This window comes from Molossus molossus, unplaced genomic scaffold, assembly GCF_014108415.1.
Source record: "Molossus molossus isolate mMolMol1 unplaced genomic scaffold, mMolMol1.p scaffold_m16_p_19, whole genome shotgun sequence".
NCBI classification, from domain to species: Eukaryota; Metazoa; Chordata; class Mammalia; order Chiroptera; family Molossidae; genus Molossus; species Molossus molossus.
The window spans coordinates 25,152,739-25,274,634 of NW_023425354.1; the positions used below are offsets into that span (position 1 = coordinate 25,152,739).

General features: G+C 50.8%; 2 protein-coding genes across 2 annotated transcripts; one reads left to right on the top strand and one right to left on the bottom strand.

Moving 5' to 3' along the window:
- Positions 1-71,663: 71,663 nt before the first annotated feature.
- Positions 71,664-75,226, top strand: TOB1 (transducer of ERBB2, 1). The gene is made up of 2 exons (XM_036269779.1): positions 71,664-71,935; positions 73,778-75,226. Exon 2 carries the CDS (start codon positions 73,925-73,927, stop codon positions 74,957-74,959), a length of 1,035 nt encoding a protein of 344 aa, XP_036125672.1. The 5' UTR covers positions 71,664-71,935; positions 73,778-73,924; the 3' UTR covers positions 74,960-75,226.
- Positions 75,227-93,988: 18,762 nt separating this feature from the next.
- On the bottom strand, positions 93,989-99,764 carry WFIKKN2 (WAP, follistatin/kazal, immunoglobulin, kunitz and netrin domain containing 2). The gene is made up of 2 exons (XM_036268644.1): positions 99,088-99,764; positions 93,989-96,476 (listed from the first exon to the last, which is right to left on the bottom strand). The coding sequence occupies exons 1-2, from the start codon at positions 99,286-99,288 to the stop codon at positions 94,956-94,958; spliced, it is 1,722 nt and encodes a 573-aa protein (XP_036124537.1). The 5' UTR covers positions 99,289-99,764; the 3' UTR covers positions 93,989-94,955.
- Between the last annotated feature and the right edge of the window lie 22,132 nt (positions 99,765-121,896).

A 121,896-nucleotide genomic window follows, 5' to 3' on the forward strand; every position in this document is an offset into this window, starting at 1 on the left:
AATTGGATTCCCTTGTGGGGTCTGAACTCAGGCGTCCGTGAAGTGTCGTAGATAAGTGTGAATTGGCAAGGTTGAGGAATACTGCTGCATATCTTTGGACATTAGTTTTCTCCTGTGTTAAGGGGTAGGTGGCTTATCCAGGTGGTCTAACTAAATCCAGCTCTAACCCTCTCTGGTTCTGTGACCCTGGCTCTAATTTGCCTCCATGTGTTGTGTGCGCATTTGCCGCCCACACCTGTTGCAGATCCAGGTTGCCCAATCCCCCAGGAGGCCCAGGTATCTGGTGGGTGGGGTTTAATTGTTTAGAATTTCCTTTTTTTTTTTATCCTCACCCAAGGACATTTTTTCATTTTTTGTTCAGATAGAGTGGGAGGGAGAGAGAGGAAGAGAGTGAGAGAGAGCAACATTGATGTGAAAGGGACACATCAAGTGGTTGCCACCCGCACAACCCAACCAGGGCCGGGGACAAACTGCAACCAAAGTACGTGCCCTTAGTGGGAACTGAACCCGGGTCTCTCTGGACCGCAGGCTGACGTTCTAACCGCTGAGCAAACCAGCCAGGGCAGAATTTCCAATTTTATCAGAATGACACTGTATGAAGGAGCCAGGTAGTTTAGCTCTTTGCTTTCATGTCCAAGCAGAACATCGGCTTCCACCCACAGAAGAAGTAGTTACGATTTGTTTTGAGGCCTCAGAGGAGGAGAGGTAGACCAACCAGCCCTGGCTCAGGGGGGCCAGTAGGTTCATCTAAAAGCCACAGTTCTCATCCCAGCCAGGAGAAGGGAGTATGGCCCAAATCACCCTGGAGCTAGTTCCCACAATGAAATTATGTCCTTCGTCCTCTCATCTAAGGACTATCAGTTACCCAGGTGATTCTGATTCTTGCACTGGAGACTGAAGAACAGCCCAGCTGGATTCACAAACATCTGTTTTTCCAGGAGCACAAAGCTTCATTCATTCTCAGCTGATTATTACCAGCACATGGTGACCTGCCAGCAGGCTCACTCCAGGCTCAACCCAGTGCTCTTTCCTTTTTGATTCATGGATAATTGAAGCTTAGCGTACTTTGAACTTATTGCTACATTCAAAGTAAAGAGACTATTTCATCTCCCATTCATAGAAGAAAACCATAACCCTGTAGTTGTTATCATGACTAGCTTGCACTTACATAACATCTAATAGTTTTCTCAAGGTAGTTCCTCCATAAATTCAAAGGTGATTGGCAGAGCAGCCCTCAGGGGATCTAGGGGATAAGAGGGGCCCTGCCCATTGGTAAACAGGTCTGCTGAGATGAGGAAAGGCCCAAGGTCCTCACTGAAGGGAATAACCAGGCACTATTAGGTCTCAGGTCAGCAGATAAGGGTTTGAGTCTTGGGTCTGCTGCTGCCTAATTTTGTGACTCTTCACTAGTTACTTAAACTATTGTGTTTCCTTACTATGAAAAGAGAGTAACCCCTGGCCTGGGTTCGGCTAAGTGAAGGGATGGTGTGATAACAGCGAGCACACTGCCTGTCCCCACTAGGCACTGGCAGCAGACTCTGGAGGTGCCTAGGTGTCAGGTAGGTGAGGATGGGGAAGGAGAGGGAAGGAGACATGAAAAGTATTTGTATCCTCCCCCCAGTGAGGTCTCAGTTTCTTTTCCTGTTGTCCTTTTTCATCCAGCTTGCTGTCCCTTACCTCCAGCTGGCCCAGACAAGTGACACATCCTGGAGTGAGTTTTCAGCCACTTGCCTTTTGCTGCTTGTTAGCCTGCTATGCTTATGTGGAAACAGGCTTTTGTAGGCAACCTGTATCTCCACGCCGAAGAGAGTACCTGGAGCTGTAAGTAAGGGACTAGGAGCAGAAGGCAGGCATGTTCCCCTCCAGAAAAGACTCCAGTATTGGTTCTCAAAGGCATCTCAAGCATTTGTCCTTGGAGGAATCTGGCTGGAGATGGGCAGAAACTGGGCAGATGCCTCTAGGCGGCCTTGGCTGTTTTAGAGACCAGTCCTGGGCTCTACCCTGCTGAGGGTTTGTCAGACCGATCTGCCCCATGTTAAGGCTATGTTTCTGGGGCCTCAAGGTGACAGCCCTTTCTCCCAAAGACACTATGACAAGAACCCAAAGTCAGTATCTCAAAAACCAAGTGATAATAAAGAGGTGTAGTTCTAGCCCTGCCCTGCCACATCACAAGTGACCTCTATCTCCCCCCCCCCCCCCCCCCCGCAGTTTTCCTTACCTGCAAAAGCCGGGGCTGGGCTCAGATGAGCTCTAAGGCTACATCGTCTGAATATGTGCAGCTTGGGTTGTATGAACTAGTAACCTTCATGCCCAGCCAAATCCGTAATGGAGGGAATTCATGAGGCCTGAACCACTTGGCACAAACTGGCTACTTTGAGCATCAGTGTGTCCCTGCGGCATCAGGCATCGCTTCATTAGGAATATGTCTTCATTAGGAGGAGAGACATTGTGGAGTTCTTTGGTCTTGCGGTTCCCTTGGGTGTCCATCTTCTCTTTGAACCTGGGAAGAAGTCTCCAAAAGTCTGCTTTAGGGTGGCAGCTGAGGCTTGAGAGAGCTGCTCCCTAGGGCCCCTGTGACATCACTCAGGGAGAAGAGAAAGGCTGATCCTTAGGGAAATCCTTGGCTTCCCAAGGCCAGCCCTTCCCAGAGCAGAAGAGAGATGGGGGGCCGGGAAATGAACTTGTTTGGAAAGCTGTGTTTAGCGCTAGAGAGAAGTTGGCTCCGCTCCCTTTTGAACACAGGTGGCGTGTGTTGTGTTAGCACCCAGAGTCAGCCCCCCTCTGCCTCCCCTTCATTCTCATTGGGCTGTCACCCCAACAAAGGCCAACCCAGATCAAAGAGGGTGCCGACTGGGCGTCTGATTGCGCAGATAAGGTAAACTAGTTCACTTGATTAAGGAGCACGCTGAAGCCTGGAGCAGCTGTTCAGCAGCCGAGCTTGGACTAGAACTCTTGACATTTTAAAAAATATTTTTCTTTATTGACTGTAGAGAGAAGAAAGTAGAGATATAGCTAGAAACATCAATGAGAGAGCACATCGATATGCTGCCCACTGGGGATCAGGCCCACAACCTGGGCATGTGCCCTGACCAGTGATGGAACTGGCGACCTCTTGGTGCAGGGGTCGATGCTCAACCCGTGAGCCACACCGGCCGGGCAAGAACTCTTGACTCTTGATTCAGTGTTCTTTCTACCAGGCCGCCTCTAGATTCTCATAGTCCTGAGTTCTCCTCACTCCTTTCGTCCCCAGGAGCAGGGAAGACAACTTTCACCCTCCCCACCAAGGCAGCCTATAGCCCAGGGACCAAAAGGAAGGCAGGTGGTTCAGAGCCTGGGACACCGCTGAGGTGAGCAGGGGTGGATACGGAGAAGGGAAACATCAGCCCAAGGAATTAAAGAAAGGAATTTTTGAAAGCATCTCCACCCCCAATTTCTAGTCTTTGAAGTTGCAGAGGAATTTCTGCGGCACCCACCTCTGAACAAGGCAAAAGGAAATGTCACGGAATCAGCTTAGTGAGTTGCTTCAATAGGAACTTCATCCAAGGCCGATAATAAATGAGTTACATAACTCGGCAGGTCACAGCACTAACTAAGCCCTTTATAGGCCATCAATCCACATTTATTTCCTGGATTTTATAACTGCTGCTGAAAAGGAAAAAAGGAGGGGTGAGGATTAGAGGGAGAGAGTCAGTGTGACTGGAATAAATCTCCAAGTCCACTCTCCGTCTCCTGGCCCACACGCCACCCCTGGAGGGGCTGCTGCGTTCCAGTGAGTCTAGACACGGCCTCTGGCCAGGAAACTCGGACCCTGTCCCACGCTGCTTTCAGTCACCACGAGCTTTAGGCTGTTGTTATCTCTCTGCCCCTTCGGTTTTCTATTCTGTAAAATGACATGATTCTAAACCCCATGATTCTAAACATCAGGAGCAAAAGCTTGGGGATTAGGGCTTGTTACCCAACCACCACTACCAGCCGCAAGAAGCTGTTGGATCCTCTTGATGGGGAAGGGGGAGAGAGAGATGTTAGCACATTAATGGAGGCAGCGAGGGTTCCAAGGAGGGAGATAAGGCTGGCCAACGTGTGTGTGTGTGTGTGTGTGTGTGTGTGTGTGTGTGTGTGTGTGGCGGGGTATTGAGGCCAACCTGGGTAGGCAGGGAGCCCAGGAGAGCACAGCGTAAAGGACCCTTGCTGCCTTCTGGCCACCAGGTTCCATAGACCAGAGGTGGCCACATGGTCAGGACACGCGCGCACACACACACACGCGTGCTCACACACGTGCGCACACACACGGAGAGGAGGGGATCAGCAACATTTGCCATCCTCAGCCCCTGCTCCCAGGCCCTGAAGTGGGTATAAATGTCTCAAACTCTAGCTGACTGGCCCTATACACAGCATCTGTCCCTCTCCCCTCGGGGACAGGGAGACTCCCCACCACCCACACCACATTCAGAGCTTCATCTTTGCCCAGCCTCCTGTGCAGAAGGCTGCAGGGCAGATCCCACCAGCTGGGGCCCGGTGTGCAGCCGAGGGAGGGAGGGAAGGGCCTGGAAGAGAAGCCTGGTGAGGGAGGGGCATCAGAAGGTTTGTGGCATCAGAAAATGACGGGAAAGCTGGATGGAAGTTGGAGCAGCCAGAGGGATGGGGTCCCTGGGAGAAGCCTTTGGTGGGCAGCAGCTGGACTGCCTGGGCCAGGGCTCTGATGACGGGATCAAGCCTTGGGCACACACAATAATAACTCTGCATAAGCAGTTAGTAGATTGTGTTTCAGTATAACACTTGGAGATGTGTTTTCTGCTGTGAAACGTGATCTTCAGCAAACGCCTGTCTTGCCGAGCCCTCAGAAGGAAACAGCCTAGTGACCAGCAGCACTGGCTAAACCTTCATCACAAATAGTTCTGAGATGCTCAGAAGAGAATTTTGGTGCCTTGAAATAAAATGGACAGAAAGAACTTCAAACAAAAGGTGAACTGGAAGCCTTGGGGTGGGGGGCAGTCACAGGGAAATCCCACTGGAGTCTATAGCTTAGTGAGTTTTTCCGAAGTGAATATACCCTTGTAGCCAGCAAAGTCTATCTTGTTATTGTCTTTTTTTCCCCCAAAATGCAAATCTGACTGTAAATAACACTGAAGGGTAATTTGTCTTGTCTCTTAAAGAAGCAGCAAAAAAGGAAATTCCACCATTCATCGTTCCTTACAGACTTCCTTATAGAAGCTTTTCCTCACTCAAACCACTCTCCCTTCCCTGCCACTCATTTCTTTTTTTTTTTTTTTCCTCACCCGAAGATATTTTTTTCATTTTTTGTTCAGATAGAGTGGGAGAAAGAGATAGAGACATCAATGTGAAAGGGACACATCGAGTGGCTGCCACCTGCACGACCCAACCGGGGGCGGGGGGACAAACTGCAACTGAAGTACGTGCCCTTAGTGGGAACCAAATCTGGGTCTCTCTGGACCACAGGCTGACGCTCTAACCGCTGAGCCAAACCGGCCAGGGTTCTTTCTTTTTTTTCTTTACTGAGTTTAGAGAGAGAGAAATATCAATGAGAGAGAACATCGATTGGCCGCTCCTGCATGTCCCCCACTGGGGATCGGGCCCACAACCTGGGCATGTGTCCTGACCAGGAATCGAACCGGTGACCTCTTGGTGCATGGGTCCACGCTCAACCACTAAGCCACACCGGCCGGGCTCCATTCATTTCTTTCACAAATATTTATTGAACAACTACCAGATTAGGCACTGAGTCAATAATGATGAACAAGTTATACCTGGGTCCTGCTTTCATGGCCTGTGGGGGTCATGTGGGAGTCACATGATGGCATTTATTTATTGGGAGTATTTAGGGTTAATGTTTTTACCCCTTTACCTACCTAGTATTAGATCTGTCTCGTATTAGATCTCAAATTTATACTACCTCAAAATAGCCTGTTCACTCTTTGGGGCTATATACTTCATAACACTTAGGTGTACTCATCTCAGTAAACATATGCTGAATATATTTTTTAAAACATGTAGCACTCTGTGATGATAGTTGCAGAGGTTAGGTGTACTAAGGAACACCATGAATGTGTAGTTGCACATGCATACATATTCTGTTCAGCCCAGAACATCGCTGTTTAAGGAACGCATTTCTGGATTTTCCCATCCTTTCTCCACTCCCCTTGTTCCTAAACTCCTATGCCAGAGGAGTCCGAGAAAATCAAGATGGGAAACCCAGCAAGACTTTTACTGAGAATGACAATGAACCCAGTGATTTCGGCCTTGGACGCAGTCAGTGGTGTGTGGTCATTTCAGATGATCGAGTTCTCCCTCTAACTGATGCCAGCATGTACCTGGAACAGTATGTTTGCGTTTCCACATCTGCCCTTCCCTAAATGTGCAAGGCTGTTAGAAGTTTTAAATACCTTGTTTCTCTGCCCTGGCTGGTTTGGCTCAGTGAGTAGAGCATGGTCCCTCAGACTGAAGAGTCACGGGTTCGATTTCCGGTCAAGGGCATGTATCTCAGGCCCCTGTTGGGATCATGAGGGCGGCAGCCAGTCCATGTGTCTCTCCCTTCCTCCTTCCCACTCTATCTAAAAATCAATGGGAAAATATCCTCGAGTGAGGATTAAAAATGAATAAATAAATACCTTGTTTCTCTAGGATCAAAGGGCAGAGCACAGCACCCCACACAGAAAACAGCTAAGGAACACCTGTCGCACGTGGGAAGGAGAGCAAGTACCCCGACACCGCTCTGCTCCTTCCCACACGAGCAGGTTTCCCGACTTCCCTGCCACAGTTTCCCCTATACGTTTCGGACCGCAGAACGTTCTATTGAACTCGGGGTGAGTCACTGCACAAAGAAAATAAATGTAAGCAGTTTCGTTTATTAAAGGAAGACGACTGACAAGTGGGCAGGTCTGGCGTGCCCTGTTTTCAGACTCGAAAGTTGATGGGATCACGCCTTGGGCCGGGAGCCCCTGGCGGGGAAGGTGGGCGGAGGCAGGATGGGCTGCAGCCCCTGAGCATCCCTGTGGGGACGGGAGGTGTGCAGTCCCATGTCCTCAGCCCACCCACAGCAGAGCTGAACTAAAAGGAGAGGTCAAGATCACATGCATGTCGCCTGTCAGGGAGAAACTTCCAATCAAGACAGAAATGTTTCCCCTCGAAGAGGTGCTTGTGGAAGGAGGCAGCTCCTACCTGGAGACTCTGCACGGTCCCTTTTATTAATTTTTTTTTTGTTTACATTCAGTATTATTTTGTGTTAGTTTCCGGTGTACAGTGTAGTGGTTAGGCATCTATAGAACTCACGAAGTGGTCCCCAGTAAGTCTAGCCCCCTCTGACACCATACAGAGCTGCACAGTACTCTGTTCCCTGTGCTGTTCTGACACCCCGTGACTCTGTAACTACCGGTTTGTACTTCCAATCCCTTCACCTTTCACCCAGCCCCAGCCCCCTTCCCTCTGGTAACCCTGTCTGTTCTCCCTATCTGAGTCTAGCACAGACCTTTTATCAGGCCCTTTGAATCGTTCCGGTCAGCCCTTGGAGTCCTTGTCACCCCCCCTCCCCCCCGCAGTGCATGCCCTTCCCCCACTGCTGCTTCCTTCCAGAAACAGCAGCATGTCTGGGCTTGTTGGAGAGTCAGCTGGGTATCCAGGCGCGACAGAAGCCCCACCCCCACCCCGCCTGACACCATTACTGGTTTGGAAGGTGGTGGCAGCCCCCCCCCCCCATTAAACAGGTGCCTGAAACAGACCCAGAGAGAGAGGTGTGATTCAATCCCAGCCCCCACACGCGTAGTGCCATGGGGTGGGGGTGGGGGGCTGGCTAAGAGCCCCATCCCTGTCGTTGGCCTGACCCTTTCACCCTCCTCTGACCATATCCAGTCATTTACTGCTACACTGGAGTTCGGTAAACCAGCAAAGCTAAGTCAGGGGCCAAGGTGTGGGTACACCAGCCATGTCCCAAGGGAGAAGGTGGGGAGGAGACGGTGACTTATTTGGGACCGATTTCTGTAGAGAAGACATTGAGCCCACAGCTGTTGAGGCTGAAGGAGTTACCAGGCGCCCACTGAGTGGCGGGGAGGCTTGTCAGCTCCTTGACTCAGCCCCACACCACCTTCCAAGGTTATCGCAGCCATCCCCCGCCTCTGCTCCGTGCAGGGCTGCTGCTGGACACCCCTCCCCCTGCTGAGTCCTCCCTCCGGAGACCTGGAGCCTGTCTGCAGACACAAGAGAAGGGGGTGGGTGGACGGCTGCAGGGAGACCTGGTGAAGATGATAGGGTGAGTGCCCAGTTTCCCACGGAAGGTCCATCCCAGGAGGGTGGGCTCCTCCTTCCAGGGTCTGCTGCTTCCTTGAAAGGTTGATGAGTGAGCGAGCACTTGACCAATCTGGAAACCCTGCCCAGGCTGGGTGGGGCAAAAACACCGAGATCATCTCAGAAAAGTTCTCATGTGATGGTCACAGTATGCGCCCACACCACCCTCGCCCACCAGCGAGGTGTCCCAGGCCAAGAAAGACCCCAGGAAAGAAGGATCCCTTGCAAATCTGGAGCACGAGCGAGGCCAGTCCTGGGCTCTTCACGGGCATCGCTGCCCTTGATCCCTAAGGCGGCTGCAAGGCAGGAGTCCCCCTTGGACAGATGGCTCACAGACCAGGGTTTCTCCACCTCAGTCGGCTTGCTTTTTGTGTGGTCTGTGCCGTGCACTGAGGATTATTTAGCAGCGTCCTCGGCCATTGCCACTAAATGCCAATAGGACACGCATACCTCTTTCCCCAGTTTTAACAACCAAAAATGTCTCCAGGCACCCCCAAATGACCTCGGGAGCAAAATCATCCCTATTTGAGAACTGCTGTTTTATTTTTTCCTTTATTGATTTTAGAGAGAGGAAGTGAGAGGGGGAGAGAGAAACATCAACGAGAGAGAACATCGATTGGCTGCCTCCTGCATGCTCCCCACTGGGGATCAGACCCACAACCTGGGCATGTGCTCGGACCAGGAATTGAACCTGTGACCTCTTGGTGCATGGGTTGACGCTCAACCACTGAGCCACACCAGCCGGACGAGAACCGCTGTTTTAGACGATCGGTGTCCAAGGACCTGTACTTTTCCTGCTGCTACTTCTTTGTGGGGAAAAGTCCCCTTTGAAAATCTCTTCCCAGAACAAGGCTCCTCCCTTCAAATGGACTCCAGGTGCTCACTCATGGAGTCCCTGTCAGAACATTGCTTACCGGGAGAACAGGCCCGGATGGGAAGCCGCTGAGTCAGCTGCCCTCATCCCTCTGACCCCCATGCAAGGCTGGTGGGGACTGGAGATGTTTTGGGAGAGGAATGTGAGGGTGGGTTTTGGGGGAGGAGGCACCTGCCCTTTCTGGACATCTGATGTGTGGCCACGCCCCTGCACATCCAGCAGCCCGGGGCAGGAGGCTGGGCCAGGCTGAAGCAGGTGGGGTGCCCTGACTCACGGCCGCTGGATGTGACCTGCAATTGTCTCATCCCAGAAGGTGTTTACTGTGGCTGAGTGACCTCAATGTACCCTGGCGTACTGGCCCCTGAAGGCAAGTGGATGGGCCCAGTGAACTGAGGAGGTGGCCTTTGGTTCTGGGTTCTAGAATGTGATGATGGGGGTGGGGGTGGAGCTTCTCAACTCCAGGAGCTGGCACTTTCCCTGTTCTGCAGCAGGTTGTCAAGACACCTGGGACTCAGTGCCAGGTGTCAGCTCTCATCCTCGCTCTCTGAGCCTCAGTTTCCTGGGCTGTGAAATGGAGGATAAGGATGGGATGACGTCTAATAATTCACACACCTTTGAGACACAGTTTTTCCATTGAACTCATGCAGTGCTCTGTGAGATGGGGATGGTAATTGTTATCCTCGTTTTACAGCTGAGGAAGCTGAGCTCAGAGAAGTTAATGCACTTGCCCAAGGTCACACAGCCAGTAAGTAGAGGGGGCCAGTCATGTATCTAGATCTGACCCAGGGGCACTGCTGAGGATGACAGTGGCAGTAAGGACCCTGGAGAGGGATGGAAGGGTGACTTGCAGAGCGAGGAGGGGCAGGACCAGGCACCCAAGGCAGTGTTGGGAGGAGCTGAAGATGACTCATAGGTTTGGAGCCTGAGGGATTGGGAGGGCGGTGGTGCTATTAATAGAACAGGGAAGTCCGGAGGAGGAGCAGGTTTAGGGCGAGAAGATGACAAGTGCATTCTTAGACATGTTGAAGTGGATTTGCTACTAGTGGGACATTTAGACAAGATCCAGTTCAATTAGGGAAATTCAGCACCTACAAAAATACCTCCAACTGCCAGCAACCTCCAAACCTGGCCTTGGGCTGAGGTTGCAAGGCTGGCTCTGCAGGAGCCAGTGCCCCAGCCCAAGTTCAAGTCCCACATTGGCCGCTGGGGGGCACCACTGGCGCACGGACCACGGTGCATCTGCCCCGGGAGTGTAGGGTCGACCAGGGGGACCAGCTGGTCTTACAGAGGCAGGCTCCCCCTGGCAGGGAGGGCTGAGGCTTCTTCCTTTTTTAGGGGAGGGAGGAAGGAGGTTTCGCCAGCTGCTGAGCTGCTGATTTTTCCAGGCCCCCGGGGCACCGGCAACACCATTTCACCGGGTTTTCTGCTGACCTTAGAATGAGTAGGAGGGAGCGGGAGCAGAGCCCCCTCCTCTGAGCCTGGGTCCCCAATGTCCAGGGTGCTGCAGGCAACCTCCTGCGGCTGGCAGAGCCTGGAGAACAAGATCCCAGCTGTTCCAAACCGCGTGTCTCCCCTGACATTTGCGTCAGCAGCTCTGCCCTTTGACTTTTAATTCCTGGGAGTGGAGGGTGGAGGCAACCTTGGCAATCAGGGCCAATTATTTGCAATTCGATTCAACCAGCAGTTACTGGGTAGGCCTGCCTGCCCTCCTCCCCACCTCCCACACCCCAGGTTTATGGTCTTGGTCTGGCTGGGAAGAACAGAGGGCAGGGTGGTACCACCTGGGAGATACCGGTTCTTTCCTGTCTCCTGATCTCAGGAGTCTCCCGAGGAAGCCGACGCTTATAAAAGTGCTTTGAGACCCCCAGAAAGAGGGGGTGTCCCCAGGCTCTCACCCAGCCCAGGCGCTCCCTCAGGCCAGCGTCCAGTTCCAGGCGGCGCTGGCCTCCCAGCTGCCAGGCACAGGGGGTGGGTTAGACGCTGCGAAGCCAGCGGGCCACCCCAGGCCCTGTTCCTCAGTGGTGTCCTGTGTCCCTCTATATTTGGCTTTGGCAATACCGACATGCTCTCTCAGAGGGGCAGGCAGGCAGCCGACCCATGACGTCTCTCTAGGGCTTGGGCTATTTTGGAACCAGCCTTAAGGGCGTTCGGGGAGGCAGGGGGAGGTGTGAGGGACCATTTCCTCCTGGCTGAGAAGAGGCTGGTTGGCCCCTAGGCCATTCTCAAAATTCCCCGTACAGCTCCTCCAGTGTTCCTGCTGCGCAGGTTTCCTGGGGATGCCTGGGCGCTGGGGCGCTGGGGCCGAGTCTGGGCAGGAGCCACCCCTTCTCCCCCGGGTTCTTCCAGCTACTCAGCACCCCTCAACTGAAAGCAGCCCCCTCCATGCCAGGCCCCCCTGAGAACTAAGAGTGGTTCCCAGTCTCTTGATTTCTCAGGTCACTAACATTTCCACACAAATGACTTAGGGTCTGACATGGTCACCAGTTTTTCATTTTGCTGAGTTAAGGACATTAAAAGGCAATGTCAAAGGAAAGGCCCTTTTAAACACACGCACACATTCACAACTGCAGATACACAGCTCGGGAAAGAGGGCCAGAGTTCAGATCGAAAAGGGTCCAGGTTTATGAAAACCTCACCATGTTGTCCCTTTTTTTTTTCATTTTGCCACAAGCAGATGAGAACATGGCAACAGCTGGCCCTGGGCACCCCGTCGACGGGCTTATGTTCCGGGAACTGCTAGTCCCTTCCACTCTGCTGGGCCCGATGTCCAGGGCAGCCAGCAGGAGACCCCTCCCCAGCGCGCTCTCCAGTTTGCTCACACAGCAGCCGCTTCTGCTGCTTTACACCCCCCCCCCCCCCCCGGATCTGCAGGACGGGCTGGGGAGCGGCTCACACTGCTCCCAGGTGAAGGCAGCTGACCGTCTGGTCGCACCACTGCCGATGGACCGGCTCCTGGGGAAGTCCACGCGCTCCTCCGAGAAGGGCGGCTGGAGGCGCAGGGTGGCCGCCACTTCCTGGCCCTGAGATCTGAGGCCAGCTCCACAACCGCCCTCCCCCAGAGCTTTGGTGTCCCTTCTATAAAATGGACATATGAACTCCTGATCAAAGAGCCAGTGTGAAGATCAGATGAGAGTGTTTGTGAAAGTTCTCTGTGAACTGTAAAGCTTAGGAGGGGTAATTATTATTATGGGACACTAGTAAATGGCTGAAGAAAGAACACCCCAAAAGCTGATCTCAGCTTCTGGGTGCAAAGACAGTGCTCATACCCACCCCCGGGTCTGTGATCTTGGGGCCTCTCCAAACCTACAAAAGAGCAACGCAAGCCTGATCCCCACGAGTGAAGGTGGCCCGGCCTGGACCAAGGCCTTCTGCCCCAACAGGGCCCAGCCTCGGGCTTGTGCTGGGAGAAAGGGTCTGGCATTCTCCAAGGCTTCCGTCTCCTTGTGGTGCCATACTGCATGGTTATTCATGTCTGCCGCCCCCCAACTTGTAGAGAAGTGTGTGGAGGGCCTCCCCCAAAAGGCGGGAGGCCAGTGGGATGAGGAGCGTCCGGTCTAAGGACTCGGGCAAAGTCCAACGCCTACACTTCAAGGCCTCAGAGGAGCAGTTTTTAAGGACTACCTTGCATCTCATGTCACTGGGTGGAGCGGGAAACACACCAACACGTTCTCTGGCCAGTTCCCCACTTACTTTAGCTGTGTGGCTTCCGACACATCCCTTTGCCTCTCTGGGCCTCAGTTTACTCATCTGCAAAACAGGCTAAGCGTCCTTACCTCCTGGGGTTGCTGAGAGCCTATCACTTGTGGAAGCTCCTGGAGAGGACTCAGTCCTTGAGGAGGCCCCTTCCCACCTTCCCAGGAGCCCTGGCATAGTAACCACAGACCCCACGAACCTAGGGGTCCCCAGGAAATGTGAGCCTGTGGCTGGGCTGCCTCCTCAGCCAGAGTGGATCCCCAGGCCCTGCCCCGAACAGGGGCCAATGGGCAGGTTTCCTTGCCTCAGCCAGGCCTGCTCCCTCCCCCTCCCCCCAGCTGCTTGGCAGCCAGTTGTCATGAAGTCATTGCTACCTTCCCCAGCCTGCACCCCCACCCGGCCCAGTGCTGACATCCCATTTGGCAAAGAGGTCGGAAAAGCCGCTGACTCTTCCAGACCCTGAGTTCATTGACTGGTCAGGGCCCATCCGCCACACACTGACCATGTGGTCAAAGGAGGTTTGCACAGTGAACCTTCAGGCTTTCTGAAGCCAACCCTGTCCCCAAGACACTCCTCCAACACACACACACCTCTCCCTCCGTACACATACTTGGATCTCTACACATGTGGCCCCCACACGCACACGCTACACTGTCCACACACTACCTCCTTTCCCCGCAACATAGATATTCCTACAGGCACACCGAGATAACGCTCCCATGTATGTTTTATACAGCCACTGACCCACAAGGGCACACTTCCACATGTATGTGGCTTCAAGCACATCCTGCATAGGTGTACATAGCACTTCCTCACACACTGGCGTGGGCTGTTGGCCACCATTAGCGAGCTACCCCCGGTCAGCTTCAGCCACTCCTGACTTGCCCCCAGCCAGTGCCCTTGGACTCTGGGGCTGAGCCAGAGCTGGAGTGCAGTCTCTGAGTCTAGACTAGCATCCCCGGCAACCAGAGCTGAGGCCATCCCAGCCAATCCCTTCATTCTTATTTGTGGAAACTGTGGCCCAGAGAGGACAAAGGGATGGTCAAGTCACAAAGCCCAGTTCTTCCAAGGGCTTAATTCAAAGTGTCAGAGCATGCAGACTTCTTCCTCCCTCACTGCCGTCCTTCTCAAACCTCCGGACTCAGCTCCTCCCGGCACTGGTTCCTGCCACTCATCTCGTCCCAGGCCCAGGGCTTCCTCCAGGAAAACTGCCAAGACTGGGTGCTGTGTAAGACTTTCACCCTTTGCCCTGGGTGCAAGGTCATCTGAAGCTGCAGGGGAGGGTGCCCACTGTTGAGAAAACGCCTTCGGGCCTGGGATGTTAACGCTCAGTGGGCCTTGGCCGCCCGCAGTAAACAGTCCAAGGTTGCAGTCCCGTCGCGCACCTTCAGCCTGCGCCCTGCTCCCTGTCTCGGCCTCCCTCCCGGGACTCAGGACCCTTAGCCGCTGCCTGGAATGTGGTTCCGTGGAGGGACCCCAGGCTCCTGGGACTGACGCTGGGCCTCAGACTGTCCGTTCACAAGGGTAAGGACTTCTGCCTGGAATGGTGCCCGGCACCTAGTAGGTGCTCAACAAAACGTGCCAGATGAATGAGTGGGCCCCCCTCTCCTCTCCAACCTCTGGGGCATAGGAGTCCTGGCATCCCGTGGCTTCCCAGCAGCCAGGAGCTGGGAGTCTGCACGGTGGCTGTGTGACCTTGGACTAGTCAGTCCCCCTCTGAGCTTCACCCGCGGTCTAGGAAGGAGGGACCCGTGCTGGGGAGAATATGCCTTGTGTCTGTGATTCCAGGGACCGTGCCCGTGGGGGGAGGGGCAGTCTCCAGCACTGCCTCCTCCCTGCTGGCTTTGAAGAGGGCGCCCTTGGGGCAGACCCAGGCTGGGGAGCCCCAATTGTGAATAAAACTTCCTGCCAGAACAGACCAACATTTTCAACCTGGGAAGCAACAGAACAAGAGTAGGTCTCGCGCCTTCCCCCAAACCGCACCCACCTCCCCCAACTCACACGTGGCTGGGTCCACCCGAGAGAGCCACAGGGCGCCGACTCCGGGTCAACATCCTGCTTCCTGCAGGGCCCGAGTGCAGCCGGCGCCGGGAGGGCACACAGAGGGCTGTTTGTTCGCGGTGGGTGGCGAGCAGATGCTAATCACAGCGGATCGCGGGGCCCAGCTGAAGGTCAGGAGGTAACGCGACCCGAGGTTATAAATAACCGCGCGGTGCTGGGGCGGGCGGAGGGCAGCGCTGGATCCTCGCCCCTCACTGGCCGGCCGGATCGATTACTGCCCGCCCGGCCCACTGCTGCAACCTGAACCCCAGGGCCCCAGCGCCGTGACCTCTGGGGCCGAGGTGCAAGGTCAGGGGAGAGGCAGGTGCCCCTTTCTGCTGGGGTGGGGGGTGAGGGGGGTACTAAAGTATACACAGCCCCACCCAGAGGACCGAGGGTGCTGAGAGACTTCAGGACCTAACACACAAGCCCAGGCACCTGCCCTCCACCTCCCTTTGGACAGAAATGAGGTGGATTTAACCTGCTCCAGGATACATTACCCCCCCCTCCAAACTATTTTATTGGAGTTAAATATACATACGGGAAATGGCCTAAATCAAACTGTAGGCTGGATGGGTTGGCATGAGCTGAGCAGGCCCATGGAATCAGGACCCAGATGGGAAAACAGCACCCCATCAACACCCAGAAGGCCCCTAGGGACACCTTCACTTACTACCTGAGTCCACCTCCTTGACTCCTAGCCCCCAGGCTACCTCCACCTGCCCGGAGCCTGCGCACAATGGAGCCCAGCACCCGCCCCGGGCTCTGCTGTGTCTGGTTTCTTCCACCCCATCTCGTGTTTGTGAGACTTGTTCATACAGGGGATGGCTGTCCTCACTGCTGGTGGCTCGCCGTTGTCTGGCTTTGTCACAGTGTGTTCACCCATTCTGCTGTGGATGGACACTGGGGTGGGTTCCGGTTCCCGTGGGCTGTGAATATGCGGACCCATTTCTACTGGGTGTACCCGCACAGGCGATGGGGGCGGCTGCGCGCTGCTCAGCCTTGGAACGTACAAGACGTGTTTCTCTGTAATCAACATTTTAATAAGAATAGTTTTTTAAGGGAAGTTTTGTCTTTCATTATAAAAAGTCAGGGATGTACATTATTTTTAAGAATTGGAAAATACAGAAAGAAAAAATAATCACTCAGGGTTACTACTTAGAGTCAACCATTCCACCAAACGGTCAACAGACGTTTGCTAAGAGCCTCTTTTGTGTCAGACCCTGGACCCAGACCCAGGTCCTCCCTTGTGGAGCCTGTCTAGGGTCTTGGGGCCAGGTCACCAGTGGTGGAGCCGGGGAGAGAGGGCCTCAGCGACCCCTCACCCATGGCAGCCGCTCCCCATAAGCTCCAAACCCACCAGCAGGCTTGCTATGCAACCAGGACTGAAGACAGAGGCCCAGGGCCCCCAGGCTGCACCCCGAGGACTCAGAATGGGAAGTCAGGATGGCAACACCACAATTCACTGTAATCATGCCAGAGGCAGCTGTAGATAGGAGGGCAGGTGTTGGGACTGACCTGACAGCAGCTCACAGAGGAAGGAAGACCTGGGAGGTGAGGCTGAGGGTGGGTGGGGCCACGCAGACTCGGACTTTGGCCTTTATCCTGAGGGTTAAGCAGGGGAGGGAGTAGGTCAGGTGGACTTGTTAGCAAGGTCACTCTGCATCTCTGAGGAAACTGGCTTGTGGTGAGAGAAGAGGGAAGACCAGAGACCTTGGAGACCTTGAGCTGATAAGAAAGGGGACAGTGGGGTGGGAGAAGGGGGGGACCAAGGAGATGTTTAGATGTCCTGGGAGGCTCTGGGTCTGGCTGGCTCCGGGGCGTGGTCAGCAGGAAGATGGGAGGTTCCGCCTCACTGAGGCAGCTCCACTGCTTCTGTGTGGTTTGGTGGATTTCCTCCCCATCTTGAGCAGGATCTACTTAGGTCTAAAGACTTCTGAGAGTCAAGTTGGTTGGACCCAAGGAGGATGGCCTGAGCCAGTCCTAGGGAACTCCAGGAGGTGAGAGATGGTCATTCATTTATTTGACCAGAAATCTGGGGGAAGGGTATGTCAGAGGGCCCCGGGAGCCACGTGGAAGAGTTTCCAATAGCAAAGCTGGAATAACTTGAGCAATAAAATGAAGTATTATTGGATCATGACCCAAATATAAAATAAATATCCATGGGACTGTTATTTTTCCTCACCCAAGGACATTTTTCCTTTTTTTTTGTTCAAGTAGAGTGGGAGGGAGAGAGAGGAATAGAGAGAGAGAGAAACATCGATGTGAAAAGGACACATCGACTGGCTGCCACCCACACGACCAACCAGGGACGGGGACAAACTGCAACCGAGGTACGTGCCCTTAGCGGGAACCGAACCCGGGTCTCTCTGGACCGCAGGCCGACGCTCTAACCGCTGAGCCAAACCGGCCAGGGCGGGACTGTTATTTGGACTGCGAAGTTGTGTAGGTTCTTCACCCTAAATAGAGGAGGAGAGCACAACTCTCCCCCTTTAAGTGTGGGCTGCCCCAGGACTTCCTTCCCAAGAGGACAGCGCGGAGGGCAGGGAGGAGACTAACTTCACAGTGGAGACACATGACAAACACTACTTCAGTCAGGTGATCAAGGTCAGCATCAACAGTCATAAATCATGTTGATGGCATGTACCCTTGATACGATACATGATGCAAATGTGATCTTGCTCCTGGAATCCCGTAGCTCCTGTCTGATCACGAGAAAACCATGCGGCAAATTCCAGTACAAAGCACCTGGCCGGGACGCCTCAGCACTCAAGGTCATCAAAAGCAAGGAAAGTCTGAGAAACTGTTACAGCCAGCATGAGCCCAAGAAGACAAGACAACTAAGTAGAATGTGGTGTCCTGTATGGGATCCTGGAACAGAAAAAGGAAATTAGGTAAACTAAAGAAATCTGAATAAACTGTAGACTTTAGTTAATAATGTATCGATATTGATTTATCAATTATGAAAATGTACCATATTATAATATAGGATGTCCATAACAGAAGAAACTGTGTTGGGGGAAGTCTCTATCTCCTTTTTTTCTGTAAATCTAAAACAGTTCTTTTAAAAATCTTTTAAGGCCTGGCCAATGTGGCTCAGTGGATTGAGTGTCGTCCCATGGACTGAGAGGTCCCGGTTCAATTCCCGGTCAGGGCACATGCCCGGGTTGCAGGCTTGATCCCCAGTAGGGGGCAGGAGGCGGCCAATTGATGTTTCTATCTCTCTCTCCCTTCCTCTCTCTCTCTAAAAAGTCAATAAAAACATATTTTAAAAAATAAAATAAAAATCTATTAAAAATTACAACCCCCCCATACCTCATAGCCCCCTTTCCATTGTACTTCTCACCATTTAGCATATTATCTATTGAATTTATTATTGTCTGTTAACTCTCTAGCATATGAGAGACAAAACACTGTTATAACTCCAGCACCTAGAGAAGTCTGACAAATAGTAGGTGCTCAATAAATATTTGTTGAATGATAAATTTCTAAACATAGTCAACTGTTAGTTTTTCCTCTCACCTAACTGCATTTATTACTGTTTTAAAATAAACACAAGGCTATAATGTTTTGCTTATTTGCTGTGTTCACTTGATAGCTCCTGATTATTTTTCCTTGTTATTGCTCTTTGACGGTATCATTTTTTAGAAGGTGCTGATGTTGCCGGCCTGGTGTGAACCAAACGGTTGTGACTTGAGAGGCGAAGGCTCTGGGTCTCTTTTTTCTGTTGGTTCTGCCACACGGCCATGTGGGCAGGAAGGATGGCGCGATGCCAGGGCCGCCCTCTGACATCAGATCCGTGGGCACTAGATCCTGCCTGGTGGTGAACTGGGTGCGTCAGACCCAGGGATTAAATAGCTTTTAAATCCACCAGGTTGTTTGTGACCAGCCGGAGGGCCTGGGGCACATGCCCAGACCTTCTGCCAGCTCAGGAATAGTGGAAAAGACCATCCGTGCACACATTTGGGGAGCCCGGGCCCAGACCCAAGGCTGATGGCAGGGCCCAGAGTGCTCTGAACACCTGAGCCCCTGAGAAGAGGGGAGGGGTGGAGGGTGGCTTGGTCAGACCCTCATGCAGGCACCTGGGTGGAGGCTGGGGAATCTACCCTGTTGGCTATTTTCCTGGTGGGAAGGGGGCAGCCGAGGCAGGCTTTCTGGGGAACCCAATCTTTTGGGGGAGGGAACACTGTGGTGTGTGTTGGGGTGGAGGTAGGGGGCAAGGAGCAAGAGATATTCTTCCTCTGAACCCAGAGGCCATCTGCTTTAAAATCCAGCCACTTTCCCTGGCCAGTTTGGCTCAGCAGTTAGAGCATCAGCCTGCAGACCGAAGGGTTATAGGTTCGATTCCTGGTCAGGGCTCGTACCTGGATTGTGGGTTCAATCCCGGCCCTGGTCAGGGTCGTGTGAGAGGCAACCATTCAATGCGTCTCTCTCACATCCATGTTTCTCTCCTTCTCTCTCCTCCCTCCCTTCCACTGTATCTAAAAATCAATGAAAAAATATCCTCTGGTGAGGATTAACAACAACAAAAATTAAATGAAAAAAACAAAAAACAAAAAACCCATAGGTTTTTTAGGGAGCCACCCAGACTCTGCTAAACATGTCGTGCTAAAGACAAACGTACTTGAAGGACCCATGCCTTGTGTGAACTGCTTTGCTAAATGTGCTCTGAGGCCTTCGGCGTCCCTCTAAGCCACCGGCCCCACCTCCATGAAGAAGTGGGGTTATTGCTTTAGGGCTGTGTGTGTGAGGCATGAGAGTGTGGGTGCAGGTGTGTTCTCCGCAGCATGTCTGTGTGTCCCAGCAGTGGCATCTGTACTCACCTGCACGCCTGCCCTGGTGTGTGCACAACTGCGTACTGGTGTGTGGGTTGCTGTGTTCATTGTCAGTGTGTGTGCATGTATACGTGGACATGTGTGCCTGTGTTGGTGTTTCAGTGTCCTTTGTGTGCTTGCTTTTCTGTGGGTGAGCTCTTGTGGCTTAGCCTGGGCACGTGGGTTTGCAAGGCTGTGTACCTGGACATGTGCATGGACGTGTGCTCTTCTCTGTGGTGAGCCCACCTGAATGTGAGTTGGAGGGTGTGAGTGTGCATGAGCAGATATGCTCGTGAGGAGCTGTGTGGAGGCTCTGACAGGTGCACAGGTGTGCATTCTGAGTGCATATGGATGTGAGTTTGTGTGTGTGTATCCTTGGCATGTGCACATATGTGCATGTGCCCAGGGCTCCAGCTCTGAGAAAAGAGATTGACGTTGGTCCCACGCACCTGCCCTGGCACACGCATATCTCATTGGCAGGACTGGTTTTTAATCTCTCACAGATGAGGTGGCTTGTACTGTTCTCACACCTGCCTCCACTTAATCCTCCTCCTCTTACATTTCTCCAAAGGGTGCCTGTGCCGGCCCTCCACCCTCCCTGCCTGTCTCCCGCCTGCCCTAGTGCCTGTCTGGAGTGCCCTCTCCTGAGCGAGGCCCTGGCAGGAAAGGGCCCTGAGTTGTGTATTTCGGGTAAGAGCTACATTTAGTGCCCCTCACGGAGAATCTCCATGTGCCTGAGCGTATTGGAGGCCTAGAGAATTCCCAAAGTAAAGAAACCTGATTAAGTTAGTTCCACACGAGGTTTCCGGAATTATCTGGAAGCTGATTTGAATCAGGTCTGGGAAGCAGTGCGCCGTGGGGCCACCCCCTGTGCCCAGCTGGCCTCCTTGCTTCTCCTCTGGCTACTGTGCAGACGCCTCCAAATAACCGGGTGGTTGGTGCTGTGTGGACACAGCCTGGTCCTGTCTGAGGAGTGGGTACTGGGCTTGGGAAACACTTCCTGGGAGCCTTGGCCTTGCCCACAGGGGCCCAGTCAGGGGCTGCGTCTCCAGAAGCGGCTGAGGCCTTGCATTAGGCCCCACAGCTGGCAGCCAGACGGGGGCACCTCCTTCCACCTGGCCCTGGCCTGGCCCTCAGGGCAGAGGATGCCAGAGAGGTGGGTGTAAGGGAGCCAACCCTCTGAAATGAGAAGCCCCTCAGCCTTCTCCCTGCCAGGTCAGAACCCCATCCCTTCCTCAGTCCCAAGACTTCCAGCAGCCAAGACCTCTAAGCACAGTGGTCAGACTTTGAAGCGGGGATGCGGGCGGTGGGGAGGTGGAGAGCAGAGCCCTCCAGCCAGTCCCACCCCTGATCTGACCACTGAGTGCTTCCAGAGAATAAGATAGTCAGGGAGGCTCCTGGCTTCTCTCCCTCCTCCATAGTGCTGAAGGCAAATATTTACAATTATGCAACTGTCTGTAGCAATCACAATACAGAAGCAGAGTCAAACCAAAATGCTCTCTCTCTCCCTCCCAGAGGTAACCACGTTAGCAGTTCAGCGTATCCTTCCAGCCTCCCGTGGATGGATGTTTAAAGACACAAGTAGAAGCATACTCTCTTTTTCTGTGACTTGCTTTCTTTAAGATTTCATTTTCACTTCATTCGATCCGCGTCGATACATTTTTATCTACTCCATTATTTTTTTTATCAGCTACACAACATCCCCGAGCGTCGACGTCCCCCTCATCGATGTGCTCACTCCCCACTGACACACGTTTCCACTCGTCGCTATTCCGGAATAAGCGGAGCTGCGACGACCGTCTTCCCACACACCTGTGGGGGGCGCCTTCGGAGAGAGGGATTCCTGCCCGGCCCACGGGAGCAGGGCGGGAGCCTGAGACCAGCGAGGAGGCCGAGGTTCTGAGAGGACCCCAGGCGGCTCTCCCCAGAGCGTCCTCTGCGTCCGCGGGCGCCCCCTGCCTGCTCCCCGGGCCACTCCGGGGCCGCTCCGGCCTGGGCGCGCCCGCCTGCGGACCCCGTGGGTGCAGAACTGCCCGCGCTTCCGAGGAACCAAAAATAAAATGAAATACAGGCGGCGCGGGGCCCTGGCGCTGCCTTTTTTAGTGTGCCTGCAGCCCAGAATACAGACTTAATAACCCCCAGGAAACGCGGCCATAATATTTTTGGTTGCATAAGCAAACTAAATTAGAAATCTGGAGCGCGTTCAAGACCTTTCGATGCGAGCGCGGGGTACCAGGGGAGAAACAGAGGGGGATTAGGCGAGCGGAGCATCAGGAGAATAATTTCCTCTTTTAATTTGGGTTCCATCGACGAGGAAGGCAGCATGAGCGGCCCAGTTACATAACCGGCGGCGCCAGCGCCGGGCTCCCAGCGGCGCAGCCGGGCGATCGGGCCTCTGCCTTTGCGCCGCCTGCCGGGTCCCGGGCGCCCCGCCAAGCCAGCCGCCCGGGCAGGTGGGCGCTGTCGTTAGCTTGCTCAACACCCGAGCCCCCGGAGAGCTCGAGTGAGTGGTCCCAGGCCACACAGCTCGGAGTTTGCACTCAAGATTTGAACTCGGTTTGTCTGGAAAGAGGCGCTCTCGGTGCGTCATGGCGCAGAAGTGGCGTGTTCCGCAGCCCTGAGAGCCTGGGGATCATTGCACACAACCCGAGGAAGCCCGTTGCAGGACTGTGGGGTGTAACAGAAAATGAGTGAGCACCAGAATGTTTGCCAATGAGGAGAATGGGCAGAACTACGGAGCACCCACGCTCTGAGCTATTCTGCAGCCCGTGCCAAAAGTCTGGGGTGATCTCTCCCTTCAGACAGGAAAAGATGACCCAGACTCGAAATTAAGTGAAAAAGGGCACGTTGCAGAACATGAAGTCTGGTCTCATTTATGTTAAAAGTAAAAACAAATCATAAATCGCCAGCAAAGCGATCTCTTTCTGAATCTGCAGTGTACATGATAGTGGTAGATGCTTTTACAGGGGCCACAGGGTGATGATCGTTGCACTGATGGGGACGGTCCCCTTTGGAGAGAGGCAGAGAGTAAAGGGGGGGTCAAGGGAAACTCACATTTACTCTGTGTACATCTGAACGGTTGGAATTTCTCACACCAGAAGGCATTGTGTGTGCTTGTGTCTTTAGGAAACAGATCCCCAAAGACAGGAAGGCTGGGGCAGCCTTGTAGGAGGAGGCTGGACTCCACGACTAGATGCCTTCCCAGAAGGCCCGTAGGAAGGGACGTGCCCAAGGAAGGGACAGCAGGGAGGGTCTTGGGGAATATGTGGCCCAGCACCTTGTTGTCTGAACGGGGCACTGACGCCCAGGATCCGAGAGGAACTGGGCCCAGCATTTCACACCAGCTGGCGCTGGCATGTGGAGGCAGCGGCCGTGGGTTATTAGCCTGTGGTTCTCTCACCACCAGGCTGCATTGCCCGAAGTTCTCAGGTATGCTGGTGTCAGGTGGCACAGGAGAGGGGGGCGGGAACAAAAGAAGTAGGTACTTGTGGGGCAGAAAAAGTGGGGAGAAATTTGGCATCCATCCATCCATCCATCCATCCATCCAACAAATGTGCTGAGGGCTACGGTGGATTTGCAGCATGTCTGCAAATTCTTCCCTTTGAAAAGTGGAGTCTGTGTCCCCTCCCCTTGAATCTGGGCTGTTCTCAGTGACACAGCTGTAACCAGTAGAAAGCGGTGGAAATGACACTGCCTGACTCCAAGGCTGGATCAGAAAAGGCAGAAGAGGCTGTGCAGCTTTCTTCTGGCTGCTGGGCGCTCGTTCTGGGGGAAGCCAGGCTAGGTGAGAGGTCTGACTGCCCCGGAGCCGCCATGCTGGGGAGGCCGCGTGTAGCATTTTGGTCAAGAGACCAGGCAGGCTCCAGCCACCCGCCAGCATCCACACGGCCACGGACATGGGCTGTGTTGTACATCGGACCCGGTGGAGCTGTCCGAGTTCTGCAGCCCACAGCAGACCCCTGAATGAGACCCCCCCAAATTCCAGATTTGCCAAACCATGAGCAAAATAAAATAGCAAGTTTAAACCACCAAACTGTACGGCGATTTGTTATGAAGCTATAGTATCTGAAAAGGGGGTTACTCTAAGCCAGGCTTCACGCACGGAGGAGTAGAATGATGAATAAGCATGGTCTCTGCCCCCAGTAAACTAACAACTTGATGGCGAAGCCGGACACCTAAGCAGATAATTATAATACAAGGTGGCAAGCACAACAATGGAGTCATGCCCCGGTAATGTAGGAGCAGAGCTGGAGTCTGTAATCTAGGCTGGGTGGGGTCTGAAAAGATTTCCTGGAGGAGGTGACATTCAACTGGCTTTGAAAGGTGAGTTAGGGCTGTCCAGGTAGGAGATAAGGTGAGGGAGGAAGGTGGTCCTGGGAGAAGAGAAGCCCCAGTAAGCCCCAGAGGAGGAACAGAATGAGGTCACTCCCGGGGCTCCGTTTGAAACAGGAGCCAGAGAGGGAAGGAGGTGAGGCTGGGCAGGTGGCAGGAACCCCAGGTACGGGAAGCCTTGAAGGACAGGAGAGCACCTGGGAGGCGCTGAAGGTGGAGGCAGGAGGTGGAGTCTCTGGGGGCAGCAGCCAGGAGGATGGAGAAGAGGAGGGGGAGATGGAGGTAAATGGATCAGTGAGGAGGCAGAAACCTAGGAAGGAGAACTTGGGGGTCCCAGAGCTAGAAAAGGTTGGGAGGGCTAAGATGTGAGAAACATTTAGGAAATAAATTGTCGGGCTTGGTAGGAGTGTCGGGGGCAGCTCCTTGTGTCTGCCTTGGGTGGTCCGGTGGTAGTGGCCTCGGCAGCTTAGAGAGCCCCGGACCACAAGTGGGTGTGATGTGGCCTTTTTGCAGTGTTGTGGCAGGTCCAAGTGGAGATGTCCAGCAGCTCATTAGATATTTAATCCGAAACTTGGGGAGGAGGTGTAGTGATCACACACACTCCATAAACTACGTCAGACGAACAAATGAAGGAAGGAATGAGTACCAGGTCATCACTGAGTCCATTAGGTTAGATGAGGTGGTGAGGGCAGGTAGTATGGGCTCTGGGGGTTGGCTCTACTGCTCAAATTAGCTGGAGGTGTAAGTGGGAGCCAGGTGTGTGAAGGGCCTGGTAACCCATGCTCAAAGTTCCTGAAATGTGTCCCAGCAGGTAGGTCACAAGGAAAAACAAGGGGGCCGGTTTGGCTCAGCGGTTAGAGCGTCAGCCTGTGGTCCAGGGAGACCCGGGTTCGGTTCCCGCTAAGGGCATGTACCTCGGTTGCAGTTTGTCCCTGGCCCTGGTTGGTCGTGGGGGTGGCAGCCACTTGATGTGTCCCTTTCACATCGATGTTTCTCTCTCTCTCTCTCTCCCTCCCCCTCCCACTCTATCTGAACAAAATATGGAAAAAAATGTCCTCGGGTGAGGGAAAGAAAGAAAGAAAGAAAGAAAGAAAGAAAGAAAGAAAGAAAGAAAGAAAGAAAGAAAGAAAGAAAGAAAAGAACAAGGGGGTAATACAGAAGTTGAGGGAGTCATGTAGGTTCAGATCCAATAAATATTAATTCCAGCATCAGTAAACAGTCTCCTTGGTTTCAGAGATGCAGGTATGGAATGGCTTGCATAGGACAGCTTGCCTCCGGCCGTCAGAGACCAACTGCCTGGCAGGCCCTGATCTGGGTGGACTGGGGAGGTCGTTCATGAAATCCAAGGAACCCTTTAGACCCCGGGGAATCCTAATCATGTCTGCTGGCTTTCCCCATAAACCTTAGTGGTTCTCGATGTGGGGAGTGCATGGGAATCACCTGGGAGCTTTGCCAATCCTGATGACCAGGCTGTACCCAGACCAATTAAATCCTGGGGGAGGGCCAGGCACCAGCATTTTTAAAAGCTCCTCAGGTAATCCTCCTGGGCACCGGCAGCTTGTTAGAAATGCAATTTCAACACCACCCTAGACCAGCTGAATCAGCACCTCTGGAGGCAGGAACCCAGCAATCTGTGGTTTAACAACCCCTCCGGTGATTCTGATTCTCGATAAACTTTGGAGGCTCATCATTTCAGACTGAGGAGGTGGGAGGCACAGGTGGTGCCCGTCAGTAATTTGACACATCTGAAAGCAACCAGCTTAACGAGACACATATGCTTTAAAGATGATTTTTAAGGAGGGGAAAAAAAATCTTACTCTGGTTTATTAATTTCCCAGGTTCAGGGAACACTACGGGTTGGGCTGTTCTCTCTTATTCAACCGGAAAACTTCCCCACTCTGACCACAGACTTGCTAAACAACACCATCTTTACAATCTGGGGCCGGAAGCCCTCTTCGTTCCCCAATTCGAGGCCGGCACATAGTAGGTGCTCACTCAATGAAAGTTTCTACCCTTCCTTTTTTCCTTTGGAATGTATGGAGCAGTGGCTTACAGAGGTCCCACTGCTGTTTTGATTTATATTGAAATTAGTTGCGTTGCCGAAGTGCCCTGCGTGGGGGCGGCCAGCTGGCCAGGGATTATGAAATGCTGGGTCCCATCCAGTGGGGGCTGGTTGTCCTTCCCTTAAAACCTTTGCCAACGCTGAGGCAGTGAAAGGGAAGTGTCTGGAGTGGGAGGCAAATCACATGGATGCTTTTATTACATCTCCGCAAAACGACCTGTTCTATTGCCTTGGTTCTATGATACGAGAGATTTACCAAGAGCGTTTTTGGGTGGGGAGAAAAGATACAGGCACATCAATGATAAGATGCACTGTATCTTAGAAATGTGACAAGTGTCTGTTGGGCTCGGAGGCGGTGAAATAGGATTTTCCTATGAGCAATGACTGAAGGGAGCATGAGGGAATACAACAGAGCAATGCTGGTGGGCCACGGGTTGTCTTTTGTCCTTTTGGAGTTCTTGTCATGGGTGTGAACACGGGGTTTGTACGATGACTACAAAACAGAGTTTACAAAGGGAGAGGAATCCCACTAGCCACAGTAGCCACAGCATCTCCTGGGGATGGTTGGTAAGATATGGGCTTTGGGAAACCTGCTATAACATAATCCTACTTCTTAGGTCTTGGATTCAGTCCCTGTGCAACCTCTGATAAGTCGCTGGAGCCTGTGTCTTCGCCTGCAGTGGGAATCCTGGCCATCTCTGCCTGGCCTGGTTGGTGGTTGGTGGGAGAATCAAATGCAGGGACTGTCGAAGGGAAGAGCAGATGGAAGCCCTAATCTACTTAGATTGGGGAGGGAGTGTTTCTGGTTCCCCATCCACCCACCCAGAATCCTCAGCCCACAGCTCTGACGGACCCTCCCTCTGCACAGCTGACAGGCACCCTCTGCTTCCAGAGAGGCCTCCACCTTACTTGCTGGCAAAATCTCAGTGCCTTACTGTTGCCAAAATCTCAAATTCACCGGTGCAGGAGAACAGTCAGCACAGGACACGCAACTGCCTGGCATGATCCAGGGGCCATTATAGCGCCCAAGATTCCCCCACAAGGATCTTCCCTTTTGGAGGAAATGGTTTTCCAGAAGCGCCCTGATAAAACGCAAAGGTGTTTTTTGTTTTGTTTTTTTTTGGTTGGTGTTTTTCAGCAAGATCAACAGTAAGATTTAGAACATAAGTTATAGCCCACAGATGGTCTTGGCCTTCACAGGGCTTTTTAAATGTTTGAACTTCCCAGAGAACAGCCATAATCCTTTTCATTCCTGTGGCTACTGTTTGGGGTGTGGTGGGACTAAACGTGGCAGTTCCAACAGGGGCTGCCTGGGCCTCAGGGCACTGGGAGGAACTCCAGAGAGCCGGGCACCGCAGCGGCTTCGGCCGTGGGCTTCCTGCCGCAGCCTGTGCTGGAGAATTTCGGGAGCAGAGAGCTTCTCACCAGGTTATGGTGAGATGTTAGCGTGGGGAGGGCTTCCAACCCAAAGAGTGAGAGCAGCCAGCTTGTGCCTTCACCTACATGTTCAGCAGTGTTTATTGAGTAACTACTGTGTGCCAGGTGCCCTCTAGGGGTCTGCAGACCAGTTGTCTCACTTAATGTCCCCAACAGCCGGTGCAAGTGGTATTATTGTCCCCATTTACAGAGGACTAAACTGAGGCTGGGAGGGGCCAGGTCACATCAGCTCTCCTCCTCTTTAGGGAAGCTGTACCCCCCTTTCACCCCTCTGCTCCCCCAGGCTGGCAGGGCCAGGGAGGAGGTTAAAGGCCTGTGGTGGGAGTTGCCCACTCATTGCTTTCTGGTGCCTGGGATGTTTTGCACTGTTTGGCTGAGGTCCGTCTCCAGGGCCCCCTTGGCCAGGGCTCTCAGCACAGGCTCGCCGGCAGAGGCGGGGCTAGAGGACCTAGTGGACTAGTCTGGACATGCCCCAGGCAGGAGCTCTAAATGGTGTGTCTTTTTCATGTTCACGGGGGCTCCCCTGCTTATAGAACTTACATCTTACAGAGTAGGAGGTATGGAAAAAAATAGCAAAGGTATTTAAGTCACCGGCTGGAGATGACCGCCGTTAGTATTGGGAGATATATTTCCTTTGTGTCCCAAAGTGATATTAGACGTGAATTACAACTAGGTTTTATTCTTCCTTGGGGGCAGGGATCACAGGTATTTAGTGTTCCTTTTTATCCCCTTCCACCTTTTTCGGCTTGTTTGGAGACTTTTTTTTAATCCTTCCTAGTATGAAGCACAGGCTTCAGGAAATGCTTATTCAACGAAAGAATGACAGGCAGGGCCCAGGAATGGTTGGGGCCAGAACCCTGGTCCGGGGCCGAGAAGTCCCATCACCACTGACTGTCTAATTCCTGGCATCCCTGGAGTGGGTTCAGACATATGCGACATCACATTGCTTGTCAGCCTTGAACTCAGGAGATGCAGATGCAGAAGAGGAGCCCGACCCCAGGGGCTGTCATCAGCCGGGGTCTCAGCCTCCTTCCAGAGCTACAGGCAGAAGAGACCGCGGGAGCGGAGTGCGGGGTTCCTCCCCTTTGAGCACGCTGAGGCTGCGGAGAGGGAGACAGTGCTGAAGGAACCATCTTCAGGGACAGCAGGAGGGTAGAGGCTGGACCCGGGAAAGCTGTCAGCTGGGCGCACAGAGGCTCTGAGGCACAGCGAAGGTCACGGAGTTTCTCTCCGGGAGGCTTTCCAGAAGGGGAGTGGGCATCTGGGGAGTGGGTCAGTAGCCGCCCAACCCCTGGCAGGGGGAGGGACCGGGGACAGCAGGGACCCTTCCAGAGAGCCAGGATGCTGGGGCAGACGGTCCACAGAGAGGTGGGCGGGAGGGCCGGGTGGGGGAAGGGCATGGTTTTCCTAGTAGGCGGGCAGCCTCTGACCCTCCTGCAGGCAGGACGGCCTCTGTGCGGGGCGGCGTTGGCTCAAGCTGCCGGGAGGCCTGGGACAGGGCTGGCCCACTCCACAGAGGTGCTTTAGGTTCTTCCTGGAAAGCCAGCAGGAGGAGGAAGCTGGCGATGCCAGGCTGCTGGCCTGTGCCACCCGCCCCTGCCAACCAGGGGGCCCCAGGGCTGGGTCTCAGACCCTGGGTTTGAACACCGACCGCCCCGTCCAAGCTGGGTGACTGAGAGCAACAGATCTAACCTCTGAGCTTTAGGTCTTTCGCTGTGAAAGGGGATTTTAAAAAACCCCAAACCGATTTCCTCTGTTCACCTCCCCCACTCCGGGCTGCAATACAAATGAGGCCAAAACACCTGGCGTATCTAAGTGCTCAGTGAACCTCATGCTCCCCTAAATGACGGTTCTCAAATTGACTGCACACCGGAATTGCCTTGGAGACTTGGCTTAACCTTGGCTCCTCCTCAGCCCCTCCCAAGCAGGTCTGTGATGGGCCTAGGTTTGCCTTTTTCACAAGACTTGGGTGTTTCTGAGGTGGTAGAACCCCAACACAGCACTAAAAACTCTAGAGGGCTATTTCCAGGCAGGGGTCCTGAGCAGGGGTGCGGGGTCTCCTCACCACCCCAACCTCAAGGCCTTGGCCACCAGCCAAGGGGACCTGGCCGGAGCTCCTCCCTCCCGAGAGCGCCATGGGCCTTGTTGTGAGCTGCTGGTTGCTGGGATGCAGTGTGTGCTTTTGTCTGCCTTCCCCACCCCATGCCAACCTGCCCAGCAGGCCCCACTGCCTTGGCAACGCATTGCAAAGTCCACACAAAAGGAAACTGCACAGGGAGGCTGGTCCTGACGCTGGGGAAGAGTTTCCATGGCAATGCTGACATCATTCCACTTGGTGTCTGCAGAGCCAAGCCCTGAATGAAGGTGCCTGGGTGTTCACGCTGCAGCCCCAGTGGGTCATCCAGGGCTCTGCTCGATGCTGGGGTGGGCCTCCTCCAATCCCGAGCCCCGTGCAAAACTGGGTTCAGAAGCCAACCCTACTCCTGTCTTGCCAGGTGACTTTAAGCAAGCCACGGGGCCCGAGACTGTCTCCTCATCTGTAAAACAGAGCTAATTCCATTTGCCTTGCAGAGAGGAGGAAACAAAGTCACGGCTATAGACAGGTGCGCAGTGAATCACAAAGACCAGCCAGTGGTCAGTGGCAACTTCAAGTTGCTTCCAGGGGAGCCCCTGTCTGCTGGGGCCTCTTGATGGGGATCCAGGAGATGAACCTGGGAACTGGGGAGGAAGGCACAGCTACCTGTCAACTCCCCCCGATGAGGGCAGTGTGAGGGGTGGCATCTGGTGAGGGAAGTCCCAGGGCCACTGCAGGGGCTGGATGATGGCTCAGGGTGCTCTGGTTTCATGCCCTGGGTTTGCAGACGAGGATTCAGGGGTCCAGGGAGCAGGTGTGACTGGCCCAAACATATCCTGTGTTATGGTGCAGCTGGATGTTGACAAGGGTCCCCTGTGCCCAGTGGGGGGTGGAGCCTCTGTCCTTCATACACTGGGAGTAACTCTGCTGCCGGAAACCAGCAGCCAGCAGGTCAAGGTGGGAAAGGGTGTGGCTGAGATCAGTGGCTGTGAGTTGGAGTCCACCCCCCACCCCCACCCTCGGTGCTCCAGGTCCGGGAGGAGATGCTGTGTCACCCCTGGAGACTCTTCACAGGAGCTGGAAAGTATGTCCGGAAGGTGTCCTCAGCCATTTCCTTTCACAAGCTCTGGCTAGGGGGCTCCATCGGGGCTCCTTCAGTGCCCAGCTCACCCCGGCACACAGGGTGAGAGCCTCCTCAGACCTCAGCCATGGCCAAGGGCAATTCTAGGAGCCTCAGGCCTCTCAGAGCTTGCTGCCCGTCCAGCACATCCCTCCACGCCCCCCCAACTTTCCCCCTTCCAGCCTGTTCCCTTGTCCAAGGGAATTGCTGGGGCTCCTACCCACAGAGGCTCAGCCTGTGCTCTGGCCCCCCATTCCGCCAGACTGTGCTCCCACCCAGATACCTGCACCCAGGCCTCCCTGTAGCCCGGAGACCTCTTGGGGGCCCTCCTGTCCTGCCTGGGTCATACGACAACCTCTCAGAGGCTTCTGCGAGTTCTGGAAAGCCATTCGGACCTAACTGTGCCTCCCTCAGGTTAGCAAGGCTGCAGCCCTCTTCTGTCTCTCCTCCTCCTCCTCTTCCTCCCAGGGCGACAGACAGGGCCTGCCACTGCCGAAAGAAGGGCTGTGCTCCCCAGCAGCCATGGCAGCTCAGGAAGAGAAGGAAACTCGGGTCCCTGGGCTAGGCCACTCCATCTCTGTAGCCCAGGGGAGCAGGGGGAGGGGCTTGCCTCACACAAGCCCTGGTCTGCCCCGGGGTCTCTAGGGACACTGCCCTCCTTGGCCTTGAACTGACTGTTCACCAGGTGTAGCCTCCTGCTCCGCTGCGCTGCGCTGCGCACACCACTGTCCGGCTTCAAACCGGTTCCGGTTCCGAAAGAGCGGCTGCAGTCCCGAGTCCTGAGGGTGGCAGTGTCGCCCATCAGGGTGCCCTGGAGGAGGCAGGCATCTGGGAGTGGGAGTTCTGGAAGGTATGGGGAGAAGGAATGCCCGTCTGAGATAGGAGTCCAAGGACCCCCGGAGCAAACGTGGTGCCCACCTGAGCCAGTCTGTCTCAGCAGAAGAGTGCCCCAGTGTCTTCTGCAGTTGACCCCAGCAAAGAGTATGGTGAGCTTCTGGGGCACCAGCCACCCCGTGGTCTGGCTCCCCCTCAGGGAGGGGAACTGGTCAAAGGTTGGGAGCACCTGGGGGGAGGACCCCTCCTTCTTCACCAGGTAACTGGGCGTTCCCTTGGCCCCTCCCCACAGGAGGGTGGGCCCCAGTGTGGGGCTGAGGCCTGTGTCTCTTTCCCAGAGCACACTGGGGACAGCATAGCTCTGTGGGTCAGTGAGGCTCCCCTCGAGTGGGCCCAGGCCTCTCTGCACCCTGGGGGCTCAGTTCTTGACTGACCTGAGCATGCGCAACCCAGCACCCACGGACAAGGTGGTTTCGCAGGAAAGGGAGTTAGCCTTCAGCGTGGGGAGAGCCCCAGCTGTGACCTGGCCCGGGCTCCCTGTGGCCCCGCCTCCCACTGACTATGCAAAGGACCTCTGGCCCTGAAAGCAGCCTTATGGAGGACACAGTGTTCCCTCCTGGGGAGCCCGGAAGCCCCTGCTCCTCTCAGCTGACGGGCTCAGCTGACAGATGCCCAGCGAGGCGATGGGAGGGGCTGTGGCGCAGGCCCCTGCAGGCTCTGTCACACATGTGACCTCATTACACCTTCACAAGACCCGCTGAGGAAAGTGGTACCTTTGGCAGGTGCCAAGAAAGAAAGGGAGGGGCCGCTGATAGCCACGCCCACCCAGGGCTCTGCAGCCCGCCCCCGCCCCTGTGGACTCCACGGACTGGGGGGGGGGGGGGGAAAGGCGGGGCTGGTGAGGCGCCTGCCTCCCCAAGGTCTCCAAAACAGGAGTGGACTCCCTCCGCCTCCTGGGGTTCTCCTTCCTACCAGAGTGTGGACACCAGGTGAGCACATGGTGACAGGGGAGACCCTGCTTGAAAAGCGACCAGGACAGCAGCAGTTAGCAGGCTGGCAGCCTGCTCTGGCCCTGAGCAGACAGTTGTCCCGGAGCCCAGCCAGGTCCACCCGGCCTGAAAGGGAACAGAGCTGTCGGGGGCCTCCCTCTCAAAGTGACTGTCCATTGCGAGACAGCCCTGGGGTGCGCAGCCCTCATCAGCCCGAGTGCAGACCAGAAGCACTGCCTCCCCGGGTCCTTTCCCGTGTCTGGGCTGGCGTCCAGAGGTCTGGTCTCCCACAGGCAGACCAGCTGTGACCCTTTGAATGAGGGCCTAATCTCGCTGACTCAGTTTCCTTGTCGGTCAAATCGGTCCTGCTTACAAAGAAGGCTGTTGTGGGGGCGGATGAGATCTGTGTGCTCGGCTCTGTCATCAGGAAGGTGCTGAACAAAGGGACGAGAGTGGCCCTACCCCCGGCCACACAGCTGAGAGGATCGAAGGCCAGCAAGGACATTTGACTCAGTTGGAAAAACCAGGGATTGTGAGCTGAAGCCCCCGCCTCCAGCCTGGCTCAGCCATATCATGCCAGGTCTGTGTTAGGCCAGGAGGGCCATGACTCACAGTGATGTCACTGTGGCTTCTTGGCTTCTGTTTCTTGTCCTGTAAAATGGGCACAGAGGCCTGGGTGAAACAGTCTCCCAATGGAAGGCCTTGTTGGCTGTCGGGCTCAGTTATGACCATCTCCACTCCCCCTTGTTCTTCCTCACCTGGCTAGGAAGATGTCTGAAAGGGGAGATTCTGGAAGGAAATAAAAAATAAAGGAAAGAAACCTGACTCTCAGTTAGGAGCTACCTGGAGCTAGCTGAGTTTCACGCTGGCTGGTCATCGGAGCTGGTGGCTCTGTCCCTGTCCCTTTTCCACACACAACCAAAGACCAGATACCATTTAACCAGCCCATGGGAACTAGGGGCAAACTCTACAAATGACAAACCAGCAGGACCTGTTTGCTGGGGTGAAATCACCCCACTGGACCTGGTACATGGCTGCCCTCCCACAACCTTCCCCCTCCTGCCATGCCCAGCCCAGCAAGGTGAACTTGGCAAGTCTTCTAACCTTTCTGAGCTTTGGGGCTCATGGGTGGACATGGGGGGCGGGGCACTGGGAGGAGGCTGAGATGGGGGTTTAGGAGACAACATGCAGCGTCCCCCAGGATGGCGAGACAATTCAGAGCAATCCACGGGGACCTGGAGAGGCAGGCAGGGATGGGAGGGGAACTTTGTAAGAACTGAAGGGGGGGGGCTCCCCAAAGTCTACAGACGGGAAGGAAATGGGAACCAGGGAGGGGGCAGATCACAGTCTCCTTCCTTGGCCCTCCCGCAGCCAGCACTGAGGTCAGGCCTTCCCTTTGGACTCCTCTTGACCAGGGTCATGTCTTAATCACCACAGGGACCCTCACGTACCTGATGTCCTGTAGGTACAGTCAATGCTTATTGAATAACTGCTTGGCTCTGGTCCTTCTCCCCAGGACCCCCGACCCTGGGTCAGTTTAGTGCCTGATTCCTGGACTAGCAGAGCAGGAAGGTTGGAAGAGGTCTTTGAATTCTAGGGAGGGAGACGGTACTGGCAGAGGTGGAGAGAGGAGCCTATATTTTATTTTACCCCCCCCCCCCGCAACAAGTCTATGCCTGAAGTGACATCAGATTATATCTTTTTATTCTTTTATTTTAAATACATTTAAATTATAAAATAGCTCAAACATACAGAGAAGTACAGATTAATGTCTCAGATGGCCACATACCCACCACTAAGCTTGAACAAATGTTAACATTTGCTCTATTTTCTTTAGGTGTCCTTTGGTCGAACAGTGAAATGTTGGTGATAGAAACAAAGTTCCACCCCTAACCCATCTCCTTTCTCCCCCTTCAGAGGAGGCTATGGACTTGAAATTGATGCATTTTCACATGCCTCCTCTTGTACTTTTGCTATATATGGGGGTTCGTGAGTAACCTACAGTGTAGTTTTGCCTGTTTAAAATGATGTGTGAAATGCGGGTTGCGGACTGACGCTTGGTGCAGAGTTGTCCTCCTCGGCTCTCCAGGGCCTCCGGGGTCAAAGCTGGAGGAGGCAGAGCCCAGGCCCCTCACCCTCTTCACACACACAGTGGGAACAGTTTCCTCTGATGGGTATGATGGGCTTCTGTATGACATTTCCTTGGATAAACAAGTCCCTCTGTTTGGAGGTCACGAATGGAAACCCTTCATCTGACAGAGGATGACATGAGGGCCCAGAAAAGGGAGGTGACTTGCTCCAGGTCACACAGCAGACTAAGGGGCAGAGCTTCTGATGCCCAGTGCAGGGCTCTCAGATTCCTCGCAGGCCTCCCTTGTTATAGATAGATGGGCGCCCAGGAAAGATAGATGGGTGCCCCAGAAAGATAGATGGGTGCCCCAGAAAGATAGATGGGTGCCCTCATCCAAAAGCTGGTTTGCTTCTGGGTCAGGGAGAGGCAAAGGGGTCTGGACCTGGAGCCGCCCGGGGAGCCCATGACTGCCCCTGTGGGGAGTGGCAGGGCACAGGAAAACCTCAGACCTGCCAGGCCCAGTGTGGCAACCACCAGCCACCTGGGCCTGTTGCGCACTGGGCCCGGAGCTCACCCAGACCGAGAGGTGCAGCAACAGTGAACTCACAGGGATTTTGAGGATTTAGTACAAAAAAGACGATAAACATCTCATTAATTTTTTTATTGATCACATGTTGAAATGATAATATTCTAAATAGGTTGGGTTAAGCAAAATATCTTCCTAAGAGTCATCTTACCTGTCTCTTTTTGACTTTTTAAAATGACTACTAGAAAAATGTAAATTCTCTGTGCTGCAGTTGTGTTTCTGCCGGACAGCGTTGCCCTAGGTCTCATGACCAGCAGCTGGTCGTGAAGCCACACAGCTGGAGACTGAGGCTGGACGAGGAGGGGCCCCAGGAGCCTGAGCCGGCTGTTTTCACAGGCCGCATGGGACGTTGGTGTGATCAGGAGGGGATGGAGCAAGCAACCCCCACCCCCTCACCCCCACCTCTCTGTCGGGGGCTCCTCTCTCTGAGGTCCTCCGCCCTGGTCCTCCAAGATCCAAACTTGCCCTTGTCTCTGTCCTTGAGTCCGAATCAGAGTAGACTGTCCACCTGGCATTTCCATCTTCCCCTGCAGGCACTGGGCATCAGGATCGTGTGAGTGCCCTCTCCTAGGTCTCTGGCCTCCCTTTGCTGTAGTGATGACAGGGGTCTTTGCTGCCCCCGGCCCATCTTTCCCTCTACCACGTTGGGGTTGAGTACTGGGGAAGGGCTCTTCCTCTGAAGCCCCCCCCCCAAACACTTGACCTCAGGGAGAAGGGCTCTGTGGTCCCAAGGGCAGCAGGCACACTCTGGGGCTCTGGGGGTGAGAGCGGCGGCTGAGGGGCCTGAGCCTCTGGACACAAGCCTGGAGTCTGGCATTGTGGGAGACGTCCAGCCCACCCCTGGAGGACCCCCCATCAGCTCTGTCTTCTCTTGTGCCTTCATCCAGGTCTGTGATTCCAGCCCTTAGTCTGTCTTCCCCCAGCTGGCAAAGCGGGACACGGCCCCGGGGGAAGCCCCGGCTCTCTGCCCTGCGCTCAGCCCTGGCTTTCCTCGCCCACGGTGGGGTGGGGGAGGGGAGGGCAGCCCGCTTATCAGAGAACGAGAAAAATGTCAGGCACCTAAGTGCATATGACAGACAGCAACCTTTCCTCGGCACCGGGGAAATGGAAACCGGGTTGTAATGACTTTGGAGTTGTCAGTGTTTTGGGGGAAAAAAACCCAGCACCCTCCACGACTGCAAAATAATACAAATGCACACAGTGAAATATTCAAATAACACAAAAGCCCCCAAAGCTTTAAAAAGATTGGCACAGCCCTGGCCGGTTTGGCTCAGTGGTTAGAGCATTGGCCTGCGGTCCGGAGAGACCTGGGTTCGGTTCCCGCTAAGGGCACGTACCTCGGTTGCGGTTTTCCCCCGGCCCTGGTTGGTTGTGTAGGTGGTGACCACTCGATGTGTCCCTTTCACGTTGATGTTTCTCTCTCTCTCTCTCCCTCCCACTCTAACTGAATAAAATATGGAAAAATGTCCTTGGGTGAGGATAAAAATACATACATAAATAAATAAATAAATAAATAAACACGTAATTCACCTGTTGTCACTGGCCTTGGCAAATCCAAAGGTGGGCGCTCATAGGGCGCCCTGGGACTCTCCCTGCTCCCTGGTCCACCTGGCTCTGGGGAATCCAAATAACTGCATTTTATAAGACACTTCCCTGGGAACGTGCCTTCTAATTTAGAGGAGTTGTCAACAGAGGACTGTGCTCCAGAAACCACAGATGATGAAGAATGAGCATATGTCTTGAGAGTTCACTGTTTTAATCAAATAAAACCTCCAACAAAGTTAATCTGACACATAGTTAATGAGATAATCATTGTTGCGCTTCATGGGAATCAGGCATTAATAGGAAGCAGTTTTTATAAATGATGGTAATTATACTGTTGCCTTTACTCAGCCAAAATTGAAAAGTTTTTCTTCTTGTTTTGTTACTTCCCTTGCATGGGCTGTCAGGCCCCGTGTTGAAGTTTCCTGTGGGTTTCGGTGCCATTTCGTCACCATTGTCACCCCACCCTGCCCGCACCCATGTCACGGGTGGACAGAGGGTTTCCCGGAGCACCTACCCGGTGCTGCTATGTGAAACGCTTGGCTCGGATTATCTGACTTAATCCTCATGCGAATCCCCAGAAATAGTTATTTTTAGCTCAAAGTTCACAAAAGAGAAAACTGAGGTTCAGGTTGGTTATGCTGCCCACAGTCCCAGAAGCAGGAATGAGCCAACCCGGGCAGTGGGACCCTGTCGCTGCAGCAAACCACGGCGTGGGACAGCCCCATCCCTGCTCCCTGGGGACACTCCGTGCCAGGCAGCTGAGGGCAGCGGAAAGTGGCAGGCTATGTGCCTGCCCCGGGGCCAGAGCCTGGACTTCAGGCGGTAGCAGGTGGAAAGGGGTTTGAGGCAGCACTGGCTTTGCAGCCACAGGGGCCAGAGTTTAAATCTTAGCAACTCACGCACTTGTCTTGTGATCCTGAGTATCGGGGAACCCCTCCGGGCCTTAGGGTCTTCATCCATCAAACACGTAGAAAAGTTCAGGGTTCTTGTGATGGACAAGGGAGCTGATCTCTGCGAAGGCCTACAGGAGGGGGTGGTCGTGAACAGGCCCCTTCCCGGGCAGAGGAGTGGCGGCAGGATGGGAGGCACAGGGACCCAGATAGTGAGGGGAATCAGTGGGACAGCACATTCTCCACAGAGCTTTGGGACTGGGGGACCCGCAAGGGGCAGAAACAGCTCAGGCTGTTGTTGCGACTCGCTGTGGGTCAGTCCGGGTTTCACAGGCAAGGAGAACCCTCACCTTCATTCCGACCCTCCCCCAAAAGCCTGAAGTCCCCTCTGCAGTCCTTTCATGCCAGTCTTGGTGAGCAAAGGGTTAACCCCCAGTGTCTATCCCCAGAGGGTCAGCCAGCAGGAAATCCCAAGCGAAAAGGGAACAGAACAGAGGCTGCAAACTCCGTCCAAGACAAACTTCTGCCACCTTGCATGTTGCCCTGGGCCTACCCTGTTTGCTGTCACCAGCGGGGCACAAAGAGAGGTTGTGTGCAAAGGTACTTTGTGTTCCTATGGCAGGGGGCCAGCGGGGAGCTCTTGTCACCTGGCAGGACTGGGGACTCCAGGGCAGGATCTAAAGCACCAGGGTCGTGGGCAAAGCCGGCCTGAGCAGAGCCTGTTTGACACCTGGAGGGGCCTTCATTCTCAGGCCTTGGGCCACAGGGGTCCGTCCCTGAGGGTAGAAGGCCAGCGGGGGCCCTTGAGACCTTCTCAGCTGGCCCAGGTCAAGAATCACAGGCCGCACGTAGGCTTTAGAGCAGCTACACTTGGGATCGAGCTCCAGCTCTGCCACCTTCCAGCCGTGAACCCAGGGCAAGATGCTTCCTCCTCGGGGACCCTGTTTCCACATCCGTGCAGTGGGGCTGCTGTGAAGACGTGTGCGTTCTGACTTGCACGCTGAGCCCAGCGGCTGACTCAAGTGAGGGCTCTGTCAATGCCAGCCATTCATAACGACAATACGTAGAATGACAGTTCCTTCCAGAAATACCTGTTGAGCATGTGTGACAGGCCCAGCACTATGCAGGGTGCTCCTGGAGATAGGAAGGTGTGTGAGATGAGTCCCGCCTCTCCTGGGGGACAGGCACAGGAATGATTCTAACCGAAGTCTGAGAGTGCTGAGGGATGTGAGAGGGATGTGTCAGGACAAGCATTCAGGGAAGGCTTCCTGGAGGAGGCAGCATTTGCGCTGGGCTTGAGCGGGTGGCTAACTGTGACGGCGGGGGAGAGAGGAAGGGCATGACTGCATGAGGAAGGAAGGGGCAGAGGTGTGTGAGAGCATGTGTGTCTGGGGCACACGGAAACACTGAGGGGCTGGAGCACAGTGGCCAATGAAGGCGTGAGGGAGTGGTCAGCTTGCCTGGCGAGGGAGAGCATTACTGTCCCCTGAACATGCCAATCTTCCTGTGCCTTGCTGAGGTGACCTTGAGCCAGCCACTTCCTGTTTCTGAGTCAGAAGAATGGCTTCTCGTCTTCCCTCCAAGAACTTCAGTTATCCCCCTCATTGTCCCTCTCCCTCTACCAAGCTGAGTCTTTGTGTGACAGTCCCGGTAGGTTGTGATCAAGGCCGTGAGTGAGCAGTTACAAGCAAAGTGAAAAAACCCTCTGGCTTCAGTGTGGGGTGGGTGGGAGGACGGGAGGGCCACCATGGTCAGGATGAGGCCTGGGCTGAGAGAGGAGGGGAAGGCAGGGCAGGCTGCGGGGGAAGGAGCGAACACTTCATACCTGGGGCCCTCGCCTGGAGGTCTTGATGAGGAACCAGGAGGGAGGCTCAGGGACCACGATTCCCTGAGTCAGAACACAGAGCCTGCGAGATTGGTGGCTATGGACAATCCAGCCCCAGGGCCAACCTCCCCCCCCACAGAGGGAGAATAAAGAGTTGATTTGAGCAGGGTGAATTCGAGGCTCCCCTAAGACATCCAGGTGGAGTGTCCTGTAGGGATTGGAGTTAGGAGCAGGGGTGACAGATCTGCAGTCACCATATGGGGCCAAGACTAGAAAGCCAGGTAATCCCATCCAGCTCAGGGCCTTTGACCTACTCCATGGGACCTGGGGCGCTGGGGTGGGGGACAGAGAAAGAGGGGACAAGAGAATGGCAGGGAAGCGACACTCCGTTTCCCTGTCTGTGGAATGAGAGGTCTTGATGAGGGGCTGCGGGCACCAGCCCCTGCACCTTGGCTGTAAACCCCAGGAGAGGGTCTGAGGAGCAGCTCTGTTCCCTGGTGCGGTCTCCTTGCCAAGGCACCTGGACTCTTTCCCCTGGGAAAATCCTAGGGTGTCCCCAGCATGGCTCTTGCCTGCTTCCACTATCAGAGTGTGAATTGTGGGTTGGGCTGGCAGGTGAGCAGCGCAAGGGTCTGTGCTGGGGTGGGTCTGAGGGCCAAGGCCCTGTCCTGCAGGCCATCTTCTCTGTGATCTGATAGGAAGCCAGGCCTTGGTAGGAGGGACCAAGGATACCGGGTGCCCAATGAGTGACTGATGTGCTAGCCAATGAAACACACTCAGGCCTACAAACCCAGCAACACGGAATCTTAAGGATCACCTGTCCCTGGCTCTCCCCTCTGGACCCAAGTCCGGAAAAGAGTAGGAAGGAAGAGACCTGGAGCTGATTTTTATCTTTCAAAGGGCCTAGCAGAAATAGAATATTTGTCTGTGTAAAGGCTACACAGGCTTAACTAAAATGTCAACTTGCATGCAAGATATAAAATTATTTGGTAACTACTAATTCAGGATCCTGTTTTATCCGAAACAAAACCATGGTATGCTGCTCAGCAGCTCTGGTTGGCTTTGTTTCGTACTAAGTCGGCTTCTGAATTACTAATTGCTGAATAAATGTAATTTGATAGCCCTAAACTTTTAAAACATGGCCTCTGAGAGACAGAGAGAGAGAGAGAGAGAGAGAGAGAGAGAGAGAGAGCGAGCGCGCGCGTGCGCGCTGGGACACTAAGAAGGTCAGACGCTCTCGTTTTGAACATGAGAAAACTGAGGGGCAGGGGCAAGTACCCAGCTCCAGGTCACATCTTGGGGCGGCATCGTGGGGCAGGGGTCTCCCACGAGCTTCCTGGGCCCTCGCCCTGAGCTTCCCTTGCCGCTGCAGGCCTGGGAGTGAGGGGAGGAAGAGTTAACTGTCTAGCCCGCAGGCCAGGGCCAACAGCTGCCTGGAAGATAAGGGAAGGGGACCCCTGGGAATTAACAGCTTGTGGATTAGAGAGATTGAGCAAGGCAGAAAACAGGTGCAGGTGACAACAGGGCTGGGGGAGGGGGGACAAAAGCAGAAAGACAGAGAGACAGAACCAGACAGAGCAGAAGAGGTAGGGCTCCTGAGACCCTGGACTATGTGGTCCAGAAGGCCAGCCGTGGCCTCAGGACCACCTTCTCTGTGATCCCTGGGTCCCAAAGGCCCTGGACGGCAGAAGGGTCTGGAGGGAAAACCTTGGCCTCAGTGCTCTGGCCTCAGCCGCTGGGCAAAGGTGAGGTGCACACCTGGGGGGCAGGATTGCCCTTTGGCAAACTCCCACCAGCAGCCGCCTCTCCACAGGCCACCAGCCACAGTGACAGACAGTCCTTTGTAGGCCCTGCCTTGGAGAACTCTTGCTTGGAACCAACCCCATTAAAGATCCCTCCCCCGGCAAGTACTGGGAACCCAGTCTGTGGGGGAAAGGGCACTGGGCTAGGAGCTCCAAGTCCCATTCAAAGTCCAGGCCCTGTCCTGTCACTGACTCCCTGACTCTCTGGGGCTGTTAAGCCATCCCCACGCAGAGTAAAGGTCTTGCTGACTCTCTGGGCATCTCGATCCGGAGCCTGGCTGGGGAGCTGGGTGGGTACGGGGGTGTTGCTTCTCCCCACTGCAGGCTTGCTTTGCAGGCACCGACCACGGGCTGCCTCCCTCCTCTCCCCGGCAGGGCTGTGCTGGGACCTCAGGTCCTGTGCCGAGGCAGCAAGCTGGCACCTCTGTGAGGGTGGCTGGGCGGCCTGCCCAGAGCTGAGGAAAGCTGCCCAGGGACTGCGCCCAGGCCTTCTTGTTCAGCCAGAAATTCCAGCCTTTTAAGGATCAAGGGCCAGAGAGGGGCCTTTTCCAGGCTGCCAGGGAGCCGTTTTTCCAGCTTGGCAGTATCACTGGACTTTGTGGAGGCTCTCCTCGTGCCTGGTTGGCTTTCTGGAAAGGGTAGGAACCCCAGAGGAGCTGGCAGTCCTGGGCCACTTCTGACAAGATGGAAGCTTCAGCTCCCTCATCGAGGTCCCTGGGAAGGAATTATTATTGTTTAATCCTCACCTGAGGATACGTCCATTGATTTTTAGAGAGAGAGGAAGAAAGAGAGAGAAACATCAACGTGAGAGAAAAACATTGATCAGTTGCCTACTCCCACCCTGGGAATAGAACCTGCAACCTGGGTATGGGCCCTGACTGGAGATCAAACCCACAACCTATTTGGTGTATGAGACAACGCTCCAACCAACTGAGCCACCTGGGCAGGGCTGCAATTATTATTTTTTTAAAAAAATTATTTTGTATTGATTTTAGAGAGAGAGGAAGAGAGAGAGAGAGAGAGAAACATCGATGAGACAGAATATCGACTGGCCGCCTCCTGCATGCCTCCCACTGGGGATTTGGTCCACAACCTGGGCATGTGTCCTGACTGGGAATCAAACTGGCGACCTCCTGGTGCATGGGTGGACGCTCAACCACTGAGCCACACCAGCAGGGCTGGAATTATCTTTTAAATCAACTTTATTGAGGTCTAATTTACATACAATAAAATGTACCCATTTTAGATGTACTATTCAATGAGTTATAAATGCTTGTGTCCCCACCACAACACAGAACACTTCCATCATTCTAAAAAGTTCCCTTGTGTCCCCTTCCCAGTCAACACCCACACAGCCCACCGCCAGGCCCAGACACCACTGACCCACTTCCGGTCCCTAGAGCTGAGATTTGCGGCTCCGCATGTTACCCTGCACGTCGGGACTGCTGCGGCTGCAGGAATTCCCCTTTCACGTCGTCGAGTCTGCCAGCACCTTGTTCCTTAGATTGCTGAGTAGTTTGGATCTATCACAGATTGTTTATCTGTTGCCTTGTTTCTGGACATTTGGGCTGTTGCCAGTCTGTAGCTATCATGAATAAAGCTGCTGGGAACGTTGGTTGATGTCTTTCTGTGGAAGGGCCTTCGCATTCCTCCTGCCTCAGCACCGAGAAGCGGCTCCGGGTTGGAGCATACGCGCGTATTTAACTCTCTGAGAAACTGCCCAACCGTTTCCCAGAATGGTTGCCCCATTTTACAATGTAGAAGGAAGACACCGTGCATTCCTTCCTTGTCCTACATCTTGGCCCATTCTCTTCCCCGGGGACCGGGGGCTGAGCTGGTTTTGTAAGGTGTTTGGTGCTTCAGGGAGGACAGGCGCCCAGCCTCACCAGAGAACATCCCCTGCCCCCTCCAAGTGGCTGCTCATGGCTGAGATTAAAGGGCTGTGCTGGGTAGAGGAGAGCTTACGGATCTATTTATACCTGAGTTTAAGCAGATGCACTGTTGGCTAAAGCGCTGTAATTACTTTCCTTTTGCTGGTTCTTACCATCCTGCGAGAGCTCCTGCCACACTAGCAGTCTCCCCGATCTCCCCCTGCCCCACCCCCAGCGCCAACCACTGGGGCCTCCTCCCTTCCACCAGCCAGGCTGACAACCGAGAGGCCTGTGTGCCGCACAGAACTGGCTGCTGGCTGTGGGTGCCCCAGCCCAGCTCTTATGGCCCTTATCTGGGGTGGGCCTTAAAGAAAGAAATGAATCTCAAAGATATGGTCCCTGCCTAAAATGAACTGTAATTCGAGAATGACATAATGACTCACAAGATTTAAGACAGTAGAAGACAAATATTAGACCAAGCAAAGATGGACATATAAAGGTAAGAGAGAGATTAAAGAGTGAGTGTAAAGTCCTGTGGAGCCCGGCAGGTGTGGCTCACTGGTTGAGCGTGGACCCATGCACCAAGAGGTCGCTGGTTCGATTCCCGGTCAGGGCATATGCCCAGGTTGTGGGCCCGATCCCCACTGGAGAGCATGCAGGAGGCGGCCAATCAGTGTTCTCTCTCATTGATGTTTCTATCTCTCTTTCCCTCTTCCTTCTTCTCTCTCTAAAACCAATAAAGAAAAAAAATTAAAACAAAAACATAAAGTCCCGTGGAACCTCAAAGGAGGGATAGCTGTCAGGAGTCAGAAGAGACTAATTTGAGAAGGAGGTATTTAGACTGGGCCTTGAAGGGTGGATAGAAGTTTTCCATGTGAAGAATGTGGAAGGATAATCAAAGAAACGGGATTGCATGTACAAAGACCCCGAGGTGTGAGGGGCTGGCCATGTCTCAGCACTGTATGGCAGGAGTGTGGGGGTCAGAAGGGCCAGGTTGTGGAAGGCTTTGTGCTGTGCTGAGGGGGATCTGATTTATCCTGTGGAGTCCTGGAAGGCTTATAACTGGGAACAAGACACGGAGAGATTTGCATTTGAGGGAGATTATTTTAGAGAAGGTGAGATGGAGAACGTGGAGAGACCAGCCAGGAGGACTATGGGAGAATTTGAGTGAAAACTGAGTTGTCCTGAGCACAGCCTGGACAGTGAGCTCAGAGAAAAGGGGGCAGAACCGAGGGACTTCCAGGCCCGGCCTGGATGGGACAAATGGGAAGGAACATATACTACGCCCAGGAAGGTTTCATGTAGATGATGTGACTTCTGAGATGGGTGTAATGCTACAGGCTCTAAATTCAAAAGGCTCTTACAATGAATACCGAAACCTGATTGGTCCTAGAACATCAAGGTTACCCACCTTGATTCCTTCCAAACAGTGAAGTGTGAGAATTCTCTGAGCCCTCAGATTTTTCTCTGAGCCAATGAAGCAACAAACCTCGTGTTGGAAAATGGGTTCTCCGGGAGGGTGCTGGGGGTGGAGGTAGGGGCTCACAGCACAGCATGCACAGCTTGCTCACCCAAGCTCTCCACTTGGCTTTGTTTGTCCTCCTCGTTACACCCTCCAGGAGGAACAATTGCGGATCAACCCAGTTACAAATTGAAGTTAATAATACAACGAAGAAACAGCAACAAATGATCGATGCAAATGCTGCCAAAATGCGATGATAGAGGGCTGCTGCTGCCTGTTCTTCTACTATCCTCCTCCCTTCCCTCCATGGCTCAGTGACCTGTTATCTCCCATCAGGGCTGTCAGGCGTCACGTTCCCCAGGTGGGTGCCCCGCTCAGCCTTCTCCACTCCACGGAAGGCTTCCCTAGGAGCCGCTGTGTGGAACGAGGCTGCTGTGAGCAGAGCCGTAAGAAGCAGAGACAGGAAACCGAGCCTTGCCTTCCATTCTCCTTCCCAAACCTCTTGTGTTCTTTCCTGTTCCCCATGACTCTCATTTTCCATGATCTTCCTCTCTACCCACCTCCTTCACCCTGGGCTGACCTTGTGTGTATGCTCTGACTGTTTCGAGAGGGGCCCTGAATTCTGTGGGTGTCCCGACTGGTCTAGCAGTCACCGCCTGCTTTGCTCAGCAGCACAGGCGGCTTAAACACAGCCTCCAGCTTTGCTGACCCTGTTCATTCCTTCGTCTTTGTCAAGAGAGGCAACTGGAGAGGGAGAGTGGCGGACAACGCTCTCCTCCCAGGCCCGGCTGTCTGGGCTTCGGGCTCTTTTTACCTCCCTCCGTCTCCTGCAACTTGCGACCTGTTAAAACAATTAGAAATAGCAAAGCCTCATTCCTTGCAATCCACAGCACACCTAGGTGAGTGGGCGTGGCTTACCTGGGAGGCCGGGAAAGTATGCAAGGACTGGTCACTTCCCTGCAGCGTGGAGCAGAGGCGCCCTGACCCTTGTCCCAGCCCCCAGAGCCATGCATCATGGGTACACCAGCCCATTAGTAGAAAGAGCAGACCCCCCAGGGTTTGCAGCAATCAGTCTGCACGTTCTGGCTTGTTCTGGCCTCATATCTGCCCAACTCCAGAGTCTTGGCTCTGCCTCCCCAGCCCTGGCCCTTTGGATTGGGGGTTCCTATTCAGTCCTGCTGGCATTTCCTGGGTAGGCATTTGCCATGGCTAACACACTGGGAAGCCCAGTTTCTGCACTGTTTTAACAGGAGCTGTGCCCTGGCTCCAGCCCTGCCAACCCCTAATGTGCACAGCAGACTCTTGGCCTCTGCCCTGGGGAAGGCCGACTGGACAGCCGAGTGAAGGGGAGGTAGAGGGACCAGCAAAGGGGTGGAGAGACCAGTGCTGCCTCCAGTGTGACATCACCATCAGACCCCAAGGACTGGGCTCGGTGGGTGGCCCGCCCATCCCTGTGTATTGCAATCAGTCTGTTTGCTTGTCTGCCTTGCCCACTGGTCTGTGGGCTCTGTGAGGGCAGGGTTATGTCTGATGGGCGGCTGGATGCCCACTACCTGGTACAGGTCCTGGCTCTCCCACCAAGTGTCTGTTGCACAAAGAAATAGATACGTCTATTTACATAGATAAGTCTATTTACATAAGGCCCAAGTGAGAAGCTTTAGAGTCCTCAAGTTCCGTTGATTCTACTTCTTAAAATACTTCTCCAACCAATGCCTTCTTTGGGGACTGTTGGTTTTTGCCTGGTTCATTCTAACCAGGAATTGGCTGACTGATTTCCTGGCTTCCTTGTTAACTCTCTCTCCCATCTATCGGTCCATCTTCCTCATTGCTCATAGGTGTAACACAAAGAAGTGGTGTCACTGCTCTGTTGAAATACGTTCAGTAACTCCATTTCTCACAAAATAAAGTACAATTCCCTTAGGCCCTCTGCAACATGGCCCAACCTACCAAGAAGCCGACTTCTTGCTGTGTTTCCCTGTGGACCCTCTGGGCCAATCCCTTGGAACTTCTCACTGTTCTTCAGGCAAGTTCTGTTTCTACCTCCACAGTTTGCCTCTTCTCTCCTCTCTGCCGAAGTTAGTCCCCACAACAAAGCCCATCCTTCCCAATCTACTGAACTCATCCAAGTCCTTTAAGACCCAGCTGAAATGTAACCGCCTCTGTGATGTCATCAGCTGGCCATCAAACATCCCTTCCTTGTGTGTCTTTTCGTCTTGCACATGTCTCCAGCACAACGGATGATCACAGCGTATTGCAGTTTTTGTGTCTTTTGTATGAACACATAAGCTCCTTGAGGACACGGCCTGTGTCATACTCACTTTTATGCACTGAAAGCTGGCAGAGAGCCTTCTGCATGGCAGGAGAGGCAGCATCCCATGGGCTGTGTGGCCTTGGGCACGTTACTTACCCTCTCATGTCATGAAGAGTGATGGATGCAAGGCTAAGGAATCTTGATTGTATCCCAAAGGTGATGTTAAGGCGTGGAAAGTTGCAAGCAGAGGGATGGCCTGGAAGTATTAGTGCCTTGGTCTGCTCACTCTGGAGGCCACGTGGTGGGCAGGCAGGACAGGAGACCAGGAAGGTAGGCGAGACATTCTGGAGCTGCACTGAGGCCACGAGGAAGGTAACTCCATGATCTAGATTCACACACAAATTGGCAAATGCACCCTGTCCTGCAGTAGATGCTCGTTAAGAAAAGGCACCTGTGCCCTGGCCAGTTTGGCTCAGTGGTTAGAGCGTTGGCCCACAGTCCATAGAGACCTGGGTTTGGTTCCCGCTAAGGGCACATACCTCGGTTGCAGGTTGTCCCTGGCCCTGGTTGGGTTGTGTGGGTGGCAGCTACTCTATGTGTCCCTTTCATGTCGATGTCTCTGTCTCTGTCTCTCTCTCTCTCCCTCCCACTCTATGTGAACAAAAAATGAAAAAATGGCCCTGGCCGGTTTGGCTCAGCGGTTAGAGCGTTGACCTGCGGTCCTGAGAGACCCGGGTTCGGTTCCCACCAAGGGCGCGTACCTCAGTTGCAGTTTGTCCCCGGCCCTGGTCGGTTGTGCGGTGGCAGCCACTCGATGTGTCCCTTTCATATCGATGTTTCTCTCTCTCTCTGTTCCTCTCTCTCCCTCCCACTCTACCTGAACAAAAAAATGAGAAAATGTCCTCGAGTGAGGATAAAAAAAAAAGAAAAAGAAAAAATGTCCTCGGATGAGGATAAAAAAGAAAAAAAAAGAAAAGGCACCTGCAAGCGCAACCTCTCTCTCTCTCTCTCTGGATCATCCTGTGCCTTTCCCCACCCCCTCTTCAAGTGCACCCTCTCCAGAGCACTCCCACGCCTTCCCCCACTCTTCTTCCCCGAGCACCTCACCTTTACCTTTCTTTCTCCTGAGCTCCAAGGGCCCTTCTTTGGCCTCTGCAACTTGTTTTCTGAGCCCACGCAGCCAAGGTGGCTCACTTCTTTCACAGCTCACTTCTTTTACCTCTGTGACTTTCTAAATAAACGTTTGCTTATAAAAAATAAAAAAAAAGAAAGAAAGAAAGAAAGAAAAGAAAAGAAAAAGAGAAGGCATTTGCATATTTCCAGTACTGCAGGGTGGAGGACCTATCAGAGGTGCTGTAGCAGGAAGGGCACGTGAGGTAAATTTTGGAGTCTGGGGAGGTAGGTCTAAGAGTGGGGACCCCCAAAATATTTATAGAGTATATTTCTAGGTGACAGGATTATGGGTGATTTGTATTCTTTCTACAATGAATATGAGTTATATTATATATATATTTTTTATTTTTTTATTTTTTTTTATTTTAAGGAATTAAACTATGGCCCTGGCCAGTTTGGCTCAGCGGTTCAGAGTGTCGGCCTGTGGTCCAGAGAGTCCGGGGTTCGGTTCCCACTAAGGGCACGTACCTTGGTTGCAGTTTGTCCCTGGCCCTGGTTGGGGTCATGTGGGTGGCAGCCAGTCGATGTGTCTCTCTCACGTCGATGTTTCTCTCTCTCTCTTTCTCCCTCTCTCTCTCTCGTTCTATCTGAAGATAAATGCAAAAATGTCTTTGGGTGAGGATAAAAAAAAAAAAAAAAAGAATTAAACTATGAAATCAACCCAAGAACTTGGGATCAAAGGGGAATTGAAAGATCCAGGACAGTCATCAGGCACTAATGATGGATAATTCAGAGGTCAAGACCCAGGCTGGAGTCAATGAGGGTGAGAAGATTTGGGGTGAGGGAAGACGAGACTGCCCACAGGAGGGCTCAGACAGGAAGTAAGTGCCTCCATTTAGGGGCAGAGTTGAGCTTGCCAGAGGCAGTGAGCACCCAGCAAAGAGGGATGGCAGCCAGGGAGCCTTCATTAGCGGGATGGGGGGCCGGTGCTCAGTGCACAGATCGTCGGTAGGTGGCCGAAAGACATGAGGGGCGAGATGGCGTAACCAAGTTGTGGGGAAGGAGAATAGTGGCCTATTGTTGGAGACCCGATAAACAAATTGAGAGTGTTCATTTGGGGGGCGTGGGCTTGAAATAAGTTCCAAGACAGCTTAATGATCCCCCACAGGTCCTCTTCCAGGATGAGTCACCGGAGAATTGTATTAACCCAGTTCAGCCTTCTTTGCCCCTGCCTCTGCAACAGAGCAACCGGGGTACAGCGGCTGAGCTCCTCTCACAACAAAGCCTCTGGCCTGTGCAACAGGGGAGATAAAGCCAGCCAGGCTCATCAGTCATCCTTGGGCAGGCCACAGGCTCCCCTTCACGCCTCATGTTCAGGATTTGCATAACCAGGCACCCGATGGAGGCAGATGCCCTCCCCACGACGTGGTGTTCTGCAGCGCTCCAGTGACAAGGCGTCGGTGGGCAGCTCCTGAACGGGCGCAGGACGGCGAGCCTGACTGTTGTAGGGGTGGATTAACGAGGTTGGAAACGGGTGGCCTGGGAATCACAGCCAGCAGCGGCCCATCAGGAACAGAAATAAGAAAGCACCGGAAGAAATGAGAAGCTGGCAAGTCTTTCCCCAGAGGCTTTGGATGTCAGTTCTGGTTCACTCTGCCGAGGCCGCGTGACACTGGAATCTTAGTGTCCTTGACTGCCAGCTGCCGGTAACATCCAGTCGTCATAGCCCCAGACTAACAGTGAGCCTTTATGAAGAGCTTGTTGTGCGCCTGCTACTGTTCTAAGGGCTGTACATATACATTAACTCTGTAATTAGCAAGAACCCTACATAAGATGCATAATACTATGATTATCATTCTCCTTAAAGATGAGATAAACCAAGGCATGAGGAAGTTAAGAAACTTGCCCCAAATCACATACTAGTTTGGAGTCCAGACTTACACCTGGGCAGGCAAACTCCAGACTCCATGTTTCTTTCTTTTTTTTTCCCAATATTTTTTCTTTATTGATTTTAGAGAGGAAGGGAGGGAGAGAGAAAGAGAGATAGAAACATCGATGAGAGAGAACATCGACTGGCCGCCTCCTGCATGTCCCCCACCGGGGATCTGGCTCACAACCTGGGCATGTGCCCTGACCGGGAATTGAACCGGGGACCTCTTGGCACATGGGTCGACGCTCAACTACTGAGCCACCCGGTCAGGCACAGACTCCATGTTTCAAACCATCACACTCGCCTCCTCCATCAGCCGCAAAATGCTTTACAAATAGATGTGAGCTTATTCTGTTTTGACCGATGTTTCCAGAGGGCTGAATAAAATACCGAGGCCCACTCACGACGTGTTTGTGGTTGCCAGGGTTTCAGTGCAGGAAAGGACGGGATTGACGATTGTGCCCACCGCGTGCTGAGTGCCTAGTGTTGATTCTTACAGAGCCGTGGGAGATGCAGGAGCAGAGACTCAGAACTAGTGACTTTCCACCGTCACGGAGCTCATAAGCCAAAGAGACTCATCTGATTTCAAAGTTCCCAGGGCAGGGTTTCTTAGATTTTAAGGAGAAGCCAGGCAATGTGGTGGTTAAGGGATAGGCTTCTTAAACCTGGGTTTAAAGTTTGTTATTGCCATTTCCTAGCTGTGTGACCTTGGACAAGTGACTTTACCTTTCTGGGCTTTGATTTGCTCATCTGTGAAATGGAGATAACAATAGTATCTACCTCCTAAGGTTATGGTGAGGTTAATACAAGTCAAGTGCAGAACAGCGGCACATGGTTCTTTCTCAAGGGTTATGAAAGCAGCAAGTCAAGGCCTGGGAGTTCAGCATTTGATTCAAGGTTTGCTTTGCGTAGAGGAGGCATGATAAGGGCCAGGAACCAGAAGATTCACACAGTGGTGGGGTGTTTGTACAGGGAAGATTTTAGCAGGAAGCAAGCAGTCAAATCAGACTGCTGGGAGGGTAGAATGAGGGCCCAGGATGGTCAGGCACTGCTGGACAGGGTGTTAGTTTGGGGGACCAAGAGTTGGGCAGCAAGTGGCTCTCCTTCCAGGGCTGGTGCTCGGTATTCAGAGGGTCTGACTATCTGGTGGGTCAGCCAGGCAGGCCGTGGAAGGGTCTGGTGAGGACTTGGCAGCAGGGAGTGGAGACACAGCCACTGGCTAGGAATTTTGAGGCAGAACTCTACTTTCTAGGTGGCCAGCATCAGGGAAGATATTATGAAACCTGTAGCAAGGGAGCCATCAGAACTGGAGTTCAGTTGGCAGTGGGCTAGGTCAGTGTAGGGAGGGCCAAATCCAGATATTGGGCATACAGAGGTGGGCAAGAGGTCAAAACAAGGGGAGGAGTTAATTAGCATATACAAAGTTCAGGATAGTGCTTTGTGCGAAGTGTGTGCTGTACAAGAGTTGCTGTTGATGAAGATGATGGTGATGGTGATGATGTTAGTTTGGCAGCTAGGGTCTGGGGTTTAGAATTTCAGTTCTAATAGCAGAAGTAACCAGACTAGGATTCGTTGGTTTATTACTGCCCCCACTCCACCCCCAAAAATCTGCAGTCCAATATTGCCAACTTTTTAATTTAGCCAACTGAGGCCATTCAACATTCAAACAACAAAAAACTTATCACTGCCATCACCATGATTTTATAAAAGAAAAGCCATCTTACCACCAGAAGTAAGACAGACATTATCTCGGAATAGACAGCTATTTAAGTTGGAAACAAAAATTGACTTTACAAAATGCTCACTGACACTGTCCTTTTTTTGGTGTGCAGCTGGTTGGGGGACAGTTTGTCATGGAGCTGGGCTGATGGGCAGAGCAGAGTTTAGGGTGCATTCACGCCCAGGACTCCCCTTCCTGGGGCCTGAGCTACCTTGTGGCGCTTGGTTTCAAGGAACATGACAAAGGTGCTATGATCACACACAAGTTGTCTGTCCTGAGCTTTCGTACTGACCACAGCTGCGCAGCTGGCACCTCTGACGTCCTGTGCAGACACTCCAGGCCATTCATTTCTGGCCCAGCTTGTTCCCACTCCATTCCAGGGCCAGCTGGGTCCTCTCCCACTTAGCCTTTGGATCTGACACCTGAACTTGCTTTCTTCAGGTTGACCTTTGGTACTCTTGAAGGGCCTTGTCTGGAACCTGCCTCCTGCTCTTCCTGCTCCTGCCCACCCTGTGGACACTGCCCCATCCCCACCCCTGGACCTCAGCCTTGGCCCTTGTCTTCGATCGCTGAGGACCTGCATGGAATGTTGGAGCTAAACAGCCGCTGCAATGTGGACCTGGTACTTTTCCCACCCACGTCTCCTGTTCTGAAGTTGGGCTGGAGTGGCTCCGTGGGGTTGAGGGACAGAGGAGAAGAATGAGTCTTAAGTTTGGAAATTAATGGGCCGCAGGGCAAGGAGCTGAACTTGTCTGCAAGGTCTTTGAGTTGGGGACATAGCCTGATCATCTTTTATCAAATCTTTCATTTCCTACCCATTCCCATCTCCCCACCACTTCCCCCAAACCAACGAATAAAGTCCACATGCAATATAGTTGTTGTCTTAAACGTGATTTCTTCATTCAACACACATTTACTGATCACTTGCCAAGAATAAGTACTAGGAAGGCTCTTTGAGAGATACTGAGACAGACGAGATCCGCATGTCGCTGTCACGGAGCCCTCAGCCTGCTGACGAGGAGGAAGCATACCTGTAGGACTGGAAATAAAGCAGAAAATATAGAATGTTTGCAGAAAAGCCTGAAGGCTGGGCTGAACTGGCTTCACCTCCAAGTACTTGGGTGGTTTGGCCTCTGTGGGTGAGCCCAGCCTGGAAGAGAAACCTCCCAACACGTCCCATTCATCCTTGAACACAGCTCTGAGCCGAGCAAGAGTCAGCATTGCAACCATTTCGTTTTGTTTTCAGAGGTTTTTTTTCTTTTTTTTCCCCTTCAATTTCCCATTTGTCTTGGTTGACTGGTTCTCATTCTCCCTGACCCTCCTCCCACAATCATCCCAAACAAGACAAGACATTTGCTGAAAAACAATGTCTCCTCCTCCCATTGCAAGATAAGGGTGCCCTTTGTGTGTTATTTTCATTAATTTATTGACAGCTTGCTTTCATACTGCATTTTATTGGCCTTGTACTTACTTTGTTGAAACCCGAAGGTTGTTTAAGCAAAAGGCATAAGAAAAGGGAAAAACAAAGAAAAGAAACAGTAAACTCTGAAAAAAAAAAAAAAAAAAGATTTTGATCAACTGATTCAGTAGCAGTGATGAAGTTTCCAAGAAGAGAGTCTCTTGGGTAGGAGATCTTTCTCCCATAATTTGCTTTTCTCTGATGCTAAATGACATGAGTTGGGGGAAGAGTCAGACTTTCTATGCGGGCCATGGGTCCTCAGGGGGGCCTGTGCTACTGTCTTTTGCTGGCTAGCCAAGCATGGAAGCTACTCCCCGTGTTTGGCCATCCAATCTGTGCACAGTCTCCCAGGGTAAGGCTGCAAATTTCACTGGCTTTTGATGGTAGAATTGTCATTTTCTTCTTGATTTGTAGCTGTCTGGAGGTGGGGCAGCCTGAGGGTCATGGGAAGGAATTCTGAATCAGAAGTCAGGAGACCTGGGTCCTAGTCTTGGTAGTATCTCTGATCAGGGCAAATTCCCTAATTTATCTGGGTTTATGTTTCCCTGAGTCAGAGTGTCTGCAAAGTTCAATGAGTCTGTGAGTGCTTATTTAATTATAAATCGAATGCATGTGCTCTGTAAAAACATGAAGACGGTACAGAAATATATCAGAACCAGTCTCTCTTTTTATTTATTTTTTTTATTTTAAGTCATTTTTATTTTTTAATTACAGTTGATATACATTATTACAAAACTTACTAAGTGATCATCCTGATAAATCTCATACCCATCAGACACCACACATAGTTATTAAAATATTCTGGACTATATTCCCTGTGCTGTACTTTGCATCCCCATGACTATTCTGTAACTACCAATTTGTACTTCTTAGTCCCTTCAGCTTTTTCACCCATCTCTCCTCTCCCCCTCCCTTTTGACAACTGCCTTAGGACCAGTCTCACACCTGCATCCACCATCACCTCCAGAAATAACCACCATTGTTAGGTGACACCCTTGCAGAGACTGTCTGTGCCCACACGAAGTTATCACTGGGCGTGTTAGATCCCACGACCTGCCTCATAGCTCTGGAATTCCCCACCTTCCAAGACAAGACTCTCCCCTTTGAAATGCATTTAATTCCTTTGGCACCAAGAACGTTTTTTCTTTCTTTCTTTTTTTAATGTATTCACTTTTTCTACAAAATTCCCGAGATAAGGTAAAGGTGTGGCACTGGCTTGTATAGGGCCGGGAATCAACTATGTATTTTTATTCCCAACTCCTCATTCAGTGACAACTCATTGGTGACTTGAAACTGGCCACAGTAGGAGTATTCACACTACAGAAACTGGAAAATGCTACAAATCAGCTCCACCCCACCCCCATCCAGTTGACCAGCCATCACTGGGCCTGGTGAAGGACATGTTTTAATGACTCAAGATGGTCAGCCAAATAGCACTCCGTAGTTCGATAGGCTCTGTGGAGTCAAGCAAACTGATTTGTAGGCTAAGTCCTTTCTGGCAAAAGATAACAGAACCCTGGGCGAGATCATGGGAATAGATGCTGACAAAGAATAGGGACTTACTAGTCCTCTACCCTGCTGCCCTGAAGCAAACACTGCATACATCTTGTGGACATTTGTGGTAGATGGTTTGAATCATAGCTCCTGTGTCCACACCCTTTGCAATGTGATGTTGCTCCTCCCTGGTTAAGAGGGATGGAGTCTATTTTGCTGTCTCCTTGTATCTGAGCTGGCCTCATGACTTTTTTTTTCCCCAATAGAATGTGGTGGAAATAACTGTGCAAATTCAGGAGCTCAAGCCTAAAGGGGTCTTCCAGCTTCTACCATCACCCTCTCATAACCTGAGACCCCCACTTCCTGATGAAATTCGGTGAGTCTACTGGAGGGTGAGAGGCCACTTGGAGAACTAAAACCAGCACCAACTGCCAGACATGGGGCGGAGGTCATGTTGAACCGTCCAGCCCAAGTCAGATGACTGTAGCTGCATGAGTGATGGCAGGGGGACTAACAGAAACACCCACATAGCCAGCCCACAACACAGTGAGAAACAGTAAGTCATTTGGTCTGTTGCACAGCAGTAGCTCCCTGAGACAACCTCAACATCTAGAGAATACGCCAGCACCTGGCGAGCTGGCTGCTGCTCTCTGCTGGGTACAAACCCCCCATTAGAGCTGATAAGTGGTCAGGATTTATTTCAGATGTTTTCCTCCCAGTTGCTCATGGGTGAATGTGGTGGCCCTGCGGAGTGTCTCCCTTTTTCTACTACTTTAGCTCGGCTTCATACACCTGGGGCCAGGGCCAGAAAAGGGGTCCATTGAGCGCTTGTCCCTTCCAAACCCCTCCTCACTTCCTTTCCAACCAAAAGCATACTGTCTGGCACTTAGAGACTGTGTTCCTGTCTCCAGAAGGAAGGAAAGCAGGAAGAGAGGGATGGAAAATGAAAGGGAGTGGAGAAAGAGTGCTTAACACCCTTCCCGATTCCCCCATTACCTGCAGAATAAAGTTCAAATCCTTTTTTGGTATGTAGAGCTCTTCCCAGCTGGGCTCACCCCAAATTGCCTCTTATCCCTGCCTCTCCCCTGTCTGACCTCGCCATCGGGCTTCTGCAGGTTCTGAGTCTGGAATATCCTCTCCCCTCCCTGCCCCCTTCAAGGACTATTCCGCTCTGCCAGGCTTCCCACCTCCCAGGCAAAGACAGCCTCATGTTGCTCAACAGCGGCTGCTGCCTTATCACCCCCTCTTTGGTAATACAGCATGGCCACTCACTCATTCATTTGTTCATTCATTCATTCATTCATTCATTCATTCATTCAACAAGGGCTCACTGAGCACCAGCAGGAGCCAGGTTCTGTGCTAGATCCCAAGGATATCACAGGAAATATAATAAACACATTCCAACCATGTGGGCCTTCCAGCAGCTGGTGCGTTAATCACTACATTGGAGTCCTGGGGTTGGCTCTGATAGGGCCTGGACAGCTTCTCCTGAAGAAGCGAAGTAACAGCTGAAAGGTAGCAGAGTTCGGTAAGGTCTCAGGGTTGGGGTGAGAGGCCCCAGGCAAAGTGGGAGGGAACTTGGCAAGTTTGAGGAAGTAAAAGAGGGTGGGAAGGTTGTGCAAGCTCTTGCCGAGGCTGTGTGGGGAGGCAGGGGCCGGGTCCTCCAAGGGCCTTGCAGATGGCAATGAAGGTTTTGGCTCTCCGCCTAAGAAAAATGGGGGACACTGATGGGTTTACTCCAGTGGGGCAGGATGATGGGAATATGTCTGATTTGCATTTTATAAAGATTCGTCCCTCAGCTATGGGGTGAAGCGTGGGTTAACAATGGGACAGGACTGAAGGCAGAAGAGCTGGTAGGAAGCTGGTGCAGAGGTCCAGGGAAGAGGAGCCCATGGTTTGGACAGTGGTGGGTAGACTAGATCAACCAACAGGCAGGCTGATGGGCTCAGTGACAGGTTGGAAGTAAGTGAGCAAAAGTGGGTGTCCGTGATGGCTCCCCTATGTCTGGCTTGGGAAGTGTCTGTTGCTCCCACTAACCCGGGGTTTACTCAGTCTTGTAGCCCCCCTTCCCCCCACCTTGCACCCAGCATAGCATCTTATAAAGAACTTGTGGAAGGGAAATCCAGATGTGGGAACCAAAGGGCAAACTCTCCTAATTGGGGAGTCTGTTAGGTGTTGAATTAAAACTATTTAATCAGATCATTTACCCAATTCCTGTAACAAATTGGTATTTCAAAATATACAAAAATCAGATCTCTTCCAAAGTGATAATTTAATGCTTTTGGAATGTAGGCAAAATAGGTGGGGTGTGAGCATTCTGTTTTTATTATTGCAAGATAATAGTTTAAACTAGAGGAAGCTTCTGGAAACAAACACTATGTAAACAAAGAAGCAAGCCCCAAATATAAAGATAATTTAAATATATAAATTATACATGTTATATAGTAAATATTAAAATATAATTAATGTATTACTTTTAATTGCAAAAGTAACTTCTCACTGTGAAAAACCCATGCAAATATATAAAGAATGAAGTCAAGGTGAAGTGCCCCTTCAGTCACCCCCAAAGCTACCCCTCACCAAATGTAATTACTACTCCTATGCACCAAAACATCTTTTCCACTTTTTTATTTTTTTAACGTTTTTATTGATTTTAGAGCAAGAGGAAGGGAGAGGGAGAGAGAGAGAGAGAAACATCAATGTGAGAGAGAAACATCCATTGGTTGCCTCACTGGGACTGAACCCACAACCTGGGCATGTGCCCTGACTGGAAATCAAACCCGCCACCTTTCCATGCACAGGATGACGTTCAACCAACTGAGCTACCCTGGCCAGGGCTTTTTCCACTTTTCTTTTTTTTTTTTTGCATTTATCTTCAGATAGAGCGGGAGGGAGAGAGAGAGAGGAAGAGACAGAAACATCGATGTGAGAGAGACACATCAAGTGGTTGCCACCCACGCGACCCCAAATGGGGCCGGGGACAAACTGCAACCAAGGTACGTGCCCTTAGTGGGAACCGAACCCGGTCTCTCTGGTCCGAGGGCCGACGCTCTAACTGCTGAGCCAAACTGGCCAGGGCTGGTTTTCACTTTTAATAAAGATGAGATTATTCAATATTTTTCTGTGGTTTTCTTATCTTCCCAGTATATCATAGTCATGTGAAAGCAAGATTTAGGGTCATGGTCAAGCCACAGGCTAGGGAGGCAGACTATCGGTGTTCAAATCCTCACTCTGCCACTTACCTGATGGTGGTCTTAGATGAATGACTTAGCCTACTGTGCCTCGGTTCACTTGTCTGTGTAATAGCTCCAATTTTGGTAGCTTCCTCATAGGATTTCTGTGGGGAGTAAATAGATGGAAAGCACGGAGAACAATGCAGATTATCTTCCCCCATCAGTATGAACCCATGTTATCAACAGTTTCAAAGCACAAGATGTATCAAAATTTTTCAACACTCCTTTATTGATGGACATTTAAGTTTCTACCATTTCCTTTGCAATTCTAAACTGTAAGTATCTTTCAAATACCTTTACTTTAGCCCTGGCTGGTCTGGCTCAGCAGTTAGAATGTTGGCCCGAGGACCAAAGAGTCACGGTTCGATTTCAGTCAAGGGTGCTTACCTCGGTTTTGGTTTGTTCCCCAGCCCTGGTTGGGGTTGTGCAGGAGGCAACCAACTGATGTGTCTCACATTGATGTTTCTCTCTGTCTTCTCTCTCTCCCCTTCCTTCCCACTCATCTGAAGATAAATAGAAAAATAGCCTCAGGTGAGGATTAAATATATCTATCTATCTATCTATCTATCTATCTATCTATCTATCTATCTATCTATATTTTTTACTTTAAAGATAGATCTCTCTTTACACATGTGGGCATTTTTGTTCTCTCTACAAAATGGCATTGATTTTTCACTCCCACCCATACTTAACCCAATTTGAATTTCTGTTACAGAACCCCGTCTCCTACTCTTTTGTCAAAACTAACAATTAGCAATTTTTAGTATGTTCTAGCAAATCAGTGGACAAAATAAAATATCTCATTGTTTTCATTTTTGTTTCCCATGTTATTAGTGAGATTGTCGTTTTCTGTGTTTATTACTACGTTGTACATGTTTTTTCCCTTCAGTGATATTTTTCCATTGTTGATTTGTAGAACTTCTTTATCATATTATGAATATTAACCTTTTGTTCAAACAATTTCTCTCAGTTGGCCATGTGTCTTTTAATGTTGTTTTTATGGTTTCTTTAGTTATACCAAAGAAATGCTTATCTGTTAATCTGTAGTCTGTCTGTCAATGTTTTCTTTGTGGCTTTTAGGGTTGGGGCCTTTCCTAGAAAGGCTTACCCAACTCAAGATTAAAAAAAAAATTTTTTTTTTATATTTATCTCATTGATATATAGGCTTTAAAAATGTTTTGATCTTTAAGCCATCTGGAATTTTTGTGTATGTTGTGATATACTGTAACTTCTTCCCCTAAAATTGATAGCCAGTTGTCCCAACACCATTTCCCCCCACAAGTTGTAATTGCTATCATTATTATAAACTAAGTTCTTATTTATTTAAGATCTACTTCAGGACTCTCTGTTCTGTTTCCTCACCCATTTAGTTATGCCTACATACCACGTTTTGTTGTTATAATATCTCTGATATTTGTGTTGTATGTCTTCATAAATAAAAGGTGTTCCTCTAATTATTCTTCTATTTCAAAATGTTCTTGGCTATTCTTGTATATTTACTCTTCCAAATGAATTTTAGAATCAGCAAATTCATAAAAAGTCTTGATGAACATTATTAGAGATTAATTTGGAGAATTAATATCTCTTTAATACTGAGTCTTTTTGTCCAGCAATATAAGCTACTTAACTATATATTATATATTTGTATGTCCTTCAGTAAAGTTTCATAGTTTTCTTCATAAGTCCTGTATTTTTTATTTTTTTATTGATTTTAGAGAGCGAGGACGAGAGAAGGACAGAGAGAAACATCGATGAGAGATAAGATTGACTGGCCGCCTCCTGCATGCCCCCCACTGGGGATCGGGCCCACAACCTGGGCATGTGCCCTGACCGGGATTCGAACTGGTGACCTCTTGGTGCTTGGGTCCACGCTCAACCACTGAGCCACACTGGCCAGGCATGTATGTATTTTTTTTTTTTTATCATTTGTTCCTAATTACCTTATTTTTAAAATGATTAATGTAAATTATATCTTTTTATTATATTTTCTAATGTATTATTGCTGTTGTGTAGGAAAGCTATTCATCTTTTTTGTATATTTGTTTTCTAATATACCACCTTTTTAAACTCTTTCATAAGCCACCATCATTTTCTAAGGGGTTGGTCTTGAATGTTCTGTATGAATAATCATATCATCTATAAATAATGCCATTTTGTCTCTTCTCTTGTTGATGTATACCTTTTATTTCATTTTCTCATCTTATTACAATGACTAGATACTCCAGGCTTGTTTAATAATAACAATGGTATCGCCCAGCCTGGTGGCTCAGGCTAGTTGGAGTGTCATCCTGTACACCATAAAGGTTTCAGGTTTGATTCTCGGTTAGGGCACATACCTAGGTTGTGGGTTCGATCCCCAGTTGGGGTGCTTGCAGGAGGCAACCCATCGATGTTTCTCACTCACATCAGTGTTTCTGTCTCTCTCTCTCTCCCTTAAATCAATAAACATATCCTTGGGTGAGGATTAAAAAATAATAATAATAATAACAATGGTATCAACTTGAATTGTCTCAATCCTGACTTTATTATTTTTTAAACCTTCACCTGAGGATATTTTTCTATTTATCTTCAGAAAGAGTAGAGGGAGAAGGAGAGAAAGGGAGAGAGAGAGAAACATTGATGTGAGAGGGACACATCGACTGGTTGCCTCCTGTACGACCCCGACCAGGTCCCCACAACCAAGGTATGTGCCCTTGACTGGAATGGAACCCGCGGCTCATTGGTCCACTGGCTGATGCTCTACTGCTGAGCCAAACCAGCCAAAGCTCAATCCTGACTTTAAAGAAAATGCTTCACTTCACCATTAAATATAATATATGCTATAGGTTTCTGATGGAAACTTTACCAAGTTAAGGTTTCCTTCTCTACTTCACTTAAAAGGTTTTTTTCCAATCAGTAAATGGCATTATCAAATGCTTTTGTTTTTTGCAGGAGGAGGGAGATCAAATGCAATGATTATTATACTCCTCTTTGGTGTGTTAGTGTGGTGAATTTCATTAACAAATATTCTAATGTTGAATCATCCTTGCATTACATTTAATACAATGATTCAATTTGCTAATATTTTATTTCAGATTTAAAAAAATTTATAAGCCCTGGCCTGTCTGGCTCAGCGGTTAGAGCGTCGGCCTACAGTCCAGAGAGACCCGGGTTCAGTTCCCACTATAAGGGCACGTACCTCGGTTGCAGTTTGTCCCCGGCCCTGCTTGGGTCGTGTGGGTGGCAGCCACTCCATGTGTCCCCTTCACATCGATGTTTCTCTCTCTCTCTCTCTCTCTCTCTCTCTCTCTCTCTTCCTCTCTCTCCCTCCCACTCTATCTGAACAAAAAATGGAAAGATGTCCTCAGATAAGGATAAAAAAAAAAACACTTAAAAAAATTTATAAGCAAATTTAGCCTTGGGATTTTGGTTTTGTTTTGGTGGTATCTATGCTTGTCCACTTTGGTATCGGCATTATGCCAGCTTCATGGAATGAGTTTGTAAGATACTACTGTAACACCACCCTCACCTTGTTTTTTTTTCTGTGAGTAGATCTCAAAATAATGTTTTCCATTTTTTTCCCATTGCTGGATGTCTATTTAGGTTTGATACTATTTTTTAAGTATCATTTTTGGTACGTGCCCTTAGCGGAAACCGAACCCAGGACTCTCTAGTCTGCAGGCCGACGCTCCAACTGCTGAGCCAAACCGGCTAAGGCTTGAGATCATTTTTACTTTCCCTGAGAATTAAAAATTTAATCTAGATTTAATCCAATTGTACATAGTATTCTGTTAATTCTTTAATAACCTCTGTTTCTATAATCATGTATTCTTATTTCTAAAATTACCAACTTAAGTCTTTTTCCTTAATCACACTTCTGAAAAGTTTACCTGTTTTATTGGTCAATCATCAGCTTTCGATTTTAGACATCTAATGTTTGTCATTTCATCCATTTCAGTTTTATCTTTACTAAGTCTTACATTTTACTTTACTTAGGTCTCTTTTGCTTCTCTTTTTCTAGCATTCTGAGTTGAATACTTAGATAACTTGGTTTCAGTTTTTCTAATTTCCTAATAAATGTGTTTAAGGTAGTAAATATTTCTCCAATGATAACTTTATCTTCATTTTATAAGAATTTGGCATGTAGTGTCCACCTTATCATTACTCTAAATTAATCTTTTGTTTCAGTTTTTATTTCCTTTTTAACTACAAATTACGTGACGTTTCAGTTTCTGTTTCCTTTTTAACCTAAGAGCTATTTCAAAATGTATTTTAAAATTGCAAGTGAATAGCCCAGCCAGTGTGGCTCAGTGGTTGAGCGTCCATCCATGCACCAAGAGGTCGCTGGTTCAATTCCTGATCAGGGCACATGCCCAGGTTATGGGCCAAATCCCCAGGGGAGTGGCATGCAGGAGGTGACCAATCGATGTTCTCTCTCATTGATGTATCTATCTCTCTCTCCCTCTCCTTTCCTCTCTCTCTAAAATCAATAAAAAAAATTTTTCTTTTTAAATTGCAAGTGAATAGATTTTTTGCTGTTTATTATTAATTTCTAGTGTTAATGTCCTGTGGACAGTTTGGGTCATAAGATTTCTACTTTGGGAACTTCATGTAAATTTTTGTTGTATGTTATAATTTGTGGGGGAAAATGGTGTTGGGACAACTGGCTATCAGTTGTAGGGGAAAGAAGTTATATCACAACATACACGAAAATTCCAGATGGCTTAAAAATCAAAACATTTTTAAAGCCTATAAATCAATGAGATAAATATTTTTTAAAAATTTTAAATCTTGAGTTGGGTAAGCCTTTCTAGGAAAGGCCCAAATCCTAAAATTAAAATTACCCAGGCAATTTTAAACGATTCCATGAACATTTCAAAAGAATGTCTGTTCTTGGAAAGTTCTACAAGAACGCAGATACCTATAACATCAAGGTTATTATCCAAATCTTTAACTTTGTTGGAGTTAATCCTTACCTGAAGATATTTTTTTCCATTGATTTTTAGAGAGAGTGGAAGGGAGGGAGGGAGGGCAAGGGAGGGGAAGAGAGCGAGAGAGGGAGAAACATTGATGAGAGAGACACATATCAATTGATTGCCTTCTGAACGTGCCCAGTCCAGGGCTAGGGATCGAACCTGCCACCCAGGTACATGCCCTTGATTGGGAATTAATCCTGAGACACTTTGGTGTGAGAGCCAATGCTCTAACCACTGAGCTCACCACCCAGGGCCCAAATCTTTACATTTAATGTAATTAATATATCAAGTATTTTCTATAATTTAATTCTTTTCTTCTGGTTGCTCTCTCCATTCTTAACTCCTAGAGTTCCTATTTTGGTCCATATGAAATCTCCTGGAGCTATTCTTCATGTCACTTAACATTTTTCATATTAACTATATTGAGAATAGAAGAACAATGATTTAACTTTAGAATCTGAATGCCTCTGAGCATCTGAAATCGTGGTGATTTATTGTGTAAGTACTGCCCAAATGATCAAATTTAACAGGTTGAAAAAAACCAGCATATATTGGTAAGAAGCATACTGGGATGTAAATGATCAAATAACAAAATGCCAAATTTTGTGAAACTTGAAACGTCAGTTCATCCAAACATAGTCATCGGCCCTTCATATCAGCAGGTTTCATATTCACAGATTTAACCAACAGAAGATGAAAAATATTTGAAAAAAAGTCATGTTGCCCTAACATGTACTGTGTAGTTAAGTCTACCACAGTTGTCTGTACTAAACATGGACAGACTCCTTTTCTTGTCATTATTGCCCAAACAATATAGCATAACTATTTACAGAGCATTTACATTGTATTAGATATTATAAATAATCCAGAGATGGTTTAAACTACACAGTAGGATGGGTGTAAGTTACATGTAAATACTATGTTATTTTATATAAGAGAATTCAGCATTGGGGATTTTGGTATCTGAGAAGGGTACAGGAACCAATCCCCCGTGGATACAAGGGATGACTGTATTAAGACACAGGACGGTAGAAGCTTCTGCCCTGCTTTCGTGGCAATGTAGATCTCTTAGGGAAACAGGACATACACCAGGTGCAACACAGTTAAGTAACAAGAAAGGCAGCCTTTACTTTCATGCCAAAATGAATGGCCAGACAGTGAGTGCTACAGCAGTTAAGGGCATGGGGAGAGGGGGGTTGCGTACACAAGATTCCTGTGTAGAAACCTAACCCCAACTGGCTTGAGCCAAAGGGGAATTTATTATTCGCTCATGAGTATCTGATACCTGTTAGGTGCTACTTCAGGTTCTCTTGACCTCACTTTCTCTTTTTCCTGCTGCCACTGCTGTGACTAGATCTGCACAGGCGCCAGCTGACTTCACATGGGCACAGTTATTCAGTCCTCACTGCACACAATGTCACCATCCTCCTGCCTCGGGACTCCCCATTTGACACTGAGGTGCAGGACCCTACTTGTCTTCCAATATCCCAAACTCAGAAGTGTAGAAGAGTTAATGTCCCGTGATATAAATCTTTTGACCAGTGGGAGATGGAACCAGTGGACTGTCCTGGGATGCAGTTTAAGTGGCTTCTTGGAGGACTGGCCCCTGGGATCAAACAGTTATTCTTTGCAGCAGCTGGCTCAGTGATGCAAAATTGGATTGGTTCTCCCTCCTTCGCTGTTTTATTCCCTTCGTCCCTCGCTCTGATTCCTGGGATTTTACTCCCTATTATAGTGGTAGTGCAAAGCCCTTTGCTCAGGCTCTGCTCTTTTGGGGACTCAAGCTTAGACATCCTGTAGCTAAAAAGTCCAGGTAGAGATGATGCAGGGTCTCAAAGGCCGTTTCCAGGACTTGTTCCCCCCCCCCCCCCATGTTTTGCATAGGTTAGCTACATTCTCCATCAGCTTCTTTCCCTGTGGTACTAAGATGGCCCCAGGAGCCTCAACAGTGGATGCTTCCAGGTTCCTATTTCTCAGGAAAGAGTCCTAGTCCCCAATACCACAAACACAAGTCCCAGAATTGAGTGTTATTGGCTCTGATAGGCCTAATTAGGTCAGTGGCCACCTCTACACTCATCACGGTGGCCAGGAGAGTGTCTGTTTTGGTTGTTTTCAGCCTAGATACCAGGTCCCAAATGCAGCAATGGATGGAGACTAGGAGACTATTTCTGGAGAAATGTTGTCTAAAGTAACAACAAATACCTAGCACAGACAAGAAAGATAGAGGTAGAAGAAACCAATCTTCCTGGAGCCCCAGTAGAATTTTCCACAGAAAGATTTTAGGTTTTCCAAAAACCAAAGCTTTTGGTTTATACCCTCCATAGAATTGTTTCCTGCCAGGCCGGTGTGGCTCAGTGGGTTGAGCATTGTCCCATGGACTGAAAGGTCCTGGTTTGATTCCCGGTCAGGGCAAATGCCCAGATTGTGGGCTTGATCCCCAGTGGGGTCATGCAGGAGGCAGCCGATCAATGTTCTCTCTCATCGATGTTTCTCTCTCTCCCTTTCTCTCTCTCTCAAAACAATCAACAAAAACATATTTTTTAAAAAAGAATTGTTTTCTTTCCTTTTGTTTCAATGCAGATAGAAATAGTGGTCTAGTCCTGGCTGGTGTGGCTCAGTTGGTTGGAGCATTGTCCCAGACACTAAATGTCTTGGTTTCGATTTCTGGTCAGGGCACAATCCCAGGTTGTGGGTTTGGTCCCCAGTTGAGGTGTGTACAGGAGGCAACAGATCAATGTTTCTCTCTCACATTGAAGTTTCTCTCTCTCTCTCCCCCTCTCCCTTCCTCTCTCTCTAAAGTCAATAAAAACATATCCTCAGGTAAGGGTTAAATAAATAAAAAAAGAAAGAAATAGTGGTCTACTGTCAGGGTCTATTTCCACCCTAAGAAACAAAGTATTTCATCTTCAGAATAACCACACAATTAAAGAATACTATGCTGAGTGATAAATACAATTGAACACACACTGGCAGGGCAAGTCCTGTGTAGTAGGCACTGTAGTAGGCTCTGGGATTCAGAGCTAATTAAAATGTGTTCCAAAAAGAATTATATTAATGTCATTTCCCCATTGAAAAATTACTCAATAAATCCCCAACTCCCTTACCCAAGGTTCTCAGTAATCTGGCTTCTACCTACCCAGCCTCCTCTCTGGAGTCTCACCTTCTGAACCTATACAGCAGCCACTCTGAACTACTTACCCTTTCTCAAATTTCGGTGTTCTTTCGTTGGATTAGGCAACTGCAGAGCAAAGCCATCAGTCAGTCAATATTGATTGCAAAGCATTATAGAGCTCAATGTACTTTGATAGGAACATGGTCGCTGGCCTAAAAAGCTTGGAATCAATCCAACAGAGTTGACAGAACATAAACACATGGAACGTTAGATAACCTAAGAATTAAAAAACAATCTAAAACACTGAGGCATGAGATCCTGAGAGCCATTTTGAAGGTAAGAATGACAGAGTCGGGGACACTGAATATGAGAGAAGAGAGTGTTAATACTACTTGTTTATGGTTTAAAGGCAATTTCCCATCGTTTCTTACTCGAGTTCAATGAAATTTCCACCAGCTATAAGAAGCAAAGGAGAAGGGGGAGGGAGAGGAAAGTAGGGAGAGCTAACATCTATGTAGGTTTTACACTTCACAGAGCATTTCACAGGCATCGTCCCGTTTGATTCTCACACCACTCAGAGGGTAGTCAGTGCTTCTATATATCACCTGAGGGCTGAGACTCGACACAGCCAAACCCAGCAGGTCTCAAATGCAAATCCTCTAATATCAAGTTTATACTTTTTCTAGGCTTAGCTACAGCTGAGCTAGTGAGAGCCATGTTGGGTACATCCTATGTCAACACAAGAATGTGCAGTCAAAAGGGACTGTTCCTAGTAGTTACCAGCAAACAGTGTAAAATGTGGCAGAAAGATCAAGGAGAAAGAAGATGGTAAAGATCATTAGAACTATTTGGTTTTGCCTATTTTTATTTTATTGAGTTTTAATTAAGTATACTTTTTTTTTTTTTTAATCCTTCCCCGAGGATATTTTTCCATTTAAGTGTAAATTTAAATAACCGCATGTGACCAGCAGTTACCAGAAAGCATTCGTTGATAACGAGTCGATTGGAAACCAAAATCATGTTTAAAACATTTGGACACGTTCTAGAGTGAAAGTTTAGATTAGAATCATGTTCAGCCACATATCTGGCACACAGTCTGCAAGATGCTTACACGGACTGAGGAGAAAAACGCGAAGACCTCTAATTCAGAATTGCAGGACCATGTGTCTATTTTTAAAAAAAAAAATGTTTTTCTCTTTATTGATTAGAGAGAGGAAGGGAGAGAGAGAGGTAGAAACATTGATGAGAGAGAACATCAACTGGCCGCCTCCTGCATTCCCCCACACCTCCATCCAAGGATCAGGCCCACAACCTGGTACCCTGACCAGAAATCGAACCAGCGACTGCTTGGTGCAGGGGTCAACGCTCAACCACTGAGCCACACCAGCCGGGCTCTATATGTCTATTTTATAAAATAGAATTTTTATGTATACTGTAAGAGCTGCATAATAACAGCTGCAAAACATGCTTTAAAATTATGTATCATTACAATAGAACCCTTTCCATTTTCCTTAACACAGGTGCAGTAGATGAAATCTACAATTCATATATTTAAAGTACTCTAATAACATTCACTCACAGAGGCTTTGATGTTTTTTGGACTTTGAATGTTGTGAACACTGTTATCACTCCTAGAACCTGCAACTATAATCTCCAGCTGAGATAAAAATCCTCATCCTTGGCTAAAGAAAAAAAATCTCAAGATTTGATTTGAATCTTGTTCATCAGGATAATAGGGATTGAGTAAATTATAAGGAGACATTCTATTAGACCAAGTTCCTTCAGTGGAATTGCCTGTTCCAAAGATAAATGGGTTTGTTTAATATATCTAGTTATCTTTTCATTGCAAAGTCTGTGTTCCTGTTTCTTTTGGAGAATATATGGCCTTCCCCTACTAACCTGTGTAAGAAGCCACAGGAAACCACATTGAAGTTTATTCTATCGTAAGTGTGTGCCTTCCTTTGAGAAATTAGAAATAATTGATTTACTTGGATTTTAATAACTCGGTGATTAGTTTGCAGGTGTTCCTTATTAATAATGTTTAAAATCTGCATGCTCTGGTTTGTTACATGACTATCTAAAAGAAAGAAATAACAAGAGTGATAAGAACATTACATTTGGATGTTGACTAATTTTCAAATAAAGGTAAAAAGTTGATTCCCTGGAAATGAAATGAGCCTTCGTAAATACACATCATATGATGGTAATTCTCCTGTAATCCAGGTCTCAGTTTATAAGGAAACAGAATGAGAATTAGAAAGTGTAGGACATCTCTCTCTCAGAAATCAAGATGGGGTGTGTTTATAAGTGTGAGTGAGGTAATAATTCAGGGCACTTTCAGGACCTGCAATTTCCAATGATACTGGAATTTATTCCTTTACCAAACAATCACCACCTTTAGTGTAAGGCACCGCTCTAGGAATAGTGTTGAATGCAAGAATGTGAAAAACAAGGACTGTAATTTCCAGTGACTAATGTGATTTTCTTTGCCCAGAGAGAGGAATATCTGTTGATTGTGATACCACCTGGGGGCTAATATCAAATTCTTTTTTTCTCCATAAGTCTAAATAACTATTTAGCAGTCCCGAGCAATTCCAAAGTAAATGTTAAATAATAATAAGCCATATGGGTCCATACAAGTGCAAGACTTGGATAAAGGGAATTTTATACCTTGTGACTGGAATGTTGGAAAGTTATGCATCTGGTTTCCCTTTTATTTGCAATCTATATCTGAAAAAGAACTACATTATTGCCTGGCCGGTGTGGCTCAGTGGTTGAGCATCGACCCATGCACTAAGAGGTCGCCGTTTCGATTCCCAGTCAGGGCACATGCCCAGGTTGTGGGTCCAATCCCCAGTGGGGAGCATGCAGGAGGCAGTCAATCGATGTTCTCTCTCATCAATGTTTCTATCTCTCTCTCCCTCCCTCTCTCTAAAACCAATAAAGAAAAAAATTTTTTTTAAAAGAACTACATTATTTACTTTAGGGACATTGAGTTTTAAATGTGGATTTTCATTAAAAGAGATTATTTAATCCAACCCTTTTTATAGATGAGAGAACTGAAAGGGATAGAAACAGGTGAAATTCAGATGTCCCAATACCTGCTCTTGGGTGCTTTCTCCAGTATGCCATGGGGTCTCAGTGTGTGTGTGTGTTTATATTTATATTTGGTTTGAAACCCTCTCATACCCTGGGGCTGAGTAGCAATAACTCATAAATTTTTGACATCCAAATTTCTGATTTAAAAATTCTATTTACTGCTATTCATATTTAATCAGTACCTATCAGATGACTGCTCTCAAATTTTAAACCTGGGATCCCCAGGCGGCAGTCAGAAGAGAGAATTTGCACCTTCTCTTTAGAGAATTCTTGAAAAGTATAGATAAGCTTGATAAAATTACAATTCACCTATCTTCAGACATTTTGATCTAAGCCGAGCCTAATATGTTCTTCTAATTACATATAGTGATATATTTTCCAAATGACAAAACAAGACATATTTCCCGACACATGGTCCTGGATTTCTGGATATTTGGTACAGTAATATTTGCTTAATAGTAAGATAAATTATGCTCTGGAGCACAAGGAAAATCAAGTGTTTCTCTTGGTAAGCTATTCCCAAAATATCCTACCTAGTTTCTTGCAACTTTTGTGCTCAGCTAATTATAAAATCAAAAATACCTTTTAAATACCAAATGAAATTAATGTTCATTATAGAAAACAACCAGAAAATATAAATGAGCAAAATAAGAAAGCACTGAACAAATAATATATTATAAAATTATTTGATGCAAAGGAAGGGGCATTTTCATTTTAAATGCTCCCATACTTTTACAATCAAATCCCACTCTTCCTTGTTTACAACTAAAAAACCCCAAATACTAAAATAAAATAAAAATCAGAATTTAAAGAGTCGCCGAGTAAAACTTGGATGCCCTTACTAAACGCTGCCTGAGTTTTAGGAATCTGTACAATAAACATGAAATCGGTCGCCTGACCACCCCCACCCTCATCTCATTCCACACACCGATCTTCCCTCCCCCGCTCACACACACTGGAACCTCAGAAATATCCTTTTCCAGTTCGGTTCCTTCTAAAAGGGGAGGAGAGGTGGCAGAAGGTCACAAGAGTCAGGGCGGAGAAAAAGGCTACATCCACATTTTGCATCCACAAAGCGCAAAGCCTCTAGGCCTAACACGTAATGCGGGTTTGTGCCCAAGCTGGTGTAGACAGCCGGGTCCGCGGACACCCCACTCCTCCGTGAGTTTCACTTTAACTTCCTTACGCAGGTTGAGAATGAACGCCCCACATTTTTGAGGGGAAGGCGGCGCCCCAACTGGTGTTTTTCCTGGAATCTCGCCTTGAGTGCAGAGAAGAGGGGAGAGGAGAAGGCTAGGCGATGGGCGTTTCATTCATTGCTCCTCTTCCCCTCCTCCCACTCTTCCCTTCCCTGACTTTCTCTCCCCCTTTCCCAGTGCCAGTTTGACGTCGGTCTCCAGGATACCAGACAGCCAATCGTCTGGTTGCTAAGGAGACGCGTGGCCAATCAGGCGTCGTTGCTACCTGTAATATTTTTAGCCGGGAGGGACTCTGGGTTCCACTCCCAACGTCAACTTCGTGTATTTCTCTGCTGCAGGTTGTGAAAAAGGGCGCTCACCCTACCCCCTTGGGTCTCTCTCTCTCTCTCCCCGCTCCCTATTTCCCCAGACATATTTCAACCGAAAATTATCTTAAACGCACATTGCAGGAAGGCACCCGGTTTATTATGTCTGTGTTAAAGTAGGCACTCGAAACACACACACATATGTCGTTAGATACGTCCGCAATGTGGCACGAAGGCCTGGGTTGGGACATTTGGAATAAAATGCGATTCTTCGTGCAGTCTCACACCACCCCGACTCCGAGTTGCCGCCGGGTCGCACCGGGAGGTCTGATGTGGAATGAAGAGGCAGTTAAACTGTCACCTGGGCGGGAGGTGTGGCCTGGTGGTCTCCCTTCCCCACCCCCAGCCTGACGCGGCAGCTCTGGGTTCTGTAGTTGTCAGTCTCTGGATGGCAGTTGGCTTGGGCCCCTGTGATTACTATTCAATTAATCGGGTGCACGAGTCCCTGTCACAGTTCGCCCTTTCTCTAAGCTCTCCTGGGTGCACTGGAGGCCGACTTGGTAGCTTGTGAGCGAGTGGGATTTTCCTCGGCCACAGTCCCACTCGGGTAGGGTCACTTTCTCGGGCCAACACTCTATCACTGAGCCAAATCAGCCAGGGCTTAGGGTCACTTTCTCTAAACTCCCCTCCCTCTCCGGGCTTTGGACTCTCCTCCCTGCCTCTCCCCCACTGCTTTGCCACCTGCTTCGCTCCCCTCCCCCTTCTCCCCGGCGCTCTTCGCCTAAACCTAGAGTCAGCCGCCCCCTGTCACCCTTACTGGCACGTGTCTCCCCCAATCACTTTCCAATCTTTTTCTTAATCCCGCCCACAAAGTCTCCAAGTCGTTGGTTCATTGGTCATTCTGAAGCCCGAGAGGTGGGGCCTTACCCACCCAGGCCCTCAGCTGCCAGTCAGGACCAGAGCAGGCGGGACTTGGCCAATGGTGTCGGGGGGCGGGGCAGGGGCGGAGCCAGCAGGCGAGGGCCCGGCGAGCGGGTAGGAGGGCGGGGATTGGTTACACCACCCGGAGCTGTGTGACGCGAATGAGCGCACGCGCACCCCTACGGGAGTGGATGGGGGTGGGGAAGAGGATATAAAATGAGAGGTGGGGCCCGCGCCGCGGCAGAAGGAGCGAAGCTCTGGCCCGGCGCAGAGTGGGTGCACTACGGGGACGCTGGGCCGGGCACCGGGCTGTGTGGAGAAGTGAGCGCGCTCGCTTGACCCCGTCCCCGCCACCCCGAGTCAGAGGGCCATCCTCCTGAGGCCAGCACTAAGGCCCTGTCCTCCGCGCTCTCTGCCTGGCCACGTCGTCTTGCACTCAGCCAGGGTGCCGCTGCCGAGCTTCCAGTGCCACCGCCCTGCCGCCCCTTCTCCCCCGCCCAGCGGCCAGGTCTGTGGTGGAAGCAGCCCGTAAGTATCTAGGGGCGGCGGGCGGAGTCAGGAGGAGGGGCTGCAGCGGCGTCGAGCCCCGGGCCCTCGGGGGCTCGGGGACAGCGACATCGCAGCCCCGGCGCGGAGGGGAGCGGCTCCAGACGGCCGGCCCGAGGCAGCTCCGAGGGGCCCCGGCGAGCCCGGGAGCTGGAGGCGGGGCCGGCCAGCACGTCGTGCTCGGCCCCGGCCGGGTGACCCGGGAAGGGCGGCCCGAGGCGAGCTGACGGGGATCGGGGGTTGGAGCGCCCGGAAGGAGCGGCGAGCTCGAGGGGAACGCGGGGGTCCGCGGGGCCTGTGGCAACCGCGGCCGAAAATGGTCCTGGGGAACCGGTGCTCCCCGGGCTCTGGCTGGGTCCCAGGAGCCTGAGGGCTGGGGGCGGGGAGCAGCGGGTCCGGTTACGGCGGGGGGAGGGGAGCAGCTGACCTGGGGAGGCCGGCGCCCCGACCTGCCCCGATGCCCGGCCCCGAGTGGCTGCTTTTCCATTTCTCTTGGCCTTCCTTCCCCCACCCCTCCTCCTCCGAGACTTGTACTCTTCCTCCTCCCCATCCTCCTCCTCTTGCTGCTGCTGTAGCGCTTGGGTTCCGAGGGCCGTGAGCAGAAATCTAATGAGACCCAACTGGCTGTTTATGTAATTCTTCATACTCCTGTCTTAAGGCGTTCCTTTAAAACCACCTTCCGCCGAGCCTGCATTTCGGCTGCCTGCACCTTCAAGCAATTTGGCATAATCAGCTGCCTTCGCCGGCACTCAGGCTTTTGGCGTGGAAAGTGTTTGTAGTTTGGGGGCAGCCAGAGAGTCTTTTCCCTTTGTCACCACGAATGTGGAAAATGGAACAGATGGATGAATACCAGCCTGATTTTTAAATGTCCTTTCAAGTCAACCTCAGTGTACAAATAGATCTCCTTTGCAAATATCTTCTGTTTGCCCTTGATCTTTTCTTATCCCCACCCATTGCTGATCCAGCAAACGTTTAAAGGTCGGCCTTTTCGTACAGGACTCGCCGGCTGTTCTCTTATCCTGAGGGAGGGAGGTGGTTTTGAAAATCGAATAAAACCCAGAAACCCTGCCCATGAAACAGATTAATAAATAGTTTTGAAATGAAGTGTTGCTTTTGTTAAATTTGCTGCCGAAGAAGTATTTTCAGACTTAGAAAAATATCGAAAAGGCACAAAGAAGCTCAATTGTGTCCCCGTAGTATATGTAAGACCTCAACTGTGAAGAAGGATCATTTGGTTTGAATCATTCACTAGAGTGGCAATTCATTCAGTACATAGTACCTTTAATTTTAGCATAAGTACTTTGGAAATTAAAATAATCTTCCGAACTCAAATTTCTAAATGTTTAATAATAAAGGAGATTTAAGCAGTAGCATATATATCTAAAATAAACAGAAATACAGAATTCACTTCTAAATCGGTGAATAGGAATATTATCACCTTCTAAAACTGGCATATGTATGTATAATGATGGGTGGATGGTGATGCTGAATATAGTTTTTTTTTTTCAGTAAACATTCTTATGAGAAATAAGGAAAGAAAAAAGGAATATACTACATATTCTGGAGGTATTTTTATCCTTAGAACTCTGTTCAGAAACAGAGGGTTAAAAATATTGTTTTAACTGTAAATCCCATCTTGCCATTATATTTTGAACTTTAATAAACAGTTTTCTATTGTATATTCCTCTATTTTGTGCTGATTATATTTTTCAGACTTTTTAGCCTGTTAGATTTTTTCCAAAAGTGAAATTATTCTGGGGGTGAAAATATGCCGTGGGCTTACATTTAGCTTATTTGTGCATGTTTGCTTTTGTTTTCTTTAAGGAACAAGACCTCTCAAGGTGAAGGATAATCTACTAATACCAGCACTTTGAATGAAAATTCGTTTCTCTGCCACAAACTGAACACTTTTTTTCGGTGTGTGTGTGTGGGGAAGTTGAAACACAAATTTAACTTTGTGGCATAGCAGCTATGCAGCTTGAAATCCAAGTAGCACTAAATTTTATTATTTCATATTTGTACAATAAGCTTCCCAGGAGACGTGTCAACATATTTGGTGAAGAGCTTGAAAGACTTCTTAAGAAGAAATATGAAGGGCACTGGTATCCTGAAAAGCCATACAAAGGATCAGGGTTTAGATGTATACACATAGGGGAGAAAGTGGACCCAGTGATTGAACAGGCATCCAAAGAGAGTGGTTTGGACATTGACGACGTTCGTGGCAATTTGCCACAGGATCTTAGTGTTTGGATCGACCCATTTGAGGTTTCCTACCAAATTGGTGAAAAGGGACCAGTGAAAGTGCTTTATGTGGATGATAATAATGAAAATGGATGTGAGTTGGATAAAGAGATCAAAAACAGCTTTAACCCAGAGGCCCAGGTTTTTATGCCCATAAGTGACCCAGCATCATCAGTGTCCAGCTCTCCATCGCCTCCCTTTGGTCACTCTGCTGCTGTAAGCCCTACTTTCATGCCCCGTTCCACTCAGCCTTTAACCTTCACCACTGCCACTTTTGCTGCCACCAAGTTCGGCTCTACCAAAATGAAGAATAGTGGCCGCAGCAACAAGGTTGCACGTACTTCTCCTATCAACCTTGGCTTGAATGTGAATGACCTCTTGAAGCAGAAAGCCATCTCTTCCTCAATGCACTCTCTGTATGGGCTTGGCTTGGGTAGCCAGCAGCAGCCACAGCAACAGCAGCAGCCATCCCAGCCACCACCACCACCACCACAGCAGCAGCAGCCACAGCAGAAAACCTCTGCTCTTTCTCCTAATGCCAAGGAATTTATTTTTCCTAATATGCAGGGTCAAGGTAGTAGTACCAATGGAATGTTCCCAGGTGACAGCCCCCTTAACCTCAGTCCTCTTCAGTACAGTAATGCCTTTGATGTGTTTGCGGCCTATGGGGGCCTCAATGAGAAGTCATTTGTAGATGGCTTGAATTTTAGCTTAAATAACATGCAGTATTCTAACCAGCAATTCCAGCCTGTTATGGCTAACTAAAAAAAGACAAATGTATCGTAAAAGTTAAAAGTACAAGTTAAAATGCTCGGGCCCAGGGAGGATTCTTTTTTCACCTCCTTGAGATTTTTTTTTTAAGCTTATAGTAAAGATACATTCAAGCTTGGTTACAAAAATAAAACATGCATCATTTTTCATTTGCCAACCAAGCACAAAGTTATTTTATACTGACTGTATATTTTAAAGTATACTCTCAGATATGGCCTCTTACAGTATTTAAGATATAGCAAGGACATGGCTGATTTTTTTCTTTTTATAAAAAATTGGCACTAATAAATGGGTTTATTGGTCTTTTCTAATTGTATAATTTAATTTAGTACAAAGTTTGTAAAATATCAGAGGATATATATATATTGTTTCTACGACATGGTATTGCATTTATATCTTTTTACTACAGTGATCTGTGACAGCAGCAGCTTCATGTTGTATTTTTTTTACTGAAATTGTAAAATATCCATCTTAAAGACATCAACTATTCTAAAAATTGTGTACAGGATATTCCTTTAGTGGTGGAATTAAAATGTACGAATATTTGCTTTTTCAAAAAATGTATTTTCTGTTAAAGGTTTAAAGATTTTTGCTATATATTATGGAAGAAAATGTAATCGTAAATATTAATTTTGTACCTATATTGTGCAATACTTGAAAAAATGGTATAAAAGTATTTTGAGTCAGTGTCTTACATGTTAAGAGGGACTGAAATAGTTTATATTAAGTTTGTATTAAAATTCTTTAAAATTAAAAATGCTTTTTGTGGTCTTTTAAACCTTTGCCAAAGATAACATCACTGGAGTTATGATGTTGTAAGTGCTAATGGTACAGAAAGGTCTTTCTCATAGAATCACAGAGGAATAATGGAAAGCAGTTGCTCTATTAATGCATCAGATAGTAGTTTGCTACCTAAAAAGTTGTTCTATCAAAACTCCACAGCCTGACCAATGCTTAGGACAGCTTTATTTTTTTTGCTACTACACATCTGTCTCCCCGTGACAGGGATGGTCTGCTAAAGCTAGTCAACCCTATTTTATAGCAAATTTTAAAATGTGGTATCATGCTGACATCTAAAAGATGATAAAATGAAATTCATGTAATCTGAGGATTTAAGTGAAATGTATATGGAGAGAGACTATTGGATCAGTTTTCTGTTTCTGTATGGCAGATAAGCAGCTCATAAAACTTGCTTGGTCAAAGCACCTGACTTAACTCCTTAAAAAGAAGATTTAGGTCTGTTTACTAATCCTTTTACTTTAAGTCATTGTATGTAGCTAGAGAATTTATTATCTAAATCTATTCAAGATTAGACAAGTTGCTAAATGTTAACATTTGTGTGTATTTTCCCAGCAAGAAAAGTGCATACAGTATTTTCTTGTTGCAAATTGGATAGCCAACCTTCTGGTTTGGGGGTGGGTGAGTGTCAAAGGTTGGCTATTGATAATGTGTCAAATTGTAGTGGCTTGTTAAGTAGATGGAGTTTTTTAAAGCTGATGAGTTGGGAGAGACACTATTTAAATGATGTCATTTCACTTTAATTGTCCATTGATAAAAGTGTTGACATAGTATTGATGACAAAATAGTCTTGAATGGGAGGAAAAAACATTCTCAGTGCTTTTATAGTAAGAAACCAGCACTGTCTGGGTTACTAGTGAAATAAATTTGGTGTCAAATGAGTTTTTTGGACATCAGTCTACAAAAGCCTTTTGTCTGTTACCCATGCAGTTCAGAGCAATAAAAAGTTTTAAGGAAACAAGCACTGAAAATAACAGCTAAGCTGTTCTGTCAGCTCCATGGTGAGGCCTTTGTCCTTGAGTGGACAGAATGAGGCTATGAAGAAGTATTGGGATAGTGAGTGGAACTGACAGATCTGGTCTGCCAACACTATCAATTATGTGCTTTTGTGATCACAAAATTTGAGTAGCTAAGTGAACAATCAGTAATGATTTTTTTTAATCCTCACCGGAGGACATTTTTCCATCTTTTGTTCAGATAGAGTGGGAGGGAGAGAGAGGAAGAGAGAGAGAAACATTGACGTGAAAGGGACACATCGACTGGCTGCCTCTCACAGGACCCAACTAGGGCCAGGAACAAACTGCAACCGAGGTACATGCCCTTAGGGGGAACCGAACCCGGATCTCTCTGGACCGCAGGCCGACACTCCAAATGCTGAGCCAAACCGGCCAGGGCCCGAGTAATGATTTTTTTTTTTTTTTCAGAGTAATGATTTTAAGCACTATTTTCTGCTAAAGACTTGATTGAAGTTATAGGCTTAACTTGGAATAATATTGCCTTTTTATAAATGAAGAAAGGCTCAAGTTAACATACTTTTTCCTGGAAATCAGAATAAGGCAGCTGGTCAGTAAATATGCATTAGAATTTATAACAATCTGGAACACATATATATTTAGATTTTAAATAATAGAACTTAATGTAAGTAAGAATATAAATTCTTAGGGAAATTTTGCCCTGGACGGTGTGGCTTGTTTGGTTGGAGCGCTGTCCCCATACACCGAAAGGTCTTCGGTTTGATTTCCAATCAGGGCACATGGCCAGGTTGTGGGTTCAGTCTCGGGTCGAGGTGTGTATGGGGGGGGGGGGGGCAACCGATCAATATTTATCACATTGATGTTTGTCTCCCTTACTCTCTAAAAATCAATAAAAACATGCCTTGGGTGTGGATTAAAAAAATATCTTACGGGCCCTGGCCCGTTTGGCTCAGCGGTTAGAGCGACGGCCTGAGGTCCAGAGAGACCAGGTTCGGTTCCTGCTAAGGGCACCTACCTCGGTTGCAGTTTGTCCCCGGCCCTGGTTGGGTGGTGAGGGTGGCAATCACTTGATGTGTTCCTTTCACGTCGATGTTTCTCTCTCTCTCTCTCTCTCTCTCTCTCTCTCTCTCTCCCCCCCACTCTATCTGAACAAAATATCAAAAAAAAAAAAAAAATCTTACGGGAATTTCATATTGGTTCATCTGATGCTTGAAGAAGACTAAATTTTCTCTTGATTGGTTTTGAGAAAATAATCATTTAATTTGAGCTTGGTGTCCTTGAGGATTTTATGATTTTTCTTTTTAAAGAATGAACAAACAAAGGCTCTGTTTCCAGGCCCTTTTTGCTAATTAGGAATGGGAAATGTTTTAAAGGTGTTTTTATCTAGCACACCTTAGAAAAGTTTACATCTTAGTCCCAAATCTTTTTCTCTCTACTAGGCCATCACATCTTTGACCCTCTGTGTGGAGACTGTTTTGGTTGATAGTTTAATGAGTTACATCTTATTAGGTCTTTCCTATCTTTTGTACTTATGTAACTACAGACACTGTAGCAGCCTCGGAATAGCCTTCTGGTGTCCAAAATGCTGCCTTATAGATTGCATGGCTCATCAATGAGTGAAGACGATGATACTAAAAAGGAGTCTGGATTTAGAATATTCCTTTATTGCTCATCTTTTCTAAAATCAGGGGCATTGTTAAATCCTCTTTGAATAGCTTGAACCTGTGTTAGATGGCAAATGTAGTCCTTCAGTCAAAATGCCCCTCAAAGATAATGACAGTATTTACTATGCTTGTTAGCTTTTGAAGGTGAAACTAAAGGTGCCCTGAGTTTAAAATGCTTATCTAATGAGGGTTGGTGTTAATTTTTTTCTCAAATAGGTGTCTTATATACTGGCATTTTAATCGAGAGACTTATTAATCTAGCAAATCTTTGGGACTTAGGTTATTTTAATGTCACTAACATAGAAAGTATCTCTCTGGAATACGTAAGCTAGTGAAGTAAAATGCTGGTTGAAAAGCTTCCTCCACACCCTTTCCCTGCACAAACAGAAAATAGCCATAGGCATGGCACATCAAATATACATCCTTGGACTTGACTAGAATGCATGCTTTTGTCGGAAGCAGGATAACAACTCTAGTGCAAGATCAGATCAGAAAACAGCCTCATTAGAAGACGAATATGGAAAATTGCCATTGCTGAATAAATCCCATTTATATAGTTTACTGTGCTGATCAGTTGATGCTTAATCAGTTTGGCTCAGGAGGTCACTTGAGATCAGAGTTCTTCAGTTTTTGTGTTATGTTAGGAAGATACTACCTTCATGTTTAAAGGACCCAGAATCAATATCTGTGTACATACATTTGGAAAATTAATACAACACTTGTGTTTAAGTCTGTTTTTAAATTTTATTTTAAGCAGTCAGTTACAAAATACTCTTGTAGCACTTACTAGGTGCCATGCACATTTCTAACCTAGTTTGCAGAACCTCGTTAAACTGAGACAGTTTAACTCACCCACGACTGCATGGTCAATAAGTGGACTTGGAATTCAAATTCAGATAATCTGGTTCCAGAGTTTATGCTCTTAAACTCTATGCTTTATTCTCTCAGGTTTGTTGCTATTCTCATTTGAAGTCAATGGAATAAAGACCATTTTTGATGTATCAGCCACATGACTTGTAGAATCTCCCTAAGAGAGTTAATGAGAAGAGTCTGGTGGAAGGCACTTAGCCATGCTCAGAAGTCATGATTTTTTGAAAGAGATAGTTTATATCTCTCATGGTCATGAACTATAATCACAGGCTCTCTGGAAGTATTTTTAAAAATCATTAACAGCCCTGGCCGGTTTGGCTCAGCGGTTGGAGTGTCGGCCTGCGGTCCGGAGAGACCCGGGTTCGGTTCCCGCTAAGGGCACGTACTTCTGTTGCACTTTGTCCCCGGCCCTGGTTGGTCGTGCGGGTGGCAGCCACTCGATGTGTTCCTTCACGTCGATGTTTCTCTCTCTCTCTCCCTTCCTCTCTCTCTCCCTCCCACTCTATCTGTACAAAAAATGGAAAAATATCCTCGGGTGAGGATAAAAAAAATCATTAACAATGCTCTAGTTTTGTTGATTTTCTTAATTCAATTGTGTAAATTACTTCTCTCATTTTATAACCACAGGATGACTCCCTCAGACTAAGGACTGTAGATTTAGTTGGCCCTATCACTTCTAAATAAAATTGTAAACATTTGACCTGTAGTCATTTTCACACATTCCTTACCTATGTTTATTGATAAACACAATGAGGAAAGGCCAAGCAAGTTACCAAAATAGTTTTCAATCGTGTGTTTCTAGTATTTATGATTTGTTTTAAATTACTTTTAAAAAACTATCTTAAGATAAGACTTTCTAATACACGATTTCTATATATATAGATATTGTGCTAAATGGTCTTTTTGCTTTTATTTTAAAACATTAAGGAAACCAAATGACCTCTTGTTTCAAATTGGTTCTGAAAGTCTTTCTTGAAGAAATCAAAGTATATTTTAGTTTAAAATAAAAACTGCTGCCTGACCAGTGCGTCTCAGTGGATTGAGCGTCAGGCCATGGACTGAAAGGTCCCCGTTAGATTCCCTATCAGGGCACATGCCTGGGTTGCCTGCTCAATCCCCAATAGGGGGCAGTCAATTGATGTTTCTCTCTCACATAGACGTTTTTATCTTTCTTTCCCTTCCTCTCTTTCTAAAAAGTCAATAAAAATATTTAAAAATAAAAATAAAATGTGAGTAGTTTTATTTTATTATTTCTTTAAATCTCACCTGAGGATATTTTTTTCCCATTTATGTTCAGATAAAGTGGGAAGGAGGGAGAGAGAGAGAGAAAGGGAGAGAGAAACATCGATTGAGAGAGAGATGTCCACTGGTTGCCTCCCACCCAACCCAACCAGGGCTGGGGACGAACTGCAACCAAAGTATGTGTCCTTGACCGGAATCGAACCCTCGACTCTTTGGTCTGCAGGTCGATGCTCCAACTTCTGAGCTATACCAGCCAAGGCAAAAACTATTCACAACTTAGAAGCGAAAGCTAATATGGATGAAACATAAGCTATTATGGATGAACTTAACATTCCCTTTTAGTGTTGCTGTTAGTTTTAAACATGTTTGCACAGTAACCAGAAAAACCCAATGGCTCAGAAGTATTTCTGGAGTGTCTCTATGGATTAAATCTTGTTATACTTAATACCTACTATTTAGATTTTGGGTTAGTTAGAATTTGATTGGACCAAATATTAATGAACCCTTAGTTGGGTTTTTGGAGATTTAGATTAGGCCAGAAGTTTTGCCATTAATAGTATTTGACTAAATAATCACTACTAACCATTTCTCAATATTTGAGTTTTAAGGTTTATATTTTAGAAGACTTGCTGTATGCATATAATCTGTAAGTGGAGATTTTAGAGCATCTCACAATTAGGAAAACCTTAGAAGAAAACATTAAGCCAGGAGGCAGCTCATGTCTAGAGGCTGTTTGAAATGATGGGCCTAATTTCTTCTTAAACAAGTTAAGTCATTTGACTGAAATGGTTCAGTTTCTTTGTCTGCAAAATGGGTATAGTGATATCAATACACTTCCTTAGGGAACTAATCACCCTGCTGTGAAGAATTATCACTGAATTAATGGAACAGGTTTTTAGGGGCTTACAGTATTTAGAAGCCACAAAGTTCTGAATTTGGCCCATGTTGTTGGCCCTTTGAAATCAGAAAAATAAATGAAGACCATAACTTTTTATTATACCAACAGTTTGTTGTCCAGTCTATTATTTGCACCAAGAGAATTAAATAAAAATTCTACAGTAATATCCTAAAAGCATTCTCTTTTTTAAAATTTTATTTTTCCTTTATTGATTTCAGAGAGAAAGGAAGGAAGAGGGAGAGAGAGAAGAAAGAAATAGAAACATCAATGAGAGAGAACATCAATTGACCACCTCCCGCATACCCCCCACTGGGGATTTGGCCCACAACCTGAGCACGTGCCCTGACCAGGAATCAAACCAGTGACCTCTTGGTGCATGGGTCGATGCTCAACCACTGAGCTACACCGGCCAGGCCATTCTCTTCATGTTTCAGTAATAAATACCACTGAGTTTGTAATTCTAGTTTTGAGGTGCTGATAGGAAAACCAGTGTTTCAGCATTCTTTTTCAAACAATCAGCAAATTGATTTAAACCCAGTATGCAAGTTGATGCTCCTTTTGGGAGCAGCCAAAAATGTTTGCTAAAATGCCTATGCTGTTGTGAAAATTATTGAAATGTTTGTTCCTATTTAAATAATACTGGCTCAGGAGTAGTAGTTAAAACACATCTCTGGTGGTAGATGTGTCATATGAATAATGGTGCTAGCTTTATTTCAGTGCAGGTAGAAAAGAAGAAGTTTGCTTTACAGAAGGGAAAAACATTGAGGACTTGGAAGGAAAAACACATTCCGTCTGGCATTATGAGTACTTACTTCACTGATAAAATATGACCAGTGTGCAGAACAGAGAACAGGTGTAAAATATTTTTAGACAAACCTTGGCATATATTGTAGGTCGCATCCCTTCTCTCTACACACTCCTCAAGTGTTTTAAAAATAATTGTGGAAAAACCACATTTACAAAATAAGCTAGACATTGCTTTTATGTTTTGTTTTGTTTGTTTGTTTTTTGTACTGAATGTTAAAGTCAAACATTAAACTTCTTTCCCAGCCATCAGGTTGCAGCTATTTTTAAACGCTGGTTCTTTGCATGCCCTTCTACAGCTCTTGGGTCTCCTTTTCTCTTCCTCCCATAGTGCTGTTGAGAGCTGGGGAGATATGGCAGCATAGCCCCTCTCTCTCCTCTCTCTCTCTCTCTCTCTCTCTCTCTCTCTCTCTCTATATATATATATATATATATATATATATATATATATATATATAAAATTGATTTTTAGGAAGGGAGAGAGAGAGAGAAACATTGATGTGAGAGCAAAACATTGATCAGCCCAAAACCCAGGCATGTGCCCTGACTGCAACCTTTCCGTGCACGGGACAACAGTCAACCAACTGAGCCACACCGGCCAGGGCAGCATAACCTCTTCTGAAGCATGAAGCCTGGGTTATGATGTCCCCCTAAACCAGATTCAGATTAAAGCAATAATTTATTCCTTTCAGCTAGAAAGAAATGTGGCAAGCATGGACTCAGCATCAGTCTAGCTTGGTTTCTAGGAAATGGGTATAAATCGATGACTTCTGGATGCTGTTAGAAGGGAATTCCAAATACCGTTGTCCCTCGTTTATCGCAGTTAATTTGTTCCAAACCCAGCGGTTGCACCTGGCGTTGAAAGATCCCCAGGGTGCTCGAATACAGAGGCCTACAGTCCATACGTACAGTAATTTTAATTTTAATTGTAATACAGGGGTGTATAATTGACTCAGACAACCGAGCGTGCGCTGTATCATTTTCACTGTCTCGATCAACTTTTTAATGAATATATTTGAAAAAACTGCGATAGAGTGAAGCCGCGAAAGTCAAAGTGTGAAGTGTACCCCTATCACATCCTGACCAGTTGCTCAGTGGTTAGAGTGTTGGCCCGCAGACCAAAGAGTTGTTGGTTCGATTCCAGTCAAGGGCATATACTTCAGTTGTGGTTTGGTCCCCAGTCCTGGTTGGGGTCGCACAGGAGGCAACCAGTCAATGTGTCTCTTTCACATTGATGTTTCTCTTTCTCTCCCTCCCACTCTGAGCGATGATAAATAGAAAAATATCCTTGGTGAGGATTTAAACAAACTCTTAGTATGGTTTAAGAGAGAGAATCACAGGACCCTACAAACATTGCCCGTGTCAGTCAAGAGTCCAGATGGCCTATGACATAGGCTCAGTCATTCTAAGCACAGTCCTTTTTCTGTTTTAAACTAAATGCAGGCAACTCCTTTTGGATGGCTTTTCGTTGCCACCTGCTCCACCACCCATGAATTCATTTCTAGCAAGGATGGAAGTTGGACTTTGATTTGTTTTGTAATGAGCATGCCTGTTCTTTTTGATTTGTTTGTTTGTTTGTTGTTGTTATTGAAAGTATTACAGATGTCCCCCTTTTTTCCCCATTGACCCGCTCCTCCCGCCCCCTCCTGCTTTCCCAGCATGCCTGTTCTTCTCTTATTCTGGTTATCCAGCTCTGCCCACTACTCTCAGAACTCTTTCCCTAAAAACAACAGTCCTCGTCCTGTAAACTGCCTGCCTTCTGAAGTTCGGCAGAGCCCTGGTGACTTGCTTGCTGCTGACTCCAGCTCCAGGAAACGTGAAGGGGATCTCGAGACCGGTTCAATCCAGTGCCTAAGATAGCTGCAGTCCCTGGGAAGCCTTTCTAGCAACTACGGTGTCACCAGAGGCCCTTTAGCTGAAGACCTGGAGAACAACCCAGTTTTCACACAGACCGTAAAGGGTTTTACCTGGGGAAATTTTCTCCTCCTGAATTTTACGAGAGATTGTAGGAAAGGAAGGAAACTTTTTCTTTGTAATTTAGGAAGAAATGATTTTTGGAAGGAGACTCTTGTTGTTAATCATCTGAACCACAAAAGTTAAAAGAACTTTCTAGGTTCTGTGTAAAAGGGATAGAGGGGTGGAGGTGAGGCCTTATCACACCCCCCCCCCCCCCCCCCCCCCCCGCCAAAGCCTCTGCCAGAGGAGAAAGGTCAGGGAGCAGGTAGAAAAGGGGCTAGGGTGTGTCTCTTTCCTCTGCCCTTCCTTTAGGGCCCGGGAAAGGGACAGTAAAAGAGGGAGCCTCTGTATTCACTGCCTTGGGACTTGTCCTGGAGATCAGTTCGCCTTGATGGAGGTTGGCTGTTCTGCAACGCGGACAAGTATCCCTTGTCCAGGCAGACCACACTTTTCTGATGACCGCGTGTTTTCGTCCAGACTTCGCAGGAGGGCAGGCAGCTGCACCCAGGCCTCGTGTGCTGCCTGTTTGAATGACCTTGACTTTCATATTATCACAGAGTCTCAGGGAGTCCAGGGGGAATAACCAATCTCAGAAGCTCAGTAATAGTATTTACTATGTGCTAGATATTTTTCTGAACACTTACATATTTTTAACTCACTTAAATTTCCTAAGAACCCTCTGAAGTTTGTACTGTTTCCCTCATTTACAGATAGAGAAGTGGATGCAGAGAGCTTCTGACAGAGTTATAGCCGATAGAGCCAGGATTTGAACTATGGGATTCTGTTTCCAAGTCCATGGTCCTTAACCATGCACTATCCTGCTCCTTTGGTTGACCTCAATAGGAAGCTTTATAAAACAATCACACTTGATTACTCAGGAGACGTTACCTAAAATGCATTTTACCCAGCATGGTTCTGTAAATGGATGTTTACTCATTTTAATATCAGCCTCTGCCAGGCACAAGTAGGACAGGGAAATTTGTCGCAAAATCACGGTGGAAGAGGACACAAGAGCTTGAGGGCCATGTGCTTGTTTTATGTATCCACATCACTGTTGCTGTCTGGGTACTCAGGTTCTCTGAGAACTTCACCTCACTCTTTCAGCAAAAGAATGGTGTTGACTTGTAGCTGCTCTGGGGTCAGATTCTATGCAGGTCCTTAAATGATCTCAAACAAAGTGAGATATCATTTAAAACAACCCCTGTATTCACTCACTTAACACATCGATTGAGCATCTACTGCAGCGGTTCTCAGCCTGTGGGTCGCGACCCTTTCACAGGGGTCGCCTAAGACCATCAGAAAACACATATTTCTGATGGTCTTAGGAACTGAGACTCTGCTCCTCTATCCATCTCCAGGTGGGTCCGCCCACATGTAGATACGCCCACATACAACATGAGGAACTGTATTAAAGGGTTGCAGCATTAGGAAGGTTGAGAACCTGAAATGGGTTAGGAATGGGTCGTGATGTATATAAACCTTCAGGACCTCCCAAGGAGCTTACATTCTCGTAAAAGATACCCCCCCCCCCCCATCATCATATACAGGAGAATGTGAAAGTATGAGCAAAAGGAGGAGAGAATGTCCATCTGAGAGGTTCTAGATGGGGGAGGAGTTACCGAGCCGTGAAAAATGGGTCACCTGGGAAAGCATGCGCCCCCTCAAATTCTCAGCCCCAGTGAAGGAACAACCTGGTCCTGGTTCTTTTTCATCTGCTACGTCCACAGTGGGAAGAGTGTGGGCTGCTCGCCCGTGGGGGAGACGGCAGAGGAAATCAGAGGCTCTGCTCGCCCATCGCTTCCAGGAGAAGCTGCTTTTGACCCTTTCAATTTTTTTCATCGTTCCAAGCTTCGTACAGAAACACTGTGCAAGAGGTGGTTTCGAAGTTTTTATTCATCTGACCCAGGGGTGGGATGGAGCGGTCACGTGAGGAGTCCAGGGGAAGATGCGGTGGTGATGGATGGGCTGTGCCAGGGGATGGCTCTCGTTCCATCCTTCGAGACAGTTCCAGTTGAATACTTGTCCTGGAAACCTCCTCGGGCTAGAAGCTCCCTCTAGGGGTCATCTCATTGGTGTTTTTACCTTTAGAGGCAACACTTCCTGTTTTTTTAATTATCAGGATTCACAGCAGGTAGCCCCCTTCCAGAAGTTGGTGTTGGTGGGATGTGTGTTCGTAGCACGAACTCAGCTCACTCCCACTTGCCCCCGGCCCACCGCCACCACCCACACATCCCACACTCTACTCTTGGTCCAGTTCTTTTCAGAACTCAGCTGTTTCATTTTCCAGTTTGTTTTTCGGATGCTGAGAATATCTTCCATTTTGAGCATACATCAAAGAGTGAGGCTTTGGAGGGAAGGCTTTGGGGGGACATCTAAGCCAGAAATTAACAGCCCCAAATAACTTTTCCCCTGGGTTACTTCCCTTGGGCAATGCCCTTCCCTAAGCTCCCATAAGTTTCTTGTGTGGCCGAGCACCATGTCATCCACTGAAAATACTGCCACAAGCTGGCCAAGCCCTTTCATGTGACCTGGGACCGTTCAGAGAACATCACTGCTCTGTACAAAGCACGGATCTTGCTTTGAAACAGAAAACACCAGTGTCATCCATGTCTCAGTGTCACCCACAGGGACAGAGGTCAACGTTCCACAATTGCCCCTCCAGACTCCTTGGTAACTGCTAAGAACTAAGTAAGAATTTTATATAGTAGTACAGAGGCTTCATCAAGCCTCCAAATAAAATCACATGCAGTAACCCTGTGCAAGAAAAAATATGGGCTTTGAGGTCAGACTTGGAGTTAAATCCCCAGCTCACCCTTGAATTAGGTATGCCCTGCTAAACCTCAGCCTCGGATTTCCTGTCTGAAAACCCTACTCGTCATGGTCAGTGTGAGGATTATAAAAGATGTATAAAGCATTAAGCATGGTCCTCTTTCCCCTGTGGAATAATTGGAACTCCCTCTGCACTTCTGAGATGGGCCTTGAATTCTTTCTCTGTTTCTCTATCTCTGCCTGTGACTTAGACTGAAGGACATGGTCTCCACATACGTAGGGAAGCTCAGCTGGCCTGAAACATGTCTTTTCAGAATCCTAGGCAGTAAAACTTCCTGGTGGATTAGCAGGGAGAAGGGGGGAAGCAAAAGCGAGAGAAAGCCATACTTCCCTATTCTTTTTTTTTTTTTTTTTAATCCTCACCGGAGGACATTTTTGCATTTTTTGTTCAGACAGAGCGGGAGGGAGAGAGAGGAAGAGAGAGAGAGAGAAACATCGACGTGAAGGGACACATCGAGTGGCTGCCACCCGCACGACCAACCAGGGCCAGGGACAAATCGCAACCGAGGTACGTGCCCTTAGCAGGAACCGAACCCGGGTCTCTCTGTACCGCAGGCCGACGCTCCAACGGCTGAGCCAAACCGGCCAGGGCCTTCCCTATTCTTGATAGTGTACATGTGGTTAGATATATGGGCTTGAGGGTCACAGGGAGGGACCTAGGCTTGTTTTCATGCTTGTCCAGGGACTTCGGGTAGATTTTTTCAATCTCTCTGAGCCTGTTTCATCATCTCTAAAATGGAGAGAATATTAAATGGAGGTGAATAATATACCTCATAGGGTTGTAAATATTTAATGAGATAATGTATGTTGAGCACATATTAGATTCTATTAGCTATTAGTAATGGAAATCATTAACCCTGCCACCCGGACACCTCATTGGTAAAGGGTGCTCACCTATGAGGCTGAGGTGGGGATGGGCCACCACCTGTGTAAGTCTCATTGAAGTTGCATTCCACTCATCCAAACACATGCTCCTCCTCCTACTAGGGTCACAGGGTGAAACTGTTGGTTGTGATGACTGTGAGATTGCTTTGAGTCTGAGTTGTTGGTCACACCAGGGCCCTAAGGCTGTTTTCCACCTGATTCTGTTATTCCTTGGGGTGCATTGAGGTGAGGAGTCATGCTTGATGTCAGGGGTCACTAAGAGCTGAGCTCTGGGCTCTGAGGTGTGGGAGCCAGAAAGGGTGGAGGGATGCTCTTATGGCCTCCATGGAGGTCCCAGAGTTTCTTCATCTCTACCGTTTTACTACACCTTGTCCCTGCCTGCTGGTCCCCAACCATGTTCTCCCTGGCTCCCCTCCCCTGTCGCCCTGTCCCTCCTCTCCTCTCTAGGCGACTCAACCTGGACTCTCCCTTTGGCAGCAAAGGAGATTGCATCTGCTCTCCCTTTGCTGTCCAAGGGCATCTTTGGGTTCTTACTCCAACCACGGGCAGGAACGTGCAATTTCATTATCCCCAAGCAACCGAAGCAAACAGGCCCAGGACTCTGGGTACTGTTGTTATTCCATTTTACAGATGAAGATACTGAGGCACAGAGAGGTTCATTCAGCTGAAGTCCCATAGCTGTGTTTTGAGCCCAGGCAGTTGAACTAAAGACCCCATGGTTTTTCATGACTCTGACCCATTCCCACCCTGGCCACCAAGGAGGCTGAGGAACCCTATGGCCAAAAGTATCTGGTGCCTCTTTTTAAAGGCTTATTCAATTCACCTACAGCAGACATGACCACAACATAATTCTTCGGCCTTTAGTCAGCACGTCCATGCAAGAAACAAGACGGCAGCTGCGGCATCGGTGTCTCTGAAGAGCTGTTGAGTAACTGGCCCCTGGGAGACCGTGACGCCTGCAGCTGTCCTGGGCACTGTGCCATGCACGAGAGGACTTGGCCCTGGCTCCTTCTGTCACCTTCCTGTCAGCAGCCCCTGTCCCTCATACGTAGCTGAAAGCTTGGTGTACTCATCTCCTCCTTGTGCCTGGGCTGTTGGGACTGGGCGTGTGCACTGATTTGCATGCCTCTTTAGGAACTCTGGGATATTGAGGGAAGCCATCAAGAACTGGATTAGCAGGAAGGCCTGTAAGCCTTCTGGGAGAAGAGATGAGGGGATTTGGAAGCTGGGATTGGAGTCCAGACACAGTGGGGTGATTCTGAGAGCCCTTGTGGCAGTAGAACCAGTGAGACCAAAACTAGCAACTGCCTAAAAACGTGGGATTCCCCCAAGTCCTTGTCAGGACAGGAGCTTGGAGTCAAAGGCCATTATGGTAGCCCCCACCCCTGCCCCCTCCACACACCACCTGCCAGAGAAAACAAAAATTACTGGTTCATCCTTTATAATGGGGCTGTTCAGTAGAATTTGCCATGATGGCGGAAATAGTCTATGTCTGTGTTGTCCAGTATGTAACCACTAGCCACATGAAATGTAGCTGGCGAGACTGAGAAACTGACTTTTTAAACTTTATTTCATTCGCGTTCATTTCTATGAATTCAATACCAACTGTATCGGAGAGTGCAGCTTTATAACCTTTCCGCGAAGCCTTGGTACTCCTGAAGGTCAGGGACCCGGCAGAAGTGGGTTACAGATGGCCAGGAGGTGGCCTGCCATTTGAGGTCCTTGGTCTTTAACTGCCGTGGTTAAAATATGTATGTCGCCCTGGAAAGAATACAGACACTAAAGTCAGACAGACCTGGGTTTGTATTTATTATGGCCATGACCTTGGGCAAGTTTCCTTTAAACATTTGGAGTCTAAGATTCAGCATCTGTAAAACAGGGACAATAATACCTATGAGGAGTCTCTTCCTCCATAAGGTCTATAGAGCTTGCTTCATTCATTCATTCCACAAATATTTATGCGACACCCTGTGTGGTCAGGCCTGGTGCCGGGTGTATGTATTGGCGCTGCCCTCCTGAACTGTAGCCCAGGGTAGGCTATGTCGTCGGGTGAAAGAGATCAGCTTGAAGAGGTTGTGAGATTAAATTGGATAATATGTAACATCCGATTCAGAGCTGTTAGCACTCCAGTGTCCACGCCCTCTCTTCTTCTTCTTGTTGTTTTATCCTCACCCGAGGACATTTTTCCATTTTTTATTCAGATAGAGTGGGGGGGGGGCGGGGGGAGGAAGTGAGAGAAGGAGAAACATCGATGTGAAAGGGACACATCGAGTGGCTGCCACCCGCACAGCCCAACCAGGGCCGGGGACAAACTGCAACCACAGTACGTGCCCTTAGCGGGAACCGAACCCGGGTCTCTCTGGACCACAGGCCCACGCTCTAACCGCTGAGCCAGACTGGCCAGGGACACTCCCTCTCTTCTGATCCTGTGTTCGCTCCTGCTGAGGGTCCTTGCCAGGCACCCTCTCTGCTTCCTGGCTCCCCCCTTGGAGAGAAGACAAAACCCTGACCACCCCCTGACAGAATAGAACGTGTTCCTCGCACCAAGACAGAAAACATGTGATCAGGGTGGGTACATCGTCACCCTGTCAGGTCTCTGGCAGTATCCTCAACACTTGAAAAGGGCAAAAAACACCCAAGCACCCCACCTCGCCCCGACAGACATGCTCTGGGAGGGGCCGGCCGGGGAGTGTTGGAGCTGAGTGCTGTTTTCTCCTCGTCCGAGTGGGGCTGAGGGCGGCAGGGTGTTGCGGGAGGCCTGGGTGCCAGGGTTCCGTGTCCTGGGGTGATCTGGGCTGTGGACACAGCGGCTCCAACCCTACCCCGAAATAGAAGTGCTGAGGGGCTCAGGGGCCAAAGGAACGGGAAGGAGAGGGCTGGTGGGCTTGCCTCCTGCCTGCCAGCCCCTGGGCCTCAGGAGGTGGCCAGGAGTTATTCTTCCTTCCTCCTGACACAGTCGGAGACAGGAGTGTCACTTGACCTCAGGGCACATTCCAGAATGAGGCCACAGCCAAAAATAGGACCCAGGAGCCCTGCCACCTATCCTGCCTATATTAATCACATATTCCCAGAGCAGGAGGAAGACGGCAGGCTCCTCGGGGAGGTGGGAGGAGGAGACAGACCAGGAAGTGGAGCTGGGGAGGAGGGAAGACCCCGGGGAAGCCACTTCACAGCCTTGAGGTGGAGCAGCACACCGCAGGCCCTGGGTCCCAGGACACACGGACCTCTAAGCAATGATCCTGGCGTGGGGTCAGTGCAAGCACGGGGGAGACCGAGACTGTAGGAGTGTTTACATTGCCTGGGGAACGGCGGAGGCTTCCCCAAGGAGCTGAGTCTTGAAGGATGAGTAGGCATAAGGCTGATGTCTCGCTCAGGAATCTAGGCCATGACTGCTTCTGTGTGCGATAGAAATACCATGTCACATGGCAAGGTGGTAAGACAGCCCCGGGTGTTGTGTGCGGCTGACAGGAGGCAGGCTCTCTGGAGATCTCTGGGGTCCTGATGGGATTCCACACTGCCCAGCCGTGTGTGTGTGTGTGTGTGTGTGTGTGTGTGTGTGTGTGTGACATGCTGGGAGAAATAGCATAACATGAGCATTAAAGAACTCTGACAAATCCCCAGTGGGGACGTGTAGGAGGCAGCCAATCAATGTTCTCTCTCATCGATGTTTCCATTTCTCCCTACTTCCTCCGTCCTCTCTCTCTAAAAATCAATAAAGAAAAAAACATTCATTAAAAAAAGGACTCTGAAGTCTGACAGCCTAGGTTCAGATCTTGGTTCTGCCACTTAGCAGCTGGGTGATCTTGGGCAAGTGCTTATCCCCCTGGCCTCAGTTTCCCCACCTACAAAACAGCCCCCTGTCTCAGACAGCTGTGATGGAGATGACAAGACAGGATGTCCAGAGCCTGTCGCATAGTAAGTGCCCACTCAGTGTTGATGTTATAACAGGACAGCTGGACACAGGGCGTTCTCCCAGCCTAAGGAAGTCGTCACGTGGCTGTATATTTATTCTGTCCCTTCCCTCATCAGGTTCCACCCCTGGTCCCTGCTCTCTGGCCCCACTGTCCAGGGGGTGACATCAGAATATGGAGCAGCTGGCCTGACAATGGAGCAAAGTGTCCCAGGAGGCTGGGACAGAAAGGATGGAAAAAGCCAAGCTGTCCTGCCCCAGAGGCGTTGGGGTTGTTCCGGGGACAGCAGCGCCAGACCAGACCTCTGAAGAGGCAAACAGAGATGGATGGGAACGGACAGGGTGGGGGTGGGGAACAACAGATGCAAGGGGCGGGAGGAGTGAGTGCCCCGTGTAGACAGGAAAGCAGGTGAGTCTGGCCTTGGACCTGAAGCAGGGCTCAATCCCCACATAACCTGGGGCTCAGGCCTGGGCACATCTCCCAGACTGGGTGGGGTGGCCTCCCCAGGTTACCTGGCAGCCAGGCCCTGGGAATCCAGTTTAGCGTTTACTGAACACCTACTACATGCCAGTTCCTGCGTAAGGCCTCACCGAGAGGACAGAGACTCAGGCTTGGTTTCAGGAACAGAAAAATAAGTGCCATGTAGTGGGTCCAAAGTTATAATAGATTCTAACTCACCCATTCCCAAGTGCCCATGTCTTCTGGATCCCAAATCAGCCTGTGCGGGGTGATCAGCTTGGATGCACCCTGTGAGCGACAGAGCAAGGTGTTTGAAGCACCTCACACCTCTACCAGGTAGCCACAGGTTCAGGCTTCGTAGCTGTGCAAGTGTGGGGGGAAAGGGCGGTGACAAGTGCTGACCTTACCCCCTCAGGCTCTAAGGTGATGTGCTGTTTACTGGGGCAGCTTGGCCCAGAATTACGTGCAACAGGTCTCCAAGCCTCTGAGGTGAGGGAGGAGTGAGTCCTCATCTCCCTGGTTTCCCACCCTGAGCAGAGAGGGGCCTGTGGCTGGCGCTCGCACCTCCTTGGCAGCTGTTTTATGCTCAGGATTTTCACAATGGAAACTTCCATTCCTCTGCCCTCTCTCCTCTCTCAGGGAGCAGCTTATCTTCTCTGCCCTGGCCCCTCTTTATTGCAGGGAATTATCTCTAAGGAGGGCTGGGCTGAGCTGGGCTGGACCGAGCCTGGATTCCTCCTTGGGGCTGTGGTCCAGGGAGACCCAGGGACAGGACAGGGGACAGGTGTCTCTTGTGCCTAGCTGGCTCCCAGCCGAGGGGTCAGACAAGCTGTGGGGTGTGCCATGGCTGCAGGCTCCCGAACACACCTTCAGGGCAAGGGAGTAGCCATGAGCAGCTGAGCCCAAAGGTGCTATTGTCCCCACCCTAGGAGCTGAGCCACATGCTCTGAGCACACTAGGGCCTCACCCAGAGGTCTAGAGAGTCACAGCTGGGCAACCTGCTCCTCCCCACCCCATTTGTGTTTCCTCCACCTGCCGTTGGTCCACCATGATGTCATGACGGGGCGAGGGACAGATACAAGTCAGCACACTTGGGCCTAAGCCCCACATCATCCTGTCTCTGTGTTCTTTGGAAAGTCACCTGGCCCCAGTGTCTGATTCACAAAGCTACAGTGAGCACCACAGTTAAGGAGCCTTGGAGCTACAAAGTGGGCCAAATATTAGCACTGTCTCTCCATCACTCAAATATGGTCCCATGGGCCAGACTTCCCTCCTGCACAGTCTCCAAAGCAAAGGACACTCCCCCACCCCCACGCATACATCAACTCAAATGACTCACATAAGAAGGCCTGTTGATACTATGAGCTTTTAATTGGTATCTTCCTCCCTACGTCTGAGGAAGAAACAAGGATGCCCCACAATGGCCTTCTTTAGTTTTGGAGGGGCACGGGCAGAATGAAGGGCTGAGGAGGGACTGGGGGCAGCGGTAGAGCTGACAGTGGGTTTCCTGAATCCTTTATCTAGTGGTGGGGGGGTGGACCTGCACAGGAGGTGGAAAAACAAAAATCACGGACAAGCTGCCCTCCCCAAACCTGCCATCCCACATAGAGCCTCCCGCTAGGTCCCTGCGGTTCCCGAGGCCACCACCAGATGGGAGCATTGAGCAGCATTCCTTTCCTTGCCTGGCCTGCCTCCCCTCCTCCCTCCCTCCTGGTTCCTCACCAGCCCCCTTCCCTGCCTGTTTTTCCTCTTCCTTTATTTCTCCTCCTACCAAAACATATCCTGGGGCTTCTATCTGCTTTATGTCCAAGGAAGCCAGTGACAGATAAAAGCATCCTGACTGCCAAATGGAACCATTTGACATCTGGGAGGGCCAGCCAAGGGTCTGCTGCTGAGGGAACTCCTTGGATCTGGACATCGTGTTCAGTCACTGTGAGCTGGAAAGTGACTAACAGCTCTCTGAGATCCTAGCACCTGGCCCCTAATGTTCAGAAAATGTCTGTTGAGTTGGACTGAACAGAATTGAATTAATAAATCAACCATCAATAGACCAATCAATAAAGCCAAGGAGATGAAGCATGAGCAATGTGTTCTGCTGGTAGCCCCAGCGAGGGCAGGGCCAACTTGACCGGAGCGCAGGCTGACCCCTGCTGAGCAGCCTCCACTGGGCAAGTCATGTGCTGGGCTGGGCCATGCCCCTGCTTCCCACTTCTTGTGATGTGACCCCAAACATGAAGTGGTCTCTGCTCACAGTGGTCTAGGGGCTGTGGGGAATGTGTCCCGTGAGTCCCTGGACCCTCCTTTCTCTCCTCACCCGCCCCTTTCGCAAAACCAACTCATTCCATGATTCCTGTGACCACTGCCGGCTGCTAGCCTGGAACCCTGGTGGGAGGCTGGCTGGGTGGGCGGCTGGAGAGCCAGGGAGGGGGCGGCCAGCAAAGGGAAGAGAATAATGCCCAAGGCGACTGGTCATCGGGAAAAATTTGCCAGTGTCTATCGACTTCTCCTTTTGTCCCCCTCAGCTACGCAAGATGAACCCCCTGATTGAACCCAAAGAGCAGAAGTTGATCTAAGCCTTCTGGTGGCTTTTTTTCTGACTGATATTCCTTTGCTGGCCTAAGACTGTCGAATCTGACCTTGCCCCGTGTGCTAACTGAGGGGCGTCCGGGGGGTGGGTGGAGAGGGCTGGGAGGGGGGGCTTCAGGGTGAGCCCAGGAACTCCTTGAGGACGTCGCAGGTCTTCTTGTGCAGGACCTCGCGCAGCTTCCTCACCCGCCGGGTGCTGGACGCTCCCACGAAGCTGTCGGGCCTCAGCATGGCCATGCCGCCGTCCACCTCCCCCATGATGATGAGCGGTGTCTCGCCCACGGTCACGTTGGGGCAGGGGCAGGTCCAGTCCACGTGGAGCAGAGTGACCTCCAGCGGCTCCTGGCCCAGGAACTTGAGGCCCATCTTCTCATCCTTCAGGACTTCGTCCACTGTCACCAGGGCGCGACCCGCGTCGGGCTCCTCGGTCAGCTCGGAGACTCGGCCCAAGATGACAAAGTCGCTCCGACAGAAGCTGGTCACGAGCTTCTGCCTCGGCTTGCAGGCCTGGCAGCGCTGGTTCCCCCAAGGGAAGGGGCAGGACTCCTCGCAGGCCTCTCGGCTCTCAAAGTTGTTCCCGTTGCCCTCACAGCCACCGTAGACGAAGGACTGGCACTGGCCCGTCTGGCTGTTGTAGGCCCAGCGCGGGGCGTAGGCCTTGCAGGGCCCCTGCAGCGCCGGCAGGCTGCACACGGCCAGCGGCCCGCTCAGGCAGGCCAGCATGCAGGCCTCGTAGGTCTCGAAGTGGTTGCGGTTGCGGTGGCAGTGGCCAAAGGTGAAGGTGAGGCAGTTGTTGGCCTGGGCGTCAAAGTGCCAGCGGGTCTGCTCCTCGCCGCAGTCCTCGCTGTCGGGGGGCTTCAGGCACTCGGCTGCAGGGAAAGCCGTGCCGTTGGGGCTGCTCTCCACGGTGGCTGCAGCCGGGCCCCCCCGGACGACCGACAGCGGGAAGTCGGCGCGGAGGATGCCGGCGGCATTCCGGGCCGTGCAGGTGTAGATGCCAGCGTCCTGGAGCTGGGCGTTATAGATGACCAGCTGGGCAATGTTGGTGACCACCACGTTGCCACGCACGTGGTTGGGCCGCATGACCACGTTCTCCCGATCCTCCAGCTGCTTCTCCCAGGTGATGTCCGGCCGGGGCCGGCCCACCACGTCACAGAGGAAGCTCACTGTCTCGCCCACGGTGACCGACTGGTGCACGGGGTGGTTGAGCAGAGCCGGGGCAGCCGTGTCCAGCCCAGGGGTCTCCGGGGAAGCTGTGGTCGGATGCATGGTGGTCTCAGGTGGCGGGGGGCTGGTGTTAGGCCAGGTAAAGTGATAGCGGCAGGTGACAACAACCAGCGTGATGCCCTTGGAGCAGGCCTCGGCGTCCATGTAGCAGCGGTTATAGTAGGTGAGGCCGTCCGAGGCGCAGGTAAAACTGGGCTCCTTCTCACAGCGATCTTTGCACTTACACACGGGCTGGCCGTCCCAGATGTCACACTCAGAGCCCTGCTGCAGACACATGAAGTGGTCGCACGTGGCCTCCTTGGGCATGCCCACCGGGCCCTTCTTCCCCTTCACGTCCATGTAGCGGGCTGCTACACAGCTCTTGGTCCCACACACGTTGGGGCAGCACTTCTCGTAGGTCTCACACTCCTGCAGAGAGCCACATCGAGAGGCCTGAGCAAGGAGGAGAGGACAGGGTCCCCCACCCTACCCCATGGTTTCTCTGGGAGAGAATTACTAAGTGCTCATCTATCATGAGCAAAATGTTTTGATAATAATAGCTAATGTGTACAGAGCACTTGCTATTTATTTGCCAGGCTCTCTTCCAAGAACATTTACATTTGTCACCTTAGATAATGCTCATCACGAGCCTATTAGGTGGGTATATCATTATCCTCACTTCACAGATGATGCTGAGGCACAGAGAGGTTAGGCAACTTGCCCGAGGTCACACAGCTGGTAATGTGGGACAAGGCCGGCCACATCCCTTGCTGCAGGGTCACAGATGAGAACGCAGTGCCTCCGAGAGGTGACGCCGCGTGCACAAGGCTGGGACACAGCAGCAAAGGCTCCAAGCTCCAGGCCGGGGAGCGGGGGTTGTTTCTAAAATGAGGTTTTTCTCTGATCACATAGATACTGACCACAGATGAGGTCTAGTTAGGAACAGATGCCTTTTTGTATTTTTTCCCCTTGGGGTAAGGGTGCCCTGGCCAAATTGAGGAGGTTGCACCAAACGCTGAGAAGGAACAGTGGGTCAGATGTTTGAGGCCGTCTGCACCCTAGAAGCGGCAGCTCTGATGGAGCCCGCATCTATCCAGAGCCGAGGGGAAGGGCAGGCGGAACAGGCCCAGGGCGTCAGGGCTGCCTCCATGGGCTGTGCCAGACCCTGTTCCAATACGGGGGACATTTCACGGGGAAGTCAACAAGGGGAAAAGTCCCTTTGGGTGGCAGAGGTCAGCAAGGCCGTCAGAGGACTTACAAGACTGTAATTCCCTCTGATTCTCGGTGGAGCCACGTGAAGCATTAGTTTAATTCCTCGAAATTAGCAGCATGCTCCGGGCCGGCACAAACAAAAATTTCACATGGTGTTTTCGACAATAACACAACGTACCCACTGGGCTGGCGGCCGCTGTTCCTAATCTGCCCTGGTCGCAGACCTGTGAATCACTCCCCGCCCGGCTGGCCTCTTGTGGTTCCGACTGCTTTCAGCCGCTGACATTCCACATCAGCTAAGAGGGGGCAGGTCCCCCACCCGCCTGCGCGGAGCCTGTCTGCCTGGCTTGTTTACTGTTTTCCCCTCTCGGCTCAGAATGGGGACTTTGTTTTGCAGCCCTCGCTTGGCAAAGGCTTCTACGTGCAAGGAAGCTTTGGGACGGGGTGGGCAGACCTCGGAGCTGGGGTCTGAGGGAGAAAGGCCCAGTGGGGGGTTGAGCGCAGTTGGGGACTGGGAGCAGGCGGGACCGTTCCTCTGCCAGAGGCTCATTCCATTCCCTGAGAGACCGGCCCGAGGCTCCTCAGGACTCAGGTCCGGGGGTCCGTGAAAGGCTGGGTCCTTGGGGACCATGGAGATGGCATTTTGGGGCACAAGAAACCCAGAGGGGACCCTTAGAACAGTTTTCCTTAAGGACCCAGAGTGTACCCAGGCTGTCTGAGTCTCCAGCCCCGCACAGGTGCCTTCTTCCCAAGGCAAATGAAATCAGCCAGTCTCACTGTCCCCAAGCCCCGCCTGACCGATAGGCCAGTCTGTGCCCGAGAAGCAGGCTTCCCTGACAATGTAGCCAACTGACGGTGTGACCGCACGGGGTGGGAACACTGTGGCCCCCTCCCACCCCTTACCTTCCTTCTCCGCACCCCACAGCTCACTGGCAGCATCTGGCCAGAGAGGCCTGAGAACTGTCCCCTGGGCACGGCGAGGCAGCGGCCACTCCCCAGGGGGTCCTGGGCTCTCCTGTAGGTCCCATGAGTTTGGCAGCACCAAACATGAGAGGGAGCACCAGGGTCTCTTATGTTCCTTGGAGATGTCCAGCCCGGCCTGAGCCCCAGAAGCTGGCCAGGCCGACAGGAGTGCCTCTACCCTGGCAGGTGCCGGGTCCCAGCAGGCTCCCGACTGCAGGGGAGGTGGCAGGAACGACCCTTGGACTCTGGAGCTGGGAGAGAGCTGCCCTGGAGCCGGCCCGCCCTGTTTGCTGCAGGTGCTCTGAGGAGAGCCGAGGGGAGGACTGAGAAGTCTGGCTGGTCCAGACAGTCCCCCTCCTTCCCAGGCACACCCAGAGTCCACTCGGAGCGGTTCCTGTCCACCCTCCTTGTCAGCCTGGTCCGCCCTCGGTGTCGAGTCCAAACCCCTTGCAGGCCGGATGGAGCCTCCGCTTCGTTGTCAGACAGACGTGAGTTCCAAGCCCGCCCAGCTGCGGGACCTGGTGCTGCTCGCCACACCGCCCCGAGTGTCTGTTCTCACCTGCCCGTGGGCTGCTGACTCGTGTGCCTGGCCTCGTCCTGGCTCAACGCAGCCCTCCGCAAACAAGAGGCCAGGAAGTCGAGGGTTCTCACGTCCTCATGAACTTGAGCATCACACTCACCTCTTCTCCTGGGCCTCAGAGTTACAAAGTCATTACACCCTGTTTATCTCCGTGTGGCCTGGGGCCCGAGCGACTTCAGGTTCCTGGCCCTGCAGGGCACTCCTGAGCCGTCCCCACCCACGGCCCCCACTGTCCCTCACTGACACAGTCCTGGGGCCCATCGCAGGCGTCCTGGTCCCACTCACCTGGTCCGTCTCACACTCCCGCTTGCAGGTGCTCTGGGCATCCACCCAGAGGTTGGGGTTCATGTCGTTGGGGCAGATGCCAGCGTGGGAATAGCGGATGGGCGGCAGCGCCAGGCCCCCCAGGGGCACCCCGAGCAGCAGCAGCAGCACCGCCGCCTGCCCACAGCGGGCCCAGAACCGGTGGCACCCCGGGGCCCACATGGTGCGGTTTGCAGCAGCCAGAGGCCCCCCCTGCGACGCTGCCAGGGGCTGAGGCCCACCAGGGCCCTCTCCTTCCCGGGGGCTGCAGACCCCTGCCCTCACCCCCGCCCCCACGCAGGCTTCCTTGCTGCTGGTCAGGCTGCCCTGCCGTGGCGGCCTCCACCAAGTCAGCGGAGCCCGCGGGGCTGCACGGCTTCTGAGAAAAGAAAGGTCTTTGCCAGGAAACCCCCTCTCCCGGGTGTGCAGGGAGAGGAGCCCCAGCAGGGGCCCGGCCTGGATTTCTATCCTGGGCGCACCCGAGTGGGAGCGAGCTAACCTGATGCCTGTCACAGGCAGGCTGCTGGCTCCTCTGTCTCGTGGCTGATCACAGACTTGTTGCAGAAGGAAAGAAGCTGGAAGCAGTTTAGGCGGCGTATCTGGCACGGTGGGACACCTGCTTGTTTTTGACTCCAGGAGGCCTTTAACCCCTTCAAGGGCCAGAAATGGCATGTGCTCTGGGGGGAGCTGGCTCCAGCACACGCACGCTCACTGCGAAGGCGGTTTGTTTCCCTTTCCCCCACCTCCTCGGCCGGCCCCCTCCTCCCCTTGGCCACCTCTGAAGAACACACAATCGCTTGTTACAAGGAGGGACCTGCAGCCACAGGGTTAGCATCGCCCGGCCCGATAGTACATTTGAGAGCAAATGACGTGGAAAAACAACAAGTTCACGGCCATTCCAGGGCGGGCCTGAGCCGCGGCTGTGCTGTGTAAGCCGACTCCCACCCCAGCACCAGGTCCCCTTGTGGGGGGTGTGTGCCCCGACAGCTCCCTATCTCCCTGTCCCGGGCAGTTTGTGTCTCAAGTTCCGACTTTGGTGAATTTTCCCCAAATCATTCCAGACACACAGACCAGATATGCTGCAGCTCCCGGCTGCCGGGACAGACCACATTCCTTGCTCCTCCATCGACACTCTCGTGGCCCCAGGAAAACCTACGGGCGTCTCGGGGCGGCGCTGGGAGCCGAGCTGCCCTTGCTAGGGCTTGATGGCTGTGTTCAGTGAGCTCTTTTGGGGTGCCAGGCACTTTTCAGCTGTCTCGTTTATCCCCCACTTTACAAAGAAGAAGCTTCATGGTGGAGAGAGTGAGGGACTTGCCCAAGGTCACCCACAGTAAGCGGTGACAGCAATACTAATGGCTAATATTTATTGGGCTCCTCATCAGTGCCGACCTCTTCGTATGTGTCATCTCATTTAATCCTCACAAACTGTACCCTTATTTTAGAGTTGAGGAAAGGACGCACAGAGAGGCTAAGCAACTCGCCAGTGTCACACAGCCGCGGGACTCCACCATGAATATGGGAAAGAGGGACATCAGCAGGCGGTGACCTCTGGAAACCACTCTGCCACCCCCATCTGTCAGAACTGTCAAAGTATGTCCCAGACTCTGGTTTTTACAGGCTGGACAAGAAGTTGGTGAAACACCAGGGGCTGTATTTGGGGCTGGGATCGGGGGGGGGGGGGGGGAGGAGCCAAAAGCTGCAGGGGGTGGGGGTGACTTCCCTCCTATTTGGCAGGAAATGGCTCCTATCTAAAATGCCACCATCGCCCTGGCCAGTGTGGCTCAGCGGTTGAGTGTCAGCCTGCGGACCAGCGACTCCCGGGTTTGGTTCCTGCTAAGGGCACGTACCACCAAAAAAAAAAAAAAGACAAAAAGAAGAATAAAATGCCACCATCAAGGGGACAAACTGAGTGTTTTTGACTTGGTCACTTGATCCCCAGGAGGTAAGGGATGATGAGGAGACAGATCCCTGGAAGAGAGAGGCACCTTTTCAAGGTCAAACTGTAAAGGATTTGGGGAGGAGCATCTGAGCTGCTGTGTCCTGAGGATGGCGAATGGGGTGGCCCCCAGCAGTGCTCTCATTTTACAGATGGGGAAACTGAGTCCTGAAGCCAGGCCCTTCCTCTCCCAGGTCCGCTCTCCCCTTCAGGGCTACACCCCACCATCCAATCTGACTGTGAGAAGGCAGCATGACCCTTTTCCCTACCCTGCAGACCCTTCCCTTCCTCTCGGGGGGCGTGTTGCCTTCTCCATACCTGAGCCGATCCCTTCCCGTGTGTAGGCCATTCTGCAGGGTCTGTCTTTTCTGCTTATGTCAAAGAGTTAATGAAGGGTGTCAGATCCTAATCCTCTAAATTACTGGAATAAACTTCCCTCCAAGGCCAGTCCCAGTAATGAAGCCAGACAGCAGGCGACGCCGGCTGCTTTGAATTCCCTGTAATTTCATAAACCCGTGTTCCAGCTGCTCCCGGTCTCGCACACGCTTGGCGGACGCGGTGTGCGCAGCCGCCTCGGGTATCACAGAGGGCATGGATGGTGCCCCATTTCTAGGCAGGACTGAGGAAAACTGTCACAGCCCCATTATGCGAGGACAAGTATTCTGGGGAGGAGGCTGAATTCTGGGAAGTTACTGGAGGGCATTAGTGGGGGAGGCCTCAGCGGTGAGGGGGGGCACACAGCAGAGCAGGAACAGCTGTCCTGGCCCCTGTCCAGGTTGTGCAGAAGCCCCTGCCCAGTCAGTGCTGTCCGGAGCCACGGCCTCTCTGTCCCAGGCCCCACTCCGGCCATTCTGCTCCGAGAGCCTCTAAACACAGCATCGGGGAAGAAGGGGCCCTGGAACTCTCCAGCTCTCCCTCTCGACCCTTCCTAGTCTCCCCAAAACTCAGCTCAGAATAATAAATAACATCTGATCAGGGCTCGCCGCCCACAGTTTTACTGCATCATCACTGCTGACCCTCACGCCAGTCCCAGGAGGGAGCCCGCGAGGTGGCTGGGAGCCCCCCGTGCATCAGAAGAAAGTCACGGCGGGTTTAGGCTGGGTCTGCCCGGCCTCCTCTCCCAGACCCCTGTCCTGTGCTCTTTCCACAGCCCTTCAGGAAGGTCCCCGCCAGCCTCACCTGCCTCCCTCGGGAGGGTGTCTCTTCCTCCAGGCCCCTCCCTGCCACAGCCCCCCGACCAGGCTCTGTCTGACTCCTCTCCCTCTCCAACTCCTCTCTGCTGCGTGGCACGGACCCCCCCCCCCAACTCTCTGGGACCAAATGAGGGCTCAGCTGCCCACACCCACCATCCACCGGGCTCCCACTTCCCCTAGAGCTGATCGCTGGGGATAGGAGTCTGGGCTGGGTGGGCCTGACCTTGGGGTGTCTCTTGCCTTTCTCCCTCCCCAAGGACACTGGCACAGCTCAGTCAAAAAGAGGGCTGGGCTCCGACTGCATCTCAGGGGAGCCCCAGCCCACACCACTGTCGAGGGGCAGAGGGACCACAGACCCTCCACACCCTCCAGGGTGGTTTCAAGGCCTAGCCTAGGTGCAGCTGACAGGAAGTCACCCTGAACAGTAAACTCTGGGTGACCCTTGACCTCAGGTTCATCCTTAGCATAACAATGCCTGAGCAGGGAGGGCCTTGACAGGACAGCAGAGCTGACACATTTTCCATTGGCCAGGCCTCTCCCCTCCAGAGACCTCAGCCACACGTGGTGGGGATGCCCGGAGGCACGGAGTCACCCCAGCACCTCAGGGCTCTGTCACTCATGCACAGACCAAACCCCTAACCTCTTGAAGCGTCTCCTCCCTCTTTTCCTACTTGATGTTTTTTAAAGCACCTACTATGTGCTGAGTTCTGGGTACACAGAGACAGATGCAGTCCTGGCTCAGGGAGGGCACGGTCTGGGCCGGAGGACAAGCACACAGCAGCGGACAGAAGACCCAGCGCTGCCCGGGGCCGTACGGTGCTGGGAGCGGGAGGAGGAAGAGGGGACTCAGGCTGCTATTGTGCAGCTGCGCCCCGAGTGTCTCTTACAGCCTGAGCAGGAGTCGGCCAGACAGAGCAGAGGCGGTGGTTTCCTACCTTCTCCCTGGAAAGGCCTGGCCCGCAGCACGGCCCCTCAGCCAAGGTCCTCCCTTCCCGGGCCCAGGCCTCCAGGAGGGGGAGGCGAGAGGGAATTCAGCAGGTTTAGGAGACGCGGTGGGGTGGGAGCTGCAGGTCTTTCTTCCACGTGGGGCAGCCCCAGAAAGTCAAACCGGCAGCCCATTCTGGCCCCCCCTTCTCGGGCCCCCCGATCTGAGGCAGCCACGCCTTCTCCCAAATGGATGGGAGAGGCCACTGCTCTGGGAGTATCCCGGCCCTCATCCTGTCATTGAAACATATTTGGGGAGGAGGAAGGACTTGAGAAGCTGGGATTGGGGTTCTGGGGAGGAGTCCTCAGTGAGGGTGCTCAGATGGTTCTCTGAAGGCCTGGGCTGCGTCAGCTAAAGGCAGTGATTAGACCCAAGCCAGGGAATTCAATAAAGCTGGCTGCTCATTACCCAGCTGGGGACCCCCCACCTGAGCGGCCATGGGCCTGGGTTACATTACAGGGCTGTGTGAACTTCCCCCTCCAAGTGAGACTGCACCGGGCCTTGGAATCAATATGGGGCCTCAGCAGATGGTGGAGGCGGATGGACGGGGGAGGCGGTCAGCTGTGGGACACGTGACCCACGGCATCTGTGCAGAGCAGGGCAGGGAGGGTCCATACTGAGCCCCAGGGGAGGCAGCACAGACTGGAGATCTGAGGGTTGTGGGCTTGGCCATGGTGGGGCCTGACCCAGCGCCTTGGGCCTGCAGGGCCTCCTTTACATGCGTGCCTGAGCCAGGGGCCTGCTGGTGGGGTCCAGTCCCTGGAAGCTGGAGTATGGTATCTGAACAGACCTATGAAGCCAGCACAGGAGACACAGCTTCTGGTTCAACACAGTTCCGAGCACCTTCAAGCCCTCTGATGCCTCCGGGAAAGGTGGACATCAAGGTGTCGGTGGATTTCAGCCGTGTGTCAGCCCTTCACCCACTCGGGAAGCTCCGTGGAGCTTGGGTTGAGCACCGTGCAAGGAGTCGCTGTGGTCTGCCATCGACCACTGTGCGACCCCATCTACGCCCCCGTCTGAGGCCCCTTTTGGCTCCCTCCTCTGTGATTCCATGTCCTGATTCTCCAGCTTTGCCTTGATGGAATCTGCTCTAAACAGTCCTCGGCAGCCCTCAGCCAAGACAAACACGGGCGAGAAGAGCTGGAAGGGTGCGGGGAGCAGCGCTGGTGTCGGGTCCACAGCTCTGCTCGGGGGGAGCAGGGCCCCTGTTTCCACCTTTCCCAGGCCTGGGGGCTCAGTAGGAACGCCACAAATAGGGACATGACCTCCCCCAGCTCAGGCCTCCCCTTCCTAGAAGCTTCCTCTGGCTACTCAACTCTCCACACTCTCGAACTCCTGCCTTCCCTCTGCCTTTCTGTTCTCTTCCTTCGGATGAGAGAGAAATGAGAAGGCCTCAGACTTGTGGGCCTCGCTGCTTACTCACGCGCTGCTGAGCAAAGGGGCGCGTGTTCCCGGAAATCAAACGCATCCCTGGCGCCCATTTCAACAGTACAAAATGTACGATGATGGCGGGAGTGACAGGAGGGGTTTGGATGAAAAACAGGCCTCTCCCTGACTGACAGTGATTTCAGGTCTTCTGGCTTAAAGATGGCTCCCCCACACCTTCAAGATGCAGGCCGAAGCAATTGATCTGGACCACCACGAGCTCTGCCTCCGGCGACCTCTCCAGTCCTAGCTTTTGTTGCTTTCTCTCTCTCAGACTCGAGAACTCTCTCCAGTCTTCAATAGCTGCACACGTCCTTTCCCCTTCTGCCCTCACAGGCATTGTCCTCTGCCACGGACACTCTCCCTTCCTCTGGCCAGGTCCATCGTAGAAGCTGCCTGTTAGGAGGCCTCCCTGACCTCAGAGGCTGAGGAAGGCTCAAGCCACTTCTCACTGGGGGTTCTTGGTATAGTTTTTAACATGAAAAAGCAAAACAAAAGGCCAAAACTGGGTTATCAACCTGTAGCAAGGTTTAAATATGCAACACTGCCAGGGCCTGTCTCTGTGCCTGTGGGTGTAAACTGGTTGGGGAATAATGTAAAAAAAAATTCACATTTCAGGCCATTTGTGGGCACAGTGTGGCCTGATGGCCCTGTTGGGACTGCCTGTGGCACACCGGGCCTAGTTTATGTGGAGTTGAAGTTACTTATTCCTCATTTATCACCCAGAGTGGCCCGTGAACTCCTGGAAGGTAGGGCTGTGTCTGGTCCATGGCTCCAGCAGAGAACATGCACTCGGTCAATGTATGTTGAATGAATGGATGATCCCATCAAGGAGACCATGCCCTTGAAAGGCTGGGGTGAATATTCTTGGTGTCAGTCATACATGAGAAAGACCAGTTTGTCCTAGGACAGGAAACCAGAACTCTGCAGACCAGTTGTATGCAGGCAAGGGTGGTATGCTCATCCCTGGGCCCGTTAGCCACTCTGGGCAAGAAGCAGCCTGGAGTCTACAAGGCCTAGACTATGGCAGTTGGAGAAGGCTAGGGTATCACATGGACAGCCTTAGAGGTAGAAGGAAGGTGTCCCTAGTGGGATCCACCACATCTGCCATGCTGCTCTTCATGTATTTGTCCCTTGGCTTCTCCTCAGCTCTCCCATGATGTCTTATTTAACAGCTAAAGATGCCCTCTTCAATTGTGTCCTTCTCTGCTTCCAGAGTGTCACATTACTCTAGCTGCAAGGGAGTCTGAAAGGTGATGGTTCTAGCTTTGCAGCAAGGGAGAAAAGAGTTGTGATTGGCTTTTGGGTAGGCAATCCATTTATCTGCCACAGTGACCCCTCCTAGAGCCCATTGGCTGGGGCGGTGTCTCATTTTTGCAGTCCCTGATTTTGTCTGCACTGTGAACTAGTTTCTGCTTCTAGAATTGGATTCAATTGATGTGCAGGATTAGGTAATGTTAGGTAACGGTGGATGAGGATTCTCTGAGATCCCTGTGGTTCTGTGAGATAGTAGTGAGCTACAATAAAGCTGAACTGAGCCAGCCCCACCAGCCCCCGGAATAAGTTGGTAGAGGGCTCTGCACAATGGACAGTGTGATCAGCTTCATGAAGCAGAGCTTGCTGATGACTGCAATCCCCAGGGAGAAGCTGGGCAAAGGAAGCACCTTTAACTCTCCTAAATTGACAATGAACATTTCACAAACTAAACCCTGCCCCAAGGAAGTGTGGTAGGCAGTTAGCCAGACATGAGCAGAACAAGGATGATAGGCCAGGTAAAGAAGGTCACCAAGGTGGAAAGTCCTGGGTGCCTAGCAACGGGCAAAACTGGGAAAACAAGGACCTCACCCACAGGGTAACCTTTCCTCTTCAAACATATTGCTGGTCATGTGGTTTAGACCCCCTGACCTTTGATATCTCTGGTCATGTGATTCAGACCCTCCCCTGACCTTTCCTCCCCTTACATGTTGCTAGTCATGAAGTTAGATCCCCTTAGAGGAGGAAAAAAACAAGGGAATTGGAGAATAACCCTTAAGCATTAAGACCCCAGAAAAGTGAGGTTCTGAATCAAATATATCTAGGCCTCAATTGGGTTTCAGCTCCAGACCCAGAAAAGCAGCAAAATCAGACAAACTATTCCATGGCTGACATCAGGACCAGCTGCATTGACTAATGACCCCCTGCCTTGGCACTGACCAGTCAGTGGAGACCACAACCCAGAAAGGACACCCCTGGAAAGCTTGGCTCTCCCTCCCTAGTGCTCACCTGTGCCTGTCCCCTCCCCTTCTTCTTCCCTACGGTGTGTTACCTTTACCTGTCACTCTCCTAAGCTCCAAGGGCCCTTTCTTTTGCCTCTGTAACTTGTTTTCTGACCTAATTTCTTCTATGGCTCACTTCTACCTCTGTGACTTTCTATATAAACTTTCTTTTATAGTTTGAGTCTTGACCCTGAATTCTTTCTTAGCCAGAACTCAAGCACTGAGGTTGCTGAACCAAGGTCGGTCTGACACCACCAGCCTAACAGCTGGTGCCGTTTTTGCCACCAACAGAAAGAAGGAAGACAGGTGTCAAGTGAGGCCAGAACTTTGGGGATGAGTTCAAGTCTACAGCCCCAAGTCTGGGTCAAGACTGAGACCCAGATACCGAGGCAAGGGGTGGAAAGAATGTTTAGGTGGGAAGGTGAATTCTTGTACAATTCACAACATACCAAACATTGAGACAATTTTAGAATGTTCTGGGCCAGCCCCAAGAAAAGAGAGTTGTCATTCAATCATTATTAATTCAATAAAAATTTATTTCATACTTACGTGCCAGACATCGTATGAGGCGTTGGTGATACAAACCACTACAGTAGTGATTTTCAACTGGTGTGCTATAAGAATTTTTAAAACATGCAACACCTGACCATTTAGCCAGCTCATTGTACATACACAAGGATCCAGTTAAAACTGATGCATGCTGGCAAGAAATCCAGGAGGCCAGGGCATATGAGGAGGGAAGATTGAGTCAAGTGGAGGAAACAGGGTCTACCTGAAGCAAAGAGAGTCTTTTCAGGGCAATAGCAAGGCTGATGCGCTTGGAACCCTGAAAGAGAGAGAATTAGCCAGTGGCTGAGGTGGCTGAGGTAGGCAGGGGTAGACCCTGCTGCTCATAGACTGTGGGAGTTTTGACTTAATGTTAAGGCTGGACTTTGCCACTGAGACTGAAAGGCAGTAAGTATCAGACATAGAAAGAGGCAATGGGGCCCTGGCCAGTTTGGCTCAGCAGGTAGAGCATCAGCCTGCAAACTGAAGGGTCACAGGTTTGATTCCCAGTCAAGGGTATGCACCTCGGTTGCAGGTTCCATCCCAGTCCTGGTTGGGGTCCTGCGGGAGGCAACCAATCAATGTGTCTCTCTCACTTCGATGTTTAAATAACAAAAAAAGAAAGAGGCAATGGGTAGGAAGGCAAGAAACCCGTACTGAGGCCCTGGGGTGGAGCACTCTCGGGGAGGCCTTGAGTTCCTATCACACATGAGGGAGGGAGGCAGGCCCTCTGCCTCTGGGCCGAGGCTGGAGAGGGTAATGGAAAACAGAGGATGCGTAGTAGACCGTGCCTGGTTCCTGGAAGTGACTGCAGGCTGGCAGAGAAAGGGCTGGAAGCTTAGACTGGCAGGCTAGCGACTGCCCTAAGCTTTCTTTCAGCTAATGAAAGTTACATGGGAAGGGGAGGAAGGGGAAAAGGGGGGAAGGAAGAGGATGAGAAAGGATAAATGGCTGCCCCAGAAAGTGACAAGGTAAACTTTTGACGTAGGGCAGCACTTGTTTAGGAGAATCAAAACTGTCTGTTGGGATGCATCACAACTTCCTCCAATCAGCTGAGGCAGGACCACGGGTTTTGAGTGACTCGGAGGCCAGACCCTTGCCAGACCTCAGTGAAGGCTTTCCTGCCCAGCGAACAATGGGACTTGTCAACTGTGCAAACCTGTAGTAGACTCATTCTACCTAATCCAGAAGGCCAGAGGTCAGTGCTTAATTAGCGTAACCACCATGACCTGCCCCTTTGAGTTCCTCCTAAACGACTCAGTTAATTGCTTCCCTGGAGTGTGTTCTCTTTGTTAGTTTACTCTTGAATGGAAACTGATGGTCAAGATGGTCTCAAAGTAAAGACACCCAGCAGGGCTTTGGTGGCCAGAGCAGTGGACAGCTGAACCTAACAGCTGGAAGTCTTGCTCTACCCAAGAGGGCAAGAGGGCTGGTGTGGCTGACAAGCTTCTACGGAGGCAGGTGCTGAAGGAGGGTCTGAGCTGAACTGAGCCCACCTTTAATTTATGATTCTTGAAGAAGAGTCATGGCAAGGGCTCTCAAATGTTTTAATGACAACCCATAGTAAGAAATACATTTTTTTGCCAGGCCAGTGTGGCTCAGTGGTTGAGCTTCGACCCATGCACCAAGAGTTTGCTGGTTTGATTCCTGGTCGGGGCACATGCCTGGGTTGTGGGCCAGGTTCCTGGTGGGGGGCATGCAGGAGGTGACAAATCTATGTTCTCTCTCATTGAAGTTTCTATCTCTCTCTCCCTCTCCCTTTCTCTCTCTCTCAAATCAATAAAGAAAAAAAAAAAAGAAATACATTTTTCATTGTGATTTAGTACCCATATTCACATGCATAACTAAAACGGAAGTTTTACAAAATAACAGTTACCCTCTCTACATGCAATGCCCTCTTTAGTATTCCAAAAGTTGAAGATCACTTGGGAAGGTTGGGAACAACAAAAGGCCAGGGATTTGGGGACTTCCATCGTCTCCATCAGAAGACTCAATGTGGCAGGATACAAGGTTAATATACAAAAGTCCATTGTTTTCCTTGATCCCATCAATGAACAATTGAAATTTGAAATTAAACAGACCATAGTGAGAGAAACACATGGAGGATACATGGAAGAGCAGCAGACCTGTGAGTGCCTTTTCTTGGGCCTTCCAGCCCAGCCACCAGCTGAAGGTGGTGGAGGGAAGACCTCAGACTATGTCACACAGAGCCACACACAGCAGAAGGAAAGCCAGGCTGAGCCCTGCCCAAACTCCTGAGCCACAGAACCGTGAGCAAATAAAATGTTTGATGCCACTAACTTTGGAGCTAATTTGTTACATAGCAATTTATAAATGGAAGAGGCATCTAGGGACAGTGTGGACGCCAGTTTCAGCTGCTCAATAAATGATAATCAGAAGTCAAACAAACACAAGGATGCTGCCAGAGTTGCCTTTAGAGAATGAGGTGGAACACGGGGACTGTTCCAGTCTGTGCCTGCAGCAACGCCATTAGAGGGGCCTGCAGGGCGGGCTTGGAGGATAGCACCCTCAATGGATCCAACATCCCAAGTCCAAGGGTGATTGATGATTCATGAATTTACTCAGCAAGCATTTTGAGGTGTTCTTGTGTGTCCTGTGCTATACTTGGAACTGGTGGAAAATAAGACAGCTGTGGCCTCCATTTTCGCGGATTTGAACTTTTGGTATAGGTTACAGATACTAGACAAATACACACATGAATGTAAATGACAGATTCCGGGCGGTGCCTAAAGGAAATACACAGAGCGCTTGACACCAGGCAACAGTGAGAGGCTGCCCTCCTCTCCCTGGTCCATTTTCTCCACCTGTGAAGGATAGGAAGTCAGATGGAGTAGACTCTGAACACCTGGCTGGCTTGGATTCCAGGGAAGAGGGTTGAGGGTTAGAGCCCTGTTTCCAGTGTAGAGCAGGGGTCAGGGAAGGACTTCTAGAGGAAGGGATGTCAACACCGAGCCCTTGGAGAGAAACACTTGGAGGACACATGGAGGAACAGCATGGCGAGGAGGGAACAGCACATGCTAAAGCTGCGAGGTGGGGGTGTCACAGGACACTCGAGGAGCTGGAAAACAGCCAGCGGGACAGAAGAGGAGCAAGTCCACACGGGACTCAGCTCAGAGGGGAGGACTCGGACCCATGCCTACACCAACACCCGGAAGGAGGCCCTGATTTTACCCTCCACTTAAACGCGTTCCCTTTGCACTTTGGCTTCTGTTTTCTAGCAAGTGTTAGGGTAGAGATTTGAGGAAACACACAACAAAACCAACCCAACGTGCAGCGAAGAGAAGACGTGGGAGATGGCCCGGGAGGCGATGCTCGGCCAGCCGACACCTGGAAACACGTGCTGGGTCGGCGGTCGGGCCTCCCCTGTGAGCACGCAGGGGGTACATGGTGCACAGCTAATGCCCACGTCACGGCAAGATGGTTGGGGATACGGACGGACCAAGAACAGGGCCACACAATGGACTTCCTGCCAGTGAGGGGCTAGTGCGGAAGGTGCCTCTTTAACGCTGAGCTCAGTGGGTGGGGCAGAGCGCAGGGGTGGGCAGTTCTCCACGAAGACTCGGGAAGCCCTGTTCCTGCCTCAGCCTCAGCAGCAGGGCAGTGGGAGTGAGCTGGAGGATGAAGAGGGAGCAGGAGGCACCTAGTCAAGGGAGTCAGCTCAAGCCCTGTTCCTGTCTCAGCCTCAGCAGCAGGGCAGTGGGAGTGAGCTGGAGGATGAAGAGGGAGCAGGAGGCACCTAGTCAAGGGAGTCAGCTCCTCCGAACGATCAGGTTTCAACCCACAGGCAGTGACCTCGAGCCCACCAACCTGCTCACTGTGGCCTCAGGTATGCAAGGGCCAGGGGAGGCAAAGACCCCACCACGGAGGTTAGAGGGTGCTGGGGTGAGGGTTCCGTGCCTGATCCTCCTCTCTCCAAAGAGGGAGTGCACACACAGAAGACACGGGCCGACGGGACCTAGCACCAAGCATTTGTCATCGCTCTTAGTGTCTGGGCCCCTCCCCCACTAGGGACCTGGTGGAAGATTAACCCTGATCAAGAAGGGGGCTCAGTCCAGGAGTCTCAGGGCAGCCTCCACCTGCCAGCTCCCTCTCCAGGGCCCAAGCCACGGGCTCAGCCCTGGCCAACACCCAGCCACAGGGCGAGAAGACGGGCCAGGAAGAGAGGGTGGCCAGGCCCCCCGCGCACACACGGCTGGCACAGTGGCCCCAGGTCCGGCTGCATGTGCAGAAGAGGAAGGGAGAGAAAGGGCCTGTCGGCTTTCGAGGAAGAGAGGAAGTGGAGAGAGGGCCCGTGAGGGAAGTCACTCTGTCCACGAGTAAACTAGGGGTGACTGAATGTTCTTGTGAGCCACCTACTAAGAGGAGCCACCCTCCTCCCTTGCCCCATCCTCTCCATCCACTTACACCCGAAGAGGTGTCCCTCTGATTTATGGTCAATGCTGCCACCGGCGTGCTGGCCCCTCGGCTTCTCTCCCTCTCCACCTTCTTAGGAACTTGATCCCATCACGTATACCCTCTCTCTCCCGCTCACTCATCTGCTCCTCTCGACTGGATCATTTCCGTTAGTCTTTGGACACTCAAGTCCCTCCCGTCCTAGACAAATAACGAAATCTTTCTCTGCATTGCACGGTCCCCTCCCTTAACAGCCCTGCTTCTCTCCTCGCCTTCAAAGTCAGTCTTCCTTCTCTGGGTCCATCTTCTCACCTCCCAGGTTCAGCCCACATCCCACTCTTCTGCACGCTCTCATCCAGCCTCCCTCGCCCCACTTTGCTGACAAACCTGCTGCTAAAGCCACCAGTGCTGGCGTGGCCCTGAACAACACATGGCCCTGGTCTTCCCCGTCTCTGCAGCACGTGGCTCGTTGACCACTGTTCTCATGAGGTGCTCCTTTCCTGGCTCCCACCCACCTCCCTGGCTGCTCCTCCTCCTCTCCTTTCCCCAGACGTGTCCCCAGGCCGTGTCAAAGCTGCTGACCCCCCTCCCCGCACCACGCTGTGCCACCCCCTCCGGGCCAGGGGTTTTCAGCGCGGGCTGCGCGTTAGAATCAGCTGGGGAGCTTTTCAAACCTACCAGCACCTGGGCGCTCCCCTAATTAAACCAGAGTCACCAGAGTGCGACCAGATGTGGTAGCTTTAAAAGCTCCCAAGTGATTCTGAAGGCGCAGCCAGGGTTTCGAGCCGCTGCCCTGGGCGACCTCGTTCCCGGCCTTGAGCGCACTAGCAGCTTTCGGAGCTGTATCTGCAGACTCCGCGACGTCCGGAAACACCTTTGCTCCCCCCGAGGCATCGAGCCAGGTGTCTTCTGTGAAGAGCTGGCCCAGTGTTTCCTCTCAGCGTTCAGGGAGTCCTTCCCAGCTCTAACGCGCTTCTACTAGTTCTTCCTTTTCTCGTGTAGGATCTGCCTGTGCGTTTCCGTAATGGACTAATTAAGGAAGACATTTTCTTCCTGGCCTAAGGAAGACCTTCATTGCATTTCCAGAAACAAGTTTATTATTTTTATCTCTTGAATCAGGCATGAAAAATATATATCTAGAATGCTGACATGCCTATGACCAAATTGCAATGCTTTGGTTTAGTTCTCTGCTTCTCTCTTTCTCTGTCCCTCAAAACAAAGTCACTGCCTCCTTTTTTTTCCTCCTGGGAAACTGTCCGGCTGGTCTCATTCCTCACACAGGAGTCTAATGTCTCCCCTACGAGACTTCAAGGCAGGAACATGTCTTAATCACCACTGTACCTCCTATGCCTAGCATGGTGCTTGGCGTAGGGTCAAGTTTTGCGGAATGAATGAATGAAGTTTTGTAGGTATAGCTCGGAGAATGAGCCACCACTCTGGTTGGTCCCCCTGATGGATCCAAAGAGAGGAGACATGAGCTCAGCCTAGAAGCCGCGACTGGAAGGCAGACCTGTCCTGTCTGCAGAAGCTACAGCTCCTTCTCTGGGCATGAACTGCAAGGAGGGTCTTGTAGAGAATCCTGAGTCTGGTGAATCCCTGGAGGACTTGTGACACATGCCACATCCCACCGGGACAGGGCCTTGTCTTTTCACACACTCCCACTGGTCGCAGACCAGAATTGGCAAACAGTCCAGCACTCCCCAAGGGCAAAACATTTCCATCACTCAAATGTTTGGGAAGTACACTGAGGAAAAACTATTGGAGCAAGAAAATTCATAAGTAACGCAGGTAGGAGACGACTTCCTAGAATGGGGCTTGTCTCAGCGCCCCCTGCTGGGGTGGGGAGGCCCCAGGTGCGCACCAAGCGATGCTGCAGACAGAGGTTACGGGGGACTCACCCATCGGCAGCCTCCTTTGGTGGACAGGAGACTTCCTGTCTCTCCTGGGAGGTTTGAAGAAACTGAGTGATGAAGGGAGAATGTGGGGGTTCTGGGCACAGAAGGTGCAGGCACTGAATAATCTTACCCATAATGACCATAATGACCTGTGGCTACCCGCCCCCGCCCAGTGTCCTGCAGCATCTCACACCTTCCCCACCACGGTCAGGGAAGCCACAAGATGGGGTTAGCAGGTGTTTGCAGGGGGCTCGCGTGCCCTTCCCGCCCTGACACCAGCATCATTTGTGCTCCTGGCCCAGCCCCCAGCACACATCTGCCCTGCTGTGGGGATCCCCCCCGCCCCCGCTCCAGTTTTGTCTAAACATTGGAAACATCATGCTAAGTGAAAGAAACCCGACACAAAAGGACAGAGATTGTTTGATTCCATGTGTATGACCACCTAGACTACGCAAATTCAGAGACAGGTCAGTTAGTGGTTGCTTAGGACTGGGGGGAGGAGGAGGGGGGAGTTGTTGCTTAAATCGTTCTGGAGTCTCTGGGGTGACGAACAAGGTCTGGAAAGAGATCGTGATGATGGTTCACTGCACTGTGAAATGTTATGTACACATGAAATGGTTTAAATGGTTAATTTCATGTTTTATGTGTGTGTGTGATCACAATAAAAAGAAAATTCAAACAAAAGAACAATGAACTGTGGGATTTCAGGACATATCCAGAACTCTTAATACACCCACAAACTTGGGGTGGGCACCACAGGACAGACGAGTCCCACGGTGAAACGCCCCGGCCCCGCTCCTTGGCGTCTAGACACTTACGAGCCAGCACGAGTGACAGCAGGAGCAGTCCCACAAGCCCTCTGACAGCTGGCACTTAACCGTACACAAAAGTGACGGTGACCCACCTATATACACCTTCCCACGTCTGAGTGTATTCTTATCTCAAGTTCCCCTTAGCCTGATCCCAAGAGTGCCCGCGAGCCGTCAGTGCCACCGTACGCCTTACACGAGGGGGAGAGGGATGACGGGAAAGGACTAGGAAGAGACAGGGGTCTTAACCAACCACACTTAAAACAGCTCAAATCTGCAGCTTTTCCAAGTGTACGTGAATGACCCTGGGGACACACTGCTATAGCCTCTCCTGGGCCCCGAAACCGAAGCCTCATTAACGTCACAGAAAAGTCGCCTCTGGCCACGGATGACCTTGACCCAGGCAGTGTCAGCAAAGCAGTGGGGTCAGAGCCCCAGCAGGAGTCGGCTGGAGGTGAGGAGGAGGGAACAGCAAGTGTGCACTACCCTTCGCGTCTGTTCGTGCAGGGCTGGGGGGAGGCGTGGCAAGCGGGGGCTGCTGGAGGTTTCTGGAGGGATCTGCCATGGAGACCCTGGGAGAGCCGGTTTCTGTGCTTGTGGGAATGGACCAGAAACCATCAGCATGGGAACAGGGACAGGACTGGGCTGGGAAGTTCCGGGGAAGAGAAGTGGTGGGTGCGCCTTTGGAAAGAGCAGAGACGCCCCAAAGTGTTTCTGTACCCCCAGTCTCCTCTTTCTCACCTCTCCCACCCAAACTTCCTTCTAGGCCTCCAAGGACCTCCCTGCCACTGCTCTCATTGTCTCTCAGTCCACAGGTGTTTACGAAGCACCTGCTGGTGCCAGGAGCCCTGTGGGGAGCTGACCTCAGCCCCGGGCACTGCAGAGTGCTGAGGGGACCAGCAACACGCCGGGCACTTTGGACTCAGCTCCTCACCGGGGAGGAGACAGGTGCAGGCGGCCAGTGAGCCCGGCCAGCGGAGCCCGGAGAACAGCAGAGGAAGCAGGTTGAAAGGTGAGTCATCGTCTGGCCATCTGGCTGGTGAGGGGGGAAAAGAGTGTTCTAGGCAGAGGGACTGAGGGCTGAGGGCTGAGGGCGGAGGAACCGTCCAGAAACCAAAAGAATAACACAATTGGCTGGATTTTGGAAACCAGGGAGGATAAGGGGGAAGGATGTTCCTGGAGAGATGGGCAAGAGCCACGGCTGCAGGGCTGTGCGATCCATGGTGAGGAGGATTTGCTCTTTATCGTAGGAAAATCTAAGAATCTTTTATTTTAGTCCTCACCCAAGGATATTCTTCCATCTGTCTTCAGACAGAGTGGGAAGGAGGGAGAAAGAGAGAGAGAGAGAAAGAGAGAGAAACGTTGACTGGCTGCCTCCCACTGACCTGAGGGCTGGGGATCGAACCGCAGCCGAGTTACATGCCCTTGACCGGAATTGAACTCATAACTCTTTGGTCTGAGGTTCGATGCTCCAACCACTGAGCCAAACCAGCCAGGGCTAAGAATCTTTTTTTCTTCATCTTCTGTCTGAGTGACCACCAAGTTGCCTCCAAGATATCTCTTGCCTGACCACTTTCCCCATCCTCTTTGTTAGGAATCTGGTTTCTGATACTACTGTATTGTCTCTATTTGCTTTGTCTCCTTCCTGGCTCCTCAGGGTCCCTCCGCAGCAGTGCCCAACCCCAGGGCCTCTCTGGCTCTTCACGCCCACCTGAGATCACTCTGGGATGATGGATATGACTGGATGCCACCCTGTCTCACCATATTACCTTGTCTCCTCATGGTCACAAAGTGGCTGCCGCAGTTCCAGCCTCCCACAGAGACCGACACACCTAGAAAGAGTGGGGGCGTTTCCCCTAGCAGCTCTTTCTAGAAAAGGAGAAAGTCCTTCCACAGGCTTCTCCTCAGGTCCCATTCCCAAATCAATCAATGTCTAATTTCCAAATCAATCAATCAGACATTGTAATCCCCCCACTGGGCCATGAGGAGCCCACAAAGCCCAGGACTGCTGACACCAGAAGAGTTTTAGCAGTAAGAAGGTAGGGCCGGCGGTCCTTAGCCTTCCTGCTAACTCTGCATCTTACAAATCTACCTTCCTTCTCCAGGATAAGCCCGCCCTAAAACATATCTTTGTTGGATGCCACAAACACCCACACCCCATTCACGGGCTGCCTGCTGACTACATGTCTCCCAGGAGGTCTCTGCAGACCCCAGCTTGGTCCTCCAGCCCCTGGCTGCGCTGAAACATCCACCCAGAACGTCACAGCGGCTCTGGGCCCGGATCACACATCCCTCTTCCAGAGGGTAATTCCAGGCACCCGTCGCTCCTGCTCTGTTGATTTTCCTTTTCGACGGCGCCCTGCCAGCAGCTGAGCGGAGATAGAACCATTTCCTGGCTCGGGTCCGAGTGCTGTGGTTCAGGTGCGATTCGTCACTGCCACGGTCCGTTCCCGGCAAACCCCCAAATCTGTGTCCTTAATGGGGAGGGAGGGTGGGGCTCTTCCTTATTAATAAAAGCTTCAGTGTTGGCTGGGAAGGGGTACTCAGGAAACCCAGAAGGTTGGAAAAAACTGGTCTGTATACGTGGTTTAGGCACACCTTTCCCCCTCCACAGACAGTGGTGTGCTGAAAAATGTTTACCAACCATTCCCATCCATCTATCTACCTCCCTCTCTCTTTCTCTCTCTCTCTCCATCTGTCATCACCTATCTCTAGTGAATTTTACTCACCTAAAGGTAATAAATACTCAAGTCTCATCTCTTCCTGATTATTCCACCACATGGCTAAGAATGGAGAGGCATCAGGCAAATTCGGGTACTGCGGACGGAAGGGAGGCCTGTGCCAACGAGGCCGAGCATAATCCAGGGGCTTTCAGCCGGCTCCTGCCTACCTCTCAAGCCTCGTTTCATACCCTCCCCTGCTCCAGCGCAGTTCCAAGCCACACTGGGCATCTCTCAATACCCGAAACCCGCCTCACTCTCGCACCCCAAGGTGGTCGCACACCTCATGGGCCTGCCTGGCCAACTCCTACTCATCCGTCGGGTCTTAGTTCAGATGCCACTTCTTCCAGGAAACCCGCCATGCTCCTCAGTCTGGGTCACAGAGACCACCCCTGAGCTCCCACATCCGTTTGCGGTGAGGTAACAGAGAGTATTGATCACCTCTGGGCCACTATGGTATTCTTGTTCCACCAGACCTCACGCTCGGGGGGTCGGCATCTTGGGTATCTTCACGTCAGTGGGTCCCTGTGACATTTAACAAGACACGGAATACAGTTGACACTCCGCAAATGTGATTTGAAAGAAATAATGATTTTTTTGCCCTGGCCTGTGTGGCTCAGTCGGTTGGAGCATTGTCCCAGGCACCGAAGGGTTGCAGGTTCGATTCCAAGTCGGGAGTGCCCATGGGAGGCAACAGATAGGTGTTTCTCTCACATTGATGTTTCTCTCTCTGTCCCCTTCCCTTCCTCCCTCTCTAAAATCAATAAAAACATATCCTTGGGTGAGGATTAAAATAATAATAATAACTTTTTGAATTGAAGTGAAATTCACATAACAGAGCCTGCCTTGTGAGCCAGGGGAGCCAGCCAAGGGGGACACAGAAGACAAACAAGGGACTGTGTCCTCAGGTGTCGGAGGGCTGCTGAGCTTACCAGCCTCGGACCCTCCTTCCAGGTTTCTGGGCTTCGTCTCCTCTCGAGCTGGGCTTCTATTATCTGGATGGCCCGTCCCTCATGGGTTCACCGTCTGCAGGTGGCTTCTGCTCTCCTTTGCTGGCACTCTCCACCCGTGGCCTTCGGGTTCCTGTCTGCTCGGTGCGTCCATGCAGCAGCTGCGGTTCCTCCTCGCTAGGTAAGGCCCCGCCCCTCGCTGCTGTTGTCATCACAGAGTCCCCCTCTTGTTGGACTCCACCAGTGGGGAAGCCACGGTGAAGGCCAGGGGACAGAGGCGCCAGGTGTACACACTGGGTGTGCAATGGTTAAGCTGCGGCTGCGACTCCAGGGTGGGGGCGGGGAGGAGAATTAACTGGGGGTTGCTGGCTCCCAGAGCAATGGGGAGACCTTTTCACCTGTCACTGGACAGGGAAAGTGGTTCTTTTCCTGCCGTAAGTCAGGGTGGTCCACACAGCTCCTCCTACGGCTAGGGGTGGTGCAGGGAGAAGGCAGAGGGGAGCCCCAGAGTGCTGGCCCCCAAAGCTAGGCCTGGAGGGGTACTTCTCGGGTTCCTCGGCAGGCTGCAGTGTCCTTTCTGCCCCCCTGGTTCCGTGGCCCTGTGTTCCTGCCACAGTGTGCACGCGTGCTGAGCTGTGTCGTGTCGTGTGCAACGCAGGTCAGTCATTTTCCTGGAATCTTGTCTTCATTTTTTATTGTTTAGAGAGGAAGGGAGTGGGAGAAAGACGGAAACATGGATGAGAGAGAACATCAATTGGCCGCCTCCTGCATGCTCCCCAGTGGGGATCGGGCCCACAGCCTGGGCATGTGCACTGACCAGGAGTTGAACCGGCAACCTCTTGGTGCTTGGGCTGACCCTCAACCACTGAGCCACACCAGCTGGGCTCCTGGAATCTTCTGTAGTCACCAAGTCCCCAGGCAAGACCCATCAGTTACCCTGACCATCCTCTTCTCTCCACCGTCCAGCCAGTCACCAACTCCCCTGAAGTCCACTGAGGAAGACACACACACACACACGTACACACACACACGCTTAAACACAAACACATGTACACACACTAACACAGATATACATGCACACATACACACACAAGCACACGATACAGGTGTGTTTATAGCTACACACAAATAGCATGCACATGCATGTACACATATGTGCTGTAACATACATGCACATTCACACACACACACACACACCCCTTTAGGTATAGACCCTAGAACACCTGGAGCACTAGTTAGAAATGAAGACTCCTCCATCCCACCCACCAAGCCTGGAGGACTGGGAAGCAGAGCAGGGTAGTCTGCACCCCTCCTTCTAAAGCCCCAAAGCTGCTGGTGCACCGCACAGTGAGCATGACTCACCGACAGGCCTCTGGACAGCCTGGTATCCACAGTCTCCATCCGAACCCCCAGCCCTGACCCTCCTCCTGGCTTCTCGGTTCCTATTTGTCCTCCTGGAACCTGACACTCGGCCTCATTGCCCTGGACGCTCTGATCCTCCCTCTGCTCCCATAGTTCAGACTGTAGCTCAGCTCCAAACGCACGGAGCTGCTGGGGAGGCACGAGCCCGGAGTGTGTGAGACCCCACCATCCTCACCAACCCCCCACATGCAGGATTTGACCCTGGGGAACCTGCCAAGTTCACTTGGCTGAGAAAAGGGACCCAGGGAACTGAAAGAACGTTGTCCAGTCCCATTAACCTAGCCCGAGGCAGCAGCGGGGACCCCAGGCAGGCAGGGCCTCTCCTGGCCGGTTCCACGGTATTGTTCACCCGGCAGCCCCTCTGGGCGTGACTTGCTGGAGTCCACTATGTTCAGGCATCTTGCTCCAGCAACCCCCAAGGCAGCGGTGTTCACTCTTGAGGGTGCAAGAGGTTCCTCCAGGTCCCACCCAGGCAACTGACAGACCTTTGAAGCTGAGGAATCAGGCGTGTGTGACAGATGAAGGGAGCAAGGGACAGAAGGCGAGAGGCCTGGTGAGGTATGTGACTGCAAGATCCCGGGAGGGTCCTCATGGGCTGGTGGTGCGGCAGTGGCCAGAGGAGCCCAAGCAGGCCTGGTGGGACGGTCCCTCTAGGTGCACAGGACACCCAGTGTCAAATGGCACCTGTGCCAATTGGCTCTCCCGGGGTGGGGGCACATGGTATTGACCAACCAGGGCCTCTCAGAGGCCAAGCCACTTCCTTCCCTGAGGTTCCCAGTTTGTTGTTGGTTTTTTAATCAAAACATATCAAAACAGAGTTTCTGAAACTGTGGCGTATTTTAAATGTTGTCTTTATTAAATTAGTACATTTGACACAGACATAAGCAATAAAATATTTTATTTTTCTGCCCAAAAAAGTATAAAAAATTCTATGTAGTTTTTTAAAAAAAAAATGCTTTTATTTATTTTAGAGAGAGAGGAAGGGTGAGGGAGAGAGAAAAACATTGATCAATTGCCTCCCACATACACCCCAACCGGGAATTGAACCCACAACCTGGGTATGTGCCCTGTCTGGGAATCAAACTGGTGACCTTTTGGTACATGGGACGATGCCAAATCAACTGAGCCACACCGGCCAGGGCAGTGGAGTTTTGAGTGATGCGAGATGTCAGAAGTATTGCAGCAAAACTATGTTAATTTTGCATTTTCAATAAGACAGTATATTCTACTACTTACAGTTTAATGGTAACTCTGTCACTGTGTAACGGCTTCCTGTGGCCCTTGTAACACATTACCATGAACCTGGTGGCTTTAAAACAACAGAAACTTATTCTCTCGCACCCTGGAGGCCAGAAGTCTGACACCAGTTATCCCTGGACGAGGCTCTGGGGGAGAATCTGTTCCTCGCCTCTTCCAGCTTCTCCGGGCTCCTGGCTCCCTGGCCTCGTCACTCCAGTCCCCGCCTCGTGGGCCACAGGGCCTTCTTCTCTTCTGCAGTAACCTCCCCCGCCGCCTCCCTCCGGGAAGAACCTTGCGGTGGCCTTCACAGCCCGCCAGGTGAGCCAGGGTGCTGTCCCTATCTCAAAGCCTTAGCTGCATCTTGTGCCATATAGGGTAACCTGTACAGATCCCAAGGGTTAGGGCCTGACCTCTTGGGGAACTATTATTCAGCCTACTACACAGCTTAATCTATAGACTTAAGTTTTCTTAAATATCCTAGGCCAGCGCTGTGCACAGATAATCGCAGGACTGTACCCGTTGTTAATCATGCAGGCGCGGTGGTCCCGGGACACAGCATCAGTCAAGGCTGAGAGAACCGTCCTGATCCGCCAGTAACTCTCTGCTCTGCTGTCTGGACAGCAGCTTAGAGGGAGCGTCCCAATCTCCACGTCGGCCTTCTGGACACACGAGGGCCGAGCCGAACGACATTCCAGCACCCCACATTCACCCCGTGACAGGCCCCATGAGCCATGGGCACCTCGACTTCCTCACTTACATCCTCCCCTGAGCCTTGAGGCTTTCTAGGAGGAGCCTATCTCCTCCTCCTCCTCCTTCCCCTCCCCCTCCTTCTACTTCTCCTCCTTCTACTTCTCCTCCTTCTCCTCCTTCTTCTCCTCTTCCTCCTCCTCCTCCCCCTCCTCCCCCTCCCCCTCCTCCCCCTCCTCCTCCTCCTCCCCCTCCCCCTCCTTCTACTTCTCCTCCTTCTACTTCTCCTCCTTCTCCTTCTTCTTCTCCTCTTCCT

What these genes read in the sequence shown, in the direction of transcription:
- WFIKKN2 (XM_036268644.1), bottom strand. Translation starts at nt 99,288, where the DNA reads ATGTGGGCCCCGGGGTGCCACCGGTTCTGGGCCCGCTGTGGGCAGGCG. An exon ending in GGGAGTGTGAGACGGACCAG is followed by an intron (nt 96,477 to 99,087) that starts GTGAGTGGGACC and finishes GGCTCTCTGCAG; the next exon opens with GAGTGTGAGACCTACGAGAA.
- TOB1 (XM_036269779.1), top strand. Translation starts at nt 73,925, where the DNA reads ATGCAGCTTGAAATCCAAGTAGCACTAAATTTTATTATTTCATATTTG.